The sequence below is a fragment of the Lytechinus variegatus genome, chromosome 11 (assembly GCF_018143015.1).
Source record: "Lytechinus variegatus isolate NC3 chromosome 11, Lvar_3.0, whole genome shotgun sequence".
In the NCBI taxonomy this organism is placed as follows: Eukaryota; Metazoa; Echinodermata; class Echinoidea; order Temnopleuroida; family Toxopneustidae; genus Lytechinus; species Lytechinus variegatus.
In genome coordinates this window covers 11,267,117-11,411,295 of record NC_054750.1, presented here as the reverse complement: position 1 = coordinate 11,411,295, position 144,179 = coordinate 11,267,117, and the positions used below count along the sequence as shown (strand labels likewise).

Genomic DNA, 144,179 nt, shown 5'->3' with positions numbered 1-144,179 from the left:
GTTGAATTAAAAAGAAAAATTGGAAATAAAAATAGAAAAGGAAATAAGAAAAAGAGAGATTAAAGGTCTCCAGAATCCAGCCCCAGCACTCACAGACGGACCTCGCCGATCAACAGGAAAACGAAAGAGATGTATAAGTGTACGTGACATGATAAACATGATTGATTAAAAAAATACAAGAGCTTGAGTGATGAAGAGTTAAATTCAATGGTTCTCTTGAAGAATTTTTTGAACTTATATTTGAAAGAATTAAGGCTTGGAGATTCTTTGATGTTACTATTATAGTTCCCCAGAGTCTAGGGCCTTCAAATGTAAAAATTGATTTTGCAAGGATGGTCCGGGGTAGTGGTAAATGAAATTCATCGGATTGACGTGTGGGATATTTGTGAAGGGTTTTGTTTTTGTTAAATGAAAAATTAAATATGGGTGGTAACATATTATTGTTTAACTGATACATGAATTGACCTAAATTATATTGGTACAGTGTTTTTATTTTTAGAATGTTATTGTTTAAAAACAACTCATCTGTGTGAGATCTCCAGGACAAGTTGAAAATAATATACGCAATGCCTTCTTTTGTAAAAGCAATATTCTATCTAGGTAGGTTGAGTGTGTGTTTCCCCAAACAATTGCTCCATAATTTAGATATGGTAAAATTAATGTTGAATAAAGCATTTTTAGGGAGGAAGTTGGAAGAAGAAACTTAACTTTGTTGATAACACCAATATTGCGTGAAATTGTGCGACATATAGAGTCAATATGCGATTTCCAAGATAATTTGTTGTCTATTATGAGGCCTAAAAATTTAAAACAGAGGGTCTTGGGTTCGGATCCCAGCCATGGCATAATTTTCTTCAGCAAGAAATTTATCCACATTGTGCTGCACTCGACCCAGGAGAGGTGAATGGGTACCCGGTAGGATTTTTCCTTGAACACTTTAGCGCCTATTAGTATGGCGGCTCAGCTACAGCCGGGGTAATAATGATACCAAGTATCAAAGCGCAGTTGATTATTATGCACATAGTAACTGCGCTATATAAATGGACATATTATTATTTTTTTTATTATTATATAGAATAGTCAACAATGGCAGTTTTTACTTAGGAAAATACACAAATTTGAAACTCATTCCCAATGCGATTTTGTTCAGAAAAACTTGACAACCAAAAAACAATTTTTTTCGCTCCAAAATGGAGATTTAGGTAAAATCTCTCCTTAATTAATTAGAACCCAATTCAAAAAAACATCTTGGCGGCGCGGCTCTGCACCCATGCTTCCCAGGGTGAACGGGATTTATTTAATTTCCTTCATAATGCAGTAATTCAAGTGTTACCGTTTCAAGTCAGATTATCACTCTTTTTCATCTCTCTCCTCGATCGCATCGATTGTTTATTTAAATGACCATCCATTCAAAAAGTGCTTAGAATCCGAGCTTTTGGGTCAGAATATCAATTTTTCTGCTCGCTTTGCGCTGGCATCTAAGATACCAATCGCGTTCATGGTCGCAAAAAGAGCTTCAGAATCTCAAGGTTTAGGTCAGAATATCAAATTTTCAGCTCGCGCTTCCCGCTCGCATAAAATGTTTAGGTATACATAGCTATTCTGTTCATGATTATCAAAAGTGCTTACAATTTCCAAATTTTAGGTCAGAATACCAAATAATTTAAGCTTGTGCTTCGCGCTCCCATCAATTATTTTTGATAGATAACCATCCTGTTCATGGCCCCAAAACTGCTTTAGAATCTTAAGGTTTGGGTCAGAATATCAAAAAAAATTAGCTCCTGCTTCGCGCTCGCATGAAATGTTTAGACAAATAACCATCTTGTTAATGGTCACAAAAGTGCTTGGAATGTCCAGTTTTGGCTTGTAAAAACAGTAATTTTCAGCTCGCATAAACTGTTTAATTAGATACCCATTCTTTTTAGGTCAGAATATCAATATTTTTCAGCTCGGACCTTGCGCTTGCATCAATGTTTAGATAAATACCCATTCCATTCATGTTCACAAAAAGTGCTTTAGAATCTCGGGTTTTGGGTCAGAATATCAAAAGTTTTCAGCTCGCGCTAAGCGCTCGCATAAAATGTTTACATACTCATTCTGTTCTTGATTACCAAAAAATCCCCTCAATTCCCCTTTATTTTACTATAAAAATCCTTTTTTTTCTTGCTTGTAAATTTTTTCTTCCTAACCAGCCCCACCCCAGCTAAAATAATTGTTCCCATGACCCAGGGCCCTGGCCAAGCTTGCTTACAAGAAATTTGCGCAATGCCCTTTGTATACTGAATTGTCAAGGAAACGATGCATGTATAATACACATCATAGTTATAAAAAACAATGTTAGCAAACATGCATTCTACATTTTGACGTTGCCGGCTTTCCATATTGTTGATCGGATCAATCGTAATTCTGTATAAGACGGAACCCTATAGAGCCCATTTCATAAAGAGTTACAACTTACAGTTAATAGTAAAGTTACAAACTGTAACTCTATATGAAACGGGCCCCAGTATCACATCTTCATTAGATGACGGTGCAGTGACAATCACCATTTGTTTATTTAGTGATCAGAAAATGACAGTTCAGTCTTAATCTTAACTTTTATTTTGATACCGTGTGAACACGAATCAAACGTAATGACTTACTTGCATGCAAAGGAGCGTATATTTTAACATAGGAATTTTGATAAATTCGCGTAATCACCGCAAAAGCCTGCTAAAGCTGTTATTAACGAGTTTGCCTTTTTTTCTGATGATATACCATGGACCAACGAGGAAGTTTTTTTTTAACTATAGTACTGTTTATTATGATTTGAATATGTGTGTACTTTTATATAAAACTAAATTCTGCTTGTAATACTTTCGATTTGATGAAAATAGATTTTAAAAGGTGAGGGTGCTTGGCATGCATAAAATGATAAAAAAATATAATTATAATAAAATTATTTTGACGACCCTAAAAATAGACCTTGTGCACAGAAAATGACATGTCAGCCAAAGTGACATACTAAAAAAATAATAAAGTAAACAAAAAATAAAAACAAATATATAAAGAAAACAGGGTAGGATCACTTTTCTCTTTGCAATTGAATATCTGACGATGATCATCCCATGTTTTGTATTTTATACTTCAAATCAAAATAACTTGATCAATATGTAAAAGTCTTATTCAAGCCTTATTTCCATTCAATTTATTTGATTATGTTAGGGTGTGTTTGTATAGGTCTGATAAATGCCAGCATGGCTTAACACTCGCACCAATAAAAGGAAACTAAACATCGCCAGCTACGTCTCTCTTGTTATCATTCGGTTTCTTCAAACATGTAATAGCTTAGCGCACAATGCATTCAAGGAATTGATTAGCCGTTGTAATTCAGATCTCAAAAGACTGCATTATACTGTACTCTTTATATCTAAGTATATGCTTTTATGTTTACCATTGGTTGAATCAAACAGTAATGTCGAATTAATGGAAAATTTAATTCGTGCCCAAACGAATCAACATTATCTCAAAGCCGATGTGTATTTCATTAAGATCACTAAAGAGTGCTGAATATCGGGTATCATGTAACTCTTTTGATTTTAGTTCCAGTTTCAATTCGTTTTAATCTATTTTTTTTTCCAATCTAAAAATAAATGAATATAACAAACAATCAAAACTAAATATCTTGCCCAAGTCACTGTTCTGTAAACAATGGAAAAAAAACTGAAACTGAAAATAAAATCTGTACAAGCATGGTAATTGGCATGCCTTTCCTTCACGAATGCGAAATATTTTTGCAGTTGGTCGCAAGTCAGTAATTCAAAATTTGACACCTTTGTTCTACTTATTTGAAAACAAAATGAAACGAAACTAGAGCTAATTCCTGCATGGATAATAGCATACCGCTCTATTCACGAAATAAAATGTCATTTCTTTTCAGTTGATTACGCTTTACCGATTCAAAAATAACATGTATTGTTCTCCTTCAAGTGAAACTAAAACTGAAAGAGGGTTGCAAGAAAAGAACTTATCTTATTTCTATAAAATATAAATGACACTTCCCTATCATAAACTGTCGCTTTAAATGACACAAAAAAGTTGGGAAAATATCAAAGTTTAAATGAGCACTGTTCACTCACACAAAGGGTATGAACATTAGATTGGGGAGGTATGAGATAGTATCTGGGGGAATAAGATATATGGGGTTCCGTCAGGGTGACCAGATTTCACAAAATGAAATACGGGACTGCATGAGGGTGATTCTATACGTGTCGTACGGGACATTTAGAGAACATTTGACAGTTTTTGACAAGAAAAAACAAAAAATATTCCAGTAACTATAGGTGGTCATCAACTACTACCAGAGTGTAAGAAAAACCAAGACTTAACATGACTTGAATTCACATCCTGTATAATACAGATTAAAAATAGTAATGTGTCGTACGGACGCAGAAAAAGTGGCTTTTTAGAAACCTCAAGTTTGTACTCAAAAGTCTGTGAGTTGGGCAGATAAATTTCATAGAAACTGAACTCAAATTGACACTCAATTACCCAAGAACAAAAACATTTATAAAAGAAAGCAAAATAAACATTCATGAATAAATAAAGCAAATTATAATTTTCGAGAACATTGTGGCGTACGGGACATTCAAAATGTGTCGTACGGGACATCTCTAAATTGAAGCCAAACTTTCTTACTTTATGTCACTTTGACTTCTTCAATCATATTATTTGGCTGATATGGTAATGATAATCCTATCAAACTAAGACATTCATTAGGTTAGAAACCGCTATTAGGTGAATATTTCTGTCAATATATCATAAACAAAATAATGTGTCGTACGGGACAATTGTGTGTCGTACAGGACACTTCTGTGTCGTACGGGACACTTGTGTGTCGTACGGGACACTTGTGTGTTGTACAGGCACTTGCGTGTTGTACTGGGCAGCCTACATGAACTTTTTATCAATCAGAAGGAGCATTGCCCCTAAATTCTTGCTTATTTATGAAAAATCTTTTAATAAGTAGTCATTCAGGACAATACAATTAAGTAACCTCAATATATACAATTGGGAACAATATGTTATAATTTTTTCATGATGGGAAATGTACAAGTGTTCACAGCATTTTACGAGCCGAAAAACTTCAGGTTTTGTGTGAAGTTATATTTTAGGGAATTAATTGATGATTTCCAAACACTAAACAATGAATGAATGAAACTTTGTGTAAATTATGGGGCTAAAATGTTATAATTTTTTAAATAAAATGTATATCTACATGATATATGTCACAACTGTCACTTTTTTGCTTTTTTTAGTCACAATTTTTTTCTAAAGAAATGCGGTTCTACTTTTTCAAACCCATCTGCATTTCATGAAACCATATGGTTTGTCTTATTTTCCAGATTTTTTTTTACAACTTGAAAAAAGTAAGGAGTTTCAATACTGTATTTAAAAAATAGTGATCATCAAGGGAAGTCCAAATAGATGATCATGATGATTGATATGTATTTTTTACATCTTATAATAATTCCACATTAGCATGCAAGAGGAAGTCATCTTCCAGGCTAGGTTGAAATGATTATAAAAGTTTTCTTTTCATGCTCAATGAAAAGAAATTAACCTTGCTCTGATCAGTGAAAATCACCAGTTTAGCTGAAGGGATTCACAAAAGAATAAGCCTACATGAAATCAATTAAAATGTTTAGAATCACCTATTTCATGTTCTATGGAGATAAACAAAGTATTTTTCAGTTCACTTTATGTTAAATCAATTAAATGAATTTAAATATGCCTACTATTTATGGTTTCTGAATCCAAATCCTGCAATTAAATGCATTATTATATTGTGTGTCGTACGGGACAACTTTTAATAGGACAATAATTGAAAAATGAAGGGCAGTAATTAGATCCTTATGGGATAAATCGATCACCCATGGGTCAAACAAAGAGAAACTGATTTTATGAAATTGCATCATCAAAAATAAAATTGTAGGAAAAACTTTTGCATTGTCATGTGTCGTACGGGACATTGCCAAAAATAGGTTCGGAAAAATCAGGGCTGCCCCTATTATGGATCATGAAAATGTTGTAGATATTATTTGGAACCATCATTGATATATTATTCTATTGACCTGCAATATTTTCAATCTTCTCATGCTTTGCAAATAATTGTTTCAGGCGGAATTTGTACTTGACTATTCAATGAGCAAAATTATTGAAAATTTAGAATTATATTGTTCTCCCCCCAAAAAACTATATCTGTCTTCACTTTTGGTTAAAACTCATGATTTTCATAAAATTTAGGTATCATAGTCAAATATTACACTACTTATGACTTATTGAAAGCATGTTGAAATTTATGATATTTTTGACGTTCTAGTGTGGAATCGCCCATGAGCGGATCGACTGAGCCAGGTCTTGATAAAAAAAGAGCAACAAAGAAGGCTACACAGTGTTAAACTTGTGAAAAAATATATAGAATTGGAATGGGGAAGTGAACGAAAGAATGAAGGAGAGAATGAAAAGACGAAAGAAAAGAGATGAATTGAGAAGAAAGAAATTAAATGAAGGGGAAAATTAAAGAATAATAGAATTTAAAAAAAGATGAAAGAAAGAATGCGAGAGAGAAAACGGTTTCCGTCGTTCTTTGAAATGAATAAAGAAAGAAAGATAAAGAACAGAAGGAAGGAAAGTTGGATAAATGTGAGTTAGAAAAAATAAGAGAGAGAAAGGAAAAAAAAAGAAACTAAGAAAAAGGAGGAGGAAAGAATTAGTATGAAGGAAAGAAAAATGTTTCTTTCATTCTTTGAAAGAAAAAAAAACAAACAAAGAAAGCCTGAGAAAAACTGGAAGGAAGAAAGGGAGGGAAAGAAAGAGCATAGGGAAAGAATTAGAAGGGAAAAAACTAAAATAAAGAATGAAAGAAAGAATGAAAGAGAGGGAGGAAAGAATGAAGGGAGGAGAGAAAGAAAACGATTGAATGAGAGAAAGAGAAGGAAGTCAAGAAAAGTTTAAGGAAAGAAAAAAAAAATGAAGGAAATAAGAAACGGAAATTAAGAAAGAAGGAAAGTATATAAGACAGAGGAAATAAAGAAAAATCAACAGAGAGACATAGAAAGGATCAGGAATGAAAAAAAGGAAATAAAGATAGATGGAACAAAAATATCAAACAGGAAGGATAGAAGGATGAAGAAAGAAAGCGAAAAGTACAAATCTCAAGCAAAAAAAAATCCAATCATCTAACAAAGATCATAGTGAATGGTGTTTTTTAAATATATTTTTGAAATAAAAAATGAATAAAATTTAGTATTGGAACATGGTGAAACATAAAATTTAGATGAAACATAGCGGAATCATATACCATGTACACAGGCTTATAGTCTTCCCATTTCAAGTTCTCGCCGATCACAAGATTCAACAACTGGATCTACAATGTAGTTATGAAAACTCAGTAACTTGTTATATACTCCGATTACATCACCAAATCAGTAATCTGAGAATCCATAATATAATTATAAAGATTTCTCGCCGATTTTGTGATTATTTTGGTGGAAAAACTCATGTGAGATTGTTTGCACCATTGAGAATATGCTCCGATCCTACATGCCTATAGCTAGTAGCCTGGCACAAACAGGAAGGAAGCCAGTTCATTTGCCATGTATTGGGTTAGCAAGAAAATCACCGCAGAACATTCAAAAGTTTTCATCTATCGATTTTATTTGTTGTCTCTGCTTCGTCATCTGTTGGTTATTTGATGAAAATTCTTCACTTTCAAATTTTTTTAACTACATTGTGTTCAAAATTCTGAAATAAGGGACAAATAGGCGTCCCGGGAGGATTTGTCGGGACGCCAGGACAAAGGAGCAAAAAACGGGACGATCTCGGGAAATACGGGACGTCTAGTCATCTTGGGTTCCGTGAAACCTACTGCACTATTCTTCTTCGCCATAGAACCTTCAGAAGCTACGCGAGGAATAAGCTTTCCATTTCTTTTTTTAAGAGAGAGAGGCGAGTCCTTTGGAACTTAAGCTAAAGGTGTTAGGAAAAATTGAAACGATCAATTGTGATCAGTTTCGATTTCTTGAGTTATTAAATTGACATTTGATGCATGCATAGATCAGGTGTTTTTTTTCATGGGAGGGTCCAATAGAAGTTTCATATAATATATCATGGAAATAGAGCATGTATAGAATGAGGAAAAATTGACTTTTGGAGGTACATTTCAGTGCATAGAGGGGAGAGTTGTACTTCGTTGCATCTCAAACCTCGGTCGCATTGTCAAGGGGGGGGGGTCCCATGTAGCATTAGTGATTTCACATTTTTAATGATCCTAACTTCTTGTTATTTATTCACTTTATCAAAATACTTTCATTGATTCGTTTCATAATTTTTTTCTCTTTTCATATAAGTTAATTTATTCCAAGGGTTTCATTCTCCTTTAAAAAACGTTATTATTCTTGTTCTTTTACAAGTCATGTACTCATCCCTCCCCCTCTCTCTCTCTTTCTTTCTCACATAAACACACACACACCCGATCGAGATTTAGACCTAAAAACGGGACACTTCATTAATGATTTGTAAATCATGAAAAGAATGAATAATAGGGCATCTTCCTACATGAACAATGCGAGCACAAAGTACGAGCAGATTTTTTTTTCATATTTTGTGATCTGAAACTGGATAATGATATAAATAGAGAACAAGTTGAATATCTGAATAAACGTGCGCGCGTGTTTCATATTTAGACCTAGAATCCAGCCATTCTAAATAATCTTTTATCATGAAAATCAAAGCGAGCGCGAAGCGCGAGCTCAAACTAATTGATACTCCGATCTGAAAAAAGAGTCAATTTCAGCTATATATTTCAAGCACTTCCTATTCCTTTTGCGCTAAGCGCGAGATGAAAAAAAAAACGACAATTACTGAATTAATATCTTATTCATTAATGCCTATAATGAGGGTGCAAAATTTGATGATATTATGGCCTGAAAACTGGACACTTTTTGTAATAATGAATAGGATGCATTAGTTAATATATATTTGACTATTAATGCGAGCGCAAATTGTGAGCAAATTTTTTTTATAAACTATGTAATGCAATTTAATAGAAGTTCATATAATATATCATGGAAATATAACATGGAGAGGTTTACTGTATAGAATGAGGAAAAATTGACTTTTGGAGGTACATTTCAGTGCATAGAGGGGAGAGTTGCACTTCCGTTGCATCACAAACCTCGGTCGCATTGTCAATGGGGGGGGGGGGTGTTGCACCCACAAATGTAATAATGCCCACAAATGTAATAACGCCCACAAATGTAATAACACTTTACCCACAAATGTAATAACGCCCACAAATGTAATAACACTTTACCCACAAATGTAATAAATTTTGATCGCCCACAAATGTAATAATGACTTTACCCACAAATGTAATAAATTTGAAGGGATTTTTGGCGAATCCGTTCTAAACTAAAATCCTATAGTAATGCGTTAGCACAAATGTGCAAAGTCTTTTTTTCAGACCGGGTTAATAAAACATCAAAGTACAAGTCCAGAGTCTTTCTTCCAGACCCGGTTGTTTAAAAAATTATAATAAAAGTCCAAAGTCTTTTTTTCCAGACCCGGTTGTTTAAAAAATTGTGATATAAGTCCAAAGTCTTTTTTCCAGACCCGGTTGTTTCAAAAATTATAATATAAATCCAAAGTCTTTTTTCCAGACCCGGTTGTTTCAAGAATTTTAATAAGTCCAGTCTTTTTCCTGACCCAGTTATTTCAAAATTTATAATATAAGTCCAAACTAAGATACGATGATACTCCTGTGAAAAAAATGGGAATCGAGCTTAGTCTTTTCTCCAGACCCAGTTAATTAAAACTGGTGGAATTAATGTCTTTGTTGTTGTTTCAACTTATACGGTGTATATTGTGAATATATGCACTAAGAGTAAATTGAGAATCAAGCGTAGTCTTTTCTCCAGACCCGGTTACCTGTTATTTAAACATTATGAATAACAGTTTAAAAACAGTATAAAGACCCCATAATCTTAATAATGCTGGATATAGCGTAGTCTTTCAGCCCGACCATTTTTTTCCTAAAAAAAACGCTAATAGTAAGAATAAAAAAAATCAAAGTCTAAGACCAAACAAACCTTCAACCTAAGAACCTGTTTTAAAAGAGGTTTAGAGTGTTGTCTTTATTCCAGACCTAAAACAGTTACGAAAAAAAAATCTTCTAACATAAGACCTTATGTTCTTATTCTCGTGGAATAACACGAGTTTTAAAACGTACTCTTTCTTCCAGACCTGTCTATTAAAAAAAAGTAACTGAAAAACTTCGAATCTAAGACCAAATTTCCAAAGTTTCACCCAGTAAAAATATGTCTTTTTTAAAATAATACTACTACCCCTACAAAACATTGTAATAACGCGTGGGTAAAGCAGACATCCCTTCTCCAGACTTGGTTACTATTTGAAAAATAAAATAGTTTTTACAAATATTCTAAAACGAATACCCAATAATCTAATTACTGTGGAACAACATGAAGACCGATTGTCGAAGATCGACTTTCCTCCAGACACAATTATTTCAGGAATAAAAAATCAATAAAACTCAACCCCCAACAACGAATCTAAGAACCAACAATCCTCCAAATTAAGACCATGCATGTAGAAAAGCACATGTTTAGAGCGTTGTCTTTATTCCAGACCCGGTGATTTAAAAATGATTTAAACAATCCTAAAAACAAAAGACTCATATTCTTATTCTTGTGGAATAACACGAGTATTATGCTTAGTCTTTCGTCTGGACCCGGTTATTTAAAAGATAAAGAAATATTTAAAAAAAAATGACAGCTGAGACCAATCTTCAAAATTAAACCCACTTAAAATGCTTGGGCTTAGAGTGTTGTCTTTACCCCTCACCGACGTATATTTTAACTTTTGAAACGACCGGGTCTAAAAAAGACTTTGGACTTGCATTATAATTTTTGAATTAACCGGGTCTGGAAAAAAGACTTTGGACGTATATTATAATTTTGAAACAACCGGGTCTGGTAAAAAGACTTTGGACGTATATTATAATTTTGAAAAACCGGGTCTGGAAAAAGACTTGGACTTGTACTGTAATATTCATTAACCGGGTCTGGAAAAAAGACTTTGAACTTTTGTGCTATATGAACGCATTACTATAGGATATTAGTTTAGAACGAATTCGCCAAAAATCACTTCAAATTTATTACATTTGTAGGTAAAGTCATTATTACATTTGTGGGTAAAGTGCATTATTACATTTGTGGGTAAAGTGTTATTACATTTGTGGGCGTTATTACATTTGTGGGTAAAGTGTTATTACATTTGTGGGCGATCAAAAATGATTACATTTGTGGGTAAAGTGTTATTACATTTGTGGGCGTTATTACATTTGTGGGCGATTATTATATTTGTGGGTGTAACAGGGGGGTCCCATGTAACATTCGTGATTTCACATTTTAATGATCCTAACTTCTTGTTATTTGTTCACTTTATCTAAATACTTTCATTGATTCGTTTCATAGATTTTTTTTCTCTTTTCATATAAGTTAATTTATTCCAAGGGTTTCATTCTCCTTTAAAAGGACATTATTTTTCTTGTTCTTTTACAAGTCATGTACTCGCCCCTCCCCCCTCTCTCTCTTTCTCATATGAACACACACACCCTCTCAATTCCTGGATGTATTCAAAACTCAACGTCCGAGTAACAGATGATTGATGGGTCATTTTTTTTATTGAATTAATAGTAAAAAAATGACTGATTTTGATTGATTTATGAAATAGCTGAATAGTGAGTGACTATTAGATTGATGAAATTGATTTATGAATTGGTTTACTGATCAAGGGTAGATGAAATGATTGATAGCCGAAAGTTGATGCCCTAATTTTTAAAATTTATGATTAAATTGTCCTTTCTGGACTTCATAAATGATTGATGGGTCATTTTTTTTTAATGAATACTAATATTGTCCGTTCTGGACTTCATACGTATATAAGTAATCATTCTTTCAGAAAGAAAGAATGCGGGGACCGGAGCTAAATGTTGTGTTGACGTGTGAACCCTCAACCTACTTCACCCACTTAAATCTCGCCTGCTACATATTGGCATCCTGTTCCCTGTCATCTTCTCTTTAATGAGAACATGTTTGGTGTGGACATCTTCACATTGGCAATGCGACTGAAATTTTGTGTCACAGAAGTAGAACTTTCCACTTGGCGCACCGAAAATGGCCATTGCAATGATCTGTACGCAGCAATAACTGTGGTGTTCATCGGTGTATACATAGAGGACCACACCAATTATTTTAAACCGGTGTTAAATTAGTGGTGTTAGTTTTACACCTATAGGTGTTATTACAACACCTATGATTGTTACATTTCACTCTTTTGTGTTATGTTAAATCTCTAGGGTGTTATCTTAACACCTCAGGGTGTGGTCCTCTATTAACACCAATTGGTGTCAGTTTTGACACCACAGTTTTTACAGTGTATAAACTCTTTGTTCATGATGTAGATTATGGAACATCTATTACATGTCCTCCCATGAAAAAGGCACCCAATCTGTGAATAGAATCGATAAAAGAGAGAGACTATTTTAGTAAAAATATGTAGTAATATAACTGAGGAGTTGAATTTTGTGATATCATACGTATGTTGGTCGCGTTGCCACTGACATGCGGGTCTTAGTAATCTTAACATTCAACGCTCATAACTTTCTTGTTATTCGTCTAATATTTCCAAAACTTTCATTGATTGGTTTCTTTCCCCTCTTTCCGTTTTCATGCAAGCTAAAATGCTCTAAGGGTGTCATTCGCCTTTAAACTCCACCCCAGAAAAATGTTGATTTGAATAAATAGAGGAGAAAGTTATGACCTTTTTGAAGTTTGGTTTATTTCTCACCAAACAGTGATATGCACCATTCAGGGACATGCAAAATGAGACAGGCGATGATGTCATCCACTCACTTTAACTATTGTTTCTTTTTTTAATTATACAATTAATTTTTTACATATTTGACAATAAGGACTTGACAATAAAGAACTTGACTGATCCATACAATGCCAATTACACATGTTCAGGGAGGAATTAACCGTGGTTTCACTTGACAATGAGGCGAAAATTATAATGCTTCATATAATTAAATACAAAATAAATCGTGAGTTTCTGTTTATGCTAAATCCTGGAGGAACTCGGCAGGACAGCTTTATGCTGGTAAACGCCAAGCTGGTATATAACAAATTACCTCGAAAACATTTTATGTATCGGTAGTAGGTAAATCAGTCATAGCGGCTAACCTTATACAGACGACAGGTATTACTCTCGGGCCTTTTTATCAGAGTGGTTACAATGGTAAAGTGGGGATTCGAACTCACAACCTTGAGCCCAGTGCTCTAACCACTAGACCACACGACCTCAAGTGGATGACGTCATCAATCTCATCATTTGCATACTGACCAGGATGTGCATATAATTGTTTTATGAAATTAAGCATAACTTGAAATGTCATAACTTTCTCCTTTTTTACATCCGATTTTGATGAAATTTTCATTAATATGCTTGTTGGATTTTTCTTCTTTTATTCAATCACCTATATCTAGGGGTGGACTTTTCCATTGATTAAAAGTGTGTTCAGACGGCGAACATTAGGGTAGTCCAAGCGGTTTGCTTAGACAATTGCTCCGCTGTAAATTACACACATGCACGGATGGAATGACCAACTTCAACCCTAAGGCCCGTATTCTGAAATCAGGTTTAACTTAAACTCAGGTTTAAAGTTGTGGTTGGACAGCCAATTGTTATATAAATCACTAACAGTAGAGATATCATATTTCAGCTCATTTGGCTCTCAAATCATTCATAATTGCCTAGGAAGTATAAATAGATGATTGTATTCACCATCGATGAATCAGGAAAGAGCACAGTAAGCATAAGAAACATACAACTTAATACAAATTTTGACACTTTTGGCTTCCCATAATTTTAGCACAGAGTTAAACCATGGTCTAAGTTAAACCTGACTTGAGAATACGGGCCTATACCTTCATAAAACCCCATTTCAATCTAACCCTACCCATAGGCCTGTATCTTAGATAAAATAAACCCGGAGCAATTGTCGCCCGTCACCAGTTCGGTCATGGAGTGGACTAGAGCTATAAATACCCAAAACTGCAATTTTCAGGAAACAATTTTTTGATAGGGAAGATTTTTTTAATGAATAAAAAAAAAAATAAAAAATCTAGCTTTAACTTGCGAGGCTGCAAGCTTCACCTAAAAGGAGTAACATTTCATGATTGTGAAAAACTGTATTTTCATCATGTTCATGCCATAACACCAATCACATGAACCCATTTAGTGATCGAAATTCATTTATATGTATTGACGTTCCATCCGTATCATCGAGATTGTGAACGCATTTATTTGGGAAAAATGGCAAAAACGTACAAATATTTCTCAGGAACTGGAACTATAATTGTTGGGATTTTCTTTGTAAAGGAATACCTTTGTGGATATTACCTTTCTATTCAAAATGCATACCAATATCATGAATATGGGCTTTCTCTTTCGGGTTAAACTGTAGTTATGCTTTTGAAAGGTATAAAGTAGGTTGCACTCAAGGGGCGGTTTAACAGGAGCTCCGCCTTTTTCATAGCCAATCAGAAAATGAAACAACAAGGTATCATGTTAGGCGCTTCCATTTTGAAAAATGAATTGGTCTTTTTCAATAGACAGCCCTTGGGACTATTCGCTCGACCGAATAGAAAACTATATATACCCAGATATAAGCTTCCAATTTGTCACAAATTCGTAGCCCTACGCAGATATTTGTTAGATCTGAATTCGGTATAAACTACCAGGGGAAAATGTTTAAAATTCCAATCTTAGATGAAGTAGTGAGAAGTGTTCAGTCACTCGGTGATGCTGTCACTGGAAACCCTGAACGAGCGAGAGATAGATGGAGGAACTGGGCGGATGACAGCGTTCTTGGAACTGCTGGTCAAACTGTGGGACTTACTGTTGCTTCCGGGGCCACCGCTATGGTCGGTGAAACTGAACTCGCTTCCAACTTAATTGAAAAAGCTGGTGAAAAGGGGGAAAAACTTGGAGCTACAACGATGTCTGCCGCATGCCAAGTCGGGGGTATTGGTGCCCAGATTGCTACACTTGGTATCCCTAATCCGGTTTCAGGTGCCCTCAATGAAGGTGCTGCAGGCATGAACAAAGTCATCGATAAAGGTGCGAAAGAAGGGGCAAAACATGTCGACTGGGACAAGTTGGGAAAAGAAACTGCAGTTGGACTAGCTAAAGGTGCTGTGAGTAGCGGTGGGATCATACCCTACACGGGCAAACTGGTTGAAAACGAAATAAGAAAAGATTTCGGTGAGGAATTGAGTCCGGAGCAGGAGAGAATAGATCATGGAGAGGAGTGGGGCAATGTGGGACTCAATGTTGGTATTTCGCTCTTGACCCTAGGGACTGTGAAGGGCACAGGTTCTTTAGTGAATGCAGGTGCAATCGGTGCGAAACGAGCTGCCACATTGGCCGTAGCTTCGGGAACAATTGCAGGTATTGGATCTGGATTGATCTCGAAAGAAATCAATTCTGGAGCTACAAGACGAAAGATGGAGGCTGCCGGATATAGATTTGTCGAGATCAGATGTGACAGCAAGACTCGTAAATCTTATGCAATCTATTCAAAGAAGGACGAGAAGGATGTTTTTGTCCCTCTGCCAGATTTTGGGGATATTCTTGGACAGGGGCTCCTGCAGGGGATAACCACGGGTGTAACTGCAGGGCAGAACGCCGCTAAACTTAAAGCCCAGCAACAGCGGTTGTATGAACAAACTGGACTGACTGCACAAGAAGTCAAGACACTACCGAAAGATTCAATGGAGTATCAGGCTTACAAACAAGTCGGCACAGGGGAGCTAAAAGTGCCTCCTCAACAAAGCAGCACCTTTGGCAAATGGAAGTGGGATAGTAACCGAACCGACAATCGGAATGCCCGCACCGGTAGCACAGTCAGCGTCACCGAATCAACCAAACATGCATGGGAGACACAACGCGCCGCTGTTATTGCGGATCGTCTTCAAATGGAAGGAAAGTGGGTTAAAATCACATCTAAATCAGCATTTTGTGATAGTGCGGCGGGAAAAGCTATGAAAATACTAAAGCAAAACAATGAGGTATTGCTTCTTGAACATTCGACTCCCCAGACGGGGTATGGACTGTTTAGCAACGCTGGTGGAGCAAGCAAGCTGGCCCATGTCTTGAAATCCACAAAGGGGGATATTCATTCGGTCGGACTGCTGGGATGTGAGGTAACCCAACAGTTCGCTCAAGAGCTTGCTACACAACTGAAGGTAAAGGTCCATACTTTACCTTTATTGGAAGGATCAAGGCTTCACATAGACGCAAACGGTAATTTCCATTATGGAAACGTATTTGATGTACATATGTCAGGCAATGTAAATGACTCACCAAAAGCCATGACGCAAGTTTACAACCCTTTATAAGATATATGCTGGCTTACAGAGGGGGAGGGGCTAAGCATAGAGGGCACTCAATTCACAAAGATTTCATGACCAAGAAATAAAAGGAGCAAGGAACAGAAAAGTAATTTCCTTAATGTTATCGCAAAATCTGTCATAAAATTAGATCATTTAGTTCGCTTGCTCACAACTTTCAAAGGTTCTGACCTATCAAACATGTTGTGCCCTCTTAAAATCTTTTACATGAGCTGAACAGCATATATTTAGAAATAAACACAGCTACTTACTAATCCAGGAATGAAAAAGGTATTTGATACTATGGTGAAAAGTATTTTGATTTTAGAATATTAGGAGGCAACTTATGTATATTAGGAGTAGAAATTTATTTGCATTTTATAGTTTAACAATTATGGTAGGCTCAGCGACAAAAACGTAAAATGTAAACAAAATCAAAGGTTCTTGATATTGTATCCACATCGGTCTTGTATATCAACAGTAATAAATATACAATGTAGGATCATATTCTCATTACATATATGATTCCCAGTTAATGAAAGCCATTTATGATACTTATTCCACAATGAACTTCCACCTCTCTTCGATTTTTATGACACTTAATTTGATAAAGTTCAAGTTTCTAGATAAGAAACAAGGAATTTCAATATCGAAATAAAGCTTCAAAGAACAAAATTTAAAATAGTGTAAAGAGGATTGCTCGTTAGTATTTTCTTTTGTATTGTTTGTTATGATTCTTCCAATAAATCTCTAAATATGCTGCATGAGAGTGAAAACAGATTTCCAGAACTAAAAAATCTGAGCAAATCGTTTCTGATAAGGCTCATTAGATTTACTCATAACCGTACGCAGAGAAATTTTGAGAACTTAAATTTTTGAATAATTTTTTTTTACAAAATCTACCGAAAGTGTTCATGAAATCCTTCAATTTCACTTTAGAAAATGAAAAAGTTGCCCCATGACAAACTCGGTCGCTTCTCTCCCTCTTAATTTGTTTTTGCGCCTTGCCCCCCCCCCGCAAAAAATCTTCAGACGGCCATACATACATTTAGTACAAGACTCCACATTAAAGAAGAGATTCACTTTTAATAGTAATATTACATTTTGTGATTAAAACATATTTGATAATTGTTGTTTCTATGAAAACTTATTTCGGGGGGGGGGGGCGCACTGATTGTATATTCGATTTCTTTAATCGTGTTTATTGGTCATTGAATATTGGTTGACAAAGGTTTTTACGATTGTAGTTAAGTTGAATTTCGTTGCAAATTAACTTCAATGATAATCATGTAATTACATGGCATGTATCTAGTTGATTACTTGTGTTTTGATATTTTTACTCTTAGCATTTTATGCACGTTTATCTTTGGTATGTGGTAAGGTCTTGATTATTAATAGAAAGTAATGTACTCAATATTTTTTTACGATGATCAGCATATTAAACATGTTAAACGGAATGTTACTGAATTTATCATTTATCCTCAATGGACGGTCGTTTGGTACTTTTTTATACTATATTTTATCACATATTCATTGATTAATGACATTTGGTATTTCTGAATTATCTTTATCAAAATAAAAGCTTCGGCACTTTTTCTTTCACCTATTACCGCATATTGAATACATTAATGGTTAAAGGAAAATAGTCGCATTCTCTCGAACAGTTTATCAAGTTAACGGTGATTTGTATTATATGCTTTATTTTGTATGTACATCTATATCTATATGATCTACGTTGTTTATTCGTATACTTAATGTGGTATATTAAAACATGTATCAAGGTTTACGTTTATGTTGATTCACAGTAGGTTAACTGTATCAAAGGTTCTGGGCGTATATATTATATGTGTGTATATAATAGTTAATTTCATTCTGTCATATTTCTACTTTGGGTGAAGGCTAAAACCGCACATGGAATCCAATTACATATAAGTAAATGTGGGAATTTGACAATTATTTCACACTCTTAAAAATGTTGTGCAACAAAGTGTCATCACAACAACTTGTTAAAACTTCATCCAATTCTGGGTAGATTTAAACCAATAATGTATATTTTGGGTGAAAAACTACACAATTTTGGTTGAAAACTACGCAGAGTAAGATTACTGTCTAACCAATTGTTGTGTGGACAGTATGTTGCCCAACATTTTAAGAGTGTATCAATCATTACCATTTATTTTACTGGCATCATATTGCTTGTCATAGTACTTAGTTCTTTATATTTTTTGTGAAGTATGAAGTTAACGTCTATAGTCTATATACAGTACTGTATATTCGTATATTTTGCAAGTTTTTACACGTTATATTAGAATGAAGATGGAAAAAGGGTTTCTGTTTATTTACAATAATCTAACACTATCAAAGGTTCCGTATATGTATCACATTTCATCGTATATCAAATAAAGCCAATGGTTATTGGTGTGATTATGTTAAAAGTGTGATTATGTAACTAGAATATAGAGCTAAAATTTGTATTTGCATTCACGACTCCGCTCCTCCATATTTTGTTGAGGTAAATGAAAAATTAATGGCAACAAAATATATATTTCTACAGTAGAAACGGGAACAAAAATGTGACTCCACTCATCCCTACGTCTTGTGTTGAGAGTAAAACACAGTTAATGGTCCATCATGTCACAGAATACAGAGAGGTTAATGTTTCCAAATTATGTGCGCTTGGTGAACGAACATGACTATCTTTCTTGATTTATATTAATGGTTGCGTTATTTTCAGGCATAATTATCAGTTTGAATATTCTACCAATTGCCTGGGTGTTTGTAAACTTTTGACCTCAACGGCAAAAAGAAACTACCGTACCACCACGGTATGGTGAACATGCTTAATGGTGAAGCCCACCGTATAGTTTGAAGGCTTATTGAGGGGAAAAATACAAATAATAACTAACATATATTATCAGGTGCGGATACCAGTTGAGGCAAGTGCCCAACTTTGTGACCCAGTGTTTACGGAAATAGCACCCCCGTTGTGTCCTTATTTCTGGATGTTGATTAAATAGATTCGAAAAATTTCTGGGGTGAGGCCCCCTTTATAGAAGAGCAATCTGATTTTTTTTCTTATGATAAATAAATATCAGAATAATTCAACCACTTTGGGTGCTTAATTTATCCAGTAATTTCTAATGCATGTGAATTCCTCCTATATAAAGATAAGGAAGTGTTATTGTGGGATCATTTCATCCTCTTTTAGAACAATAATAAAAGGTGATCGGGAGATTGTGTCTTCGAGTGTCTTTATTTTAACAAAATCTTTGATTAAGCATGTCTTTGACTGAAATATTTTCTATTGCTATTGTGTGTTATATATGCATAGAGGCCAAGGTATGTTATCCCTTTTTTACTGCTACTCCTTGTATTTCTTATTCTTCTTCAAATACTAAAATTAGAAGGATTTATAGTTTCACTACTACTACTACTACTACTACTACTACTACTACTACTACTACTACTACTACTACTACTACTACAACAACTACTACTACTACTTCTACTACTACTACTACTACTACTACTACTACTACTTCTTGTATGTTATCCCTTTTTTATTGCTACTCCTTGTATTTCTTAATCTTCTTCAAAATACTAAAATTAGGATCTATATTTTCACTACTACTACTACTACTACTACTTCTACTACTATTACTACAACAACAACTACTACTTCTACTTCTTCTTCTACTACTACTACTACTACTACTACTACTACTACTACTACTTGTATGTTATCCCTTTTTTACTGCTACTCCTTGTATTTCTTATTCTTCTTCAAAATACTAAAATTAGGATTTATATTTTCACTACTACTACTACTACTACTACTACTACTACTACTACTACTACTACTACTACTACTACTGCTACCACCACTACTACTAATACTACTACTACTTATACTACTACAACTACTACTACCACTACTACTACTACTACTTCTTCTGTACTACTTCTACATTTTCTATAACTACTATTTCTATTTCTGCCCCATCCTCCTCAGTCTTCTTATTTTTGCGTGTATCCAGGGGAGGCTGGGAGGGGAGGGGGGGGGGGGCTTTGGGGGCCATGCTCCCCACCTGGGTAAGTGAAGGGGCACTAGAAATGGGGAGAAAGAGAGAACATCAGAAGGGAATGCGGAAGGGTAATAAAGAGAAAAGAGAAATAAATAAAAAAAAAAGATAGAGAAATGAAGAGGAACGGATCGTAGGGAGAGGTAGAGAGAAAGAATTAAATAGAATGGGGGGAGAGAGAAAAAAAGACAAGAAGAATGAGGAAAGGGGGAAGGAAATTTAAACGAAAAAACCCAGATAGACTAGAAACGAAATATAAAGATAGAGAGAGAAGGAAGAAGGAGATACAGAGAGGGAGGAAAGGAAAAAAAATCTGATTTTTTTAAATCTTAACCTTTAAGGGTGAGCAGAATGGAAGTTTAACACGGGGGCGCAAAAATAATTAACTGACCTTGAACTTAAAGGTCAAGTCCACCTCAGAAAAATGTTGACTTGAATCAATAGAGAAAAATCAGACAAGCACAATGCTGAAAATTTCATCTAAATCGGTCGGAAAATAAGAAAGTTATATGACATTTCAAAGTTTCGCTTATTTTCAACAAAATAGTCATATGAACGAGCCAGTTACATCCAAATGAGAGATTCGATGATGTCACTCACTCACTATTTCTTTTTTTTTTAATTGTTTGAATTTTACAGTATTTCAATTTTTACAAATTTGACGATTAGGACCTCCTCGCCTGAATGTTAAAATAATGTAATTCCACGTGTTCAGGGAGGAATGAAACTTCATTTCACATGGCAATGACGAGAAAATAAAAATATTTCATATATTAATATACAAAAGAAATAGTGAGTGAGTGATGTCATCAACTCTCTCATTTGGATGTAACTGGCTCATATAACCATTTTGTTGAAAATAAGCGAAACTTTAAAATGCCATAACTTTCTTATTTTACATCCGATTTTGATGAAATTTTCAGTGTTATCCTTGTTGAATTTTTCTCTTTTATTCAAATCAAGTTTTTGTTGGGGTGGACTTGTCCTTAATGGCACCATATTGATCCACTTATGATCAATTTGGCGCCAAATTGACCTGAAAGGAAGGGGCATCAATTTCTTGTCGAAGTAAGGGGATGACATCAAATCATTAAAAAAGAGGAAAGTAAGGGCAGCAATATTTCCCACAAACTTTACAATTTTATTGGTTTATCGTGATTATAGGAGACTTTAAATCACATTCATTCCACAACAATCTGATAAATATTTCATGTATAAAATTGGCTAAAAATTTTGAATGTTGCACCATCTCTCAAATAGACATAATCTATGATATTATTTAAAATATTTCCTTTCTGCAATATTTTCAAGTCACTAAGTTTGCATCACTGTACCATTTCAACGTTTTTTCTTAAGTTTATAATGTGGCTTGTGATGGCCTGTAATATTTTATAAAGCACCCTTAATCCCGATAAGGATCCAATTTTTTTTCTTATCATTCTCATCTCACCTTTAACCAATGTGCAAATGAGTTTTCATTGAACAAACTCTGGACTGTTTAATGCTCATTAGCTCTTTGTATTTCTTCTCTTCTTTTCATTTTTTTTCTACGCGGTTTACGTTATTGATCTCAGTGCGATGTCATTTCAGCATCAGTACGGATTTCTAGTCATCTAAAATGCAAAATAAACAAGATCGTAGATGATGTCAACAGTCTGTAGCACCCACTATTGTTTATATTCACGTAATAGGCCTGTATGCACTTGGTCTATGAACATGATGAATGCTCAGATCATCAGACTAAATCACAGGCTACTAATTTTTTTATTTTTTTTATTATTTTTTTTTTTTGGGGGGGGGTTACCCGCCGGGGCAAGAGCATACCAATCTTTTCTTTAATATTGAACGTTTGATTTTCGCTTTAAAATATCAGTAACCTGTGGATTACTAGTAAATGGTAATGCCTTAAAAAAATCATGAAGTTTGCGAAGTTCTGCTAGGTTTAGATATTATCAATTGAAGTTTTGGTAGACTTTGCCTTTAATTTTTATTTATTTTTTTCATATCAATGTGATGTGACTACCATGGGAATAATATGAATTTCTATATGTTTTATACCACTATCACGTTGAAGATCAGTTCGCATTCTTTAGGAGGTCTGTGTCGTTTGAGATTTACAAAAAAAGTCTGAAACGTTGTAAACTTTGAAGATATTATTAAGAAAATAATTAGAGATCATTTTGATACTGAATGAGTGATTAGGGTGAATAAAAATCGCGCAAAAAATGAAACCAATCTTATCCAGTAGGGGAAAAAAGTATCACATCTCATTGATGATGACAAGACACATTTACATTGATATTTTTTGTTTTATTGATTTCATCATCATAAAAATACAATGACAAAGACGACTGTACATTTGAATTGCACTTCATATCAAACAGTGTTCTGCGTATTCTTATCAGATTTAAATATTAAACGTTAACTAGCCGCGCATGCGCAACCTAGAAGAGTAGAGGCACTTGAAAGTATGATGTTTGCAATAAGGCACATACTATTTGATTGTCTTTCTTTCAAAACATCATTTGACTTTGGTCTATGTGGAGTTATCCATATAGCACCACTCAAATTATTTTAAATAACATACTAAATATAAATAACAAGCGTTTATAAATTGCTTCTCTATTTTATGTTATCTTGGTTACGTAACAATTATATTAAGTATTAAGATTACAAACAGGTTCTTTCCACATGTCTCCAATGATTTTGAAAGATTACATCTTGGAATACATATAGGACATTCCTAGACCGACTTCATTTATATACATTTCTCAAAATCATTAAATTAAACAAATATTAAATGACTTTTATCTAGGCATGTTTTTTTCTACAATACTCAACAGATCTCAACAGATATTTTACAAAATATTATAGATCGTTTTCTGTTCCATTGCACATGATGTATTATTTACACTGCTTCATTGCATCTTATCTAAAATATTTGGTCGATATTGTGCATCCAACATATCAATAAACAAAATTCTAATTATTACGTCACACTGCATTGATACATAACGTTTACATAATTTACACATTATTCTCATACCAGGAGAATATCAGCTACATTTATTTTCCTCTTTCTACAAACAAAATCATATTTGTATATCGATAATATATTGTATTGCTCTATTTCGGTTCTTCTTCTTCCTCTCCCTCCTCCTCCTCCGTTTTTCTTATATTTCTTCTTTTTTTCTTCTTAGAACTTCTTCCTCTTCTTCTTCCAAAATACTGAACGATTTATAATCATTGATGCCTTTATTCATTTTCACTGTAAATATTGATCACGTTAATTGTATACTTGATTATGTAACTGTATTAATGACATAATACAGTCATTAATAAATAAGGCGTAGAGCTATGTGTTGTGAATGGAATATCAACATTCACTTTGACGTTGTTGCTGTCATAAAAAAGCGTACAGAATCATGTATCGGTACAAAATATACAGTCGGCCACTTTGATAATGTTTTAAGTTGTATTTTGAAGAAAATGAGTTTGCATTCAAGCACAGGTTTCATCTTGGCCAACGTATTTTGATATCTCACAGTGCGCTGGTAAACAAAATAATACATCGCTGTTATAAAGATGTTGAAGTTATAGCAATATCGACAATATGTACCGTATGCCCGTTACAATACACTTACGTGTTTTGAATTGAGTTTACTATCAACGTTAATTCTGATGTCGTCGTAACAAATTTCGTGTAGAAAACCAAAATAATGTTACCTAACACTGAAGATTAAGTTGAACACATCCGTGTGGAGTATACAGTAATGTAAACAAGTGCTTTGAAAAAGAAGAACTGGCTTTCAACCAAACGTTTCGTCTCCGTCACAGGTGTTTTTCTTACTATTTTACTTCGGCACAAAGCCACTTTGTCCCCATTCTATTAAGCTGGTTTCACTCCAAAACTCTGGAAATTACAGACGGCCAATAAAAGAATAAGCTACGTTCATTTTAAAAATCAGCTACGATCCTCGATGTCTGTTGAAAATTGATGATTGCGATGCCTCCAAACTTGATCACACCAGAGACTGTCTCCTTGGATGCATACACACCCTGGGTAGCATATAATGTTCTATCGACTAATAACCGGTCCCATGATTATCGTCGTTTATCATCGATATAAAGTTCTATCCACTGAATGGTCCTAAGTTTAATGCAGCTTATTTTCTTCCTCGCATTCAATTACGTTGCTCTAACTAAAACCATCACAAATTCAGAAGAGGATGCATCAGCCTTGATGCTTGTATACCTTTGGAAAGGTTTAAAACAAACTCCTCGAAGATTCGAATATGATATCTTCAGTGGCACTTCTCATCGGTTCTACTTGTCCACTTATGTGTCATTATAGTCCTGGCGATCCGATCTTCATCACTTCTTTTCAGAAAAAATAGGGCTCTCTGTCAATTCTCTTGATTTATACCAAGTCTTTTGTGTCTTTGCAACATCTCCGATAATACAGAGTTTTTATTGGAATTCCTGGTGGATCTACCTGAAGTTTTCATAGATTTCGCATGATGCAAGATACTCCCGGACAACGTCGTGAATGTACAAATATTGCTCCTGGAAATAGAAGAATAAAAGAATCATTGCAAGCTTTATTTGGAACTGCCACGCCTCCACTACGCATGTAGAAAACAGTCACATACACCATTTGGTGAAAATCGAAACTTTCTTGCCAATATTCTCGTAGAAAATAACATGTAGCATGTATTCACAAAGTTTTCCGTTTCCTATTTAACAGATAAAATCTTTTTATTGTTTTGTAGCATGACTACTTCAAATTTACAAAAAGTTTGTATATGAATTAATAAATTAATTCTTCATTTTATAAACATGTCTTTATATTTTTTATTGCTACTCGGGACAAGTTAACATTATGAGTATTGTCTGCATTCACTTAAATATTTTCATCTAAATCATTTATAAATGGCGACAAGAGAGTGGATTCCTCAACGTGCAAACAACAAATATAGTTTCCAGGTTTGGATGCTATCTTTAGAAAGAAATTATTTTTTTTTGTACGGGGGGGGGGTACTAAAGAAAGAGGAAGATTGGTGAAATGATAATTACCTCTGTTGGAACCATCCTTCCACTGCACTTCCTAAGCTTCTTGACAGCATGGAAGACATCAATGTTACCTTCTGTTTTCAGCTTACTGATCGTTGACATGATAGCACAGAAAAGACCACTCCGTGTTGCACCATCCCTGTAAAACAACAGGAATTACTGATTTATTTGTATTAATATTTATTCTACGTAGCTGCTAAAAGACTAAGCTTCGGAGCAACTGGCAGAAAAATAGCAACAAAAAGAGTACAAACAAGTAACAGTGATACCATAAACAGATGAACATTAATCCCACCGCTGCCACCAAAATAGGCCTACTCGTGGAGCAACACTGCATATCACGGTTCTTTTTCATAAAGCTTGTCAGCACTTACTAGACTGTTAGCTCCTACAGTAACCATTGTAACAGTCAGAGAGCAGTTCTTCTCAGCCAATCCGGGCCAATGATTGAAATTAAATAGTAGGAGCTGCACATTTTCATGAAACACATCCATGATTGCTAAGAGAGCGTGAACATTTGGAAGTATGCAACCAGAGGACCAACTGCTTAATGCCCTTTCTGAGGGACTTGGAAAATGATAATTCCTTCAAAATGGCACTGGGGCATCAAGTTTTATGCAATCCAGGTCGATAACTGAATAGGCCTATACGATATAGTCGATCTACGAACTGAGCTATTGGGACTCATTTATGCTATGGTCATCCTTATGGAAACCGACCAAAGCGATTACATTGTTTCCAATGACATATCATCAATCGGTTTGGAGTTGATTCTGCCTGCAAGACTGTGACATAAAGATGGTGAATACTTACATGCAGTGTACAGTAATAGGTCCATTGCCCACATCCCTCTGACCAGCCTCGACTAGCTCCAGGAGACATAGAAGAGATGATAGACTCTTAGGATACTTCTGCCTCTCTTTCCAGCCTACGAAGCTGTATTGACGGATCACTCTCGAACTCTCAGTGGCCTAAAACAATTTTTAAAAATAATGATTAGATGTTGTGTATATAATCATTGCCACATCCACAGAAGAAATTATTCAACTTTACACAATGATTGTCTTTGTGTCTCTCTCACCATGCACATTCAACTATGAACATTCCTACATGTGGGAATTGTTTCATAAAATGACAAGTCTTATGATCCATCGGACACAGTCACTTTTAACCAACCATAGTAATAGTCTAATAACTGGATATGAAAGAAACAACGATATTGTGAAACTTACTACCGTGTTCGTATTGGACAGGAGGAATGTCCTAATGATGACGTCACCTTCCCTCTCCTCTGCTGAAACATCAATGACGAATGGACCAATCAGAGACTCGTCCCCAGCAGGCCAGTACTGAGCACACGTCTAAAGGAATAACATACGACCAAGAGAATAACAGTTAGCTTTATGAAAGTTCTTTTCATTTAGTTGATGTTCATATTACCTGCCATATTCTTTCCACTTCGAGATTTGGGACGTCCCCTCGGAACATTCCTATTCTACATCCTGATGATCGAATTCATATCACTGATAAGTTGCAAAAATCGATTATCACAGTAAACGCCACAGTCACAGCAAGGACAGAAACTAAGCACAGACCAAATATATTGTTATTTCTTTTTCGATAGTTAATTTGAGATTAATGATATTTATTTTCCACTATGATCACTTTACAACTCGCGTAATTATCATAAACGTGGCATAACAAAATAATGTCAATGCAAATGAATCCATAACATATATTCATGTATTACTAATAGTACGATTAAAATAAGAATCAAGTTAGTCATATCTTCATTACAGAAATTGTATCACAAGGCAAATATCACAACAAATAGGATCCGAAAATAATACCAATGTTTATCACCATATTTGCCACATCCTTGTCACAATGAAGAAACCTATAACACTGTTTAAAGTTATGAGCAATGTTAAGTTTTGTAATGTTCATTGAAACGACAATTGATGAGCAGAATAACGTTTATTAATCTTATAATATGATAAAAAACTATCATAATTATGAATGATTTTATAAATACGGTAACCCCTTGAATACGAGAAACTGATGCCTTGTCATAAAGATTAACAATGTGGCAACCTTTCCATTATGGCCATTACCATGGAAACCATGACTGGCAGCTATTAAGCACTAGCTGTTACAATGGAAGTTACCACAATGACAAAATCACTATAATTGCAAATCTTTTACGAAACGGGGCCATTACATTTCCTGTATGAAACTCAGTTATCAAAGTAATAATATGGTGAATGATGTTTAATTAGCTATTTACCTGATCGTTCTTGTTGATATCATTAAGCATGACAATGACATTAGAGTTGTAATCATAAATCATCCTCCAGAAATCTTCGATGGTATGAGGGAGGGGCATCTGAGTTGCCATGTACATATCACGTCTGCTGAACCCCTATGAAATTAATATAAATATAGGAAATCCAACAATTTAAGACTTCACTTTATGAGGTACAGCAATATATTTCTTTAATTTGACAAATACAATATGTTTATCTCTTGTTATTAAGCTAGGGTGGAAATCGTTCCTTAAATTGAACATGGATAATCATATCGAAAACAACTGATCTAAAAAAAACAACGTCAACACATTTTGCATGAAAGTAAGGTAAATTATTTTAAAATGTGTAGGTAATAGACTATTTTTTTATAGAATTTGATTTGAAATGAGTGAAAAGATGTGTGGTCTGAAATTTGGTTTAAAAATTAAATCTAACCATGATAGAAATTAGAGAATGGAATTATGTGCTTGCTTTGAATATTTTCCAAATTGACTTTGTCTCAGTTTGTAATAGTTCGATCTTAAAGTATCAAACGTAAAAAAATATCTTACATCTAAAAACGTTGCGTTGACGTAGTTTGTTTGTCCTTCTCCACAGCCTGTCATTAAGTATGGTCGATACTTGTCAACTAGACAAAGAAAAAATACATGACATTAACGATTTTTACTCAATTGTTTAAACGTAAGCTCATATAATGGCATGATTATAAATGGCACTAACGTTATTTTGTGACACTTGTGGAGTCTATTTATTTATAACTAATTTCTTAAAGATAATATTTGTGACAGGTAAAATTACTATAATAAAATTTGTAAGGCGAAAGGAATTCTTAAGACTTTCTACCGGTAACCCAGCAAAGTGATCAGTTAGCTAGCTAGTTAAATCTGATCAGCAAAATTCGTTTAAAAAAAGAACAATTAAAGATGAATAAACACTCTATTCTGATCAGATTTGAATTTAAATTGATTTTCCGCGTCAAAGAATTCAATATATAATTCAACGTAATAAAATAGAGTATACCTGTTTAAAATTCTTAAATAAATATAGCATACTTAAATATCAAACTAAGATATAAAGAATAATTTCAGTTGTTCATCGACGTAGGGAATGAATACGGACTAAACGAAAAAAAAAATTATTAATCTAACAGAAAATCTGATGTCCGTCCTCAACAATCTGACAGAGAGCAATTCTTGTACAAGAGGCAAGATTTTGAGAAGGGCAAACGAGATGGGTGTCTACATTAATAAAATGACTGAGGCAAGGAATAAACATTAAATGTTAAGCTTTTTACTTACGAGGTATGATATCTGGATATCTATTCTTGTGATGATTCTCAGCACTCTTGCCAGCTTGCATACTCATATCACTGTAGAATATTGACATTGCATCTAGAGCCTGGACAGTTAACATGTAATTTAGAAGTGAAAGAGAACGATAAAGTTACCAAGTATGCATGCTCACAACATTCACGTGAAAGTTCTTTGTCTGTTTAAGACTACTAGAGCAATGCAGAGAAGAAATTTCATCCTTGTTACTGTCTTCTATAACAAATTTCAGGGTGAAATACTGGGTGTGTGTTTTTCCTCTCAAGACTGACAATCGGCTGTAACTGTGTTTTTAGAGATGTGGATATATCCCTTGATATTTTCAAGGGGTATCAAGCGAATAAACATACATAAATGAGAACTTGGGATACATCGTAGATACTATTCAATTGAATGTTTAATGTTCTCTATCACTATGTTTAACCAGGGAAACTTTGGGGCATGTGGAAAGGGTCTCATGTCGTGCATAAAGTCGAGCGTAACTTACCGCTCAGCTTTATAAGACAGCATCAAGAATGGCAACATTGTTCAATTTTGTTTTTCTACTCACACGAAGGTGTTCCTCGAGGAAGGTTCTCTTTGTATGTAGGTTGGTTTGTTCGAGTTTGGTGAAGTAAGGTACAATACTCTTGGTAGGTACAGATGTGTAGCCACAAAGCAGACACTCAAGGAGTGCCTCGTAGATGAACACGTATTGCTCCTAGAAAAGAGTAAATCGAAAGAGGGCATAAAGTCGACTGGAAAGAAAGTAAATGGGATATTGAATTAAATTCGAAAGTCATATGTTTCGTGTCGAAATTTAAAGTCTACTTTAGGTGAGTTTGTTGACTAGCACTAAAATGTTCGAGCACAAAACATCGGCGGCGGACAATTATAGCTTAACCCTCCCCTCATTAATCATTGATGAGTATTTCTCCTTCCTAACATGTCTAACATCATCTAAGAGCGGACTTCCGCAAGGGTCAATCTTGGGCCAATTATGTTTCTCTCTTATATGTAAACGACATTAACAAAACATAATTTAATTCCATGGGTGACCTTTTTACTTGAAATCGAAGTGAATTGAAATTGCATCCATGGCCATTGTTATTTTGAAAATTAATGTTTTAAGATGTGACTTACTGGTGTTTGGACCATTTTGACCCTCTTGGTCCTCATTCTATAGATGAAATCAAGCACATTGACTTGTTGTTCTCTGGCTGCCATATCCATCATAGAATCAATCGTGATGTACGTACCAGTACGGCCAACACCAGCACTGAAAACAAGAAAAGTAAGAAATAAGGGTACAAATGATTGGATGGTATCAAAGGTGTTTTTTTTTTCGAGCACGGTTTGAGTTCTTGTAACCATGAATTAGTTTTAAATCATATTTAAGACGATGATGATCGTTTTTGTTCTTTTAAACTTCTTTTATTTCCATAGGGATAATTAGAGAAGGCACACAACGTTCTTGTCTTTTGTTATAGGAAGAGTGATAACGAAACTCCTCTACATTGTTCCAATTATCATTCACCGCAACTTAGTTGATTGCGGAACTCTTTAAACCAATACCTATTAAAGTTATTATGGGTTACAAATTTTAAGAAAATACCTCCTATCAAGTATGAAAGGATATCGATTCTTTTCAATATTTGAACATTTCGACGAATGTTAATATTCTTCATATGCGCTTAAAACACTTTTCAAAACAACTTCCAATCGTCATGATCATAGTGAACATTAACAGCTTAACAGCATAAATACCTGCAATGGACAATGGTTGGTCCGCTAGGCTTGGCTTCAAACTCCTTGACCTGGGTGATGAACTCCAGGAGGGGCGTGGCACTGAGGGGAAGTCCCATGTCAGGCCAAGAAGTGTAGTGAAAGTGTTGTACACGTCTCTCCTCTGGATCCCATGCCTGTCGTAAAAAAATAATACATTAATCCTTTACACCCAACCAGATCTTGAGGGGTAACACTTTTGCAAAATTAATAGTGCTGTAAGCGTTTGGCTCAATAACATTTGCAATTTCGGTTACAAGATACATACTCCTGTGATATTTGCTCGGGTCTTAATATCTCAGAGGGTATACATGGTATAGGGTTAGAGTTACGATTGTAATTTTGGTTTTGGTTCAGAATAATGTAAAGATAAGTATTAGGAGATTTTCCATCGGAGCAATTGTCGCTAGAGCAATGTCATTGAACCGCAATGCCAGATCCGTGACAAAAGAGTGCACCAGATCCAATAGAAATATATATTCAAATTCGATGCTTCTAATAATGAAAAATGCATTAACAGACCTGACATTTTTTCAGGTTTAAGAAATGTAGGCATTTATTGCAACCCTCTAACAGAATAAACGTCCACCTTCCAAAATTATATAATGTAACCCAAAAAAAATGTTTTTTTTTATATATATACAAATTCGAGATAACAAATAAAATGTGAATAAGTTCATATCAAAAGTAGATAATTCATTGAAAAATAAACATTTTGGCTCGATTACAAATCAATGTAAAAAAAGATTATCGGTACAATGTCAATACACCTTCTAATTAGTACATATTTTACATTTTCTGTCCACTGCCAAAAGCAGTCACAGAAGTCACAGAAGTTATGTGGGTTTTCAATGTTTTCAAAGCCATTATATTTTTCTCATATTATCTTTGCTACAATTCTTCATATGGATATTTCTTATACTACTCTGTCCGACATCCGCCATCTTTAGCATGTTTAGTTTGACCGTTTGTCAGCTTAGATTTCATGATTTTATTTCTTAATCAAGGGATGATGTTATATAAACTCGTAATTACCTTTCTAATCGTCAGAGTTCTTTCAGTGTAGTTGTGATAATTCCTCTCAGCTACTACTGCTATCGTGAAATCACCATAAGTCTCAATGTCTTCAGGCCAATATGGGTCGCACTTTCTCTATGTTAAGGAAAATAAAATAAAAAATAAAGGTGAAAAGTTGTTTACTTACAAAATTGCGCCATTACTGAAGACACTTACGAGCACGGTCAAAAGACTGCTTACAGAAACATTTCATTCGACGTTAAAGTGTGGGGGTTTGTATTAGAGTATTAGTATGTTTATGTATATTTTTCCTCTAAATGTCTAATGATACCATGGCCTACCTACTAACCAAGCAGACTCATATCTTACAAATGTTGTAAATTAGGCACAGTACTTGCTTGTCCTGCTGGAACTTTTGGCCAATATAAGGATACAGATATTCAACAGTATGCATAATTCTCTCACAGTACTCTTACCTTTTTATTTTCTACTAGTTTTGTGAGCATGACAATAACTGGAACTCTCTCTTGCCAGACCATTCTCCAGAAATCAAACACAGACGTCGACAGAGGACCTAAGGAAAAATTAGATGAATGTTATTGTTTATAAAGAATAAATCACATTTAAGAGTCCAGGCAGTGGCGACAACCTATGCTTGCCTTGCTTGCTTTTCACCTCCAACAAAACTCAAATCATGACAATCGTATCAAATACGAATATTATCAGAAATAACCAATTTCAGCATATAATACATGATGTCATTATCTGATTACGACACATGAATGTGAGAGATAGGAAAAATGTCATACGCAGCTAAATTGTTTTAAATGAATAATGAATTTTTAATTGACGCTAACGGGTTGATGGCGTTCAATCGTAAATGTCTGATTTGTTTTTTCCTTCCAATAATATGAATCATTATAATGTATTAAATAGTTGATACTTTTGTTAAAAGCAATGTGAATGCACAACTTCCATTTCTCATATTTATAGACTGGTTGGCCATAATTGTCAGCATAATTGCACATTTATTAGAAAGTCTAGTAAATCGAACAAAATTGCAAAAATTCTCACCTTGTGTCGCAATATAGGCCTTTGGTCTCAGATAACCCTGGAAAAAAAAAGAATCTTAAATTTGTCTTATTCGAGTTAGAAAACATCATTTCTAAATCTTGAATGATTCTAAAATTGATATCTCGCTTAAACATCATAAGTTTTAAACACTAAACGTCGACTATACCCCAAACATTTTAATATGAATCAATATAGAAAAGTCGAACAAGCATAACCCTGAAAATGTCATCAAAATCAGGTGTAAAAGAGAAAGATATGACATTTTAAAATTTAGCTTATTTTCCACAAAACAGTTAGATTCTTGTTTAAGCCACACCCACTTTTGCACAACTGCATCAGACAAATCTTGGAAGCTGTTGTGCATTGTATTAGGAAAATTATCAATCAACTTGTAAATTTTGAATATACACATTAACATCTAGTGCAATTTTGATGTATTCTCACTTTTTTTTCATTTTCATAGAATCTAAGTTTAATTTGTCCACGATAAAAATTTGATACTATTGTTATGGTATTCTTTCAAGTAGAGTGCATGTTCTGTAACATTCGTTCTCAGTGGCGATTTACAAACTACTGATATAAAACATTTTAAAATATTTTTATTGGCAAAGCGTGTTTATTCAGGTTTATTACAGAATTCATCAAGGTTCTTCTTTAACATAACTTTTATCTCAGATGTGGCCCAGGGGCAGAAACTTACACTGACGAATGAAGCATTGATATAATCTTCGTGTGGAGCATCTAGATCTGTATCCAGTATAACTCGGGAATGGTCATCTGAGTAAAAAGAATATACGGATAACAGTTATTAATGCATTAATTTTTGATGAAAACTTATTGAGGAAGAGACGGATCACTAATAGGGGATGATGTATAAATCACAGAGACTATTTTTTTAATGGTTTTTAAACTTTTCCTTGGCAAATGAAATAAAATCGATAGAAATCTGAAGACTCAGATTCAGAAAGTATAGTTTAAAAAAAGGAAAATATCAACACTCTTCCTTTATGCCTACACCAAACAAGAATGGATTTTAAATTCTGTTGACTTTAAACGTTTGATACAACAATCGGCTCCCTTCAATGAAATTATTGTCAGAAAACAGACACAATGTTTGGAGTCAATGTTAACGCCCTCTATGTTCGTCAGTAAATATGTGATATAAAATAATACTACCCAATTCGAAAGATGTTTACATCTAGAAGTGATTAGATTCCAATCGATCACTTTATTTCATGAATAGATCCAAGGTTGAAAACTTGGCTATAACTGAACTGTAGAAACTACACTGGCGTAATTCCAACCGAGTGGGCAAACATGAATCATCATTGATCTACATGAAGCTAGGTAGGAATCATTAGTCATGGAACAAAATGGACAGTACTAACCACGAGCCTTATATCTGCAGACAGAAAGAGGTCCAATTGTTTCCCTAGCTAATCAGTATAATCACTCAAATTGGCAACCATATCACCCAAACAAACACGAACGGAAGCCGTTCCAAACATGTTGTGGTTATGCACGTCAATTTCAATTAATAGGACTTCAAATTCAACGAATGTAATCTTTAGATATTGAAAGGGGCATACTTTTGCACACATGTTTGTAGTTTTCTAGCAGGTGTTTTTAAAAATAATTTAAGCGGATATTGTATCATCGTGTAATAAAGTGACTTAAGAGCTTTGCTATGCAATTATGTATACCAAACATTATTTTTACCCCTCAATTTATTAATACAAAACTTGCCACTTTGATGTTATAATGATGGGATTGTTAAAATAGATCGGATTATCAAAACATCAAGTAACGGAAGTAGCACAGAAATAGCTGACATTTTTCATGTGATGAAAATATTGGATATTAAGCAATAGCAATGTTTGTCATAATATTCATACGCTTACTTTATCTTGGTTCAATGTAGGGTATTATTAAAACATGGTTGAGCGCTTCATTAAGCCATATGGTTATGATAATCTTGGACGGACTAAATAATAATAACAATGATATGGACCATTTATACAGCGCAAGAACTATATCAATATACTCTACTGCACAAACAGTTTGTATCATAATACCCGGCTGCAGCCAAGCCTCCATATAGGCTCTAAGTATTCGAAGAATATCTTTCTACCGGGTAGCCATTCACCTCACCTGGGTCGAGTGCAGAACAATGTGGCTAAATTTCTCGCTGAAGGAAAACACGCCATGGTTGTGATTGGAACACATGTCCCTCTGATTGAAAGAAGGGAGTCTTCACCACGGGACCACGACGTCCCCACATAAAGGTTTATAATCATGATTACGTCGACTTTAGAGTTCATTTAGAATTCAGCTAAAGTGGCTTTTTAACCAATTTTGATATCAACATGATCAATGGAACCCTGTAAAACCATTGACCATTGAGCACTGTTATCATCATTATGATGGGAGTAAGCATCCGGGAAGGGAATTAGTTAGAGTCTTTACTAAAGCTTTTGACTGTGGAAGGGGTTGTAAAATAAATTTTGTCTTGGATTATCTTCCAGAGGAATTTCTGCTTCAAGATGATGAAGATAAACTTCCTGCATGGTTGTATGTGTATGTGTGGAACTTTTCACATACTATTACATATAAAAAGCTCTTGTTCTTGTAATGCTGGTGCGTATATACATGTGTAAGTAGGCCTTTAAGTTAGGCCTTTATTCTGCACATACTTACATGGAATGATGTTGATATATCTGTTCTTGGAGACATTTTCTTGTCTTGTTGCTACTTCCCACGTGTACATCTGACCATCAGGAAGCCGCTAAGATAATAAATGAAATAGAATATGCTATTCGTCATTCTTGGAAACAAAAGTTTTTGTATCATCTAAGGTTACATTTCGCCTACTTGTGTAACATTACATTACAACTTTACAGTCAATTCCTGACCTCTTTTTATTCACCCTCAACTCTAAAGCAACTAGGCGAACACTAATACAATAAAGTTTTGTTGGTTAAGTCATAGTCAGCATGCCAATGAAATTCTTTTTTTTTTTGGGGGGGGTGTCAAAATTAAAAATAAGATCTTATATAATTCAAGAGAATAATGGTCTTCATATTCGCTTCCAATCTAGACCATTTCATTCTTGACGAGCTACAAAATAATATGTATGGATGAAAAATGCACGATTTGAAATCAATAAAGGTAAAAGGATATCTGTAAAGTAAACTTGATGGTAAACAATATTTGCTTTATTTTCTGGAAGTAAACCCACCTCATAATCAAGTTTGAAACACATCTCGCCATTGGCAGTCTTCTCCTTGACATAGCTTGATAACTCCACTATCTTGACTGCTGGTGGCGCCTGCCATCTTGCCCTGGTTGAGCTAGGATTTGATGGTTTTGGAGCGGTCTTTGGGCGTTGCCTCATGGCGCCATTACCCCGCTTGATACCGTGTCCATTCTGACCATTTTGGATGGCATTTACTGATAGTCCTCTTGCTAAAAAGAGACGTATTTGGTTATTTGCATCTACTCATATAAGTGACCTGTATTTTAATTTTGTTCTTGTGGTTTTGAGATAGCTTTTAGTAGGGAGTTAAAACTCAATCCTTTTTTGGAGCATGATCACGGTGATACGGTTAATATTCACCCTCAATCGGATATGACGTATCACGCTCCCGGATCACGCTTGGCGATTTACCAGCTAGATGGTCCCTGGAGATGGTCAACCAAGAATCAGAAGAATGTCATAATAAAAGGGAATGGCAGACTACAGCTCATAGCTATTTCGATGAAAATTTTCCAAACCCATCTCATCTCAAGAAGTACTATTAAAAGATTTCTAAACATAATGACAATTGAGGTATAATCAAGTGTTGTACAATATGAATTGAAAATGTTTATAAAACTCTACACTTTTGTGAGGGTGAATTTTACTTGTAGTAAAAGGTATTACGAATTGGAATGTTCTCACCAATTTAACTTTTTAAAGTGCATGAAATAGTATAATTAACTTAAAAAAATACAAAGAAGGAGAGTGGTGTATACAGTTGGAAAGGGAAAGGAGAGAGGAGTGGCAAACGTTTTTCATATCAGCAAAAGATGTCGCCGGTCCTTTGAAAGGGCGATGTACCCCCTTACTACCCATTCCACGTTGTAGTTTGAATAGAAGGAAAAATATGGGCTTACATACCCTTGGTAGCTTTCAGATTAATCACTTACGTTTTGCCTTGTATACACCTGTTGACCGTGAGAGGGCGGGCAACGTTGTGCTGGCTCCGTTAGACATGGATCCACCGTTCTCCCCACCGCTTTCTGCCGTTCCAAACAAAAATAATAATAATAATTTTTCAGATTTTAATAAAACATTATCATGAAAATGTGCCATTCAGTAAATTCTACTTGACATCAATAATAATAACAGTTTGTAAAAGAGAAAGGTTTGGAGAATTCATTGATTTCAAGATTGACCTGAAGATAATTATTCGTCAATCGATTGAGATGTTATTCTAAATTTCTATGAAATATTGGTACAATTGATTACAATCCTTTCCTATCAGAATGCTTCGTAATGTTTTCAAGTTACAGGAAGGCAAGCGCACGAGACCTATTGAAGCTATATCTATCATGTTCATGTCATCAGATGGATGTTTCATAAAGATGTTTGTAAGTTACGAATGACAGTACTGGGGCCCGTTGCAGAAAGAGTTGCGTTTAAACGCAAGTCAAAAAATCAATTGCAAGTCAGAAATGCGCGCTGTTGATTGGTTGAAAATAAAGTTGCGCATGATTTTTAGAGTTGCGTTTGATTGCAACTCTTTCTGCAACGGGCCCCTGGTGACCCTTTCTTGTACTAGATGATATATCCCATGTAGCGAACATAGCACCGAAGAACGTGTTCCAGTCGTTCGCAAAGTTCTGCGTAACTTTGTGGACAGCTTTATGAAACACCCACTATAAAACTGAGTATAAAACTATATACTCGGATTATCCGATAGCCTATCCTAGAACAAATCATGATCTTTGTAACAAAGACGTTCATCGAAGCTCCTTATCCGAATGCAAATTGAATGTTACGTACCTAAAGCAGACAGACCGATGCCTTCTTTGGGACGAGTTGTATGAAGTCGTTTCCTGAGAACAATTGAGATCAATTACGGTAAACAATGATATCAAATTGCAACATATATGATCGGGTTAATGTGCGTTATACAAATACCCTATGTTGCTACTACCATCATCATCATCATCTATCATCATCACCATCATCATCCTCCTCATCATTATCATCATCATCCTCATCATTATCATCATAACCACCACCACCATAAACCATGACCATCATTATCATCATCATCCATATTTTAGACCAGTATAACAATTGATGAAAAATAATTTAAACAAATGAACATAATATACATGAGCAAAGGAGGAAAGTGCCTATAAGCAAACAAGATTTTAACGATGTGTATAATGTTACTATACCATAGGACCTGAAAGCCTCTAAGATAGGCCTACGTTTTCAATTAAGAGTGCACACTAAGTAATTTTTTTCAAAGAAAATGAAGCGTATACGAAATGCAATAATACAAATATATTCTATCTAATTACAATAATATTTTTCTATTCAAATAAATTTTGTTATCTAAGACATTTGATAGTGTTTCTTAAAGGAAGACAAAGTAATATGCAATGACGTCAAATCGAAGAAAATGTGTGGATGCTGTTCCATATATTCTGGCTTAATGTATATTTCTTCCTATTTTAACGAAAGAAAAAATATAAATTGTTATCTTATATCAAAATGTTATTTATTCTGATGATGGCAACACGAAAAACAATTCAGAAAACAGCAGTTAAGGACAAAGAAGGCAGATAAATAAAAGAAAGAGGTTGCGGCATAATTCATTTTACTGCCTTTGAATTAATATCTTTCAAAACAGAGTGTCGCGTAAACACATTCATTAGATTTCTGAAAATGTTTTCCTGTATTTCAGTAGCAGTTCTTTTTATCCCGAATTTCCTGTTTTTCATTTTGTCTGTGAAGTCGACGAAAGATAATTTTTTTGTAAGTTCTTGGTGAAATACCATGTTTCCTGGTGACCTAATCCATGTTGAATCAGAGTGTATATCACGTATCTCGTGAGAGTGCAAGATATGGTGGGTAACCAGTCTTCAAGATGAGTTCAAGATTGGCCTCCATTCTTGAACTCTTTATCTATATCTAATGTTGAAGTATCAAGATTAAGGTTTCCGTCACCACTACGTCTAAGCTTTTGCTCAAAGTCAAGCTTTGAAATCGACTTACACTCGTTTGCCCATATCATTGACAAGTAATGTGCATCTTTTATTTTTGTATGAATATTAATTTGGATGGAAAGTAATCTATCACTGCATCGAATTATCATCATGATTATCATTAGTATAAGATAATAGGTTTTAAATCAAATGTTTTGCCTTCCGTGGCGAGGTGGCCGTTGCAGAAAGAGTTACGTTTAAACGCAAGTAAAAAAAATCAATCGCAAGTCGCAAATGCGCCCTGTTGATTGGTTGAAATTCAAGTTGCACATGATTTTGAGAGTTGCGATTAATTGCAACTCTTTCTGCAACGGGCCTCAGATCTGCTTGCATCACATAATTTCCTATCGTCTCACTCATTAATATGCCTATGAAATCCCATATCCTTCCTTGACTTATAAAATTGTGAAATGTATGAAACCATTTTTAATGATTTCCAAACTTAAGTACGATGTTTCAAGTAGCGTTTTCATTTTGAAAATTATTAACATCTAGCATCTGTATTCCCCCCACCCACATCTAAATAATCATCTAAAATGCACTATGCCCTTGCTGCCTACAAAAATTCGCGCTTATTTTAAGAATATTTTTTCCGCTTAAACATCTATTTTAAGGTCCCTTGAAATGATGAATTTGATCCAACATGATGGGCAGCTAGAAAATTATAAAATGCCTTTCCCCTGATTGATTTTTATGATACAAGATATAAAGCTAACATCACAACAATATTGCTTTCGCAAATGCGAATGCTATATATAATGGTATGTGAATCTTTATAGAATTTTAAGATCAATAGTTGAGAAGCAATATCCCCTATTCATATTATGTTAGTGCTGAAATGATAAAATCATGTAGGTATACGAGTGGTCGAGAGGGGGAGGGGTGTAGGGATATCGTAAAATGAGCGAAAGAGGTAAACCTGTAAAAGATCATAAACATGATATGATAAGATGAAAACTATACACAGAGGAGAGAAAAGGTAGACAGGGAAAGAAAAAGGTAAAGAGAAATATAAAAGTGCATCAAATGAAAATAGTCCTCGGGTCGTTTCATAGAGCTGTTCATAGGTTCAGAGTGACTTTAAGAACGACTGGTGATCCTATCTTGTGGTAAATGGTATTCACCATTTGATAGTCATTGGTGATTATTTAGCGCGTAGGAAAGGTTTACCAGTCGTTCTTGAAGTCGCTCTTAACTTACAAACAGCTTTATGAAACACCCACCGGGTACGAAAACAAATCAAAGTTTAGCATGATTTCATTATCTATGATGTAAGTCCATACCTTCTTCTGATCACGGCTACGATGAGGACAGCGACCATGACCACAAGTAAGATGACGCCGAGGGCAGCCTTTAATTCATTGGGAAAGACAGTCGCATTCGACAACGATGTCGGGTTCGGATTGGCTATGATCAAGACATGAGGATAATAAGAAAATATATGTATTAGTATGTACACTCTAAATGTAAAATAGTTTATCTGGTCCCTAATCACACTACTCTCAGAGTGAGACATGGGACCAGTCGTTTTGGAGTGGATTTGCATTTTTTAGAGTGGATTATAGCTCCTTCTGGAGTGAATTATTGTCTAAAAATATGCATAGTTCACTCCAGGAGCTACAATACACTCTCAAAAGATGCAAATCTCACTCCAAAACGACTGGTCTCATGTGAACTCTAAATAAAGAATGATAATTAAACAAAGAAAAATCTATGAAAGATCCAGCATTTCCAGATTACGCTGTTAACCAATCTATTCGATTGTTGACATCTCCGGAAGGTTGACATTGTGAAATTTAAAAGAAAAGAGTCTCCTCAATTGTTAAGATTTATAATCCACGTAAGAATATGGCAATTCCTGGTATTCAATATACAATGATAGAATAGCATTCATAAACAGCAAATAAAATAACATGTGTTATACTATTAAGTAAAAGACATTAAAAGGCTCACCATTTAGGCGCGTAGGTTTTGTCCACAAAGAAAAGTATAACTAACATCAAACAAAGATAATACACACAACCGCTCTGGTGGCAATCTCTCGGACAAAAAGCCTCTCCTATCTTTGATTATTTCAAATCTATGATATCCAAACATCATATTTTTCCTCATAGTCATCGCTTGGATTTGATAGAGTATCAAATTGACGCCAAGGATGAAAAGGAAAACAAGCCAATGATAATCTGAATTGTTTCAACCACTCTTCTAATGCTACATCACGTAGTCATGGTATTTTGCATTCCAGTGTTTTGTGTCAGGATCAGACGGCATCTTTATCCCGGATTTAGTTTGATCTCAATGTTTGTGAGGGTTTTTTTATGGTCTCAAGCTTCGCTTAGGATATTGCAATTGCGTTGATCAGAAACCTGATATTTGTTACCAATAAAACTTTAAATTGGGTTATCCCCATCGTAAGATAAGTTAAATGTTCATACCACTATTTGAATTTCAGAGGCAAATAAACATGATGTAATGATTAGTCAGATACTCCGTAAAACAATGAATAAAAAGTCACTCGTTTTTCATTTTCCTTTGCGGTGATGATCACTCAATTCGGAGTCAATTTAGAGTGAACGAATACTTCCCTCAAATTTCACTACCAAAAAGTGCAGTTCAATCAACAAAGAATTAATATTATGAAACTTTAGTAAGTCCCTCAGAGTAGACACTATTGGAAAGAACACAGTGTCCCTCAGTGTGTGCTACAGTGGGTCATGGTGTGGAACACGGTGTGTTCATGTCAAAATTTGAGCATTTCAACAGTGTGAATGACATATTCACATAGTGGACCATGTGAACACGCTGTGAACAGTCACACTATCGAGGTGTCCACAGTGTGGAAATACCTTCACATTGAATTTGAGCATTTCAACAGTGTGAATCACATATCCACATAATCGACATGTGAACACGCTGTGAACAGTCACACTATCGAGGTGTCCACAGTGTGGAAATACCTTCACATTGAATTTGAGCATTTCAACAGTGTGAATCACATATCCACATAATCGACCATGTGAACACGCTGTGAACAGTCACACGGTCCAGGTGTCCACAGTGTGAACAAATCTTCACACTGTTGAATTTGAACATGTTAACAGTGAATAAGATTTTCACATAATGTGAACACACTGTGATCACACTGAGGGAGTGAATTACTCACTCGAATTACTCAATTATTGGTTCATTTTTTCCTAAGCGCGGGACGTCCATGCTTGACCACGATGGTTCTGAAGTCTACGAATATCAGTTTGGTTGCCAAATAGTTTTATGACAGTAAAAGTTCATGTGGATCATTTAATTGACCTTTAATGAACCTGTATGAGTTCTCGTATCCAGTTGGTAGCATATGAGGCATAGTCCAGAGAAGCGGCGGTGTTGCGTATGTTCACCGTAATATGGGCACCCCCCCCCCCTCTCCTGAAAATAAATTCAGGTAGATATGCTTAAAAGGAAGAAACTTAATCAAAATCAATACATTTTTCAGCAAAAAGCTTTTTTTCCTTTTCTTGACCAAAATCACTATTTAATTTTGAAATATTACCCAGCACCTTCTAATAAAAGAATTATTCCCATGGTCTTGTGAAATGTATTCTTTAAAAGCCGAAAATATTTGCAACTCAATATCTTGTATTCACTTTTGTCATCTGTTCGTTTATTAGATAAAATGTCAATGTATCAATTTATTGATCTAAGCATGCCTACCATTTGAGTAATTTGTCGATTTATTTATATATCTATCAGTCTTCACATTCATCCTCTTGTACTTCTAATCCAGCTATAAAACTTGTATTCAATGATTATTGTTTTATTTCTATGTTGAAACCATGACCCTTGGCTAACTACTAGTATTCATCAATTTATGAACTTATCTTATATAGCTCCCCGAGCCAATTAATGCTGGCTAATTCATTAACGTCAACAATGTGCTAATTCTAAAAAAGAAGTCCAGTGCACATTAAACGAATCCTCTCCAGGAATCAATTGCGATTCTTCATTTAATCTTCGTTCATGCTAAAAATCCATATCAATTAAGTGAATGCAAAGATACATGTATACACGATGAGGACGACTGCATATGACTTTGAGCAAATTCCTAGTATCCGTCCAATTTCAAAACAGAACATATAGGGACAAACAAACCTATATCATGAGAGCTGCTCGGTGTAACTTTTCAATCGGCAGGAAATGTAAATCAAATGTCATTTCTGGGGCAAAGTAGCCACCTCCCTTTTCGCTCTGATAAATCAATGTGGTTGACTTTTCATTCAGTATCTAGGCTATCTTGGCTAAGGGCATGATACTTTGTATTCGATCCAAGCGTTCGTTATAATGCGAGTGAGTGGTCAAACTTATTAGAATTATATGGAAACACGAATCAAACATCTTGCTGTATATTTAGGAAACCGCATTAAAAATGGATGCGCCTGCATTATTATCCCATATACGCTACCCTTCCTATCTTCTCTTTTTCTGTACCCCCCCCCCCCTCTATCTGTCAACCCCCTCTCTCTCCCTCTCTTCTCTCTATCCCACATCCATCTCTTTGAGAGAGCCTCAAAAGTTTCAGCATAGCTCTATGGTTTCAGCATGATTCCTTCGCTCGATGAGGCAGTCATATAGGTCATTCGTGGGTTTGAGATAAAGTACAATATGTCTTAAACCAAATAATCAGAGTGTATCTTATAATTATCATGCTCATTAAAAAACAGGATTTATAACATAGAAATAATAAAGAATGAATAACATACTAAATAATGAATAACATGCACTAAAGAATAAATAAGACTAAAGAATAACTGAATAACTAACCTTTCACTTCGATAGGTTGACTGCAACTTGATGCCATGTCCTATATGAAAAAAATGCAACAAGAATACTAACTGTGAATATTGTAATAACAAAGATTATACATTTGACATATATTGTGCATTCAATCAAACAGCTTTTCTCTCTAAAGAAAACTATTTTCTGCTTGATGGTTTTTGTTCAATAAGTGTTTCCTGTAAATAGAGGTATAAACTCGACAGGGCATCCGTACTATTTTACCGGCTCATATTCCTAATCTGACATTATTGCTGATCGTACAATATTTCAGCACTTGTCTTAATTGTGATTTTTATTCATTGTATTATGTCACAGGACTGCAATGAAAAACAGCTCGTTTTTATTCTGTTGAAATATATTTCAATAAATAAAATGAACAAATAAATAAAACGTTTTAGCCTGCATTTCATGGTAAACTTTACGAGAAATTTCATGGTAAAAGATAAAGGATCTGATTTTAAAAGCGCGGAAGGGGGTGAATTTCTTAAATTTTGCTTAATTCATTGTGAAATAGGCAATATTATATAACCGTCTCAGAGATTAAAGAAACTAATAAAGTGACATTTCTAAATGCACTTTCCCGTTTATATAGAATAACGAAATACCCTTTCTACACAATTTGTATAACTTATAACAATCATCTATTTATATATATAAAATATATTAAAATAAAGTGACCTTCTGTACTCTCCCATTGATATACAATAACAATTTGAAAAAAAAATATAACAATGAAACAATGGAATCAGAAACTAATTAAATCTAACAATGAAAAGTGAGACTCACTCTTGTGGTCCTGCTGACGCTGCACATGCTAATTCCATAAGAGCTTCCGGGAGCCAAGGGGGCATTGTGGTACCCCCCGTAGGTCCTATTATCACCCACTGTGAAAACATTAGGGAGTTCCCCTTGTCCAAACTCTGCAGCTATCCAATGATAAGGTGAGTCCGTGTAATGGCCGGGGTAGACCGGGCGCATGGCCCAATCACCGTAGTCCGCTGAACGTTTAGCCACCTCGTTCATACGTTTGACGGTTACCCGATAGGCACTGTTAGGATAAATATAAGACAAGGGATCTTTTAATAATTGTGATAGTAATTTATTATCAATTTATTTATTATAGAAAGAAAATACATGGCAGCTTTAATCTTGTTGCATTTTCTGTCTAAAGAGAAAAAAAAAGAAATCTGCAAGTTGTGGAAGGAGATAAAAGGCAGGATTATACATGTAGAGACTAGAAAGAGACGCACTCTCATTTCTGAGGAGTCAAATTTGATTTGGATGGCATCGGCTCGCGATCAATTCTGTTCCGAGTCAAATTGACCAATTTATAATTTCCTATTTACTTTGAACCAAAACGGTGATTTTCAAACAGATTCTCAATTTAAGTGAATTCAACTCGGAAATGAGTTGACTCCCAAATGACGCCATTCCAAGTCAAATTGGACTCCGTGTGTACGAAATATCCCTAACTATAGGTAGGACAGACGAGCAGTGACACAGTGAATAAGAATTAAAAGTGAGATCGTTAGAAAAGGGGAAAGAGAGAAAGAAGAAAGATGGTGAGGAAGAAGGAGGGATGAAGAAAGTTCACTGCTATCTTCATTAGATGTAGACTTCGCATATTTACAAGAAATAAATTCGCAGAATAAAATCGATTGTTTTTATAAAAGTCATTACAAAAACATGACTTCCATCATGAAATCACATCCCAGAACTTACAGGGACAAATATATACAACCGTCGCTTTCATTGCTGTCAGTGAATTGGTAAACAGGTGATAACCTAGCGTTCAGTTTTAAAAGATAGGCCTACATTATTAATTCTTTAGTAAGTAGTATTGTTTATTCCGATCTCTTTCCTCAATATTGTGATACGATCAAGGCATGCTTACGAATATTGATTGACAAAACTATGAGTCCTGAAGATATCAAGACATAGTCGATGTACCAGAAGAGTATCTCCCTTGGAACCCCAATGCAATTATTGTTATCATCGAATCGTAACGAAACTCATCAACCTCGATATATAGCTCATCATGGAGCCGCCTCCCTCATCAGAAGATAAATGTATTCCCATTCCATTCATCATATCAGTTTTGATACAACGGACTGATGTAATCACTTTTAAATGGACGTTATACGCGCGCAGACGATTGCCATGTGCATATGTGATATATCGAGCATGAGGTATCGTTGGATATCGTCTGCCAATTATGGGTGGTGCGGTGTGTATCTTATTTATTGTTTTATTTAATTATACATACTTTTATTACACACACACTTTTGTTTAGTTTCCATTCACTGAATTGATGTTATCCTTTTCTTCATGTTCTGGATATAGGTAATTTGATCTGTGCATGGCGGTTCATATAAGTGATGTAATATACGTTTTTTCTTCATATGTTTATGGTCATGATAGATATTATGTCATGATGTCATGTTGTTTGAATGGAAAATAAAAACAACAAAATAAAAGGTATCTGTTTTGGACTATGAAAGGTTGTATAGGCCTAATGTACGAGAGTGCAACCACCTTTCAACCACTAAACACTTTTGTTGTTCGTAAAGTTTATGTTTGTAAAGAAAAATATATTTATGTAATCCCTTTAAGGAACAAATACTTTTACAAAAAAAGACTATCCTCTTCTGTGAGAGTATTTTCGTGTTATTGGTAAGTGAATAGGGCTATGCCTCTTAGATTTGCACTCAATGTATGTATCTGCAAGAAAAGAACACGTGTTTCGAAAGCATAGTGGTCAAACTAAGCATGATTATTATAGTTGACCATGCTTCTATGGGAAGTCTGGAAAGAAGTAATCTAATCAGCTTCCTTCATCCGCTTACTGAGGGCCTCTCCAATCAACAATACACTGTAAAGTAATTATTTCCTTCAGTTTTAACACGGGGCCATTCCAGAGGGGGTACTTATACATTCATCAAGATATCATCATTCTACTTCATGTCATTTTCAGCCAATTTTTGTCTGGAAGTAATTAAAGCGATGAGCAATAGAGAATGTACGAATTTACCGGCACTTTGCCAGAAGTTGATTTGTAACTAAATCCGCAATGACTACAGACTACACTTTATTTTTGGATCGGACAGCCCATGTTATAAGGTCAATTGATTTAATCTTTTTTGGAAAATGTATAATTATATGTCAATTATTTTCACGCCTGTTCACTTTTTAAATAATAACTAAACATCACCGTCCACTCAGGCACAAATAAAAAAAATGTTTGGATAGCATTAATGCTTTTCCCAAAATAATTCTAATTGCTATATTAAACGATACAATAAACTAAGCAATATTGTCTAATTTATCATGCAAGCGTATATAAATATTAATGTAGTACAATAAGAAGAAAGTAAATGACAACATAACGTATGTTACGTGTTTATTTATAATGTCTATTTTGTTCGCTATTTTGTATATACATTTCTTTTTTTTTTTTCATTTTCATCTTTTTAGAAAAGCAGCTCTCAGATTAAATCAATGTCATTTTTAACTAAAAATTACAAAATTATCGGATAAACACTTTTATTTCACATCGTTCACACTACCGCGCTTTAGGGCCTTCATAATGAATTTTAGGATCGATGTGTACTTTTAAGGGAGAGGCATATAAAACATGCTTCAACAAAAGAACATGTTTATATATCAAAGTATACCATAACGGGACCCTATAGTAACCCTGTGTCGATACGGAAAACTGGAATAGAATTCAGATATAGCTAAGGAAGGAAATGATGTATTAATTAAAAGAGGGAGGGGTCAGTCAACCTGTCAGCGCCAAAAACTTTTAGACCAGCCGTCAAAGAGTTCAGGTAGACCTGACTGGTCAAGATGACCGGTAAGAGTGACGTGGATGAGTGATCAAGTTGGTCTAATGAACCTAATTAATAATAGGTCCATGTTGGTAACATGTGCGTAGTGCTGAGACGCGAGCAGCGAACTGTGTCAGTCATGGTTACAGTCAACGAACATTGACATAATGCACGCCCATATGCAGGGGCGGATCCGGGATTTTTAGGGGAAGGGGCATTTCGTACAGGAAAAAAATGACAAGCAACAAAAGCTCTTCACAAAAAACCGAGATAATTTAGATCCAGTAAAAATACTCCACTGCCCGTATGGTAGTGGTTTAGTCAAAGTTTGAAAGTATGTGGTCAAATTTTGTTTGCAAAACCATCCAACAAGAATTTATTGTGGCAGGTTAAACCTTCATAACGCCATTATATTGACATGATAGGGTAGAATTGCCATTAACAAAATAGTGTTTTTATCGTAATAATTTCTGATATTGCTAACGAAATCAGGTTCATACCAATTAATAGTATGTAACAAAGACAGACGGAAGCAAGATTCTCATTTATAAGGGATCGTACTGAATCATGTACATTGTCCCGCAATCATTGTACTAACATATGCTGAGCATTTTTTTTAGTCCTTTTTTTTGGGGGGGGGAGTCAAGATTTCTCTATAGCGAGCAAACGAAACCCACGGCTTCCGGAACAAACTTCCTTGGAACGACACATACAGAACATAATGTCAACACATGACGTTAAACGTTTCTTAACTAACTTACTTCCCAGAAAGTGTAACCATACAGAATGAAGTATCAACACTTGATGTCCTGTAAAAATGCGTTTTCTTCCACTACGAAAAATGATGACATTCACCGATAGCCATTATACAATGTTATACTGAGGTGTTAACAATTAATAACTTCACATATCCCGTTTTCAATAACAATCTTTGTTTACTGTCGTGAACTGTGGGTGTTGAGGACCGAGAAACGTGTTTGTGGGTGGAATGATTTTCATCATCAGAGCGAGTGTTCTTGATAAAAACATCTATTTGCAGACCGACATTCATTACACTTCCCTTCCAATATCATTACTCATAATCAGAAATGCTAATAAATAACGTCTGCAAATGGGCAAAGACTGTATGCATCAATGTGAATGTTACATTTCGAACTCTGTACGGTGACGTACATGATAAAATTCCGAAGAAAAAAAAAGACATGTGCCTAAAACCACTGGAAATGATTCTGTTAATAAAATTGAAAAACTGTAAATTCAGGCCTGAAATTTGGTATAGTCTGTCTTTATGTGAATTGTGTTTGAAAATCTTTAGGGAGCATTTTCGTGAGAGGACTTGTCGGACGATTTATCCCACAAGTCATGCACTATCCGACAGTAACCATACTAACGGTGCTTCTCAGCATATCAGAATCAAGGAAAGTTATTACATCTGACAACTTACTTGTCGTACGAAAACAGTTGATAAAACACTTCTCTGATGTCCGAAATACTAGCACTTAAACAAATCTTCAAAACTTTCTAAAGAAATACATAAGAACGTTTCGTTGATAAAGGATAACAGCACCGTTTTTTTTTTTTTGGGGGGGGTGACGTTATGATTATAATTCTTTCCCCTCTCATCCCCATGAAAATTCCAATCATGAAGCATCCTACAAACCCTGTTTGAACAAATTTTAAATTATAGGTCTAATATTTCCATCAATTGTAATCTTGCAACATAATTCAACTATACTGATGACTCAGTTGCATTCGATATACAGGACAGCCATACTTAAGCGATGTTGCATGACTTATATCTCAGTAATAAAAACAAAAAATAAGCCAATCAATTCGAAAAATTATTGGATTGAAATGAGGGTGGCTCAGCTCTTCGGTACGAGAATATCTTTTAAAGTTATTGGCACTCGAGAAAAATTGATATTCTAAATACCATGCAGTTCAATAAATGCTGCATACTCCTCATCAATTTTGAAAATATTACTGCCTTCCGTCATTAATCAGCTATCTTCCTTTGATTAATGGTTTGACAATTTTAATAATTTCAAGGAACGTGGACTATTGCATACATCTCGATATTTTCCATCTAAATTGCGGAAGACTTCGTCGCGATGAGGAATTACCTGGCTTGGGCCATAACCGACTGCATTTGAGTTAAAGATCTATTCTTAATATACCGTTATCCGCAGATTTAGGGATAAAAATTGTTAATTAAAACTATATTTTTAAAACTGACCGCTTAAAATTAATAAAAAGTACATCACCCCATTATCATCGCTCGGTAGAGGGGTGGTGAACATGAAGTTTAATCCACTGAATTATTACCTCGTATTTACAATGATTAATTACTCATAAACCTTGTCAATCTATCATGCATTATTGATCATTGGGAAACTAAAATAGAGATTATTTTGACAATTATTATATTGCATTGAGTTGAATCAATCAATATTGATAAACTGATTGTAAATAAACCAGTAAATAATGAAATAATGTCTAAATGAAGAAAATAACTAATTTAGTACATAATCAGTCTCAACAACCCCTATTAGCTTGTTATGTAAGAAGTAATACAACATTGTTTCGCTTGTCAAATATTTTGTTACATACTAAATTCATTGATTCTGTTTTGACATGTAATTTATTCATTAAAAAGTTGCAGAAATCAATAAATGGTAAGAAAATTAAATGAATAAAACATGGTCGTTATCGCTAGATAGAAACAAAGCCTATGACGTCATATTGGCAACGATAAACCGTTGAGAACTGTTGTTTTTCAGTTAATTACATACGGCGCAATGCCGTGACTTTCGAATGTTTATGGGGGATGGCACTGATGTTGTGACAATAACATCGAAATTACCACATCCTTCGTAATCAATTAAAAATCACGACAGGATCGTGAGGTGCTGTCAAAAAGTGCAGGACAGAGCTGAAAAAACATCTCCAACTCAAAATCCAAAACAGTGTCAAGTCAAGATTGACAGCAATGGGTGTCAATCAAGAAAAGAATGGTTGACAATCCGATGCAACGGACAAAGCATTCATATCTATAAAAAGATCAGTTAGAAAATGTGCCTCATGAAGTTTTTAATTGATGTTTTCGTCCAAATAAGGAAGTTCTCTTAATTGCTGCTTTTGGAAGATAATAGAACCAAGACGCAATATAAATAAAAACAGGTGACAAAAACTTATTGTTTAATAAACTTATGTTGATGTACGTGAAACCTGCTAATTTATGTTTTTTTTATCGGGTACAGGATTAAATATTACCCCCCCCAAAAAAAAAAAATTAAATAATTGAGATTCGACAAATTCTGTTCAGTAGCCACATATGTCAAGTATATTTTCAAATTGAGTATATAATGGTTTTGATTCGTAAAATTACAAAACCCAAGAAATGCAAAACAACATGTATCACCAATTACCATTATCATAATTTTGGAACCCTGCAACAGTTTAAATTACGACGGGCAATCGGAAAAATATTTTATTGATGTAAAACAGACAACCACATCGTTATGATATGGATCATGGAGTTGTGTTTAATAGCTCCATGATGATTAAGAAGCTGTTTCTACATTCTATAATCCTCTTCATGCACATTTTAATAGACTTGATGAAAGGTTTATTGACCTTAGTAAAACATAGGCCTTGGATCTAAACCCGAGAACTCTGTAAGATATCTATCTTTTGAGGATAAAACCAATTATATCGAGGCTGAACTGATCTTACGGCAATATTAAGCTAAGATTACTTTCATTCCGACTAATTCCTTTAAGGAAGCAATAAAGAGTTGCCTCTGGAAGTTTCTGTAGTGCATTTGAAATGTCAGAGAAAAACAGGTGAGAACGATAAAAAATAAACCTGCGAGGACAAAGCGAGATTAATTTGGCCGATATATCCCATGTTTCGATAATTAATTTTGTTTAAAAGATAAAAAATAATCTTTTTTAGAGTGACCACATTTTGATCTTAATTAAATATGATACATGATAGCTGACCGAACAAAAGAAAAATGATAACTCAAACAAGAGATCATTGCGAATTCAAACAATTCCTTAATTCCTTCAGAAATAGATGAAGGGCCGCCGAAAGTGATATTCAATAAATAATTTCACTACATAATTTCTTTGAAATTGGGCCATAACACTATGAAAATTACAAGACAAGGCTAAAGACAGTAGCCATGTTGAGATTTTGGCATGTTCAGTTTGGGAGGAGAAATGGGCTGCTGCATTATACGTCACTCCATATAGATGATTGAACTTTTATTTTAACTTCTTATGTTTTAAATGTTTGAAAGGATTTAATCCTTTCAAAACCTTTATTTTTCACGAAAACACCTAATCCATCAAATATAAGTAAGAAGTATTCAATAATTATATTTTGTATATAATTACAAAAATCAATTATAATCATGAATGAAGTGAAATGAGTGGGGTACGGAATAAGAGACAGATAGAGAGAGCGAGAAAGCCAAGATCAAACACGAGTGACATATAGATAGGCAGATAAAATAGCTCAGGTCGAAATAATGAAAATGAAAAGTTTAGTTATACAGGAAGAGCGTATTTAAAAGCAATTTCTTGCAAGGTATAGTTGAAGACTGTGGAAGTGAGAGATATCATGAGTCAGACGTCGTGATACTGATAGAAATAACATAGTCCAGCATTAAGATCTCTAAAGAACCTCAACGGCAGACACAACACTGCTTCTTCAGGATAACCAAAAGGCGAACAAGGGATTAGGTAAGATAATACGAAAAGTTCAGGGCGCGTTGACACTTTGCGTTAGGGTACTTCTACTAGGGCACTGCTCTAGTCGCCTCCGATTCAACAGAGGCTTTTGTACTATCTGGCGTATTTGAGGCGTTTTAATCTCACCGTCAGCCATGTTTTCCGCCAGCCTAATCTTTGTTTTCCGCCACTATAATCTTCAGAATAGAAGGTACATGATATTAATACCCTACATGCACAGCGCATCTTGGTGAAAATATTGCGTTAAACCTATGCAAACGTTTATGCATATATTGCACTCTTTAAAGGTTGAGCAAAAAACGCCAAATGTTTAACCATCAGTGGGCAACATACTGCCCACCCAACTATCGGTTAAAATCTGTCCAAATTAGGTAATAAAAACTAACAAATGAGTAATGAATTTGCTCAATAGGATAATAAATGCCCAGAACATCATTTTTTACCAATACACATTACCCAACACAGTGGTCAGTATGTTGCCCAACAAAAGTATGTATATACTGTATGCTTATCGTACACTTCAGGTGCTTCTGATATTGTAACCATTGATGAAGCCCCTTAAAAAAAAACTTTGAAATTATCAAAGACCAGAAATGATAATCAGTGTTTACCATTGCAAATGGCACTCAACTATTTAACCAAAGAGCTATCATGGTCACACTATTCAATATCAACTGTCATTCTTCCACGAGTGGTTCTTAATATTATGTTCACCATTTTTATTTGACCAAATTGAAATTCTATTACGATAATGATGGTGTTAATAAAAGAGAGTAAAAAGAGTCCCAAATGTATATTCGGAAAAATACAACAACCAGGCAAAAGACTTCGTGAGCTTTCTGCCTATTATTCATTTTTTTATTGGATCCTTGTCCATTAAAGCTGTCTATGACCCCTGTCTGCCTGTATGCTTAAAAAATAATCAAACAAAACTGAAAATTATTTTACATGAGTATATGCAATACTTACTTGACCAGGCTATCTGTGATTGGCTGTAGCTGTATAGTAACCATGTTGTCTTCTGTGACTGTCGACGATACAGAAGGTGCTTTAGGACTGATAGGTGCTAAAGGAAAATAAGGGTGAAACTTGTTTTAAAAAGGTTTTTTTCTTTGGTGGGTAAAAAGTTGCAAATGCGATGAAAATTCGTTATGAATATTTTTTGCAGAGAAAATTTTATTCAAAATCAAACATGAAAAAACAATTCATTCATTTTCATAGAATTATAATGAAGCAAGCATGCCTACATCAGTTATACATGACTTGTTTACTATTATCTTTATAATCCAGCTGAATTCAATTCAACTTTATTCTATTCAATTCAACTGCTTTAATTTTTCGCTTTCAATTTTTTATATTTTCAATTATCATACAGTTGACATAGTAGCATATAAGTACATTTGAAGTGTATACGAAGATGAACATAATATTACAATAGACAATTTATTATTTACACGAAATAGAAAAAATTAAAGGGAGGGGATTGTTTATTTATAGATAAATAAACATTTGTTCGTTATATGAAATGTGCCTGAATTCTCATTAACGCGGTGTAAAATACTAATATTACTATAATGAAGGATATAAATCAATCAATAGTTATCTTTTTTTTAATCTTTTGACATACAAGTTCTTTCTCTCCCCTGAATCAAAGGTTGCACTGAAAATGTAATAAAATATAACGCTTTGTTATAATTACGAAGACAGTGTAGAGTGAATGATAGAAAATGAATTCAAAATGGAGGACATGACATATGGCCCAATACTTACTTTACTTTCATGAAATCCATCGAAAATCGAAAAATGATATAATACGACATTTATAACAGATATGGCTTCTGAAAGTACCACTAAAGAGATTTGTCTATAATTAAGATCCACAACATGGCGAAAGTATGTTGAGGAGTATTCATATCATAAGAGCATGATGTTCAGAGTTTTATCGTCATTCTTTCACTTTCTGTATTCCGTAAGGTTTGTCAAATCTCTTCAAGAATATGTGACTAGAGTCAATCCATGTAGTGCCAATGGGAAAGGAAATCTTGGCAATCGATCAAGGCATGCTAAGGGAATCAACCTGGACAATATGTAAGGTCGATGGTTAAAGTGACCGTTCTGGCTGTCGGTGAAATGAATGCAAAGCTGGATTGTGAGGACAAGCGAAAATACACATACTTTGGACATTTTCCATATATCCCCTAATTGAAATGAGCAAGGATATATCTATTAATAACTTGCAAGGAGAGATGAAAATGGCACATGTTACTTGTTATCGTTACCATGGTCACATCCACACCAAAGGGCAGCGGGGTGTTTTACAAAATAATGAAGTGTGATTTTGGGTCATTCTTAAAGTCGGACGCGCATATGAATAATGTGTAATCTGATAAATGGATACAGGGTAGCGCGCGTCCTTTGCGCATGAGAAGACCAATTCAGTAATGCGTTATTACCCCTGCAATCTCTGTAAAACACCCAAGGTCTTTTTTAAAGTCAGATGGTCACTTACCTGGAACTTTGGTAAACTCTGTGATGACGAGGGCAGTCCCGTCACCGACCCGGTTGTTGGCTGAAATTCGGAAGATATACTCGGTTGCGGGATCGAGCTCGGATATGAGAATGTGAGCCAAGTTGGAGCTATCTATGTCCATCACAGGCCGGTGGGACGAAAAGTTGCCATCTTTGGGGTCGCTTTTGGCAACAGGCTCGTAAGAAATCTGAGGAGTGGCAACAAGTAAAAGAGCATAGCACGTTTAATAAACAGTCTTTGCCAACAGGTCACGATAGACATGTTGAAGAAGCGATGGCGTAATCTACAAACTCATTGTTTTGAACATTTCAGACAATTTTCGTTAGTGCCTTTGAATCATCAAGAGTTTTCTCCCAAAACACTTTCAGGGACATATACGAAACATGAATTCGAATAGACGTCGATGTCGTCCAACTAAGCTAGAATACTGTTGTCTTTTAAACGACTCAACATGTCCAATAACTCGGTATTCGTGACGTCATATTCGCCAGACAACCTGACAAGCAGTTTGGTGAAACTTCAAATACTGGGTTACTTTTTCAAATTGAAATATGCTAACTGCAAGCTATAAGGATTGTCAAAACTTAATGATCAACACTGATCATTTGACCACATTATGACATGAATGTTTTATTGGCTCTAATGCTACGGTCAGACAAACGAATTCGATTCCAGGCTGAAGAAGGCCTTTACGTTGTTTCCAAAGGCACATCCTCTGTCGGTTCGATGTCGGTTCCGTTAGTGTGGCTAAAGTGTTAATTAGTGCAAAGGAACTTGAAGACATTCAGCTGTTCCTAGACGTCTGGGCGCGCCAAATTAATTGTTTTTAATGTTATTGGCAACTCCTAAAACCATGCATGTTGACGTGTAATGGTGAATGTATGGGACTGTCCCGTTTTCGTGACTCACCATTACAGTGCATTGCATTGCTCGAAAACAAGTACATTTAACGACTTTAAGGAGTGATGTAAATTTTAACACAATGATTCTTAGGAGGATTAAAAATCGGCTCTATTTAAAACATGACATAATTACGATATCTACAATTTTAACAAGAATTCAGTTAACTGGTGTGTCAAAGAATATTCACTACATAATTTGTTTAACATTGTGGGGACAATCAATTTGTGCATTTTTTCATGAAAATGTTCAGTACAAGAAGTACGAATCAAGTAAAATCAGAAGCATAGTATTCTTTTAATAGGGAACACTTTTTAAAGATATTTATCAAATATGAATTGAAATCCTCAAGAAAATCGAATGTAATGATACATCTCATTGGCAGTTGACGTGAAAATTCCTAAATACATGAGGATATTCGATTCTAAATACTCATAGGCGTAAATATCATAGCAAACTCTTACTTCACAATAATGGCGCATATTCTTTATGGTAATAACCGAATAAGGCCATGGAAGTGAAAATTCCAAACGTATGCTTGCAAGTTTTATTCGACGCCTAAGTCGGATACCAGGCCACTATGTGCACTATATGTTTACAAACAGTTCAAGATGAATCAGGTTACTGCGATAAAATCTCAACACCCGGATAGGGTAGGTTTACCAGCCTAACATATTCGATGTTTGGAGCATGTAACCACCTGTTCTGTAACGCCTAAATATGTACCGCCGTGCGATATTGAGAAACCACAATAACAGTGAGGAAATTTAATGTAATAAAGCGTATCGATGATTTGTTTTTATGGTTCCTTCATTCGCCCGGGTCCTTGTACGCTTGACTAAGGAACCTGAAGATTTGTTTTGGTTTGGTAATCTACCGAAGATCTTAGCAGACTGTGCCAATCTCCGCTCTCACTATGACGTCGACAAGCTCAGGTCCTAATATCTTCTTCACATGCTTTCCCCTAGCCGGATCTCATGTCGCTTGTTTTTCCGCAGAATCTATGTTTAGACCCAGCAGATCCATCTCATGATTTTTTTTTTAATCACGGAGGATGGAGCCAAGGTATAGGGCTATCGGAGGATGTGATCGCTAGATTGGGATCATCTACGATCAAAGACCGCCATATTTGGCCACCCTGATTCAACGACGAACCATGTGACCAAAATGAGCCATGTGACCAAAGTAACACACGCTTTATTTGAGATATCAAAACCAAAAAAGGTCGACGGTGCCATCCGACGATGCCCTTGATATCGAAGTTTCGCGACTCACCTCGAAATGCGCCCTTTTCCTTCGTTGCCATGGATACAGTCCTCATTTCGCAGAACTCTCGTGAACAGAACCGAAAGCGTGTTTTTTGGCCAACAAATCCAATACCGTTTTGAGGTGAATCAACAAAAGTATGATCAAAATGAATATATTTCTTTATCTTATATGGCATCGATATTTGGCTCATTTTTCGGGACATGGCCAATTATTTTCTTGAGTTCTGTATAAGATCATAGGGCCAACAAACTTAAAGCCAAAAACTAAGGGATTCTGTTCGTGATGATCAAGTTTATTTAAAGAACGGCTTTCTATTCGAAACTTTAATTGATTGATTGACTCCGTTTATTTCATTCCGATAAAAATATATTTACAAAGTATAATACATATGATAATCACATTATATGCCAATACAAATACATAAAAATAAGAAATGTAATACGAGAACTTGAAGAAAGGTCTTTGGGACTTTGTGGGTACAAGTTAGTATTTAGTATCCTTGGTTTCGTTGCTAATTGTGAGACGTTTCTTCGATCCTATTATAAATTCCCCATGAAATCTCCAGTTACAACCATTGAACTGAAATGCGGATTTATACTGCAGTAGAAGAAAGTCGATCCCCCGAACCTGAATATGTTTCAAAATAATGATTAAATCTCTTAATCGCTTGACCTCAATCGAGTCTAATTAAGTTTAGGCGTGGTTTAATTTGGCCTTAATCAGTGATAACTGCGCATAGCTGTGAATACTGTTTGCATGATTCTATTAAAATATATATTTATATGAATAGTGTTTGCCCATGAGCTATTATAATATCATCAGGTATGAATATTCCTGATGTTTAACTTTGGTCAATTTTAAAGTACTCCCATCAGTATAGCCCATCACCTCCCATCTTCTTTTTCAATTCTCCGTCTTTATTTATCTCTCACCCTCTCATAGGCTCACTCTCTATATTCCTCTCCTTTTCCCGCTCACTCCTCCCATGTGTGTGTGAGGGTGGGTGAGGGAGTGCGTGTGAGGAGGGTGTGTGTGCGTGTGTGTGTGTCTCAGGTTTTATCCATATAACGGGTAGATGTGTGAGTGGATGTGAGGGTGGGTGAGGAAGTGTGTGTGAGGGTGTGTGTGTGTGATGGTGAAGGTGTGTGTGAGGGTGTGTGTGTCTGTATGTGTGTGTCTCAGGTTTTATCCAAATGAATATTACATCTCATCTGACGGGTATCAACAATCGGAACATGATATATGATGATAATCTGCATTTAACATGAATCATTGTCGCTCGTTGGAATTTAAGGTGAAAAACATTATTCTCTTACAGCAGGCTACCTGATTTAGGAAAGAAATTTCATTTATAGACCTATTTCTTTCCAAATTGTGCCCATTCTCGTAAAAAGATCGATCAATTCATAAATTATTGTGCTTTTCCGTGTTTTTTTTTATTAAAAGAATATCAAATTCTCATCATTCTCAAAGTTAAAAAGGGGAAACCAATTTACATGGGATTCTATACACACTTCATCTTACAATATTAACGTTTACATTTTTGCTTCTTAAAGTATTATTGATATGCTTCAGAATTCGATAAACTTTTAAATATTCATATCAATTACTGGTTTTATGCGTTCATAATTTGCAGGTTCATTTGATTTTGGCAAAAGCGTGATTCTTTAAGTGTCGCTACCAATCTCTATTATACGAGTACTGAGTATGGTTAAATATCACCTTTTTTGCAACATGATTGATAAAAAGGACAATATAATGTGATTCGTCGATAAGAACAGTTACATGACTATAAAAATCGAAAACATTAAACGAATGTTCTCAAATGTTAAACTAGTTCACATTCTTATAAAAAAATGAAAAAATAATCAAGCCAATCTGGCAAAATGTAAAGTATCACCCGAAGCTTAGATTTCACCTCGGACTCAATTTGCACCTAAATCACAGCTAAACAAAAGAAATTGGTACATTCCCAACCCAGTGTTCCCCGCGGGGGTAAGGGGGGGGGGCTTCTGAATGTGCTAAGGTGAGTAAGAATGGATCACGAGAACAATGGGAACAGGAACAAGGGTGCAAAACTATGATGGAAAATGGGGTTAATACCCCTCACTTCGAGCCCCGTGGCCTGCTATTTATGTGACTATCGTGAAACTGATAGGGCCCGTGGAAAGTGGTGTAACATGAAACGAACTCGCAAGGGGCACGTGTGGATCGTCTGGAATACGTGAGGGGTTAAAAGGAGGTGAACATGAGACAACGCCCGCTCGCAGCAGTGGATAGCGGATAATGGATGGTGGATAGTCTTTTCTTATAACCGGGCGAAAGTATGGTATATCTGTCGTCGTGGTGGTGCTGGATTTTAGAACAATGGCGATCAATGACGTCAAATTTAATGGTTTGGTATCGCATGTGTGCTGTGATTCATAAGAAAAATGTGGCTTGTCAGAATCATGGGCAGCTGCCTTTGGGGTAAATGACACACATTGCGATCCTTTTCACGGCTAAACTACCCTATAGCCCATTAGCTAACCATTAATCCAGTTTCGTCATCTTTTTTTCCACATCCGATCCTGGACTGGTGTCAAAATATGAACGAAGGTTTGGATATGCTGCAAAACAGGGCACTTCGATGAATCTGGGTTTCTTAAATGAAGGTGGAATTAAACTCATTTACATATTTCGTTTTTGGTCAAATCATAAAATCAAGTAATGAATGCAATTATTACACCAGGTTTGGCGGTATTGTTCTTGTTATCATTATACTATTTCTATTACTTATATTGCTATTTGTAAAGATAATTAAATGTTTTATTCCTTGAAACGCAGAGCGCGTAACAGCTGCTCTAAAAAATCCAGTGAAATTGTGTTACATTACTGTAGAGCACTCAGAGACTTCAACTAAAATAAGTGTTAAGGGCTATGACAAGCCTAATTATAATTAATCATTATCACTTTCTTAATCTTCATTAAGATTATTGTTATCATCATTATCATGATTATTCATATTATTATCATCACTGATTAACTGTACGTTTACCATCATTATTTCTACTATTGAAATTGTTATCTTCATCATTGCTGTTATCGTTATTTCATTCTAAGTGTTATCATTAATATCACTATCATTTACTTTCTGCACTCTTCAAAAGGGATACACGACGCTTTCTTTATTCTTAAAACGAAAATTAAGTACATTTCAGCTTTCCTGAATTGGTACAAGGTAGCCCCCTCGGCCCGTAATCTTACCCCTATACGACACCCCTCTACCAGGTCCATGGCAGAGAGAGGGTCTATGATGATACCCCTTTATGCATCTCATGAATCATCAAGAGGGTATTAACCTATAATGTGTCATGTGCTGAAGGCAATCTCCATCGTGCTCCAAGACATATGCTGTCAGACTCGATGAGGAAATATCTTCTCTGATGGGGGGCATGAGTGTACCCCCATAACTTTATTTCGACCCCTTCCAAATAAAGACACATTATATCCCAATCATTGAACTCAATCAACTTGAAACCATCCACGACTTTAACGTGCCAATGACATGTTCTCTCTTCATTTTAAGGCAAATAAATTATCTTTATAAGTACAATGGTATATATTTAGAGCTCGTTCCAATTGAAAGTACTTTAATCATGCTAATGTCAATTAAACCTATTTGCAATGTAACAAAGATTTTATGTGAGCCAAGTAAGGCCTATATGTTGTCATTGATTGGTGATTTGATATGGAAATTAAAACTGCATCACGACATGACTGACAATGATAAAGAAATAACAACAGTAGATAATAAACTTAATTAGTTGTTTTGGATACGGACACACTATAACACCTTTTACTTGGCAGTGCCGTTAATTTAATTGAGGCTGATGCTTTATATTAGGAACCGAACAGGATTAAGAGATTAATTCCACGGTATATTGTCTGTTGTTCCCAATTCTTCTGTTGTTTGATGAGTTCACTTCTCAGAGTATTTCGGAAGAAACAGGAAGGCAGCAGTAATCATTTTCAAGCTTTGTGACGTCATACACGTCACATTCTGGAGGTTATGTTTTCGTGTTCCCGTATACTGTCTAAATTTGGAATATGAACCACGGTCACTTAGCATTGAACTATAATCATATCACAGTATCAAGATAATTTTACTCTTTGAAACATAATAATTTAGCACGATATTTCCATTTATATGAATATGAATATATTCTGATCAAGGACGCGTTGACACAATATTATTTACACGAGAAAGAATTATTTAAACGAAAGATTCACACAGTTTGGTATACATACAGTCGTTACTTAATAAAATTTCATAGTGCATTTCAGCAAGACACATTTTCTAACATTGATAATTATCGACATATATAATCCAACTGATACTTACTGTATATCCGAGTAATTCACCGTTGATTTGTTTGGGAGCCTCCCAACGTAATTCGATAGAATCCAATGTTCTGTTTAGGACCTGTAACTCAGTAACCGGTCCAGGAACTGGAAAATGAAATACAATAAAAACAACTTGTTAATTTTGAAATTAGCAGAAACCGGATTAATATTTATTATCATGTATTGCGAGGTAGACGCCTATGTCCACAGATTAGGCAAACTACCGTGTTATAAGCGCCCTTGTTTTATCCATTTCATAATTTTATCTATTACTTTAAATCTATAATTATAACCTATTTTGTTTGAGAATATGATTTTCAATACTCTTTTGAAATGCAATTCGATTAGTCCAGTATACAATGGTACTACCATTCTCTTCTAAAACGGGAACCTTTATCTACAGACAAGACAATAAATGGTAACACTGTTTAACAATTTATGTTAAAATAAAACCAAAAATATTATCAATCCCTTGGGTAAACTCTCCATCCTTTAATAAGTCTGTAATGGAAAGTAATCAGCGCATTAACATGCATACATGAACGCTTCAAAACAGTATATGTAGCCGTTACAAATTAGAACAAGCGAGGAAATTAAAGTGTTACGTGTCCTATTAGTGCGATTAATCAAAGTACATTTAGCAAAAGGGTTCAATTGATGAAGTCTAGTTAGAAGAATCAATTTCATTGACAGACGGCAAGTGGTCTGTTGTTGTTTTGCATGAAAAGATGATAATTAGACTGGCCACGTGATGACGGGATGTGCTGTCTGGTCTGGCCTGCAATCAAGAAGTCATACATATAATCAGCCATGGGGAAAGTTCGAGTGGTAGTTCGTTGATTGGGCAGAAATAAATGTTAAACGAATTAATCCATGTTGGTTAAAGTTTGACCAATACTATTTTAGATTGCAAGTATGTTCATGTATTTGGCATAATGTGTGCGAAAGTCAATCATAGTTTCTGATTTTTCGTTGTAATCAAGACGGCATTTGGGAGAAGAAAAATCAATAGAAGTAGTAGTAATAGTAGTAGAATTAGTAGTAGTAGTAGTAGTATAGCAACAGCAGCAGTAGTAGTAGTATTAGAGGTAGTATGTAGTAGTAGTAGTAGCAGCAGCAGCAGCAGCAGCAGTAGTAGTAGTAGTAGTAGTAGTAGTAGAAGTAGTAGTAGTAGTCGTTGTTGTTTGTTGTAGTAGTAGTTGTTGTTGTTGTTGTTGTTGTAGTGGCAGTTGTTGTTGCTGTTGTCGTAGTGGTAAATATAAAAAATCAAATATGAAATAATCATAAACATAAGGTCATCAACAAATGCCATTCATATATCATCCCTAACTCAACTTACCCTTCCTTCATCAGCAATATAATATCCTGAATATTTCAAAAATAAGTATAAACACTATCCCGAAAGATGTAAAAAAGTGAAACTCCAAATTTATAAAATTCCAATCCACCCTGAGCGAATAAGATGCACAAACAATGATACTTTCGCGATAAAAAGTTGGTGTCAATAGAATACTACGAAAGTCTGCGTTTGATCGTTACTTTGCGAGGTATGCTGTTTGTGGCAGACAGAATTATATATTTATACCACGTATCGGCAATGACTAGAAACTCACGCAGATGTGCGCAGTCGCGGCGCACTAACACAATTACAATTTGACTTATCCCATATCCGGGACTATTATAGCAACGGTAGGAGAGTAGTAGCAGGAGTGTGTTTGTGTATTAGGGGTGAGCTATGTGATGAATTTGAGGACGTTAAGGTTGCCCCACCTGTCAGCTGATGTTACACTGTGAAACATGTGTTTTCTGAAAATGTGAAAACGAACATGAAAATAAATATACCTCGAGTTTTTCTTTCAGTTTTATGAATACGCCTCATTGAAGGCGGGGAGAAAAACAAGACTTGTGTGTTATGTACATTGGGTATGTCTGAATCTGAGGACATTAAAGTTGTCCCAGATTTCTGCTTGGGTTACACTATAGATGCTTCGCTAACTGGAGAGATTAGAATGACAATGAATAAATCTGAAAATATTTGATTTTAACTTTTGTCTTCAGTTTTATGAATAATAGAAGCGCAATTTAAAAATGGGGATTTACAAAATGTAGCTGATAAAAATGTGTATTAAATCCTAAACCACATGATGATAAACATAGTCCCAAAATATCACAAATACTTAGGAATTGCATATTTATTTTTTGTATTCCAATACAAAGAATTAAAATGTTACTAGTTAGACAAAACTGAAATTATTGATGATATCAAATTTATAGGATTGTGTAAAATTTTAAGACTCTAAATACGTTTTAGAAAATTTCAGAAAATTCATTCAGCATTTTTCGTCCATTCTTACGATTGCACAAAATATACAATGTAAATTAAAGTGTTGAGCGTATCCATGAAAGAGTCTACACCACGGGAAAGTTATACATTTGTTTCCAAATATACATATTAAATTTCCCTCAAAATCATTCTGTGCTATCAATATCGCCATGTTGTGGTATTTATATACATCGGAATCAGCCGGCAAAGTGAAGTGAAATGAACATAAAATGACTGGTTTGAGAAATACAAGTTTATGCCTGTGTGAGTTGAAAATATAATTTTCTGGATACATGTATAGTCTTGAATGTAGGCATATATAGCCAGGTTGGTCAGACTATCTTTGATCTCAAGTAGAAAGAATAAATCAATTTGATCATATGAAGTATATTTGAAAAAAAAACAAGCTCCACTAATAATCATAATATCATAAATAATTCACACGAAAAATAATTGTAAGCGATGTATATGATGCATAATTTGTGCTAAGTTCTACACTTTGAAAGTTGAGCAAACTTGAATAAACTAATACGTCATATTTTACCTTGGAATTTGAATAAAAGTGCGAGTACATCACCTTATATTGTATAAAAGGATCCCACAATGACATTATGTTGCGGTCTGAATATCACATAAAAATGGACATTTCCTATGCTGACTTTCGATCATCGTTTTATCGAACGGTGCACAGGCATGAAAGAAATTAATAATAGCAAAAATAGTTTTGTTGATATCCTTTCGGAAACTCCTGATCTAGCGATCATATTGATTGTTTTTAAATTGGTAATAGCTTTTGCCTTCACATTACAGACACTAAAACCATGATGACAACGCAAATACGAAAAACATTTTTCAGGGAATGTTGAACATGATTCAGGACTTTATATCTATTTTTTATTTACATATAAATAGCAGATCTATGGCATCTCTCGGTCAAGGCGTTGTGGCGTAATCCAAGCTACATTGGCACGATTGGGGAAGTTACCAATTGTTGCAGAGGTTCGATCCCTTGTCATGTCCTTCGGATGGTGACGTTAAATGTCGGTCCTAGCCGTAAACAATCATATATGATTAATAAACCTCTGTTAAAACTAAAAAAACAAGCACACAACCTCCATGTGTCTTTCTTTACTTCTTTATATATCTTTTGACCCCTCTCTCCATCTCCCTCTTCCTCTCCGTCCACCAGCAGTGATTTATATTATCTTCACCCAGTCCGATTCGCGTCAATAATTCATATTGATCCGTGATTTGTCATCGCTTATCTCAGAAATGACACCGATCCATATAGGTCCCATGATCACTGTGCTATCTGCGGATAAGCTTATAATATACCCTGTATATCATATCATGCAAATACTTGTAAACCAATGTCCAGTTTGAAATCAAATCTCTAGATTCAAACTACGTTGCAATGGACAGATGGAAGGAATGAGGGAATGAAGGTAGACCGTATCTAGATATAGATGATAAGCTAGATGTTCATAAAAAAAGAGTAAATGGAAGGATGAAGAGATAGATAGATATATAGATAGGTAGGTAGATCGAAAGATAGAAAGCTAGATAGATAGAATGATAGATAGATAGATAGATAGATGTAGAGATATCATAAACAGATAAATACTTATTAGATAGATATACATTAGATAGATAGATAGATAGATAGATCGAAGAGCGAGGAAGATTATTTTCTGTGTGGGGGTGTGTGCGTTTCTACTTTGAGAGATAGGCAGAGGGAGAGGGGGAGACACAGACAGACAGACCGACAAACAGATAGGAGGAAGAGTAAAGGACAGAGGTGGAGATTTCTGTTGATTGTTACTGGATAAGAGTGTTGGTCATGGATAGTATAGGGCGCGGGAGTGTGCGAGACGCAGTGGGTGAGTGTGTGTGTTTGCAAAAGAGTAAAGGTGAAAGAAATTTAAGATTTGTAAGTGTGTACTTACGGGAGTTGGATAATGATGAAGAGGATGGTTAACTTGTGGTATGTGTAGTTCTAGGGGGGTGGGGGAACAAAGTGGGGAGGGTGTGGGAGTGTGTGTGGGAGTTCGGACGTGTGTCTGGTGCACTTACCCGTGGTGTCTGCGCGTGTACTTTAGTAGGTGTGGGTTCGTGTGCGTGTAAGACAATAATTGGGACCTTTCGCAATCATCACGGACGCTAGTATTAGGGTCCCCTAACACAAAAGTTAACGCTTAATCATACACTTGATTTTTAAGATTGATTGTGCATTACAGTCAATGGAATCAAACGTGGAAAACTGCTCTACGATCAATGCTAAGCTTTGTGTAACAGGGGGGTTACAGGCCCTACAAATCTGCTTTTCGTGTGCAAAATCCCTTTCCGCGACACCCGTGCATGTATATTACGACTGATGGCTGGAGATATTCAAAATGCAGGACCTAAAATAGATTTATGACATGGAGAAGAAAGTGGTTTTTCAAACAAATCGAGAACATATTGAGTGAGGAAAAACTTACTGACTGAAGGCTTAAATATAGATCATTACAGTCCATCGAATCGATATTACATTTAATGTGGATTATTGGTGGATCACTGGCAATTGATTTCATGGATAAGATCAACCTCTCCAGCCGAACATTTCGCATGCGTTGATATGTACACATCATATGCGATACCTTTGAACTCGTTTCCTTTTGTTTCTTTTGTTTCTTTGTTTCTTTTGTTTACTCCTTATACACAAACGATATGCCTCTCGCACACGATGTGAGGGGCATTATGTTTTACATTCCCCAGAAATGGGGATTAGATTCAAATTCCGGGGGACCACTTCCATTGATGAGTGGATACCAGGCACGACCATGGGGTTTCGAAAAGTACCCTAAACATGCTAAACAAGGGAAGCAATTCTTTTCCAGATTATGAAAATGCATCTCTTAACAAGTATTTGGCTTGTGAAACCCTACAAGTATTGAATATATATCCCTTATTTCAGCATTTCAAACATCGTTTTGACACCCTTATAACGTTACATAGGCCTATATACGTAACGTACCTGCCCACTCTGTCCCCTTTTACGGGTGGTCGCTACTGGTATCCACTAATCAATGGAAGTTGGCCCCCCGGGCGGCCTCTCGAGCTCTAGGAGGAGTCAAATGTGGCTTTGGAAAGTCGTCCTCGATCGGATAAATCGCTGTTACCATATTAGCAACCAGAATTTTGCACACGAAACGCATATTGAATGTTTCCGTCGCAGATGCGAAACGAAAAAAAAATCTCATGTCACACAATTTGCATTGCAGGACTGAGTTTTACGACCATGATGACGGGCCCAAAAAGTCCCTTCCAAAGTCAACGACCGTTGTAAATAAGCGTCCGCGTCCTCAAACGAAAGGTCGGGAATGATGAGTTAAAGAAAGTGGTGTGGGTGTTGGGTGTGCGTAAGAGGGTTAAGTGGGTGATAGTTAGAGTGGGGTGGGAGAGGAGTATGTGAGAGAGTGGCAGTAGGGGAGAGAGAGGGAGTGGTTTCGTGGGTTGTGTGTTGGGGTTTGAGGTGTAAGAGCATGACTTGTGGCTTGTGTGAGAAAATGATAAAAATGTTATAATTATTGAAGGGTGATTGTTGAGAAGGTTAGGTGGATGGGGGTGTGGGTAAGTGATATACATGAATTTTAAAAGATAAGAGACGAGCTTGCAAAGACGTGAGCAGAGGCAATTATTCATTACAGATAAGGGAGAATTCTATTAGCATTCTCCTCACTGTCATAAGAGTGAAGTTTTAACATTAGAGGAGAAAGGAAGGATCATACATGGATTGAACACTGTAAAAATGAATAATACATTGAACATAGAATCATTCCAGACTAACATCGACATTCATCTGACAGAGTATTAATCGTGATTAACTAAAAGCAACAGTTTGTTGGTTTATCCCATCATGACGATGAATTGGCCTCGACCACCACCAACCACCATGACCATTATCATCCAAACAAACATGATGTCATCGTCTATTTTTCCTCTTCTCCTCACCTTGCCCCATGAAATTGGTAAAGCGATAAATTTTCATTATTCACGATTTCGGCGAACGAACCGATTTGGACCGATCGCTTGGTGGGTGAGTGAAACTGCCTGATCTTCAGTGTATTGTGTTGTGGATGCGTCGATGTCTCCTGAGTAATGATCAGTTTTAATTAGACCATCGGATATAGGTGTGACTCAGCGCCGGGGCTCGAGCCGAGGAATTGCGAGTGGAGTCCCGATAATGAAGTAAAGTTTGAAATGAATAACAAAATGATGCGAAATGAAATATTTTTCAACTATAAGATCTGCTTGCGAAACTGATATTATGAATTTGATGGCCTGGAAATTCAAATTGATATCCAATGACTGTACTGAGTGTTCTAACGTGACCGAATTAATGTTGGTTTCAGTGTATAATATTAATAAAGTTGATATTGCTATTGTAAAATAACAAAAACAATTCATGACAAATATTGATCCAGGATAATGACTGCCTTTGAGTTATAATCCAATTGACAATAATGACATCGGTAGATATAGGTTTGCATTTCTTATCAAGTATAATTTGTCATTTAAAGTTTTTACGGCGGTAGCAACATGTAGATTGCTGTCACGATTTGGCATCTACTTTACACCAATAATCGGTGCTAGAAATAACATATTGTGGGTCCCAACCATCATACTATAATTACCAAGAATTATTACCAAGCAGGCATCAGTTTACTCACCAAATACAAAAATCGAGCTGATAATGCACTTCAAGTCTTTCATTACATCAGATAAAGTAACAGGATTTTACAGACATCACAATGTGTTTTTACAAAATGATAATTACATACCATAAAGTGATCATATAGCCTTGACTACCATTTCATTTTTGGACAGATATAGCTTTGTAACAAACTACAGGGTTTCTTAATTACGATTCTTGATATTCTACCATGTATCTGACTTTATAAACACTCCGTTTAGCTCATTCTTCTTGTTAGACAAATCTTTCAAAATTTAAAACCGCAGACTGCCTTGGAATCCAATTATAATAATTATCCAATTAATTTTCAACAAGATTTCTTTTCGACCGCAGCCCTGAATATAAATAGGTATCTGAAGTTTGTTTCGGTGAAAAGGAAGTTTTCTAGCCTTTTTGAGGAAATTAGATAAGTATTATGTAATCTTGCCCTTTTGAGGATATCATCACGCCCTATCGCATTAATTCATATATATTTCCTATAAATTCACCATCCCACGCAAAAAGGCTTATATTTCTATTTGTACTATTATTCCTGAACAATGCCGTCAAGCATTTGATCTGCTTTAAATACGAAAGTAAAATGTTTCAGGTGTTTTAAGTCTCCCCGCCTTTTCTCTCATTCCGGATTATTTGGTTGCTTTATTTTAAACCATTGTCTTTGCATAGTTAACATTCCTTGAACTGAACATTTCGAACACAGTTTTTTCCCATGAACATCGCCAACCTGAGTATTACTTTACATGAATTTCTTTTTAAATCCTAGAAATGTATTAAATGCAGGTACTACTCAACGACCTATATACTTATATAAGATCACACGAAGAAACCATACTGGTTGGCATAAAATAATCCCAGGTAGGCATGGTAAATTAGCGATGAGAATCTAGAAAATTCTGGCAGAATGCTGCAAACTCCCATCCCACAACTCAATAGTCTCCTTGTCAGAGTGGCCTAGACATGAAGTACGTAAATGAAACTTGGCTTTCCAACTCGTGTTTTTAATCGCGGGCATTAAACTCTGCGTCAGATTCTCCTATTTTACTTCTCTTCAGATTCGTGCGAATTACGTAAATGATTCCCTGATCCGAAACAGAATCCACCTCGAATTTCAACTTCGATACAAGTTCACAATTTCCTCGCATTGTTGGAATCCTTATCATGTCCGACCGTCTTCATTCTACCAATCCATTGATTTTGTTTCTTATTTGGTTTTCCAACAAAAGTCATAATTCATACCATCGCTGACTGGTGGCATTGTCTTACAGTAATTGGAGAATGACTTTAACTTTCAATGCCAACATGGCCAAGTGGTAAGGTTGTCGTGCCAAGTAATCGTGAGGTAATTGTGCAATTTATATCTGATGTAATTTTTACCGTGATTAAATAAATACAATACAATTTATATCTTATATAATCGTATCGAAAAGGAGATATGAAATTCATGATGATAATCATTAAATATTTAACAATTAAAAACGAATAAATTAATTTTATATTTCAAATCAATTTACAAATTAGCTGAACCTTGGTCGTTAGTGTAGGCTCTTTCAGTTTTTATAAAGAAATAGTTTATCTTGATATGCAGCTTATCTTTACCGCTTGAACATGACTGGACTTAATTCTGTCAACCTACATTAATAAGCGAAGAGGAAAAGATCAGAACTGAAGTTGAATTACACAATGTTTTAATAGAAATAAAATGGAAAGGGGATATGAAAAATCGAAGATCATTTATCCATATTGGAACGAATATCCGATGTACTTTCATTATCGAGGTCAATAATCATTTAGTATCCTGTCATAGACAATATTCAGTTCAGCCGTTTATCTTCAATTTTCCAAAGCTGTAACGAACGAAATGCAGTTCATCATGTACCTTCCAGGCATGCACCTCTAATGGTTTTAAACGATCCCATCTGGGAACAGACTATTGTCAAAGATAAGATGCGATGACGCTCAAGCGAGAAGAAACTCATCGCGGAATAGAATAGATAGACAGTTTCGTTTCATCGGCGTGAATGCAGTTCATGTGGTATTTAACCCGTTGCCAACGGGAGCCGGATATATACGGTTCCCTAAAACTTATTCATGTACGGGAGCCGTATATAGTCGGTTCCCCAAAGGCTATTACTCGCATCCATTTGCAGGCTTTAAAAATACAATTTCATACTATGTTTCTGCCTTTTCTGTGTTATAATTACAATGTCCATTAATTAAACTACACATTCCAGAAAGTCATACCTTTTTACCTTTTGTTTCTATAGTTTATAAAGCATTATAAAACGAGTTATGCTTCGAAGAGAGTCCAATATTGGCGTACAGTGGGCATTGCCGCGATGGAAGCTTGATTTCAACGATTTTCAGTTTCGCAGAACCACGTATATACCGTAATCAATAAAAGTGAGGGAAAACAATGGGAGCAGCGAAATGCAACCCAAAACGCACGCAGAGCTGCGTGCGTGCGCTGATATGATCAACGATAGATCGAAAACGATCGATACTTTATAAGATTGCTTGTGAGGTTTCAAAAAGTCCGGGGTTCGATCCCGGCCGCGGCACCTATGCCCGTGAGCAAGGCATTTAATCTACAATGCTCTTTTATCCTGCTTTCAAATAAATGAAAATGCTATATGCATTACTGCTAACTAGGTGTGCACTTCTTTTTAAAAAAATGGCGCCGTTGATAAAATATAGGAAGAAGAAAAATCATGGTTTCAGTTTATAACACATCGATTTTTGTTTTCTTCTTTCATTTAGGTGCATTATTTTGCCTCTTGAAAATGGCTGTCATAATATTCAACTTCATGAACTGATCAAGCTAGATCAAACTAGAAGAGAGTACACGACTTTAAGTTGATATCGATTTCTATAATCCTAAACAAAAAGTGTATACAGCTGGCTATTGAGAATACCTCGGATCGTACGTACACTCTATTTTGTTCTAACGATACGGATGTGGTAATTGATGGAGGCATGGCCCCCTTTCCTTTGAAAATCACAAAAGGGCATCCAGCGAAGGTCAATAAAGCTGCCACTTACTAACAATGTAAAAGAGTGACTTGAAAGGGAAGGATGTACGGATGAATTCACACTTTGTCAGTTTGGTTTAACACCAAAGAGTGATAAACGCCGTGACATAGGCATAATAGACTCATAATCATGCTAATGGAGACTAATATGTGTTATTTACGATGTACAAAGTATATGAAGCATGTTTTATCCATATCAGTAATCTCATGAATTTTCGAAAAAAAAATCTAAGGTTTCCCCAATTGATTTTATTCTGATTGAGTATGTTATCGTGGTTTGGTTTGACCTGCATATAAAAAAAATGTGATGCGATAGGAATCCAGAGCATGGAGTAAATATGCATTCCATGGATATATAATTCGAGAAAATAGAGGGAATGAAAAGCAGAATATATTAAAATAAAATATTTATGTTTATGTCTGCAAACAGGCCTATAATGCTTTTCACGGAACAAATGATGTAAGCCGGGTAATGAATGAATAAGTAGAGCGCCTTGATCACAATGTTTAGTGGATATTATATGAATTATTAATCATTATCATCATGCGGCTCGTTTAATTTTTTTTAATTGCTTGTTAGAAGGGTGCGAGAAAAACGGCATAAAGCATATTGTTATTCCATATACGTCCATTCAGTTATTTGTTTCATTTTTGGCCGTACTCCATAGAATATAACAGACGTTCAACTTTGATAAAGATAAATATGAGATAAAGCAATCAGTACATGAATCGATTAATAAAGACAATTAATTAATTAATTAGAGATAATATATATCACTTAATATGAGCTGGAATATGATATTTAGGCAGGCGAGAATGGCCTTTCTATGTATCTCTTTTGAAGCACGCTCTTCCTCTTACAGTTCTCTAATTAACTCGTTATATTTGTATTTTCATCGGAGCTCTTATGGATTGTTGGCTACAAGGAAAAAGGAAGCGGATAAATAAAACATAAGAATTATTTTAATACATCGAAATTCTGTAAAGGTGAATGTACCGGGTGAGAAATTATATACACTTACGACATTTTAGAATTATACTTTGGCAATGCAGGTTATTATTTTCAGAGTCCTTTTTCATCTTGACGAAATTGGATATTAAAACAAACTGAACGCAGGAAATAATAATTTCCGAACGGAAAGTTCCTAAAATGTTAATCAAATCATATATTGTCCGAAAATTTGACAGTGAGTGTGGCGAAACAAATGGGGGGGGGGGTTAAATGATGGAATATAATTTATATGCACTAGAATAAGAAAAAGGTATAAAATATAGTAATGGTGTAACTTGGGTTGCGATTTCATTGCTGACCTCTATTTCCCCCCCCCCCCTTTGCTTGTCAGAAAAAAGTAAAGAAAAAGTAGCGCATTTATAGTCCCCTCCACCAAGAATTCCTTGGTTCACCGCCGATCTCTGACAACTAGATTACCAGCAAAACCGAAAATGTCTTTCTGGTCACACTCGTTTTTTGCCATTTTAAATTGTCCAACATATACTTAAGTTATTTTTTCTTGCATTTTCCATGAATTACTAATCATTTGTTGATCATTAAATCCTTTGCACATAAATGTCAAGAAAATAACCACACACGTTCTAAACTAGTGAAATAAACTGAGAATTGAGTAAGTTCACAATAAATAAAACGGTTTGCAGGGACTTATTGTATATTCTTGGATAATGAAAGAAAGGCGGAATGTCTTGTTTTTAATACAATTTTAATTACTAGAATCATTTGATACATAATATTCATTTTTTACACAAATACATGGCAACGTCTCCGTTGGATTTTGAATTAAGGAAATAATTTGGAGGTTTTTGTTGAACATTTCTCGACGACGTATAAAATCTAGAAATCATTTGGAATTGATTATGGGCCGAATATGCCGGGCACCTATCCTAATGTAGGTTCTATTTTTTAGTATGGGTTGGGCTTGGAGGGCCGGGTTTGGACATATTTCTGTGATGACGAGAATATACTCAGAAGGGAAAAAATAGAGAGAGGGCCGGGGGGCAGGGAACGGGAGATGAAGAAGAGAGAGAGAGCATAACCCACTTGTCTGTGCAGTGTTGTAGTACATTTTTTTTCGATTAAAGCGCCTCGTATGAAACTGAACCCTCTCCCCCCCCCCCTGCGTAAGCTACTGATTGAATAGAAGGGAAAAAGGTAAAGGGAAAATAGAGGAGAGAGAGAATATAAGTAGAGGTTGACTAGAGGTAAGGGGATTAGAGAGAGTAGAGGGGATGGCATTCATGACAATAACAATAATATTTTTCAATCGAATTAAGCTAATTTCTTTTATTCTTTACATGTAAAATATTCAAATGTTTACATAATATCAAAGATAACAAATATAAACATTACTATCAACACTAACAATGATAATAACAAATAATAAAAGAAAATATAACAATCGGTTAATAAAAAAAAATAATAATATTGATAATAATAACAACAATGGTTAAGATTATGAATATAATAATGATAAGACAAAGAAAAAGATAAAATAAAAAAGCAGACGAAACAGAAAAAAAGATGAAGGGAGAAGATAATGGTGATCATGAGGGATGGGGTGGGCTAACTTAAGTAATTGGATGATAAATGATAAATAATCTTCATAATAATTGTATACCACCTTGCAAATTTTAATCGAGAAGATTATGACTTCTTGTTCAGAAATTATTACTTGTATGCATATAACAATATTTTGAAGATTCATGTTTTGGGGGGCATACTTTTAAAAGGAAATATCATATTCTTCATTTTTTTTCATTTTGCATGAAGAGAAAAACAGAGAGAACAAAATTAAGCAAAATAGGACGACGGGAGTAAAAGAATGAGAATAGGTATAAAGAGAAGATAAGACGACGAAGAAAAAAGGCGAAAAAAAAAGCACAAGCAAATTCATAACAAGAATAAATAGAAGGGAAATAGAAAGAGAAAACTTAGGAGATGGAGGAGGTGTAGGATTACACAATTATCAGTGAAGAAGAAGGAGGAGAAAATGAAAAGGGAGCATTATAAAAAAGGAAGAAAAAAAACAAGGAGGATTTCATTTGCAAGAGGAAACAAAGCAAGACTATATCAAGGGAGAAGGGGGGGGGTCTATAAATAGGAAGTATAAGAACAAAAAGATGAGACAGAGATCGAACAAAAGAAGAAAGGAAATGAGGATGATAAGATAAGAAGAATATCGAAAAAGAAGAATACGAGAAGAAAAGAAATGAGAATAATAATTTTGATAATAATAAGGTCGACAAAGAAGAAAAGGAAGAAGAAAGGAAGGGAGAATATTATGATAATAGTAACATTATGAGAATAATTATGATAATAGTAATATCGAAAAAGAAGAAGTCCAAGAAGAACTTCAAAACCCACATCACCAACAATACATTCTCAAAGAAGTCACTCTGTACGGACATAATTATAGCACTGGAGCGACAGGTGAGCTCTGAACTCCGTGCAGCCAAAACAGGAAATGAACTACGCATGCGCGAAAACTATCGATCGATCAATTCACTCATCGTGGATCGCACACACGCTTTTGTAATCAACGATCCAGCTCGCACGCACGGAACAATGGAGCTGTTCGAACTTGACATGGCCGGCTGATTAATCTCGTTTGGGGTGTTAGAACCTATTCTACTATGCCGTCGCGAACGGGTTAATTGCAATCAGGTGTCGAGATTTATAATTCCAAAATCACGAAACAGCACTTATGCAAGATTTGCATTCATTGCTTGTTAAAATATCGAACTCATCAATATCTGTTGATATTGCCATACGAAGCCCCATCAATAAGCATAACATCCATATTAATATCGGCGGTAAAGATTGGTAACAAATCGAAAAAAAAACTGATACTTAATGATTACGCTGAACAACTTAGAATGTGGATTTTGGTTGATTCCGTAGATTTCAGCATTTTCATTTATACAGAGTACAGAATAATCATAGTTTGCTCAAGGTAGCTAAATGGATAGCGAAAAAGATTATTCACAAAATGCTTTTATATAATCTCTATCGTATTTGTTTTCTTGAATAGGTTTTGAATCTATCGTATAGTTTCCTTTCATTGGACTGAATGCCCTTCATGTGGTACCTACTTGTAGTCTGATGTCGAGATTTTCAAATTTTAAAATAGAGAAAGACAATAATCATATTACAGTCACAGCAAGAAACCGGTTCCAAATCGACCATGTATGTAATTGGAAATGGCATAAAACTTTGTATCGGTTTGGAGTCGGTTTCGTTGGAGTGACTGTAGCCCAAGACTACATCAATTGCGTGTTAGAATTATTAAAGTCATCATTGTCCATCCATATTGACTTAGGTAGTGGCCACAATGAGCATGATATCCATTTTTAAACTACACTCTTGTTGGGCAACATATACTGTCCACACAACAATTGATTAAGATTTCATCCAATTCTGGGTAGTTTTAAACCAATAATGTGTTCTTTGGGTGAAAACTACCCAGAGTTGGATAATTTTTTTAAACTAATTGTTGTGTGGACAGTATGTTGCCCAACATTTTAAGAGTGAATAATTTTCTTCTTCGATGGATATTGATATCACATTTACAATGTTTGATGTGTTAATGCTAACTAGTAAACATACTTTGATATTACAAATTCTGTAGATTTTCAATATTGCAATGATACAACATACAATAAACACGATTTGGTAATGGTAGCTAAGAATTTCAAAATTACTCGTGCGATGGTTTGCTATCACTTGAACACAATATAATGTTTCAAATAATCGAATCGTTTGTAAGTAGTCGCACCACAAACTGTGAAATGGGCTTTACGGATGACGAAAAACAAAGATTTATATTTCCCATTTGTGTATCTATTTTACGTAATTTGTAGCGGGGGAGCTAAAAACTACCTAAGAATTTTTAAATATAAGTAGTTTTTTTTTAGTTCAAGTGTTTAAGCAATTATTATTTACAGTTAAGTCGTGCCGACAATAGTCATGTAAAAGCAGGTCACTTTAGGGACGAGACAGGCATAATTATCAAAAGTGACCACATGCCATATATGGGCATGGTTCATTGTGTCCAGACAAAAAAAGTCACTCTACGTCACAGGATATTGGCAATAGCTAAAAACTGTAGTTTTAAGAAATCTTAACGGTCACAAGGTCACAATCTATCTTGTTTCGTGTTAACAATATCATTCATCAAGAATCTAACTTGTAAGACGTAAACATATAGAAATCTTAAATGCTTTGAAAAAGACAAGTAGAGAGAACATGCTCTTTATATTATAATTATAACGTTCGGTGTAGAATTTAACATGAGAGCTAACATCAGGAAATGACGAATCTATTTTTCCGCGCTTCGCGCTCTAAGTTTTAGTGCTTTGCATTGTACGCTTTGCGCTCTTCGCACTGTTACTATGATGGATGATTTTCAGCTAATGTTTAGTTAATAAATAAATCGTTTTCTGATGAAACCCGAGGGTCAGAAATTTGATTTTTTTTAATATTATCTTCTTATCATACAAATAAAAAAGATTATTTACTTACATAAACAAATTTAGTAAGAATTTTATATTTGGCCACAATTTAATGAAATCATATTGATATTTCGTCTCAGTCTTATGCTAAAACCTCAGTGAAGTGGGCATGACACTGTCTTCACATTTTAGGAAATGTTCATAAAATCATCGGTTACTTCCTGAGATACCTCACGAAACACCCGGGGATGGCTTCCCCTTTAATTCTTATCACGGGGCGACCCCCTTCCCACCTACCCAAGGAGCGAAGGGGCGGAGACATAACAAGGCACATGCATGTCAATCATGACAACCGGAAGTGGAGGTAGGTTAACGGAAGGTCGTGACATGAATAAGAGCTTCCGGTACGTTAATAGGGCGGGGTTTCATGTTTCAGGCGCCTAAGTTGTCTTAATAAAATCACATGGATATCTTTAAAGGATTACCAGCAGTGATACCGATAGAAAATGCATTTTTAAAGAAGAATGTGATGATAAAATTATTCAGATTTTCTAATCTGTTTAACTTCTAAATAAGAAACAAATATTTTAGATCTTGGTTTATTTAAACAAAATATTGTTTGTCTGTTTTTTATAATCTCCGTTCTTTTTTCAATAACTTTTAATAGCTTTAAGACTAATTCAAGTTCGATTAGATTAAAATGATTTTTTTTTTGGAAACGGGGACCGTCATCGTATAATATTCATTCGTATTATGTTGCAATGGATAGGATAATAAATTTCAACCATTGACGTAATTGAGACATCCTCACTTTATAAACACATATCTAAAAAAAATTGAAATATTAGTAAAATCATGTTATGCTCAAGAATAAGAGCGAATGTGTTTTATAATGTCATAAATGTAGAATAGATAATTCAAATGTCAATGTAAATGTCAGTATATGTATATAATTATTATGTTCCATTTAAAATTACATGTTCTTTTATTTAAAAAATTGTTACATCGTATCTAAACTTGTGTTATTTTGTTTTTTCCTCAAATGATTCTCAAATTGTATATACTTTTTCTATGTTCGGTATTATTTTATATTTTTGTTTTTACACAATATTGGCAGATGCCAATGATGTGCCAATAGATTCAATTCAATTCAAAATCCAAAGTCACGACTGGTCATAAACAGCGAAAGTTCGGAAGCTGTGTGTACTGAAACAATGATGAAATAAATTGTAATGGACACCGCAAGATCTGACCAGGACTATACCAAGATATCTTGTATGAGAATGCAATTTCGTGAAACAATTACATTTGATTGTGAATGAAAATTACAAAGATGGTATAAATAAAAAAGGGAAGGAAATTGTGTTTCTAAGGTCTTTAATATTCTACTGGAGTTGACGTTTTGCCGAGATAACCCAGATATACTGCGGGTCACCTCTGCAGCTACTGGATATTCACGTTTAAGGCAAGCGAATTACAAGAGAGGAAACATAACGAATCCTTTAATTTGCCTTTCATACAGGCATACAATTCGGAGTTATGGTATTAACAGACTTCCATAGTTGATTTAAGATCATCCAAGGGGTACGGAAATCGACTTAAAGGGGGTTAGCTTTGCCCCGGGAGGCGCCCCCTTCTATAGGGGTGATGATAACGTGGTTGATGAGATGTGCGGGGCTTTTTAAGAACTCAGATATTGCTTAAGATTCCTTTAATTCTGGGGTTAGTCTTTGATGATAAGTTCAATCCTATTTATTCCATTTAAAAAGTTTAAAAAGTAAAAAAAAAATAGAATAATGTAAAAAGTGGATTTACCTCAGATTTTTTAAATAAAAAAACATGCTCAACCAGTAAATAAGCGTAGCAAATTGGCAAAACCAGGAGTAATTGTATATATATATTGAGAGAAATAATATAAATACAAACAACCTGTGGCAAGAGTTGTAAATAATAAACAGTGAAAAAATGAAATGAGAGAATAATAGATGCGTAGTTTCACTCAAGTTCCCTCGGAGCTGTCATCCAAGAATGACAACTCTGAGGGACATTGAATGAAGCTTCAATGTGTTAAATGTCAATTTGTATTTCAATAAATAAGTAAAGAATAATTACTCTTTCCCCTAGGAATACCATCTTAAGCATCTACGTAACCTCATTCCTGACAATTTACAAACTCAATAACACAGTAAAACACATAATTATGTATTCACAAAGGACATGCACATAATCATTATTGTACCAAAAAGCACGAAACATAGATTTTCGTATAGAAAATATTCATATCTTATATTAATTGAACTATTCATTGTCATTATTATGCTCATTCTCTTTCATGATGGGGTGCTTTATCGTTCGATTTATGTCTTATACGGTATACCATAAAGGACCTGTAATATATCCCTATTACATGTCTACCTGTAATGTATCAGTAAACACTGACGTCATTAGGACGTTGCAGTATATTGTGGTTGAAATCATCTGCAGATCAGTGGCTTAATAGAAAATATATTTATATTTTACACATAATCATCAACCTTCCTACATCACTGTCCTTTCATTTCAAGTTTGAAAGTATTTCATCATAGCGTCACATTTCAACCACAAATTTGTCAAAATTGATATCAATATTTAAAAATATTTTAAAACATTCAGTGTCCTTGGATTTTCATGAAATCACGAGGGTATTAGAATTTCATTGAATGTGTTTATCGTCAACGTTGGCCTAATTGTCTCGATGATACAGCTAATCGTTTATGTTTAAGGTCAATCCAAATTTATACACAACAGAATCTTCGGAACAAGCGGTTAAATTTCTCTTTGATAAGTTTTAAATACCGACAATTAACTCAAGCAATAAAATATTTTTTAGAAAACGCCAGTGTGGCAAAAGTGGGAAATAAGGACTTCCTCGGTCAACACGGACAATTTTATTTTCATCAGTTCTTTACCTTCCCATGACCCCTAATTCTTGATCTGTCTTTTACCTGTTTCTTTCGCTCGAATTTTCTCTGATTGAAGGCAGAAAAAGCAAAATTGGCATAATTATTATGAACTTTGAAAAACACTAGTGGTCCTTGACTGTGAATTATGCCATAAAATGCACTCCATTATCATGCAGTCTCCTTCCATTGACTTTATGAAGATGTTTTGTCATACGAGCAATGGCGCCTTTATCTTCTACTGATTGGCGCCCGTCATTCTTCCATTAAGCGACTAACCAATCACAGCCCGCAATCTATGAACCACGTGAGAACTGAGTAGTGCGTGGCGTCCGCTGACCAAAAGTGTGTAGGCGCCGTATCAGAGGCGGGCGACGGCGTAAAGCGCGCTGGGTTTGTGCGTTTATTTGCTTTTCCTTGGTGTTTGCAATCAATATTACTCAAGCGTGAGATTCCGTAATTTAAAGCTCTTTTGCTTCCAAACTGCTATTTGGTGATTATTTGGGGAACCCCGTGACTCAACTATTGTCATTAATTTGTGGTGTCGAGACAAAATTTGTATGGAAAGATGGATCCGTGTCCATTTTGTGAGTCATGCTTGGTCTGAGATGAAAATAATGAAATAAGATGACACAATGTCATGACCCATTCGAATGGATAAAAATTTTAGTCCTTTTATTAGCTTTCCATCTATCAAACATCAAGTCATCCATCAATTACTCCACAAAGTATTGGTTTATTGACAGATAAATCGCAATTTCTGTGTAGTTAAATACAAGAACACCAAATTACCACGGTAAATACGACTTTGATTTAAGATTTAAAGATTATTCAAGTGTTTCATCACAAATACACTTGTTTCGTTAGAAATCTTGTAATAAGCCATGCAGTGATTTTAACTATAACTTTTACTCACGTCCTTCGCTGGTCCCGACATTGATCTCATCGCTCCAATCTCCCGGACCTGCACTTGTAACCCCTCGGATCTAGCGATATCAAACATATAATATCAAATTAACGAATGTTATACTGAATTATCATTCTTCCTTCAAATATGACATTATAAGGCTGACAAAATTTCCATTCCATAATTGTCATGGTGCCTACTTAATTATTATATTATGCAAAGTTTGGCTACCCGGTAAATCACAAAAATAGTGTGTTTTCGTTTGAGCAAGAAATCACACTCTAAATTGCCGGAATTCAAAGTCTCAAGCATTCAATTCAAATCCTTTGGGTTTATAAAACAATTTTTAGGATTCAAACTAAATCCAGAATTCGATTGGTCCCTTACTACTGCCCTTCTCGATATATTTTAAATCCCTGCAATTTACAGTGCATGTTTCACTCATGCACGAGGTTTGCTTTGTAAGCCAAAGACATTTAAAAAATAAAGGCATTTGCTAACATTACATAGGTCTTATTAAAGGTCTTATATATATAAGATACCACCCATTGTATATACTCCTGAAGAAGACGGAGGTCCGTCGAAAATTCGAGTAAAGAATAAAAACTATATTGGCATTGAAAGCATTATCTTCAGCATATTTTGTTATATATATATATATATATATATATATATATATATATATATATATAGGTAAGCAAGTAAGTAGTGATGTACTGCAAGAAATTGTGTTCTTCATACTAATCAGTCGCTGATGAGCCTTAGGGTGAAACTATATATATATGATATATATGATTTGCGTCGTTTTTATATTGTTTAAATAACACCCAGGAAAGAAATCTATGCGGACGCTTTAAGATACCGGTGACTGAAAAAAAAAATCTCCTGTAGATATTATTGAAACACATGTTAATGAAGGGGGGAAATTAAGATGATGATTTTAGGTCCATTACATTTCACTTTTCTGATGATTTACAGGCGCAATATTTTTCTGGGCTCCATTTTATAACATAATTATCACATATACAGCCACACGGGTGACAAGTTGGCCTTGTAGCACATACTTTTCAAAAGTCAAACCAATTTTATTGCCCTTATAATGCAGACGGCAAATTAAAAATGGGGAACTAAGATGACACGATTTTTCTACCTTTATTCACGTAGTAGCTCCAGATTGAGCGATTTCATGATAACATGCAGAAAAGAAGCGATTTAACACAAGTTGACCTATAATTCATGACATGTTTGTATGTTGATGGCTTAATATAAGTTTATAACATTGTTTAGGCGTAGTTCTCTGCTCAAATAAATGAGTTGAATGAAATAACAGTATACTTTTTGCACAAAACTGTGTTGTTATTGACAAGCGGTTTCAGATGATTTGCCGGTAAAATTCTGATCAGTGTGACGTCATATCGTCATATCGCACTGGTGCATGGTATATGTACATTTAGTCTATTTTTATACATATTTTCATTTGTAATATATGTAATTATTTATAAACTGATATCAGGGAAACATTAGGCTCGATCCAGATAGGAAATGTAGGTAAAGGGAGGGGTGACCTAATTCTAAAAACAAGTACATTATCGGATACCATAATGTCGAACATTTGTGAACCTCGGGCAAGTTTATGATTTCATACTGAGCTATGCATTTCTTGTCCACCAATAATATTTTGACGAAATGCCAACGCGATAACGATCTCACAGGTTGCAATCGATAGTACGGAACATGTTTCTATAATTACAGGATTGTCGTCTGCTAAATCCCTTCCATATTCCATTTACTTGGAACCAGTCACTTTTTGCGCGAGTTCGTGTTCTCGAAGCGGACATAAATTTTTACGTCATCAAGGCACCTACACCAACCCTGCCGATAGAGGTCTCAGATAAGGACGAGTTCGTTGGCTTTGTCGTATTTCCACGGGAAACTCTGATTTCTGGACTCTCCTCCCACGATTTATTTTTTTTTCCTTTTTAACTCTGAAGAAAAAAAATTATCATTCAAAGTATCACCCTCGAAACCATTTCTTTATTTGGAAAGTAATGTAAACATGGGCAGACGAATTGTGTATGCTTCAGATTTTGGACCAATGTATCACATAGATCCGAATGCATGTCCGAGTGTCAATATTCCCACAAAAAGACCTAAAAATAGAAACCGCGAGAACTGATAAGATATGTCGGAAGATGCCTCGATTCTTGGAAAACGATATTCATCATAATATCTTGAAATAGTTTGGAACTATGATATCAATATATTTGACTCTCCTTTTTACAAAAACATTGTTGAATAGAAAGAAAAACATGTCAAAAAATAGCAAATTACTCAAATCTCCATCAAAATCATATGTAAAATAAAAGGTCACAGCTTTAAAAAGAGTATAAACACTGGGTCATGAAAATGGAGAGGGCGACTGATCATGCAAAAAGTTACCGATCAATAGTCCATTTTTACGTTTTCGTATATACTGTTCAGGAAAAAAGTGAGGGACTAAAGCCTCCCCCCCCCCCATTCCGCTTTCGCGAGACCTGAGCAATAAAGTATAATTATGCGCAAATAGGATGATTGATGATTTCATACAATCATCTTGCATGATATCAATCGAATTATTTTATTCTTTGTAGAATTGACAATACAAGCTCTTCATTTAGTGATAATACAACACACTAACGCGGAAATTAAACATGTTCAGAAGGAATCAAACCATGTTTTATATTGCAACAAGGACATATTATATAATTCACAATGATGTGGTCTACAATAGACGAAACTTTAAAGTACCCAAATATTCTTATTTCACGTTGGATGATGTTTTAAGTCACAGATTTATTCTTGTAAGGGCTCTGCTTAATGTAGCAAAGCTGAGTACTATAATTGTGCAAATTATATAACTCGCTTAGTTTTAAACAGTTCAAACAAAATTATTATGTAAGTGCCAAAACCGAGGTCATATGCAGCGCTTAGAAACATTAAGAATGTCCCACTTAAATAAATTATGTCTTTATTATTATTGTTATTATCAAACAGGTAAAATCTGTAATCCTGATTCATGGCGTATATGTCAAATAGTTCTCTTATCCTGTTAGCATCATATGTGTGGAAAACGGGGTCTATATCCGTCATTTTTTTATCCGGCCAGTCATCTCTATCAAATGCAAATGTCAAATATTATTAGTTTGATAATCAACTATCTGCTTTCCTCTGTTCCAGTTTTTATCAATAATATCGGTCATTGAATCAATTGCAAATAAACTTCTTGATATGTGGACAAGAAAATGTCAAGTCATTTCCAAAAATGCAACATAAAAAATAATACAGCAACATGAGAAAATGCATAAGATTGCTAATGATTGAAGTACTCGAATACATTGACATGTTAAACATTAAACATTATCCTCATCACAATCATTTGGGCCCGTATTCTGAACTCGGGTGTAACTTAAACTCAGGTTTAAAGTTGTGGTTTAAGTATGAATAGCCACAAGTATCGAAATATGTTTATTAAGTTGTATGTTTCTTATGTTTACTGTGCTATTTCCTGATTCATCGACGGTGAAGACAATCATCTATTTATACTTCCTACACAATTATGAATGATTTGAGAGCCGAATGAGCTGAAAGTATGATATCTCCACTGTTAGTGATTATGTAACAATTGGCTGTCCATAACTAAACCACAACTTTAAACCTGCTATCAGAATACGGGCCTTGTTGTTATTCTGGGGCCGATTGCACGAAAGGGTCTTTACAAGGACCGTCTTTCGTGTCGCCCATCTTTTATGATGCGCCATGTGAACGCATTTCAAATAAATCATCTGCAAACATATTGCATTCGTCCGTTAAAATAAACAAAATATTTGTTTGCAAAATGATGTGATATATCATGAAATTGTATAAAAATTTGATTTAAAAGCAAGCTAACGAATCTTATTCTTTATCATATATTTCAGAAACACTCCGCTTATAGCGTATCATAAAAGATGGGCGACACGAAAGATGGTCCTTGGAAAGACCCTTTCGTGCAATCGGCCCCTGTTCCCGACTAAGCATTCCTGTCACAAAGGCATGGACAGCGTCAAGGATAATAGGGGAGGGGACAAGAGGACCAAATTCATTATCATTTCAAATTACAGGTGTAATGCAGAGTTTCGGCGTCTGTACTTCTTTTTTCTATACACCTTGTTCTTCCTCTTGTCACCCCTCCCCCCCCCCCATAGCGCTGCCCCTTCAAAAATACTATCTGGATTAGAGAATTCAGACGTTAGCGGGTCGTAAAGGGAATACGAGAGCATAGATGAAGGAATAAGACAATTGAAAACGAAAACATCTGATTAGAAATTGTAAAAAAAATTACTTCATTTTGATCAAACAAATGGGACAAGCTGTAACCACATTAACATGTCTCGTGAACCACTCTTATATTTGCATTCGACAGTAATAATTCACACGCTAAATCTAATAATTGCATACATACTATTCCGCTATTTTAAAGAAATCTTGATGATTATGGACAATATTATTCCATCACAAATACCGATAAATACCCCTATAAAGTTTGTGATTTTAATTTCGAGACTCCAATTCGCTGAATTTGGATGAAAACATCTCACTTCAGATACTACCCACAACAAAACTGAGAAATAAGTTACAGATTTTGTTTGAAATGTAACGTTGTTCCTACCTTTATGACGTAAGCAGTATACGGACTTAGACCGAAGAGGGTGCCATTCACAATCGCATCTTCAGATCTAATGGTGACCTCAATACTGTAGTTTGATTGCTGCTCGTTCTGTCTCCAGTACTGAAGCTGTAAATATAAAACACAAAGAAATATCTCAGGCACAAACTGTTCCCGACATTTTCATATCCATATTGAAATAGCCATGTTAGCTTGCTCATCCTTTATTCAACACACTACTCGTTTGGCTACTCACCAATGTGGTGGATATCACGTCCAACATATGAAAGAGGGTAAGAAAAAAATTAAATATTTTCACAACGCAACAAAATCTTATGAAATTATATAGAAGATGATATATTTTTTTTATTTTTTCAGCTTCATTTGATCTATTGATTTGGCTTTTCATAACTGTCAATGTTAAATTTTGGGGATAGAATGTACTTGTGTAGAGTATTCCGGTTCGAAATACACAGATATTCATGTGTTTCTCATATGACGCCAATGACTGAAGTAAACTTAGATTATTTATTACAACAACTACATTCGGAGGAAGGATAAAAAATGATGATGATGACGATGACACTAACAATGATCGTTATCATGATTATGATTACAATGAAGGGAATAATTATGATTAAGACGACGATGATAATGACGACGACGATAATGAGGTTAAATTTAGACGAACGATACTGACATGACTGAAGGTGCTTTGATGGCAACACATTCTGAAGGTTTTCATTACCGATTCAATTAACATCACCACGGACCATATAAAGAGACGGAAATACTATCAAAGAGGATATTTCTAAAGATATCTCACCTTGTACTCCGTAATGATACCATGTGGTGGATCAGGTCGCATCCACTGAAGGGTAACACTGGTATCCCCTATCCCAAGAACTACCAAACCAGTCGGTTTTGGTGGTGCTGTAATTCGAACACAAAATCGAAAGTTAAAAACCCATTTGCAGTGAGTAGAGCTTGAATATTTCGGGAGGAGACAATTTCTCTTCCATTCCTCTTCTCCTTTTAAAAGCTCATTCTACTGTCAATAAGCGAGGCAGGGTATTTTCGACCCATGGATCTGAAACACATGACTCAGGCACAGCCCAGCCGATACCCAGAATGTAGCATTCACATTCCAGGGAAATATCCTTGCTCTTGGATCAGATTGCCCATCGAAACAAAGAACCAACTTGTATTCTGGTACGAACAATGCCAGAAAAACGACAATGTGGAATGCATTATGCCGTTCTCCCATGCGCATGATGAGTAGGGTTATTTGATATGGGTTTATCATATTCATTTTTCAATCAACCGCTGCACTGAATGTAAAAAGGTGGGCTCTTAAAATACTTATTAGCATTCATTTAGAAATAATTGTGTTTTTTTTCCTCAAGACAACATTTAAAATGATTATACTGACGTAACCCGATGCCGTTTATTAAAAGAATCCCATTTTTTTTACTTTGCAGGTAGTTAAATATTAATACAAACTAGTAAAGCACACACGGCACAGCAACGTTCATCATCGTCAGCATCAATACCTACGTGCAACAAGAGTTGATGCCAAAATCTGCTCTGAGAATGGACCGTAGCCTTTCAACGAGGAAGCTCTCACAGAGAACTGATACTCAGTGTAAGGCGTAAGAAAACCGATCTGTACAACAGTCTCGGTAGTCGTCGCCGTCAAGGTGTGATTGGTGTTCGTATCGAGGAGTTGATACTCGTAGTGGACGATGTCACCGTGTCTAGTACCGCATGGGGGCTCCCGCCAGGAGAACTCGATTTCCCGTGACGTTACAAGGTCGACGGAGATTGCGTCTGGTGCTTCAGTCGGTACTATTTTGAAAAGATTAAAAAAAACATATCGTTTCAAACCTAAATAATTCACAGGAAAATTAAGGGACACCTAATCTAAACAGACAAAAAACACTCAATCAAAATAGAATAACAAAGAACATAAAAATGCAGTCTGGGCAACTTTTGAATAGAATCAATAATGAAACAATGAAAAGGTCTGCGTTGAATTTTGAACATGTAATCAAGATTATGATATTATGATTTCAGTAATTTCAGTACCACCGTGCAAAATCTTGCACTTTCTCATTTGTTCATAAAGCTATTCGTTTTGTACGTTACGCCGGACTTTAATACTTTACGCACGTCTGGACAGGTGATTCTTTCTTGGGATGTGTCTGTCCAAAATTTTCATTGATGTTGGATACATGCCAAGCAGATACATGGGTAGGCCTACTAAAATGATGCATTAAAACTAATGAAGGGAAAATTCATTTTATCCTTACTCGTTTCTCCCGTCTGCACAACAACCACAGACATGGATCCGTTGCCTGCTTCCGTTACAGCGAACACCTTCAGCTCATAGGTTGAAAATGGTATCAGCGAATTGATCTCAACATCTCTATGGTCAGCTCGTACGGCTAGCTCATGCATCGGCCAATCATCGTCGAGGAGACATCGGTCTTGGCGCACAAGACGGTAGGCCACAACGTAGTGGTTAATTGGACATTTCTGGTTTGGTGGCGCGTTCCAAGATAGACGGATTGAAGTGGGATTATCGCTGCTTGTTTCGGCGAGGGCAATGTTAACCTCATCTGATACTGAAAAATTTGAACATTCAGAAAACAAACCTTTATAAAACTTTCAACATGTTTAAAATAATCTATAAATACGTTGTACAAAGGTACAATGCTTAAAGATGTTCAATGTTTTAGAGGGTTAGTATTGTTGATCCTCATACATGCGATCATTCATGCTAGGAACACGTGTGTTGACTATGGATCAAGAATATGACGCGATAGGACTTTTTGTCCTTAGCTTTCTGCACGTTCAGATCTACAGAGAACTTGTGTTCTTTCACGACGAGACATAAAGTTTGTTTTAATTCATATTCATAGGAAATACATTTTTATCTTATTTTTGTGACATCATGACAATAACATAATGTCCTTGGACACCTGAAATTGCATATCGTATTATATTGACAAAAGCATACCAACTGCATTTGTTGTGAGTTTCTTCCAACTGCTGAACGGTCCCCATCCTTTTCGGGTACGAGCTCTGACCCGGAACTGATAAACTTCGCAAGGCTCGAGGTCATCCAGTGTCACGTAACGATATGTCGCGGGAATCTTGCTTGTCTTTGAATTGAGAGTAGAGTCATCAAGAGATTCCAGCTCGTAGGCGTAGAAGGTGATTTCACCGCTACGATGTCCGCAAGGCACTTCTTCCCACGAGACATTGAGTTTGGAAGGTTTGTGTGGAAATGATGATGGTTCATTGACAGTGGGTGAGGCAGTCGGTGCTGGGGGAGGAAAGAACAGATACTGTGTTTTCAATAACTGGTGCGTTTTTCGGCAGGCACGCTCGGATTCTGTTTATTGAAAATGTGTATTTGAACGGGTTAGTGAACGCTCGAACATGTAATACATGAGTAAAGAGAACTTTATAGTGCAACATAACTGCATTTAACGTACTGATCTACTTTCACTGAACCATGAGGAAAAACGTCGCCTAAATCAGTGATTGTTTTAAATCTTCAGACTGCCACTGAATGCGTACTTAAATCAATTAAAGGACATTTTTCGTTATCATACAATAATTTTGGAAGAAAGAAATCTTTCGCTCACGAGCTTGTTGGGTGACTACAGTCGACATCACTTCCTGCCCGGCATTCGGTGCCCCCGTCCTCGCCCATACCATCACTCTATACGTAGTGAACGGCAACAACCCTGAAACTACGGCAGAAGTGCTCTGGGTCTCGACGTCTAAAGCCCTTGTCGCGGCCAATCGTCTCACGTTTGCACTACACTGGTCGGTGTTGGTCGGGATGTACCGGAGACCGTAGCTGAAAATCGGACACGGCTGAGCTGCCGGAGCGCTCCATGTGATGTTTATCTCTCCAGAGCTGATTGACTGGAGGTGGAGTGACGTCACCGGACCAGGAGCTTGTGATCAGAGGTAGATATGAACATAGTGCATTCCGTTATTTGGAAATAATTCAAGAACGTCTGAACGCTCAAGACTATGGTATGGTTGATAAGATATCAAGCAAAGAGACGAGGGGATATTTGTGGATGTAAATTTTTAAAAATCACATTTCCTAAAGGCCATTACATTCGCATTCTGGTAATATCAATCATATATTAATATCTGACTTCATTAATTAATAATATTCAAGATCTGTTTGGGTGTCTTATAGAATGTAAGTTTTATATTGGAAATCAATGGAAACTGCAATCTATTTTAAAAGGGTTGATTTAAAGAGTTTCGTTTGTAGGGCTTTGGAAGTAAAATTCATCGTCATGCAAACGCTACTGAAAATCAGACATCCTGTAATACTTACGGGATGCAGTAGTGTCAGCGAAAAGTGCGTTACTAGGATCGCCGAATCCTGCAGACGTCTCCGCTTGGACCCAGAACGAGTAAGTCAAACAAGGAAGAAGTCCGTACACTGAGGCTAGGGATACAGGATCATGAACCTGACCGGACCAGTATAACCCGGAAGGGGACTCCAGTCGGTAGTGGTATATGACTTCCGGTCCATGGCGGTATCCACATTCTAGTGTGTTCCAGCGGAATTTGAGACTACTTTGGGTTCGTTCTGTCACGTCGATGAATTGCACCTGTCCCGGGGCTGTGTAAGATGGCAAGGAGGAATAACATGAAATCAAACTTTTATATGATCTCCGTTTCTTAATAATTCTATAAAGTGACACTACACAACGGTCGTCTTTACACAAGTTTCTTACACATGTGGTTATGATAAATATTAGTGTCTTAGCCAGAGTGTGAAGTTTTAGGTAAAAGGTCTATTCGCTAATGTTATTGACAGTACATACTTGTTCATGAAAGAAGCACTAGTGTACGAGAAGGGGGGGGGGGAATGAAACAGAGTACCCCCCCCCGACATATTTCTGCTGACCATTTTATAGTTAATCAGAAGAATTTTGACAGGAAACTGTTTTCCGAAATGGTGATGTCATTCGCGTTCCTTTTTAGATATGTTTATTGATATATTTCGTTAGTTTTCACTTGTCAGATAAACTTTGACACTCCCATACCTCAATGATGAGGACTCCCAGATACGCCACTGAGCATAAGTGCTACAGCTGACCATAGCATGTCGCGTCTGGTAATAAACTGAGGGAACAGCCTGTTAAATGACAATGAAAATCATTTTACGAAATTTCAAACGATACCTGCAGGTTGTGTTTGGAAACTTCTCACTGCAACTGGGGCCATACCGGCATCGCTGACTGCTTGGACATAAACTTCGTATCTCGAGTACGGCTCCAGGTTCGACAATCGTATGAACCAATGCGAAGTGTTCCCAGCAAACTGAAGCACCTGCATATTGCTGCTGATCGCCTCGCACAGACCGAGGTTTGTGAGAACGTACGTGACCCGGTAGTGAATGATGGGACATCCGTTGACCTCAGGTGGTGACCACGTGACGTCGGCTTCAAATGGCCTGGATGCGTAGGTATGCACGAACATGGTCTCTATCATACCCGGTTCTGGGAAAATAATAGATAAATAACAGGATCACAAATGAAGAATTTATAATGACATTTTCACACCACACACGAATCATTTCAAAGACGTGTCCTATCCCACTGCTGCCACTCCCCTATAACTGGGCAGCATTCCTCGAAGCTCTCTGTCAAAAATGTCCAACATTACTAGTACATACTTCTGAAAACATTGTAGCTGACTGGTTCAGAACAAATATGGTAGTGATAAGCACTGAGAAGCTGATAAATGTAACACTTTCCTCCAGATTATTGAAACAACTTCAATGATGTCTCGCGATACAGATAACAGATTCCATACAAATATGAACAGTTGAAAGTTTTTACCGTGAAGAAATGATTATATTCTTTATCAAAGAAGATAATAAACGCATTTAGAAGAGGCTCCTTATGAATTTGACGAAATAGCAAATATACTAATAGGCCTATAGACTCGAATAACTGACCAATAGCCCAAAATATGTAAAATGTTCAAAATCGTTGCTTAAGATAATTTGTCCGACCGCACTAACAGAATATTAATCGTGTTATCGAACTTATCACATCTTCATTTATGATAGAACCTCTATTAATGTTTACCTCCTCCTTGTGTTCGTACATGGTAGAGTTTTGCATAATGACCGTACCCGGCCGACGTCTTAGCCCTGATTCTAAACTCATATGGAGTACATGAAGCCAGATTGTTGATCGTCAATGACGTCACATTGCTAGGGGAATCCCCCTCCGTAAGCGCAGCTACAGGCACGTTCTCATTGGACAGTTCGTAATGGAATAGAAGTACACCCCCATGGGTGTGACCACAGGGTAAGTCCCATGCCAATGAGATGCTGTTTTCAGTTGTTTCCACGACAGCAAGGTCGGTCACATTCTCAGGTACTGGATTAACGAATAAATGACAAGCAAAATTATTGAATAAAACCTCGGGAATACATCCTTTTCAAGCTTAAAAATGGCGTATTCCTAGAATCAGAAGGGAATATGAATCCAAATCGAATTCCTGATGAATAAATCACAACCATGACAACTGTTTTCCTAAAGGGTTGCTTACATTGATAAACCACGATAAACGATCTTTTACACATTCCCCTTGGCTCAACAAAAAGAAGTCTACTGTCCTCTTCCCTTTCTACTATGAACATAATTAAAAGGCTAGCCGTAAAGACGTATTTCTTCTCGATTTTACATACTCATAATCTTTTTTTGACAACCTGAAATCTCACCCGATTCGGCAGTTTGGATGTTCCTTTTTTCCGGTACTCCAAATCCGATACTGTTCCTCGCCAGAACTTCGACGCTGTACGTCGAATAGGATACCAGTCCAGCAATGGTAAACTCTGTAGTCGTGTTGGTGTTCCCTGCCACGATGGGTTCTTCTACCAGCTGGACTATGCACTGGTCCAGGACCTGAGGTGTGTAGCGGATTATGTATTCTAGCTGACAGGCAGACTGCAAGGGTGGTTCCCAGGAGAGGTGGATCTCGGTAGGGGTAACGGTGAAGCGAAGGTTCCGAACCGATCCAGGTGCTGCCATCAGAATGAAGAACGATTAAACTGAGAGGCAGGTCATTGGGAAGATGAATACTTTATGCAACTGCAGCAAAAGTCAGCATTTTTCAAATATTGAAACACTGGCTCTAACGTTCTTTAGTGATTGCATCTTGAAGTTTAAACGCAAAAGCGCCATTCATTATTGATTGTGATTTCAAAAATAATAATTTACATGTATTTTACAAAGAGCATAAAATGCATCAGTCAATGTCATTGAAAAATTCCACATGAGAAAGTCATGATACATGGATGATGATTTTTTTTTTCTCAAGTCCAACAGTAAAGTTATTCTAATTGATAATATTAATTAAACTCTAATTCATCAACTCCAAACAGGCATGCCATCCACGGGTATCTCTTTTGGGATCAAGGACCAGAAATTCAATATTATTTTTTTTTCATGTAAAAGCAAGAGAAAGATATGATGATTCATCTTCAGCGAGAGTTGTTTACACTAGTAAATAAAAAAATTATTGTTTTTAGATGACGTCCCAACTTACCAACTGTAGCCGGTATAACGATTGGTAGAGGTGGACTCTCGGGACCAACCCCGGCCATGTTGTGAGCCGCTACTGTGAAGTTATACATAACACACTCCGATAGATCGGGGAACCTTGAAACAAAGAAGTTTGTTGATATCGATTTGAAAAAAGGTCATTATCTAGTCATGTAAATGTCATAAGTAAAGGACTTATTATATGAATAAAAGCTCGAGCAATCAAAAAACGGAGCTTGTGTCCATGCTGAAAACAAAACGACGAACTAAATATCATCTCATGTATAAGAAAACTAGATTGGCATTTTCAATTGATCGTCCTCTTTTTCCTTACCAAACAAGAATAAACAATTCCGTCATACATGCGATGATGGCATTAATATATTGTTTAAAGGCGGGGTAGAATTTGTGGCGTGATGTCACTATCAAATTAGAAAATCTCATCAGAATGGACAACATTGATAACATAAACCATGGGACGATCCTTCTAAAATAAGAGGTTTATAGTTTCAACTTTCAACTGACAATAGGGCAAAAGGGTAATCTATGAGGTACCAATTCCTATCTGTCTCTACCACCAGTCCACTACTATTTAATCAAGCTCAACTTCAACTCGTTCGCGGAAGGGAGTTTTCACTCCGCGTCGTACGGAGGGTTCTAGAACACGGTAAATGTATTGATAATGCCCGTCAAATGATAAAGAACAGCTGGGATCTCTTTGTCGAAAATCGGTGTTCCGGCACAGCAGTCTTGTCCTAATTTTTGGAGTTGACGAAACATTTTAAATTTGTCGTTTGTCCAGAGTCCTGGATGAAACTGCTGTTTTGATTCACCGAGTTTCGACAGACTTCTTGGTTGTTCTCTGTCATGAAAAGCATTTGACCATAAATCTTAATAATAATAATAATAGGCATTTATATAGCGCCATCTATCTAGAAATATTCTATTCCGAGGCGCGTTGTTATTATTATTACCCCGGCTTTAGCTCGAGCTGCCTCTCAGCGCTCATGCATTCAAGGAATTAATCCTGCCGGGTACCCATTCACCTCACCTGGGTCGAGTGCAGCACAATGTGGATAAATTTCTTGCTGAAGGAAATTACGCCATGGGATTCGAAGCCTCGACCTTCTGTTTCAAAGTCAGAAGACTTATCCACTGGGCCACCACGCTCCACGCTTCTCTCTTCTTGAACCATCCGTACGTAGCGTGAAATAATGAGCGTGATAGTTCACGATTTACAACTGACGAGCATTACAACACATCATATCCATGCTTTACCCCGTTTTCATGATTTCAATTTCAAGAAGCCAAAGTCTTAGTCTTACGTGTAAGAATGTTGAGATGCAGAAACGATCTGCGTTCCTTGATGCGCTCCTCGAAGCATCAACAGATAGTTACTAACCAATCCCTTTCGATGACCGCATGGTACTTGACCCCAGTTCAAGGTCACACTGTTAGTTGAAAGGTCGATGACTTCTACTGCAGCAGGAGCTGATGTGGGCCCTAGGATGAATTAAGAATATGATACTCTAATAAAGTCATCTGCCAATCCTCTTCGCTAATATAATTATTTGAATGTATTTTATTTCAACACGGTAGCATGCTTCATCCCATAGGGTTTTGCAGCAGGTTCGTGGTCCACAGATCCAGACGGGTGTTCCTTAAAGTTGTTCGTAAGTTACGAGCGACTTCACATACGACTGGTGATCCTTTCTTCGGATCTAAATCCACACCAATGAAAATTCAGTGCACATCATTCTTTAAGTCTTTCGTAAAGTCGCTCTTAACTTTACGAGCAGCTTTATGAAACACTAATCAACAACTAGTAAACCGTAATGTTTACAGTATCTGGATAGCTAAGCTCTGTGTAAGTTGTTATTGACTTGGGAATATTTTGTTATTAGGAAAAGAATCGTAAATAAAATGTCATAAGGATTTATAGTGCCTGTATTTAGCAAAATGATTAAAGGAATAACCTATTGTAGATGTAGTTGCTTTTTGTGCATGCACCTATTTTCTCTTACTATCTTCAAGAGTAGTAGAAATCCGGGTTATATTCTCTCCGACGCTGTCTTCTGACCCCGGCGCCACAGATACGATGTATGTTGAATATTCATCGAGCCCACTTAACGTCAGACTTCTTTCGGTCGTATTGAAGGTGCCTGATTGGCTGGCTTCACTCCCCGATGTTGCTCTTCTCTCTGCACATTGGTCGAAACTTGTGACGTCATAATGGACGATGTAGTATGACGCATCGCATCGTCGATTCGGATCCAGTTCCCATGACACAAGAAGCGAAGTCGGATTATTTGGTACCGGCGAGACTGACAACGTTGGGATTGGATCTGGTGCTGTGTTAACGAAAAAGAGTATATAAAGACGTTGATATTTTTTACGTGATAATGTCGGTAATTAAATATTTTTATTTTCTTGACTATCAAGAGTCTTGGACAGATAGAAAGAATTGTTTTTGTGACAGGCCATGTTGTAAATGGTGTCAGGATTGGTGTAGAATAATTCCCCGAACACACGTGAAAATGCCATTGTAAAGGCTATATGGCTTTTGTTTCATAATATGATTACTGGCAATAACAGTGTCAACACAGTGTAAACGGCAATGTCAAGTAATGATTTATGAAAAAAAAACAGGACAACACAATGACTGGCTTGTGCATTACTAAAATATTTTTGAAATATATAATCTCAATTTCAAAAAAAATTGCTCGTATCCTTATCTTCATGATCTTCAAAAAGTGTCTAAATTATGAATATAAGCAGTTTACAATGATTAACTTCTATGTAATTTATGTTTACATCAAGTCTTTCTCTAATCACAACGTTCTTCTTATATCCTAATGTGTGTTTGGCTGAATATACTTACATGCACACGGAGTCGTTGTTGATACTATAGGTGTTGGTTCACCTTCCCCATTCACACCGGGACGAACCGCAACCACTTGAAAATCATAGGTTGACAGACTTGAAAGTGGCGTCACTGTATACGTGAACGGTTCTTCTGTGACGTTGCCAGCGGTTTCCCAACCGGGAATGCCATGTTCTCTGTACTGCACGATGTACGCCGTGACCGGACCGCTCCCGGCATCAACCGCAGCATTCCAAGCATCCCAGGTAAGTTCTACCGAATAACTGGTAACGACTCCTATCGTAGGCGGTCGACTTAGTGAAGGTTGTTCTAGAAAAAGATAAAAGGGGTAAATTGTAATGATTGTTTTTATATTCGAATTTCAAATATTACACACTCCGTGATTAGGTGTAATAACAGTTTTGAGAAATGAAAATAAGATGATTTTTAGAAAACATTAATCGCATGGCGGTAAGATACTAATTTAATCATCTGTGGTATGGGGTGCAAATTCATCCATTCCTAAACACTTCTTAGCCGTGGATCCGTGTGTTTCACCTTCGCATATTAAATCCTAAAGCACTTCAATTTTCGACTTGTTTTCATTTTCCTCATAATTCGATGCCATCTTAATCGATGATACATAGAACGAAAAGCCAAATTAAATATCTATTCCTTCTTACCTATTATTTTTTTAATGAGAATCTATTATGGGTTTGAAAAGAATCCGAGTGTTTTATCTTCATTTGATTTGCCTGGAACTAACAAAAAGCTGACGGATGGTCAGAAAGTCCATTTTCTTGTTAACGAAAATGTTTCTGTAGCCGTCGGGGAAAAGCCCATTTTCGTGATAATTTGACGTCACAATTTCCGATACGATTCTCACTGTTCATGCTGTTGCGGATGCATGTATATTACTCCCTTAGCAATATTCACGGTTGTATGGACAGACCAGACAGTATATCAACAATCAGGATATAAATAGAACAGGAACATGTCTGGTCCACCGTGAACTTGTCCTTGGAGGTTTGAACTGACATTTATTTCTTTACAGCTCAATGCCTTTGGGTTAGCGGAAGACATCAAGGATAGCAACTTTCCTATTCTTACCCATGACCTATGGAACCCTGTTCCATGATACTTATTTTGACAATAACAAGTGACTGCATTCTATGGCAAAATTTACTTTCCTCCAATCAGCTGCCTTGTTTCGGTAGCTGATAACAGAGGCTTGCAACTTGCTATTGGTGAATAAGTTTTGTGAGCACAGGCTCAAGTACTGGTACGTTAACAACGAAATGTGGGTCTTCTTAAGAGATGACTATTTTCTTATCATCATAAGGCACATGTGTAGCAAAATTCCATATTTGTGATTGCTTTCTAAGATTTCAAAGAAACAGAAAAATACAGTTCAATTTCCCCTTGACATATAGACATAATTATGACATATGGAATATAACTGCTAATTTAGCACTCTTAGAAATACTAACCATGTCCTTTGACATTTACGATGGCCTGATCTTTCACATTGTCGCCCGCAGACAGACGACATTCAAAATCTTGAGCTGCCCGCGTGATCACTGTCTCCACAACCGTCGTCTGGGTCTGCTTTGTGACGTCACGCAAGGCGACTTCAGAGGGTATCTGTTTTCCACCGGGGTTACCGGTGTACACCTGAAGGGTGAGCGATGTGTCTGTGAAGTTGAAGGTGGCTGTACAGGTGAAGGAGATGGTGGTGCCGAAGTTGGAACCGTTGGATTGGGATGCGGTGAATGACGTTATTCTTGGTGTGGGTTCTGTATTCAAAGTGAAAGGCGAGTACTATTAGCATCTAATATCGCACTCTGCGCACCGTGAGTGTTAAAGGAATTCGAGCCATAAGTTTGAGATATATAGCAACCTTGGGCCCGTTGCATAAAGATTTTTACCAGAGTTTTTGCCCTGTGTTCAATGGTAGAAATCAGACTAACCTTAGTTTTCAGTTTTTACCAGAGTTTTCTCAGGTAAAAAGTTTTATGCAACGGGCCCCTTGTGAGTAATGTTGGACCCCGCAGGTGTTGGACTCTTTGCGAATGTAATTTTGATCAATAAAGGAAAAACAAATAATCGAGCTCACACGTCTTACTACTTAACCAAAGTTGAAATACAACAAATACAAAAAAATATGGATTTCGATATTAATGGGTTTAGTACATAAAACGTTTTATGGTCAGGATAGTAGTCATTAATGCAGTAGTTGTTATTATATCATAAAGCGGAGGAGACGGTTCTTCATACAACCTATGGTGTTCTTGATGTTGTAAAAATAGCATAGGCTGTATATAAAAAATATACTATCAAATTTGACAGGGCTCATGACACCATCAAGAACCCCACAGGTTGTTTAAAGATTCTTCAAGGGTTCTTGTAGAATCAAACATCAAAGGACTGTTTAGAACCCTTTTCTGTTTCTTTGAAGAAGCTTATAAGGTTCAAAGTATGGAACAAAAAAAGGATCTAATTTTCTAATAATGTAATACTTAAAATGGTTGTTGATGATTTCAGCGGACCAATAAATAATATAATTTGAAGACACAAACCTTGACAGTTGACTCCAGCCCAACCATCTTCACAACCACCAGCAAGGTCACAACGTCCCGTATCTCCAGCGCAGAGGGCGTTGTTTAGACAGTGACAGGTCTGGTCACAATCGGCTCCAAAATATCCGTCCTCGCATTCTGAATCGAAAGAAGAAAAATGGGGGAAGAAATGTGGAAACTATGAAACTACGGCTGACCAGTTCACATTTCTGTATATGAAAATATCACCATCGGAGTTTTCCAAATTGCATTTTTTGTGTGAAATTCCGCAGAATTTGCAAATGACTCGACGTGAAACTAAAAAGCCAAACTGGATTCTTAAATATTTTCCTGACTTTTTGACAAATTGTTAATGTATTGGAATTGTTCCAGAAATAAAGGCTTAATTATAGATGATTTTTATCGAAAAAAATATATATTTGTAATGTACAACTGCATGTTTCTTGTGTTGTTTCGTGTCTATTCAATAGGTATTCATTGTAACATCATACATAACTTTTCGAATGATTTCTAATAGTCCCTTTATTAAAAAAGTTACGATATACAGCCGTTTGATATTTCTAGACCCCTCGTCGTAGTGAACCAAAACATGTCTGCATTATCTGTATGGATCAAGGTTGTGTGATATTTTCTAAATATGCATTAAACTAGTCTTCTAAGTACTCCAAAGAATGAAATCTACAAAAAGAGATATAAACGAAAATATCATTTTTTTTAACTTCAGAGATAAACGACACGATAATGTAGCATTTTAACACCAGGGATTATGTCACACTTATTGGCCTCGTTTACCGACAAAAATATCGCTTCTTCATATTTATTGGCTTTTTGAAAATACACTCCATGCAGTATCGTAGAGACTACATGTATATTCATTTCATCTTAAAGACTATATTCATTTTGACCCAATTATCTATTTTCATCATTCAGGTTTATATTTAAATAGCCTTGTCAACATTTTTGTTTATTTGAGAATCCATTTAAGACGGGTAGGATACTTTTAATTTTCTTGATTTATCAAATATTTCCCATAAGATTGCAAAAATTAGAGATAACGAAGAGGTTGACCTCAGTGTCCCGTTGACTTTCACCTTGGTCAAAGTCATGGTCAGTTAATGACGTCACAGCTATGCGGGAGCTTGCAACCTGTCTATAATTTCATTTTATATCTTTCATAGAAAGGTGTTTACGAATTATTTTTATCGTTTTTGTGAATCTACATGCAATAATTTGGAGGGTTTTTTTCACCAATTTATAACCAACAGGTGTCATTCGTTCTGATTTCCTTTATAAGTGATTAAACGAACTCGTTTATTTTTATCTGTAAGTAGAAATTTGTAGTATTGACACAGAATTTGTGCCATTCGATCAAAAGTTATATACAGTTTTAAACTACAACTGAGACAGAGCATTCCATTTTACTCAAACTATATGAATCATACGAATTCCTTCTTCCATGTATTATTAGTTGATTAATTTATCTATCCATTCATTGTATATCTACACTCATTAAAAAATAATCTTCTTTCCAACCTTTCACTTTCTCCGTCTCTCCCGTTCACATCTATCTCTATCCATTTTTTAGTCCTTCATTTACTCACCGCGTGGTGTACCGTACACCATTCCAGCTACTTTGTGTAACCAAGTGTAGTGAGGTTCATATATCAATGAACCACATATTATTAATTAATACATTTGTTAGAGTGTAATATTGATAGTATCAATGAATAGACCCTTCATTATTTATCATTTTGATGTCGGTTAAACAATGTACCCGAACAGTTATAGCCAGTGGTGTACCTAGGTTTTTCCACGGGGGGGGGGGGGCAAATTCGTCCGCCCAAAAAAATTTGACAAGCAATAAAAAAGTCTCAGGGGGAAACTGCCCCCCCCCCCGTAGGTACGCTAGTGGTTATAGCGTATGATAATTGGTAGAGACAATTTTGACCAGCCTTCTGGAAAATAAAGTTGATAGCGGATCTGCTACATATCTTAATATATCAATTCTTTATATTATAAGTATAAAGGATATGTGATATTTAAAATTTGATAATAACTATACCTTGCATACAGAGGGCGCCCTTATAGCCAGCAGCACACGAGCATCCATACGGAGGCCCGTTGCATACAAGAACTCCTAGGCAATCTGTGACGTTACCTATATCTTCACTACACCGAAATTGGCCCAGCTGACCAAAGGTATCTCTTCCAAGACCTGCAGAAATCGAAAGAAAATTGATTATTCTAAGATATAATAAGACATAATAATCCAAGTGACTTTCATGTGCATGTGTATACAAAAATAAGTTTAATCAGGAGGGTCATGAGGGCAGGTGCCCCTCTCCATTTAAAATATTACCCTCAATCACACCCTCCCCATCTTGACGCCACCACTGAATATGCTTACATAATATGGGCCACCCTCTTTCATGAATTCAGTTTCTTCGTTTCATCCTTTTCTCTCTCACTTTAGATACAATACAAGTGTATTTTCTACAGAAGGCAAAACTCTACTGAACATCATATGAATTGGAACACATCGTCTGGCACTCGAAAATACATATCCCTCTAATCCTTGCACGGTTTAAGCTCGTCAATTATTTGTGGGGATTCTGGGGAAATCGTTTTGAAATTGGAATGATTTATATATTTTTCTTTGACTGAAAAGTCCACTCACGAAATCTATTTCTCTATTTATAGCCTAATCCATTGGGTTAATGAGAGAGCCTGATTACTCTTTGATGGTTGAAGATGAAGGGAGAGAAGTTATGAAGAGATAAGAGCCGTGACTCAAATGGAGCGAGGATACGTCGTTTGATCGGACCCCAGACACGTATTTCCGATTAAATTGAACTTCATTTTCTGAGGCCAGATGAGGTTTGTTTGGGTTTTACCTGTCTATGTATTATCCCCTTTACCATGTTTACGAAAGATATAGTCTAGTTTACTTTGTAGACGACGTGTCATGTAGTAATACATGTTTAATAGTGTTATTCTATATACTGTTCACATAGTACCACGCAAGTGTGACGGTCGAGGCCTAGAGGATTGCCGTCAGAATTGGAATGTTCGTGGTTCAAGTCTCGTCACCATTTATCCTTAAGCAGATATCTATCATTGTATTAAAATTAATTTAAAGATTAGCAGGGTAGGGGGTAATAATAGGGAAGTTATGAATTTCTATATTGTTATATCCAGGGGTCCGGGGGCTTGGGGCTTCAGCCCCCATCCCCTCCCACTTTTAATTCTCATATAAGTAATTTATTTATGTATTTAATGAAATTTGAAAGTGTTTGATGTGCCCCTTCAGGACCTTGAGACTTATGAGTTACCATTGAACATACACTGCTCAGACCTTTAATAGTGTTTTCCTTCTGTGGCATTTCAAAACGCAATGGGACACCCTCGACAACAAGGGCAAAGTCATAACTATCCCGATTACTAATGTTCTCTATGATAATTAAAACCATGGCACTTTTCCAAATATGAACGGTAAACAGCTAGTAGCGATTTCCTTTTTTGACCAAAGAGAAGAGGACTTTCGAAACATGTGAGATTAAAATAGATCAAGTTACTTTGATTAGGACCGTTCGCGTTTGGATTAAGGAAATCGCTACGTATCACGCTGATAGACGAATGTAGTCCTTTTAATGTTTTCTATTTTATATTCTTAACTTTATTTCCATGGTAACTAATGAGAGAACTATTAACCTAATTAGCTCTGGCTCTTTGCCCGTTGCTAACTCTTGTTGATGTTGAAAATGGGGGCATGAATTATTTCGAGTCACACATTTTGTCACATAGAGGGACATCTAAAATACATTACCGGGGAGCATCAGGTTATAACATTACGACGGTTCAAGCATTGCATAAACTTTATTGTCGGTGACAGTGACAGAAGTATGAAACAGCACAGAATAATTGATATACAATGTTAACAAGTGGAATGCCTCTGGCCGTCTCACCTGCATCACGCGGTTCAATATAGCAGCAGTGCTGACTTTGAAAACTACTCTAACTCGCACAAGATGTTCAGTGATACATGGTTACTCTTATGTCCACTTTTTATGAACTAGACCAATAAACTTACAAAGATATGATGGTTATTCAACAAAAAACCCCAACATGGCCAAAGTTCATTGACCTTACATGACATTTGACCTTGATCATGTGACCTGAAACTCGCGCAGGATGTTCAGTGATACTTGATTATTCTTATGTCCAAGTTTCATGAATCAGATCCATAAACTTTCAAAGTTATGATGGTAATTCAACAGATACCCCCAAATCGGCCAAAGTTCATTGACCCTAAATGACCTTTGATTTTAATCATGAGACCTGAAACTTGCACAAAATGTTCAGTGATGCTTGATTACTATTATGTCCAAGTTTCATGAATCAAATCCATAAACTTTCAAAGTTATGATGGGAATTCAACAGATACCCCCAATTCGGCCAAAGTTCATTGACCCTAAATGACCTTTGACCTTGGTCATGTGACATAAAACTCATGCAGGATGATCAGTGATACTTGATTAAACTTATGTCCAAGTTTCATGAACTAGGTCCATATATTTTCTAAGTTATGATGTCATTTCAAAAACTTAACCTTAGGTTAAGATTTGATGTTGACGCCGCCGCCGCCGTCGGAAAAGCGGCGCCAATAGTCTCACTCTGCTATGCAGGTGAGACAAAAACTGCTTTAAAGCAAAATGGTGATTTCACCGTGGAATAATGACACGTACACTTTTGATGTCTGACATTCTCATCTAATGCACATGGCTTTTTAAAAGCCATGGACATGATGATTTAATTAGCTAACACTTCTCAAACATCTTCATCGTGCGGGTCAATGTTAGAAGATTTCAGTATCACTCCCTACTAGTATGACTAGGATTCTTTAATCATATAACTTGGCGAACGACTTAAATATTTTTATTGTGGGGGGATCATTCCGTTTTAAAAAATATTTGACAATGATGAATGATAAACACAAAAAATTGTGTGTAACCAATTGTTCTACCCTGCACTGCATAGGCCTCCGGATGACAGATTTTCAATTTCTATGGTGTAGCAAATAAATGACACAAGGTATGATTTATAGACTGATCAATTTTTAACGTGCTGTTGTGAATTATTCATTAAACACTAATGTTTATAGGAAGTTGGTGTGTAGTGTGTGCAGCACAAACTTGACAGCCCCATTAAACCAGGGTAGTTTCGAGCGTCTTTGTTTTGAATGTTTCTTTTTTCTACAATCACTGGTATAATTATATAATTCCCGTCATTCAACTGACAAAACTGAAACAAATCATATTAGTACACGCGACAATAAAGCTTAAACGTCTACTTTCAAGTCATTAATATAAAGATTATAAATTAATTCGGACAGAAGTCAACATAAAAATCTAAATGTATCATGCACATATTGAAATATTATCATGACCATGTTATATGACATTGAATACTGTTTTTCTTTTCTCACCGTTTGAACAAAGTTGCCCTGTAAACCCAGGAGGGCAGACACACACCCCAGTGACGTCATCACAGATACCACCGTTCAAGCAGTTTGGGCAATCTTGATCGCAACCTCGTCCCCAGAAACCAGCTGGGCAATCTGTTGAGAGACCAAAAATATTTAAACTCATCAGTGTCAATAGTGTTTGGGAGCTCAAAATGCTAGGTAGCTTGAAACCATGGTAACCATATTCAGTGAATAATCGTAATTGAGTCTGTTTGCCACTCTATTACATTAGAACTTCGATTAGAATTTAAAATTTCGAGGTAACTTTTCGTTATTTTTTTTGTGTGTTTTATGAACCAAAGTTCAACAAAATCGTTACATTATAGAACTTGATCCGTTTTTTTTAAATCAAACTTGAAAAGGATTATACGAGATATCTTTTATGCATTTAAAACAAAAATATGTGCCAATATTAACCACCACATGAAACAATAAACTGCTACCCATTTCATAAACGGTCAACTCGGGGTTTTGTCAGTATGTGAGGTGTATGAAATAAAATATATTCATTCTAAAGTTGCTCAGTATAAAGCTTGTACACATCTCAATCCTAGTAGATAAAACCAAGGGCATATTTGAGGCAATGCATTTGAGGGGGTTGAGCTTTGGATGTGGTGCACTGCTTTGGAATAATTACAAGAGGATGAAGCGAGACAGTTGGACAATTGACAGTGTTTACATTAATGAATGATTTTTTTTATTTTTATTATCTACAGTGTCCCAAAACACAAAGCTTAGCAATGACCGTAGAACCTTTTTTCCATGATTGATTGCATTGACTTCAATGTACAATCAATCTTAAAAATCAATCGTACAAGATTAATCGCTAACTTCTGTGTTACGGGAACCCCCCCCCCACACACACACACACCCACACCCTCATCCACCACACAAACACGCACCGGCGACGCAACGAATAAAAACAAAACTGTGTTGGGGAAATACTTTGGTTTCGAACACTTTGAAGTTTGAACTGTCCTTGATGGGTATACGTCAGGACCTCGTGGTCCGATCAATTGTAACTATGGACGGCCAGCAACGTCAACATCCATTATGCATGTTTGTTCAAAATATTTTCGAGCTATGATGTATGTTCATGCATTCATTGTTTTCTTACAAGTTCACTGCGCTTTTCTTTGCATACAAAGGACATTGTGCAACTTCTTCGTAGAAAAAATTATGACACTGATGGATTTCCATAGAGTTCCGATTGATCGGATAAGTCGTAACTCTTTGTAAGACGGGGCCCTCAACTTTTTCCCTTTTGAACTGGACTGAATCTAGATACGAAAGATCCTGACGGGTTGTTTTGATTTCTTGCAGCCCCTTCAGGGGCTTGTTTCATAAAGAGTTACAACTGTTGTAACTTTGCCATTATGGCAACTACCGTGGTAACCTTAATTTTGATTGGCTGCTGGGCCCTGTTGCCATGGTAGTTGCCATAATGGTAAAGTTGCAACAGTTGTAACTCTTTATGAAACGGGCCCCTGAACCCCAGATCGCCTCTCCGTTTTTTTCTCCATCCCCTCTCTGCTCTTTTCTCTACTGCATCGGAAAATATGGATTATACCTCTTACAACCATATTCATCAGACAACAGATCATATCCGTCTAAACTTCGTTTCCTAGATTTCATTTTGTCGTGACAAATCAAGAGAATGAGGTGAGTCAACGAGAAGTGCAATGCTGATGATATCATCCAGCCAATGCCTTTACTCTCATACGAGTCACTGGGGGGATTTAGGGTGGCTAACGATTCAAGGGTACATCAACCTTTCACGAAATGTATTATCCTCTTTTTGATGCACTTTTCTTGTTATGTTAACTCCTGTAGGAACTCGGCAAGGCACCATTTTGCTGGTAAGTGCCAAGCTGGTACATAAAGTAAACATTTATCAGACATAATGACTTACCTTATATATAAGGTCAGTCATTATAATGACAGAAAGTAATTATTTGTTGTATATATACGACAAAAAATTACTTTCGGGTCTTCTTATCTTGCAGATAATGGCTGAGCGGGGATTCGAACTCATAACCTCACAATCATGAGGCTCATGCTCTAACCACTAGACCACACGACCCTTTTCACAGTAGGTTCACGATTAAAATTAGTGGTATTCTCATTAATCAACCTCGAGTTTATAAGTCATTTTTATGATAAATGGAAAATTAAAAAGGTGTCTAAATATCACTCAGTCAGTCAAGGGGTGTGGTTGGAGTAGGGGCCTTTATTATGTAATCACATATTTAAAGAAAAAGTGGTCCTCATTTGGGATCCCCCTGCCCGAAGAAATCCTCGATCCGCCATTGAAAGTTAACTTCATTCGTAAATTATCCAGCATGCAGTTCATTTATTAAAAAAGTCACCTGATAAAATCAATGCCCCCTTAAAAAGGACGGTACACGTGACCAAAGATACTGGGCATGTTGTGACTTTAAATAAATTACCATCCTCACAGATTTCAAGCTGCCCCCCCCCCCCCTGACTCAAACTCAGACCGACGGACAGGCCACCTGTACTCGTTCAATATCCACTTCAGATCAGTGCACGGAACGATGCAAACAGTCTTGTACCCCGACCTGTTTTTAGCCGGCATGGCTGGGTTAGATTGAGGGCATGGTGCTATAGTGGTATAACACTATATATTTGTTGACACTTCTTTGTCAAATGGTGTTAATGTTTACCTTTTATATGAAGTAAACCACTTGTATGGAAAATTTTCGAATATAAGAAAAAGCGAAAATACTCTTATATGTACCAAAGCAACGAAAAACCAGATAAAAGATAATATTCTTTGCTTCATGATAAATATATACATAATATGTTTACTTTCGGATATATGTTCCTGTCTTACACTTCACCGATCGCGATATGATTTCAAGTATTAAATGTACTATCTAATCAGTGACGTACAACAAATATCTGAAGGAGTTGGACTTTTGAAAACTATTTTGGACATTTATTAACGATTAACTAAATAATTTCATTGGTATTTATATTTCAAGTATTCCTCTCATAACAAAAGAACTCTAATCTAAAGAAACTAGGCTCTATTCAGATCCGCCAGATGTTCAATAAAAAAATCCTCTAATAACTTACCTCTGACAATAACTTCCAATACACTATGAATTTCCCGGTTTTGTTCATCAAACAAAATTTCGTAGAGTCCCGAATCGATCGCCTGCGATCGTTCGATATCTACGGTAGATGTGTGGGTCCTCCAGTCGTTTTCTGAAGCACCAAGTCTTCTCCACCTCACGTTACCATGAGTGTTGCTACGTGTTTCTCCCAAAAGCCTGATTGGTTCTCCTAAACCTACGCGTATCGTCTTTTTGAATGGTGTTACACGCACTGTAAAAGCGATAATGTCAAGAAATAAAAATAATGTAAAGGATTAGAATGACTATCAAGATAAGAACATGTTTATCCGTGGAAATAAAAATTATTTCGTTTGTCTTTTAGTTTTGATGCTTTGGTCATTTTGTTCCCTCTTTGTCATATGTCATATCTCTCTCGTCTCTCTTTCTCCGTCCCCCCCCCCCCTCCTCTCTCTATCTCACACACAAAAACACCGGCACGCGCTTTATATTTTACTTTTATTGATGTGAAAAATCATCAACAATAATTCATTTCAATTCAGTTGTGGCGGCAGATTGATTCACTTTGCCATGAAATATAATTCGAATCGTGTCTTTTTGCCACGGTCGGTTAAGGGCAAATTGATAATGATGAATAAACAAAACGGAGCGTTACTTACAATTTGAAGCTTGTATCGATGTAATTCTCGTTGTTTCATCCCCACTTTGTAACATGCATGAATACGCCTCTGCTGACGTCACATTAACGCGTAATCTTACTCCGGTCACTTGTCCTGTAATCTCGTCTCGTACGAGACTACTCTCTCCAGATGTAACTAAACTTTCAAACGTGATATTTGAATTGATATATTCCCCGCTTCGTAGTGCTAAAAGTTCTCTTGTTGAATTTGTATTTTGTTGATTAACTGGCTGATTATTGAGTGCTGGTATGATGATGCAGACAAAGTTAGCAAGCGGTGATAGGTTGCCTGGAAAATACAATAGAAATTTTTAAATAAGTAAGTTATTTAGTGTCTTATACTACACTCTAAATTAAAGGGATTTAACATAAGTCCAGATGGACTGTAGTTAGGGAGCAATCGATTTCTGGATTTAGTTTTAATCTTAAAGACTTAAATTCAAATCTCAAATGATTTAAATTTAAATCTTTCGAGATTTTAAAATGACTCTTAAGGATTCAAACTAAATCCAGAATTTGATTGGTTCTAAGTACAGTCCATATGGACTTATTTGAAATCTCTGTAATTTAGAGTGTAGATTTAAAGGGCATACGCAAATGGTGGTATCAATTCAAAGTCCGTGCGCTTTAATATTTCAAGTCTGATGATTAACTATATTTGTCTGTAAAGCGATTCGCAACCGTATATGGCGCTATTATCCGCAGAGACTACACAGAGCATACAGGAGATTGTTTGATCAACAGTTGACCTATCTCACAACTTTCCTAGATTTTGATTGGCTGAAAAAATAATAAATCTTAACAGTTGAATAAAACAAATTTTGTCGGGTAAAACGTCCTGCAGATCCTTTCATAAAACGCTTCCCTGGTATAGTTTACGTGTCATAAATCACATGACTATTGCGGGCGCTCACAATGCCCGTTATCTGACTGGAACACTTCCCTCATGGAGTGGGGAATGTCAAATGTTTAGGCCTATCGTATTCAGCCAAGATTGATAGAGCCCTCCGACAGTATCTATATAGCTGTTTGACTTTTTAGTTTCAAGGGTTACAAGAAAATTGTCATTATTACAAATATATAGTTTTAATTAGAAAATATCATTATCATTTAAAAAAGATAAATAAGCAAATAAATGAATACACACACACACTCACACACACCCACCCTCACACACACACACACATATATATATATATATATATATATATATATATATATATATATATACATACTTATATATATGAGTGAATCGATAAATAAATAAATCAATTAATTAATAATAATTTTCTCATTATTCTCATTATAAGGACCAGAATCAAATTTGTAAGTTGTGATAAGTTAAAGATCACCGTAAAGATTACCCTCATGATATCTTGTTTCATGACTTGTAAAGAAAAAAAATCACAATTCCAGTGCGAATTTCCATATATATTTATACATATACAATTCTGAATCTAACTTTTCACATAGCAACATCAAGAACAAAGCACTCCAAAGCATTGCCTAACATGAATCGTATAACCTTGACACATAGATAGAGATGACAAGTGCAGCTATTCCCGTAGTTTTGAAACATCCCCACCAAATCATTTTGTCTACATCCTCTTGTATTACGTCAATCGCGCCATGTACAGACTGTATATAAGAAAATTGATAACAACTAAACCGTGTACGCGGGACTCTTTAGTTACGCGTTGCCATGGAAACTGAAACTTGAAAGTCCACTTCTAGCTATTCCCCGCCCACACGAAGGAAATTCTAAACTTCCTAAAATTGTGAGCTGTACAGGGCGATCTATCAGAGATGATTGAGCAACAGATAGAATGTCAGGAAATAATTCTTGTTTTCGTCAGCTTTTCTTACGTTAAAGTGATTAATTGTTATTAGGTTGATTTCAGAGTAGTTTTAAGGAGATCAATAGAGAACAAAACAATGAATTTCCTAACATCTAAACCATCATCTTTTACCAATATTACACAGCATTTTCAAACTTGTTTTCACCCACCCACCTCCGTGCACACGCACCCCCACACATAAGTGCACACCAAGTTACCAATAATGCATATAGCATTTCCATTTATTCGAAAGCAGGATAAAAGAGCATTGTAGATTAAATGCCTTGCTCACGGGCATAGGTGCCGCGGCCGGGGATCGAACCTCGAACTTTCCATGTACAGCCAGGCGCCTTAGACCACTCGTCCACGGCACACACACACAATACTCTCTTCTCCCCTTCTGTCAATGTTGTTCTGACTATCCCTGCTGGAAAGAACACAGTGTCACACAATATGATCACAGTATGTTCACATAGTGGATTGTGTCAAAATATTATTCACACTGGTGAATAGCTCAAAATTCAACAGTATGAAGATTTGTTCACACTGTGGACACCTGGACAGTGTGACTGTTCACAGTGTGTTAATATGGTCGATCATGTGAATGTGTGATTCACACTGTTAACATGCTCAAATTCAACAGTATATGAATACATTTTCACACTGTGGACACCTCGACAGTGTGACTGTCCACAGCGTGTTTACATGGTCGACTTTGTGAATATTTGACACTTTGTGAAATTTTCACACTGTTGAAATGTTCAAATTCAACAGTGTGAAGATGATTTCACATTGTGCTCCACATTGTGGACACACTGTGACACACACTGTTGAACACTGTGTTCTTTCCAATAGGGATCAGCTGCATATTAGCTTAATGCCTATTTGACGTATACCATTAGTTATCTTATCCCACACGTATACCATTCCATAATTATCCAATTCCATCAGAGAATCAATTATCCCATTTTAAATCGTCCACTTTTTCCTCATAGACGTCTCCTAAAATTGTCTTTAGATAAGAGAAGTGCCCTTGAAGTTAATTTCCTTCTCAATCTTTCTCTCGGTCATATTTAGTTACTTTCTTCAGCCTTGACAAATTATATATCTCCTTAATTCAGCTGATGTTTCTAAAATGCACATCCTTTCCATCTTCTCTATCAATTGTTGTAAGTTTCATGAGTATTAATGCAAATAGAAATTTTAATTTCATGCGTTAGCATAGTACTAAACATTATCACATCTTAACTTTTGTAACTCATAAAGTACTCTAACCGGTTTAGGGTATCCATGAATAAGTGATGATTTGTAAGAAAAAATATAGTATGTCGCGAATAAGCCAGTGTTGTAGATCTCTGTGTATATTTGCATAGGCTAATTAATTTCCCTATCTGCAAAATGGTGTATTTTGCTGTATCCTGATTTTTCTTTAAAGTGAAATCATAACAAGTCATCTTGATATTTGTTAATGTTTTTTAGTTAATCAATTACTGTGATAACACAAACTTAAATGTAATTTTTTATTCATAGACGTACATATCAAATTAAATGTTCATAAATTTGTCATAAAATACGTGAATAAACTGAGTGACAATCTAGATAACTCATATGTTACAAAATGTGCAAGCAATGTAGAGGCAATGAAAGGATATTAAGGGGGAATTTGAGATCTTTGACATCGACCGCTCATACACATTGTAACAAAGGGTGAGAGATACCCCCGCCACCATGGAGAGTCCCGATGAGATTACAGAAAGTATTATTTTAAAGGCATAGGCTAATATTACAAGGGTCTATTTTTTAAATATTGATTTGTAATTCAAATGGTAGTTGATATTATTCATATGAATTAACAAAAAATACCCAGCGTTAAGGAAATGTCGAATTCGTAAAGACTTTCAAGATATCTGTCACTGAAAAAATTATCGTATTATCATATATTTCCTTGAGAGATTGATATAACACATGATATTGCATTGGATGAAAATGAGATGGTGTTTTCGGTCACTTCATCTTTCACTTTATTGAAACACTCAATGCTCATTTTCAGGGGCGATCTTATCTGGGCTTCATTTTTATTACATATCACAGACACAGGTGACGAGTGAGACATTGAAGCTCAGATTTAAATTGTTAATCTAAGCCTTTAAAGTCTGATTCGAAGCGCGAAAAGTGTCATCTATTCACTTACTTGGCTGAACTAAGTTTAATCCGCTTGTAGCGTTGGAAGCGATCTTGTTGTAAATGGCCACTTATTTCGTATATTTTCAGAAAAGTGTTTAAGAACAGATTGGTTGATATGCGCCGCGTGCATCATAAGTACAGTCGAGACTGGAATGATTAACTCGAGAAAATCTATTTCCGAGTTTTCCGTCTTTTTTATGATGCTTCCTGACAATGTACGTGGGTGTCTCTGGGATGTACAGAGGTTCACCACTGATAAGCCCTGATTTATCAAGTCTGCATTGAATTATGATGATTCTTCATCTCCTTTACTCTAACATGTTTAAACCCTAATAGGTACTGAGTCGCCGACCCGGGGACGTGAGGGGCACAGGGACATGCCCCCACCCCTCCATCACCTCGCAATCAATACTAAGAATTGGAATCGGTAACTTTTTGGAGTGATTATATGAGATTACAAGCCTTTCTTTTAATTTTCATTATCCCTTTAGTAGTGTGTATTTTTTTGGCCAGATATTTATTACTCAATCGACTCTAATACATGTAAAAAAATCTTCAGCTTGATTTTAATTACCTTAAACTAATTATATTTACATAGATCTATGCCCAGCTCTGGATCAGACCCTGATTGCAATTCTAATTTAATTTAATTATATTCAATTTATTTATTTACCACTTGTGGGATGGAACACCCAGTCAGCACATCAGCTGTTTTTCGTAGGGGTCCATACACACAACAATAAAAATATACAATATACAATCAAACATGGTAATGACAAAGCACAAAATCATATGACATAAATCATAAGAAAATAATGGCGAAAGAAACAAAATACAATAAAAGCCAAATATATATAAAAGCTATACGGGGACTAAAATAAAGAAAACAAAATGTAAAACAACAGAAAAAATAACTTTAAAAAGTCTAAGATTTGCAGTTTGTCTTTCGTTGGGTCATTGACACTTCTATGTTGGCCTCTTCTTTTTTGGCAAGATCTTAGTGAGTATTCCTCTGATGACTATAATCAAGTCAATCATGACGTCATGTAGATCCAGACCAAGGTGCCACTTAAATCGTTAACGTCGAAATCTGGTCCAATCTCTGGCCAGAATCGCGATTTATGGTCGCGGCATGCAAGGCAGACAACGAGGTTGATTCGATACGAGCTTTAATGATGAAGGAAGTGTTTGTTTTAAGACCATGCAGAAAATTGAAGTGTCACTAATTTTCTATATCGCGATAGGATCAGTGTTCATGCTGTGACGTCATCCAGATTCAAGCCAGAGCATTTTTTTCTTTTTTTTTACTTTTCACTTTATTATATAACTAAGCCAAGAAAATTATCAATGACGATCTTGTAAATAAATAAACATATTGATCTGAATCTTTTTGTGGAAGAATTTTGTATGTAATTTTTTATGTAAGTGATAATGATTACACGTGAATGTATTTTACCATAATAAGATTTGGTAATATACTTAATCCAATTCAATTCAATAGAACGGGTCAATTCATGACGTCATCAAACTCCTTTTCAATTGGCAAAATTGAAAATTTGCCTCAACTAGCTACTGAATTCATATCAGAGTGACGTCTCAATTGGTAACATCTAAAGAAGATGTAGATATACGATTTGTTAATGTCTTGAAAGATGATATTCGATGACGGCATCGAATGATATGATTTCAGTCGATTTCTAATTCTAGCCTAAACCGGATCTCAAATTACCATTGTGACATTAACCGTGACCCACCAAGGTGATAGTCCATTTAAAATTGTGAAAATGGGTATTTAAATTATTTTTTGCTTATTTGAAATAAGTAGAAAAAATGCTGCAATATCAAATTATTTGTATCCGAATATGATCATATTCCTATTAAAGAAATAAGAAGGGCGAAGTCCATCCCTCCCCCTTTCCCGAACCCTTGATGTAGAACGGTAAACCCAACGTGTCGCATCATAAGTGCACTCGTGATTTTTATGATCAATACAAGTGATTCAAAATTGACGTCACTTCAAAAAAACGAAACCGAGGAATCGGTCAAGATACCCAGTTACTAATCATTGTGGTTAATTCTAATGACGCGACTGCAAGAGAAAGATTTTTTTCAGGAAGACAGAAGGAGCAGAGCTAACATAAGTTGAAAGGTTCAGGTTATATTTAGAGGAATTAAAATGGTAGGAACTCGAATATATTCTGCTGGTGATTTACGAGGCACAGTCGGCACTTTTTTTCTCTCTCTTTTAACCTTTTCACAGGTATTTCAAAAAAAGCAATACCAAAATACCTGCTAAAGGATTCAGGCAGGTATCATGAATATTAACTGAATCTCTCCCCATCTCGGTAATGATTAGATCCAATTCCTGAAGCATTTTGCTGAGGACAGGCTATCCGCTGAGGTTATACACCTGAAAGGTGTCCACTCGGCTGAGGCATGCGAGTCACTGGTAGATAGTTTGACGTAGTTTGACCAAGCGTAACTTGCCTATTACAAAATACGGTGCCTTTTTTAGAATATGAATTCTGATTGGTATCTGTTTAATACCTTGGGCATGAAGAAAGACGAATTCTGAAAGAATTTTCAATGAAAATATTCTCTTTTTATTATTCAATGAGTATAATATCCAAAATGAGAATATGATTACAGAGTACAGAATTTCAAAGATTTATCACTTTACAAGTACAGGATATAGAAACTAATGAAACTAGTGGGGAGTAGTGATGTTTTGTTTAAATGTAAGTTCATATAGGGCCCAAATCAATCAGTCTTGCAATTACTAAGAATTTCGCACCTGATTGCCACTTTAAGACCTGCAGCAAAGAGTATGAATCCGTATGATATGTAAAATTAATTTATCAGTTATAAATTTGCGACATAAAGTTGCATTTATTGCAAATATTCATTTGTAACACCCTTTAGAGAAAGGGAAAGCCATCGCTAAAGGACATCTTGAGCGCTTTCAACTTTGTTCTTTATCCGAAAACCTAGAATTAACCTGAAATATTAAAAGATATGTTTTGCATTGATACCAGTCTGTCTAGACTATCCAACTCTCAACAGCCTTTACTAGAGGGTGCTTGGAGGATAGAATCGCCACTCTTTTAGCCATCATAATCATCTGCCCGGTTGATACTTGGTGGGGATGAAATGACAGAACACCAGGAAAATGGGCGAGTCTTGGAGTCTGAAGAAGGGAAGACAATCCTTGCTATTGATAACTCTAAATGTGACATCAACTTTGGTCCTCATTTGAGGTTCCAATCCATCACAGGTGGCTGAAAGAAATAATATTTTTGATCGATGGAATTGTCTCGTTTTCTTGGCTCAGATCCGAAAAGGGACACTTGTTCTTGTTGCTTGATTAATTAATCTCGATAATCTTGATCACTTCCTTGGAAGAAGATTAGTGGGTACTTCATACAGTAGAACAAAATTTAGGTTTACACGTTCGGCTTTAGGTGAACATTATTATATACACCATGTAGACTATTTGTCATCATACATTATCCACAATTGTAACGGTATGAAACGAGGGATCGAAGTGCAATTAATATATAATATCCCAATTGATAAATAGACATGATAGATTCCAATATAAAAATATATATGTTTTCTTCTTTTATTTATCGAATATCCAGTCCAAGCTGTTGGACATGATTGTGCAATCCTATAAAATGAGGCATATTATACATAAAGCCTGAATGTTTGGGGGCCATTTCTTTTTATACCCTAACATCAATTTGACTTAAGCAAATAGATAAAATCGAATAAGCATTTTGTATCAATTCTAAATTATTTCATTTTAAAGATTTTACATTGAATAATGATATATTACAATGATATTGGTTTGTCAAACTAGTTGTGGGTATATACTGCTTAAAAAAGAAGATTTTACAGAAATAAAATTAAAGAATATTTTTTTTCGTAATTTTCTGCTTTTTAATAGAGCGGGTCTATTTAAAAAACAAGAAAAAAAAGTTTTATTACAGGAAATCTGTAAAGTTTTATACCCCATATACCAATTTTGTGTAATGTAATGCAATGTAAAAGATAACAAGTGTTCTTGATACTCTCTGCAGGAACTTGCCCAAGTTTTTTTGTTGGGGGGGAGAAATTTTCTAACAGTGACACTTTAGACATGAAGTACATTACAACAAACACATAACTTTTTGCGGGCTTTTACACATTTGCCAAAAATAGTCCCAAATAGGTCTTCCCATAACAAATTATGGATCATTTAATCCGGTCACGAGTGGCCATTGATGAGGTCTAATTGATCGTTTCCAAACTTACTTCAAGGAATTCTACCCTTTCGGCTTTTTCCGTTATACGATATTCTATTGAAGGAGGACTTTCAACCCTCCATATTGAATTTCAACCGGGTCAGTGCTAGATCGCTACGATTCGGCCATTTTGTTTTCCGATTTGAATTCAATCGCAAAAAAATTAATAAATTTAAGATTTACGGGCTTGTTAACAAAATGATATGAGCGAACAGTGTATAAGAAATTATGGAGATATCGCTTTCATATACAAAGAATAAAAAATATAACTGAGTCAGTAGGATGAAACTGCTTTTCACGACTGTCCTTATTGTATATGTTTCTTCTTTTTCTCAAACACAGTGGTCTTATTTCGTTAATTCCAGTTGTTCTTTCTGACGTTTACGATATGATCTATTGACAAGGTGACATCAAAGAGATACAGAGAAGACCCCCCCCCCCCCACCACCACCAAATTTTCCAAGTTATGAAAAAAAAGGGGGAAATACAGTGGAAGAAAGAGAGTAAAAAGAACAGTTCAAAAATGAAGATCTTTTTCACGTTATGAAGAAAAAAGGAGAGAAAAGGTGGAGGGAAGAAAGAAAGTAGGAAGAAGAGCAAAGAAGGAAGAGATCTAATTCATTGAACTCTATAGCCCTTTTTTGGAAAAAAAAAATGCATCACCTTCGTGTCGTAAAAAACATAAGCGCGCTCGCAAAGCGCCGCGAGTTCACAACTCTTCCTTTTTCTATAATCTCCGTTTTTTGGTCAAACTTGCCAATTAGCACTCGGGGAAGAAAACAGTTTCGGTTTCAGAAAAAGTGGGTTGCTATCTAATCATGGATCTCTTAAATTGAGTACCAATAAAGAAGTTATATTCAAAATACTAAAAATCAATCTTTTTTTTCTAAGAATATCTTCGCTGTTAATTTCGAAACTGAATGCCGGAAAGAGAGAAAAGTGCGTACGAGTAGTTTTAATGATATAAATGAAAATGTGGTTAGTAACTTTCTTAATTTTGTCTGCTGCTAATTCAAGTGTAAGGGGGTAGTTTTATGATACAAGTCATGTTTTTATATCCACTTATCTTACATACTTGGAGAATATGAAAATAAATTAAAGCGTTCCACCTGAGAATATAACTATTTAATTTGTGTAATTTATTCATAGCGATATTCAAATATCATGAAAAAGAGATGGTAAAAATCTTCTGCAAGCGTAAAAAAGTTAAACCAAAGTGCTGAACGTTTTTCAGAGAAAAAGGAGTCACTTTGATCTAAGCAGGTAGTTGCCCCCTCCCCCTTGCGGATTTATGCATGAATACATGTATGCCGATTACAATATTTGACACTGATTACATATCTCTGGTGAGCTCATACATCCATCGATAGATTTCATCATTTTCTTTGTGCAGATTATCATTATCAGGCTTATGAACACAGAGCAGCCCCATAAGCAGTTAAAGGATAATTCTGGGAAGAAGTCAGCTTGTATATAAAAAAGAAGAAGAATACAAGAAACAAATGAATGAAAGTTTGAAAAAGGAACAAATAATAAGGAATATTTGAATGTTCAGATAACATATGAGGCAGACATCCTCACGTTGACAATGCAACCAAAATGTTGGAGTGAAAACCTTTTTTATTTTTTTTTCTCCAAACCAGCCCACTGTCCATAGATCAACTGTGTGGTTGATGAATTTTTATGAAAGGACATGTAACAAAAGCTTCATGAAATAAATAATGAACACAATAAATGTACTATCATTAGAATGCAAAAAATAGATGTTTGGGGTGTACTTTCAGTGTACAATGAAGAGAGTTGTAGCCCTGACATGACATACCTTGGTCGCATCGCCAACCATGCCAACTGGTGATCTCGAGAATATTAGTGATCTATACATTGAAATGCTCATAACTTTCTAATCGTTTATCCAATTGTTCTTCAACTTTCATTAATCGTACTCTCTGATTTTCCTTTTTTCATACTTCAGCTATTTTCCCCCAAGGGTTTCATTCTCTTTCAAGGATATATCAGTTTGTCAGTAAAGGAGACCATGTATTAAGATTGATCGCAGACTTAAAGGATGTCCCGCGTGTTAAGCATTATCAGGTGCCAAGTTAGGTCAGGAGGGGGAAATGATTTTCCCCATCAACTAAATTTAGGCCTTTCAAAATGCGTAATAGACTATTAAAAGTTTAGTCACTATATCATCAAATGTAATCGCCCATCAAGAAGGTTGCAAAGTAGCAGATAAAAGCAAAATAATATCACTTATAAGAAATAGACTGAACAGTATTAATATATGGAATTTACGAAACTACATTACACGGGGGAGTCGCTCGCACATTACGCCAAAAATTTAAGACTTTACAGATGTTCAAAGAAGGTTTAGAAATACACATATACTGTTTATAATACTAACATAATCATACGAAAATGTGTACCAGCAGAATATCCAGTATTTCATAAATAGTGGTCGGTAAATTCATTGTTCCGACTTCACCCCCCCCCCCATAAAAAAAGGAAAATTAATAAATAAATAACACTCAAAGAGGATTGAGGTAACTCTTTGAAATATTTGGGGTGGAATATGATCAATCCCATAGCAAAATGAAGTATGCAATTAATTAAATAATTAATTAATTAAACTGTGCCTCATTAATCATCCAACATCAAAACGGTCAAGTCCTTTTTTTAAAGCTTTTAATCATAACCTGAACTAGATTTCAAACAAGAACTCTTTGACTCGTACACGGCCCCACTCGTTATTGTCAATAACACACAAAGCTTCATGTGTTATAGTAGTACATACATGATGCAGAAGACGGTAGACCTAGGGATTGGAATGGGGCGAGGGTCTCTGTCTCTTCCGCTCATATGTCAAGTAACTTCCTGTTCAAGTTTTTGAGTCCTGTATAGTCGAGGAGTGATCTTGACTTTCTGGAAAGCACTATCCAACAATGTATCATATCCTCATTCACCAGCTTAACTCTCTCTTGTTCATTTACAATTTTTTTTTCGTTTTTTTTTACTTCTTTTTAATCTAATTTTAAAGAGTGTTGCCTCAACAAAAGTGATGTTATTTTTCCAGCATCTTGTTTCTTAATGAATTTTAATTTGTCAAAAAAACACTCTGTTTCTGTTTATCAAAATCGGCTATTAATTTTAGGTCATGTGTCAAAAGAAATGCATCTATCCAGCAAAGATTTCTAATAGCAATTGCCTCGGATAGAATGATTATTTTGAGCGGTGACTTATCCAATATGGGTCTATGGAACTTCCGGCTGCCTTTAAGAAATTACTACAATTTAAAGAGACCTTAATATTTTTTTACAAGAAAGAGACAAAGTGACGATCAACATCAGGGGCGGTCCAGGATTTTCCAAAATGGGGCATTTTTAAAAGAAAAGATAACAATACCCCAAAAAGATCTTCACTTCCAGTTATTTACATCAACAAAGATATTTTTAAAGAAGTAAAAGAAAAAGAAAAAAGGGTCCTCACCAGCTCATAATTATGCACGACATATTACCCTACCAAAATTTTTACACGCAAAAATGCACAAGCATGACATTTTCAAATATTAGTTATGCCTCTCAAGGGGGAGGGGGCACTATCCGGATGTGCCCCTACCAGGATCTGCCACGAATTAAAATAAAGACTACTGAATATGGTTCAACTGAAATATTTGAGAAAAGGTACATCATCTGTCTATTTGTTTTATTTCAAATCCTATTAGATAAAGAAATGTATAGATAAGACCAATCTTGCGTGGATCTCTTTTTTAAATCCTCACTCGTGGAGGTTCGTGTTGAAATAACAACTCTGTGAAAAACCATTTTATGATTTAAATGTACACTGTAGGCCTATATCAAAATTGTGACGTGCAAGATAGAGTTTTATTTATTAAAAACAGAAAAAAAAACTTTCGTTTCTGATATTATCTAGCAAATACATTTTACCTATATCATGTTTAGTCTTCTGATAATCATGATAAATAAAAAAAATGAGAACAAGAATAATATCAGCTCATTGGATTCAGTTTTATTATTGCATATTTAATTATCATGTATGGCACCGCACCACACTCTAAAAAATGAAGAGCTACCGACGAAGAGCTGATTTAGCTCTTAAAGAGCGTGTATAGTGATTGCACTCGAAGTGCAGTCACTATACACGCTCTTTAAGAGTGACATTAGCTCTTCGTTGTATTTAAAATTAATCTAAAAATATCTTTTAAAAATTGGAATCTTGCTTGTTTCTGTTTTCACTCCTTATTTTGCAGGATACCAAATTGATCTCGATTGTGTAAACGAAATTTGTTTCGTTACTATATATTATTTCATGGATACCGCATTGTATGTTTATCGTCATTGATGTCATTCATCATTGATTTGTATGTTGAAAGTCGAAATATGAATTAAAGAAGTCAAAAGGCATGAAGGTAGATGCTTCATTATGGCGCCATGTATGGCGTAAAGATCCAATAATTTTGAGGGGGATAAGGCATATCGGGCAAACCTCACCCCCCCAAAAAAAAAAAAAAGTTGCGAGTGAGCGAAATTTCGACATTTTTATTACAAAAATTGATTTTAACATAATATTCGGATAATGATATATTTCACTCTTCTCTCTTTTTTCTTCTGTCTTTTTCTCCTTTTTATTTTCTTGGTGGTGACATAATGGGGAGCATCCCCAAGTCCCTATCCAGCTGTACTCTACTGGGTGCCAAGTTGGATGCAGTACCACCAATGGTAAAATGTCATCGTTAGTTTGAAGAAGGGATGACCGTCCCCCTTAAAAGTTAAACAACAGGACAAGACAATTAATGTCTCTATCTTACTCACAAAACTAAAACATGATGGATATCTGGACCTTTGTCAAGGCAAGGAAATGCGCTACACATCCTAAATTGTCTCCATAGCGCCGGAAAAACACCAAAGGGATTTGGAGTAAAATAGAATACATCCGCACTCACAGACAAACGGAAGCGTGAATCCTTAAATTGGCAAATAACGTCTTAAATTATTTCCGGGTCATGGATTTGTATATCATCACATCATTTTAGATGACTGGGACTATTGATGTTTCGTAAGTTATTTTGTTAAATTAAATTGTGAGGAAGGCAATGACAGCTGATTTGGGGCGAAAAACAAGCAATAATTAATTGTGAAATCATCCCCACATCTCTTGTAATATTATGGGCAGCCGTGACTTGATCGATACATAATACTGAAAACTTGTTTCACCTTTGGATCGACACCTCCCTCCCCCAACACACAATGAAGATATATACAAAGATCCTTAAAACAGAATAATTTCATACAGAACCCTTGGGTCGGATGCAGTAAATAAGTCTAAGCAGTTTCGAAACGGGATGGGGTGATATATGATCGTCCTCTAAATATTATGCAAAAATCAATCACAATACTGATGATTATTGAAAAGGTAAATATTTTGCTCGCTCGCCTCGCTCGCACCTGTTAGAAACTTTGCCACATACGCCATGTTTGGTCCCTCACAACTTTTGGCTCATGATGTCAATGATTTCGTATCATGTTTATAATGTCACTTTTAATCTTCAAAACATCATTCCCTGTTCTTTCAAAGTATAGTCATTTGAATTCTTTAGAAGGTGAGTGGAAAAGTTTTAAGGGTACCCTATATAAATATATATACTGTATAGTAACTATTCTAAGCGATGAAATTCTACTTTAATATTCCAAATACGCTCTTTTACCATCCTGACCCCAATACTGCGCATGTGCGATAGGACACCTGTCGCAATAGCGAGACAGGGTTTGCTAAAATTGCATTAAAATAAATCAATTTTAAAAAGGGTATATGCCTCGTGTGATTAGGAATAAAACAGTGATAAACAGAAGAGAAGGGGCCTTTATCGCTCAGATTTGATCAAACATGGTACAAAACAGGAAGAACAAAATTAGATTCGTGTCATGTAGTATGCCTGTCAGAAGAACTCGTTTTCGCATCGATAAAACCACCAAACTGTGAGGCTTTAAGTATGTCGGTTGACGGGCATGATGTTGGCAATGAAAGTTGACAAATTGCGAGAGGAATATAAAGTAGTTCTTGATTTTCATACAAAATGCATGCGTTTACTACGTAGGATCACGTGTTTCATCACTTTATTACCATTTGTTTCTTTTTTTGTCTTCAGTATTCGACCTATCCTGAAGATTTAAAGAGCCCAGTTTTATATCAAGTATCTTAATATGTACTCAGATTACTATTAATTATTGTTGAAAGTGGTATTCCAGGTGTTTATTGTGCTGAAAAAAATTGGCAAATGTAACCCAAATGACCTTCATTTTGTAGTGAAACCTATTTTTTTCTTTTCAACTTTGTAGGGACCAAAATGAACTCCATTTTGTAGTGAAAACTATTTTTTGTATTAATTTACCCTAGTACAAAAATCATTGCAGGGCCCTGCATACGTAGTCTAAGAAAATGTATTCACTATAACATATTTTATATTTATTACATGTGTATGACAAATCCATTGTGGCCTAGCCAGACAGGTGTTTATGTCTTTACAAAGATGGAAGATATTGAGAGTTGTAAGGTGTTGATTGGCACCAGTGTTTGGTGTAGAGTTGTGTTTGGTGGAAAATCAATGATTCAATGATGCTTAACATGTCGTTCCAACCAGATTCATCCAATAAACCTGTATACTGGGGCAATATAAATACTTCCTGTAAATAAATACATGTAATAAAAGTCACTAATAAAAAATAAACGTCATTTATACCATGGAGCTAACAGAGATAGCTCTGTTAATAGCTCTGTTTACACCATGTATACTGTAGTTCATTTGTGTAACGCTACGTAATCCAGTAGTAGCTCAACCATCAGTCAATAATCTGTTAACACTTCATGACATGGTGATTGCAAATTCATCTTTTATCCTGCATTCTTATATATTTCACCATATTTTAACCTTGACATTCTAAACGATGATTGTATCTCTGATTAAGATAAGGAAATAAGGCTCAAACGGGTCGGACTGCGTGGCTGAAAGATCGAATCAGTGTCTGGGCGAATTTGTACTTGGGGAAAATGAGGAATCCTACATGCAAAACCCAAGTTTAGATTCAGGTTTATCTGTGGTCAAATTCACTTTTATTGCACACAAATGAGGTGATAAAATTATGGAAGTGTAATAATAGACTATTATTTATTAACCAAAGGCATCGTTATTATGAGCGAAATGTTCATATCTTGGCTGTGACGGTTCTACAAACACAAAATTTTATACAACACTCTTACTACAGAAACTTTACAGCGCATGTTTAACAGTTTAAAAAAGAGAATATATTACTTTGTTGCTTAAGATTTTGAAAACTTGTTTAAACTGTTTAAACAACTACTGTGAGGTTCATATAGTATACAGCGTTGTATACAATTTTAAACAGCGTTCATAAAGCATAATTTATAGGCCTACTGGTCTCGGTCTTCATGGATATTAATTTCGCATGGTGGTGTTAGTTTGGTATTATATTTCAATATGGGAAAGTAAATAATCCCACCTTCATGTGTATAATTTTGTGGCGTATTACATTTTTACTCTATAAGCAATGCTCACCCTTTTCCCGAAAGGAGGTGACGGTCGATCAGTTTGATGTAGTAGTCATACTGTATTCTTGATGCGTCGCCATGGCAACCCAGTGAGGTTGTTTAAGAAATCTTTGAGGTTTTTGAAGGAAGTTGGTAAGATTGGAAAAGTTCCGCCCTTGAATGCAGTGTATGGGTTTTATGCACTCTCTCGAAATAGCATTGATATACCACAGGGAGTCTAAATTACTCCGTGACGTCACTGTAGAGAAAGTCTTTCACCGGGCTAACCTCCAACAGTTTGATTCCATGTTCCGAAAATAAAGAAAGTCATGTTTGATCCTAATTACCTTCAACACGTAAATAAATAAACGAAGGTTAACCGGTAATGTTACAGCACTTTGCACACGTATACAGTTTTTTTTATAATATGGGCTTATGTGTTCATAAATTATGTATATATTTCTAAAAGACACAGGCTTTACCATTGGAAGTTTACCCCATTATGCATTAGTTTCTATTCATGATTTGTGAAGTATTCATGCATTTTGGGGACTTGTTGATTATTTTCATCCATATTTTTTTTGTGTATTTTGTAGCTATTATTCGTACAATAATGTTACTATTTTGGTCTTGGGTCTATGTTTTTTTCGATCCTTTGTCTTTGCTTTCACAGATGAATGTCTGTCAAGTAGAATGATTTTAAGAGAAGGGTGACTTCCTTGAAAACTAAGTAATCGTGTTTTTTTTTGTAAAATGTTTAGAGACGGGTCACACTTTCGATTTTAATTTGAAAGGCGTGATCTTACAGACTGACCTTAAAACAACCCAATGATCTGCATCTTTAGCATACATCTATCCAAACCCAATAAAACATTGACCAAAGAATCTTTTATGATTACAGGTACTTAGTGCGCTTCCCGTCTTACAAATCCGGTCAATTTCATGGCTTGTTGAGAGGGAGTTTCCATGGCAACAGCAGACAAATCAAAATGGCTACTAAATTTATTTGTTATGTATTTTTCGGTCTCCATAAAAAGGCGAAAAAATTCGAAGGCCTTCACTGACAATATATGCATACAAAAAAAAATCTGCGCACACATAAATTATCATGTGATTATTTATATTTTATGATTATGAAAGCCGGTGATACAATTACTGATTAGCCATACAGCAGTGCCATTTTAGCTCCCGCCTGATATGCGAAAAGTTTCGGTTCTTTTACAACCAAGTATCCATCTGATTTGAATCATATATGAAAACTTTCATACATTTTAATTACTACTTTTCACTTCATTTTTTTTTTGGGGGGGGGGCAAATTTGACTCCTGTGACAACTTTTCTCCCGAACGAGCGAAGCGAATTAGCAACAAAAAGTGATCACTTCAAAATGAAAATCTACTGTTGTGGCAGATTTTGACACAATGTTTAAAAGATACCATCACATCTTATATTTCCCTTTTTTCTTTCTTGTCTCCCCTTGGTTGTGGAACGTTGGAGGCATGCATGGCCGCCACCCCCCCCCAAAAAAAAAAAAAAACCCTCTGTATTTGTATAAATAAATGTAAAACTTTACATCGGATCCACAGCCTCCCCCTCTTGAGAAGCACAATTAAAATTTGTATTTAAAATGCCGTTGAAGACCGTTTTTATCTTGTAATTTTTTTCCTCTGGAAAATGTTTTTTGAAAATCCTGCATCCGCTCCTGATCGGATCAATATTAAGAGCCTCATAGAGGCCCGTTGCATATAGAACTGCGTTTAAACACAAGTCAAAAAATATCTAGCACAAGTCTCGAATGCGCCATTTTGGTTGGCTGAAAATCAAGTTACGTTGATTTTTAGAGTTGCATTTGATTGCAATTGTTCCCCTGAAGTGAAAACCGCCAGGATGCATGATCTGCATGGCTTGTCGAAATCTTCTCGAATATGACACACACCCAGAATATTAATCGTTCAATAATCCTACATCGTTATCGATATACAGTAGGCTAGTCGGTAGCTTGGTGGATTTAAGACCAAATCATCTCGAATCAGAAGGACATTAACATTGATTAAAAAGTGGTAGATATATATAACTCTAGACCATAGAGTGACTGTATCGTTTGCCCCTATCGAATCTTGATAATCCCTAAGATTAATGAGGAGTGAGACGAAAGATTAATGCTTCAGATCACTATAAAAGCGTTTGTAAGACGGTCAAATTTATGTTTCTGTATAGTGTAACTCCCGTGTATGGGAACTCCTCAGACAGTTTTGTGCTGGTATAACGCCAAGCTGGTATAACCAATTACATAGGAAACAGTTTTACGTCTAAGTTTTCAGGCCTAGTGGCTGACCTTGTAGATGACAGAAATTACTTTCAGGTTTCCTCATCAAAGTGGAAATAATGGCAGAGCAGGGATTCGAACTCACAGCTTCACCATGTTCACAGTCATGAGTCAAATGAACGGCTTCCGATCACCAAAAAAAAGCGTGGCAGTAGGTCCATGCATTCAGTATATGAGAGTGACGACCTCAATGAACAAATATGGACTCCACATATTGAAGTGGTTCCATGACTTATGCTAAAGCCAGACATAAAACATAACCTCCAAAACTATATAAAACTATATTAATTTACATTTTCACTATTCTGGACCAAAATCCTAACTCTAACCATATAGAGATAGCTCTATATGCTTTAACCATATACCCTCTGAGATAATAAGACCCGAGCAAATAATGTCAAAGGGGTATGTGTCTTGCCACCAAGTTGACCAGTTGAGTTTTGTTTCCAGTTTTTATGACACTGTATAATGCAAAAAGCGATTCATAATCAACATTTTCTAAGGGTCAAAAGACATTCCTTTTGAGGAATTTCGTTATTGTTGCTATGTCACCTGATTTGAAAGTATCCAGTGAATTAGAGAAGCACCATGTTAAGTAGTAGAGTACAAATCGACCTGCTGAAGGGATCTAAACCATAGAGTTACACTTCCTTTAATCTACACCATACCATTCCAAACCAAACATCCTATTAGATCCAGACGACATCCTACTTGGTCCGCTTAACCCTTTACATCCCAACACTCAATGTATCATCCATGGCTACTTGAGGATTTTGGCGGGAAAACAGTCATCCATGGATGCAAGAAGCGCACCTCGACTCCCCAATGCTCAGTATGGCTCCAATTACGGCATCCTTCCTGATAAAGCCGTATCTAATCAGGTTATCCAGGTCGGTCAAGTCCTATCCCCAATCTTTTACATCGACTTTGTCAATACATAGATCTTTTTCCCTTTTTCTTCAGAAGTTGGATTTAGGAATTTGTTCAAGCATCTCTTTATAGTTAAGTATCGTTTAAGTCAGATATTAGGTATTGTTAAAGATTGATTGATTGATTGATTGATTGAATGGTTTATTTATTTCAATATTCACTGAAAATAGCAGCCAAAGGCTGAATTACATTCAGTTGACATATGGTTTATATACAGACATTTTAAAAATATACAAATTGGAACAAAATAGCCAAATATCAAGATTGTTCTACAAAATAATTATACATATATGAAATAAATTGAAATACTCAGCATATGAGAAGAAAGCCTCAGAGAAAGAATAAAGTACATGTGAAAACATGTTGGAGCGAAAGACGGAATGAAAAAGAGGAAGACAGGGAGACAGGAACAAAGTTAAAAAGTTTGGGTATAGTAATAGTAATTATAATGCAATAAATGGAAAACTGAGGAAGAAAGAAATTATATTGGAATACGTGTTTTTAAGCCAGTGCAACTAACGTAATTCGGAACATTTCAACGATAACGAAAAATAACATCTTGAAGTATGAAATTATCCAGGTAGGTATGATTTGTCATAATGAAATGATTTTTTTTCCATAAAGGGCTATTTGGATTTTAAAAAAGAGGTGCCTGAGTAGTTTAATTAATAAAGCATATAGAGAACAGAGTTCTTGAGTTCTAAAATAAGTGTTTGTATTTACTTATGTATAAATCAAAATAAACAAAATATTTGTACGTTACAATAGACAAAATCGGGAACATCCAGTGGACATAGTGCAAACATTAAGTTGGGTGTGGAAAATGATTAAAGATTATTCAATAGATTAACAAGATATGGGATTGCACTGTCTCTTAATCTGTTTGTCCTGAATTTGGGTAGTGTGTATGGTCTAGAATGCCTTCTTGATCGAATATTCGAGTCTCTGGTTGGCAAGAGATGGCAGAAATGGGATGTTGGCTTCACCAGGTCCTTCGCGAATGAGAGAGACAATGCCTTACGTCGATCAGCAAGCGAAGGCAGTTTGAGAACAAAAAGTGCCTGCTCGTAAGATATATAGCTTTCACCAATACAACTCGCAGGGCTCGCTTTATGTTACTTTTCTTGCATACCAGTCCTTTGTTCATTTAGTCGAGGGACTGTGACAAGCAAAAATTCTACGCTCTGCCCTCGGAGATCGGCTAATCATGGTCTATGGGCTTATGCATTTTCATTTGTAACACTTAACATGCTAAACTAAAATGTATCATCGATTCTTCTGCTGGAAATAAATTCGGCATTTGAATTAAAGGTTTGCGAAAATACCATAGCGCGTACAAAATAATGAAAATGTACTAAAACATGTTGCAGAAAATATGAATGAAACGCAATTTTAAGGAGGGAAAACAATTATTATACGAATGGAAAGATAAGTTAATACTACTTATATGTAGTACTACAATAATAGGCCCACTGTATTCCCCTAATATCTCCCAGTCTAACCCTTTTGATGCGAGCACTGGGAAACGTTTCTCAGCTTCAAGAAATCTGATAAGGTTTAAGTTTAAATAAATCCCTCCACCTAACTTATATGATAATCACAAGCGTTATACAGTAATATTTCATGACAATGCCAGTGGCTGTATGATTAACAAATGAGTTAATAAGTAGAGACAAGTCACTATTTTCGTCATATATTTTTATTGCAAACAGCATCTATTTGAACTTTAAAAAACAGCCGTAACAGTAAAATCGCTGTTATGATTTTTCATACAACACTATTTACAGTTGCTGTTTAAACGGTTTAAACACGACAAATCTTACACATCAAAGTATTCTTAATATATCAAGCATGGTTGTTTAAACTATTAATCAACTATTGTAAGGTTCATATACTAAACAGCGTTCTATAGATATTAAACAGTTGATAAAAATCCATGTAACTGGAAACTATAATCAGTTTCCCCTTAAACTAAATGTAAAACAAACTAAATCCACATTGGCACGAAGGGAAGAAATCTTGTGCGATCAGCCCCTGCATGTTGCGACCCATGTTGCTAACATTTTTCCGTGGAATATTTTGTCTTCAAATCACATTTTATGGATTATACATACATGGATTCTACTGATATCACAGGCTCAGGGTGTCGTCATCTTATAGGAAATGGATGACTAGGAATGTAATACGGCTATCTACATGGTTTGAGATTAGATCCATCATCAGCTTGCTCTAATGTCTGCTACAGGCAATGTGACTCGACAAACTTTTCATTTTAAGCATACTTACTGCATACGTAAATTATTCTCAAGGTCTTGAATTTGAGCTATATGAGTAGTGGAAAAAATTGAAAAGAAAATAGAAAAGATTGAATGGTAAATGCTGGGGCCGTTTCATAAAGCTTTTCGTAAGTTAAGAGCGACTTTAAGAACGACTGGTGATCCTTTCTTACGCGCTAAACCATCGCCAATGGTGTATACCATTTACCAAAAGAAAGGATCACCAGTCGTTCTTAAAGTCGCTCTTAACTTACGAACAGCTTTATGAAACACCCACCAGGATACCATAACACGAAGGTTAGCGATTATCACTAAATGAAATGGTTTATCAGATCCTTGTCACATGCGCATTTTGCTCAGGAGAATGACGAGGAACCAATCACAAATTAGCGATTAATCGCTAATATTTGTGTTAAGGGCCCAGGTGTGGTTAAACTGCTGCAGTTTATTGACCCTTTTGGAAAAATTATGGACTTCATTTTCCCCCGTACTATTCCCAGAGGTTTTATTAAATGTATATTTAGTTGAGGGAAACTGATTTATCAGTCAAGTTTAGTTCGATAGATGGCAAAACTCTTGACTTAGATCAACTATACTGGTCAAAATAATGTTGGCCATCTGTTGGCGTTTCGGTCAGGAATTGGTTGAAATTTATTTTCACGATTTGCCTTACAATTGCTGATCAAAATGTTGTCTGTTTTATAAATAACGTTCAATTAATTAAAATTTGTATGTTGGTCAAAATATATTTCATAATTTGACAGGCTGTTTTTCAGTGCACACAAACACAACCCCCCCCCCTTCTTCATTTTCCATCTATGTAGCGTATCATGCAAGGACTTATCGGATGCTTTATCCGACAAGTCCTGTTTTAGATGAAGTTACCATAGTTACGATGCTTCTCAACCAATCGGAATCAAGCAAAGTTGTCAGATCTGAAAACTTGTTGGACTAGTTTGATGAAAGGGAATTTCTACCTGCACAGCTGAACAAAAACATCCAACCTGCCAATATTGCGAAGAGTGACGGTCGCGGCTTTTCCCGGCAGCAGTGGATGAAATTCATTAAATTTCCGATGTGGTTTTTAAAGTCATGGCTTCTCTCTGATCTATCCGCATCATTTAAATCACGTGATTGATTTTTAGGATCAGCTTGTGACGGTGACGCATCTTTAGGAGAACAAACTTTCACCTATTATGAGGTAAAGCCCTCCTCGGGAAATGAGGGATTTGGGGTTGAGCATCGACTCACCCCCTTATACACCGGCTTCCTGAAATGCTTGACCGGGAGAAGTGGACACTGTCCACTTGCTTTGTCCAAGATGTGATGCTGTTAATGGGATATTTGACTTGACCGCTGTCACCGATGACTATGTATAAGGATATATAGATCACTGGTGAGAATACCTGACACGTTCAGGAGTAATTAATCATTAGCATCGACAAAGAAGGGCAGGGGCAATATTATAGCACCGATTCTTACTTTCTATAGTGTTGTTTTGTCCATGAGAGTTTTGTCAATTTTTATCGATACACATAATTATACTTAGAAAGAGGTAGATGCCATCACCCGATAAATTATGAGACTGGACCTGTCTTAAATCCTTTCACTGGCATTTACAATACATTTTCTATGTTCTTTAATTTTTCCCGTTGCAGTTGTGAAAACTCTGCATTAATTTTGCAACTGCAACAGGGACGGATTCAAGAACGCATGTGTATTGATAATGCTAACCTCCCTGGCCCCTATTCTGAAGTCGGGTTTAACTTAAACTCACTAAAGTTGTGGTTTAAGTATGGACAGCCAATTTTTACATAATCACTTACAGTAGAGATATCATACTTTCAGCTCATTCGGCTCTCAAATCATTCATAATTGTGTAGGAAGTATAAACAGATGATTGTCTTCACCATCGATGAATCAGGAAAGAGCACTGTAAACATAAGAAAATACAACTTAATATTTTCTTATATACTTTTGGCTTCCCATACTTAAACCACAACAGACCTGAGATTAAGTTAAACCCGATTTCAGAATATGGGCCCCTGTATTTTACGTATATGTACGTCAATCCGTTTGGTATGCGATAAGCTTTTGGCCAATCGTAAAACAATATTTTCAGGATATCCATGGGAGACATTATTTTGTAATATCGATCGTATCAAGTAGTGAGAATGAATAGGGCCTACAAGAGTATAGTAGGGAGTGCAGGGGCCGCGCAATTAACGGTTTTGAAAGCGTGGGCTCTGATGCTCTGACCATGTTACGAATCAGAATCAGACGGTCATTTGAATGTTTTTGTTCACGTTCATTGAGAAAAAGTGGGGACTGAATCAAAATGGTCCCTTTAATGTTCTTCTTTACGCAACCTAAGGGGCTCGTTAAAGGTGTTAAAAATAATTAAAAACCCTACAAAAGATTGTTAGGGTTCTTTCATGTCTTCACGCCATCAAGAGCACAACTGTTTGAATATAAAGATTATAAAGGACTTTAAATAACTCTTTCCTGCTTCTTTCAATTACCTTAAAAAGTTCTTATGGCGCAACAAAAGTTTCTAAATACTCATGACATCTCTCGTCTACTTGATTTGAAGGGAGATTCGTATTCTATTTATATTTTTGTTGTTGTTGGTGTGTTTATTTTGTAAATTTAGAATAAGATAATATTAGGGGGAAATGTTATTGCCTTGGAATATTTTACCGTGATCGGTTGAGGACAGGAAACCTTCGAGAGTTTCCGTCGCGGTGACTCAGAGCGAGCGGGAAATGGGTCAACTTTTAACATGTGTTTCTTTTCATTTTACTTTACTGAATGTGACAATTACAGGAGAATAACATTTAAAGCAAAATTCCTTAATATTTCGTTGCATTCAAAATCTGATGTTTGTGTGAATAACATCGAATAGCACTTCATCTGGGCCAGGTTTCACAAAGACGTACGAATGTTTTTGGTTCAGAATAATGTAAAGACAAAGATTATGATATATTGTATTCTTTGGAGGTCGCCGGAGCAAATTTCATGAATCCTTCTTGAGATTAATTGATTGCTGAGCAAAGGATGGCAAAGTCCCTTGTGAAACCGAATCGCTTGTCTCAAAACGGAGTTTGTGTAGCTGAATTATATAATAAGTCTTCATGTCAGACGTCGCGGGGGGGGGGCTGGGGGATTCAGCCCCCAACTTTTTTTTTCCAAAACCGTGTACAAAAAACCGTAACACTTACCATGTGATTGTAATTCTTCTCGCATGGCCCTCAAAACCTTCCCGGGGCCCCTGCATGTTGCATCACAATGTGACGGTATTTTTAAGGTATTTGTTCACGTTTATTAAAAAAATGAAGGCTGAAGCCCCCGCTCGATAAGTCTTAAATTGTTTGCATCTGTCTTACCTGCATAATACATTATTTTTCCTTATGTAGCCTACTGTGGTATAAAAAAACTATGAATTAACTTTAAATTCCCATCTCTTTCAAACAACAAAAAGTGTCACGTATCATGGTCACTGACTTCTGAGTCAGCTCTGAGATTACCACAAGGTGCGCAGGTCATCGCCCGTCATCCTATATTAATCACAAAGCGAGGGAAGGGGTAGAATAAAAGAAAATGATTACAGGTTTCAGTCGAACAAAATTTCGATAATGACGAGTCAACACAAATAACCGCAAAATACATTTAATCAACAACAACAGTGGTAGAGCGTCCGCCTCATGAACGGGAGGTCGTGGGTTCGATCCTCGGCTGAGTCATACTAAAGAATTATACCAAAAATGGGACCTCTGCTTTCTGCTTAGAAACCCACAACTTTTCAATAGATAACGAAAAAGTAAGATGAAAATAATGTACTTTGCATAATAGTATTTACGAGATATTTCTTCCCATTTAACTAGATTATAAACCTGTATAGAACTGGTTAGAGCTGTTACGTACTTCTTGAAACTGGGGAGGGCTTTCCTCTCTAATCAAACATTGCACTAAAAAAAGCGCCTTAAAAATTTAAAATATGTTTCATTTTTCGTCATTGGTTTGTTTTTATGCCTGGATGAGGAACTAATTATTTGCATTTTCCTCACATCTTCCAATTTGCAGTAAGAAGTGATCGTTTCTATGACGCGCGACGGATTCAAGGACGTAGAAGTGTATTGACAGGTGCCCTTCATGCAATGAACAGCCAAGGGGTCTTTGTCGAAAATCGGAGAATCAAAAGAGAAGTTTCATCCACTGGACTCTGGACAAACGACATAGTTGCAATTAAAGACGAAAAGAGCTGTTCCGGTTCACCCATCTTCGACATAGCCCTCCCAGCTGTTATTTGTCATTTGATGGGCATTGTTAATTCATTTACTGTGTTCTTGAGTCCGTCTCCGTTGCAGTTGCGAAAATTCCTTATTGCCATTCCTTATAGTTATACGTTGTCTCTCCGGACCTCGGGTGACGACTCCCCCCCCCTACCCCAAACCCTTTCCCCTGACCCTCACCTCACCCCCCCCCTCATCCCCAATCCCTATCTTGGAATAAACTACGTCACCAAGAACATAATAGCCTCGTATTCTGAAGTGAGGTCTAACTCTGTACTAATATGATGACCAAAAACAAAAAAATTCAGCTTATATTGTATATTTCTCATATTTACTAATTTGTTTCCCTTTGCTTTCATAATGAAGAAAATATTTCAGTTATCGTTCTGAGAGAGATATAAAATTTATGATTTGAGTATCTTGTGAGTTAATTGAACATGTACTAATAGAGATTTTTTTATCCCAACTACAACTTTAAACCAAGTTTAATTCAAACCTGAGTTCAGAATACGGACCTTAGTATTCAGTACAATCAAGGCAGGGAATCGAAACAGTTCACCGATCAAGGTAAGTGATTTTAGTCTGTCAAAACGATGACGAAATCGCTCTAGATCAGGAATTGTATTCTCTGCATCCATCAACGTAACGTGTTCTCAAGCAGCAGACACGTTGTTCAGGATGGTAACCATGGCAACAAGGTAGGTAACTACTTCCCCGACATTAGGGCATCATTATGTTAAAGAAGCCATTGTGGAGCGTTGTCTGGGTTGACACCTGTTCAAGGTTGATTATTACTTCAATATATTTCATTAGATTGATTCGAAATTCTGCAATTATATAGGTGTCTGATTGTGCAATTATATAGGTGTCTGATTGTGTGTTGCCGAACGTTCCTCCATTCATCAGGCAGAATGACGGTACAGATACGTAACGAAATGTGACAAACCGTATAGGAATAGGAGAGGAAAGACTTAAAGAAAAAAAGTTGATCAACTCGGTTGTTATTATTCTTAAAAAGTCGATTTGTTTTTAATTGATATCTGCCAACCCGTTTAAAAGTATTGTAACGGCAAAAAGGTTAGGGGTACTTTTTGTTATACCATACCTAGTCGAATAAAACAGCTAAATAATACATGTAAAATGATCTAAATGTAATTCGAAGATAATATGCATAGGCCATTGTGTTGTTGCTGTTGTTGTTGTTGTTGGTCGTTCTTTTACAAACTTGTGTCATCTGCACTATAATTGCTGCGAATTCCTTGTCTTATATATTTTGGATTTAAATCCTTTACGAAAGTAAAAAGAAAACCGTCAATATGTATAACTGGTTCTTGAAATTAATTCAATAAAATGCTTCTGCCACTCTTACACAGCTCATTATGGTCTCAATTAGAAAATAAGATCGTCATGATGACGTCATTGTTGTGTCTCTGACACGGCTTATGACATCCGACTAGACTATACTACATGTATGGCGACCCTGATCTATATACAGTGCATTGGCGTACAGACTGAGGATGTGGGGCCATGGACCCCAACATTTTACATCATTTTTTTTTAAATACATCATTTTATGAATATTGTGTCAAATATATCAAACAATTATATATTGCCTTTTTGCCTTATCCTCCATGTCAGTGACCCTCTCAAAATTTTGGCTCATTAATAAGGCCACTGATAAAATGATAAAATTGCCTACTTTTTTACGACCAATCTAGAATAAAGTTATCCACAATCTACAATCATGTGCTTTTAGTGGATCCCTCCATTATTTTCCAAAGATATTTTCCAAAGTATATGATAACTTTACCATATGTGTTGTATTGTATACTCAATGCAAAAGGTATTTATCTCGATTAATATTGTTTTCTTTTTTCTGATTATATCTTGCACAAAGTGTTAGTAATACTGCTATTCTGTTAGAAATGAAATACGAATTTGAAATAGGAGTATAATGTTACATAATGATACCCGTATACAGACTCAGGATATATAGACTGATTTTCTTTCTTTTAAGTACCGTCACTGAAATAAAAATCATTCTGAAGTTTATACTTTGTGGCATGGCCCTGGGACGCGGGGTCCTGGGGGTAGTGAAGCACCCCCAATATTTGCCTGGGGTGTTGCGTGTGTTATACACCATAGGCAGCACCCTTGGAAATCAAGTAGGTATGCTGAGTGGTAGAAATTTTACCAAAACAAATACCTTTAGTTGGTAGCGAAAACCTTTTTTCTTCTTCTTCTTTAAGATACATCTCCCGAAGTATTCGTATAAAACTGTAGTTTTATACGAATAGTTATACACTGTCTGATTAGTGGTATACATTTATTTATTTTCTTTTGTGGTGGTTCCTTTTTATGCACACAATCACCCTTAACTGTCAAAGAAATATAAAAATTATATATATATATATATATATATATGTATATATATATATATATATATATATATATATATATATATATATATATATATATATATATATATTTATATATATATATATATATATATATATACATTCTTTTGATGTAATTAGTTTTCTTTAAGATAAGAAATGATTGTCATTACACTATTGGTTGATATTGGGTGCGTTTCCGATTTAAAAATAAGTCATATTGGTATAAAATGATCTTATCTGTTCCTGACTATAATTTTTATGACCCTCACTTCCCAATATAGCTACAATATACATGTATTTATGCTTCATTTCCACGAATGATATATGACAATAAACTTGTAATATGTTCTTAAATCGAGGAAAAACTATACAGAAATACAAGACGATATCATGTGTTTGTCATTATATCGAATTTCCTCTCATTCGTGTAAGATCCTCTCGCATTACTGACCGTATCTTTATATGCAGTGACCATAGATAACAGTCCCATATACAGGAAGTCGTGTGAGGAAATCGTTAACTGATCAAAGACGACAGATAATGAGATAAAAGGACGATTTTCATTTATTAATTTAAAGTAATTTTAGATCAGACACGCATGCACAGTCTGTAAACTTTCAAAGCTAATTAAAAACATAAAAATATATATCTTTATATAATTTGGATTCATGTTACATGTTTTAATACTGATTAGATCTCATATCACACCGACTAATATGGTTGAAGGACTGCTGTTTTCTTTTTATGGAATATAATGTTTCAAGATGAATGTACGCATAACCTATGCAATATATAGCTAAAGTGTTTATGCTGCATTTGAATTAAAAAATTGAATATTTGGTTTGTTGGGCTCTCTTTATGATTAAGATCGCCATCGGTTATTATTCAAATCATCATTACTAGGCCTACCATCAATGCTGAATGATGTAGGTTAAAGTAACTCTAGGGATACAATAACTTCACATTAACTAACTTCAGGAGTTTTTATTTTTATAAGATGGGAAGTCTGTCGACATGGTCGAAGAGGTGGTTGAACAAAAATTGAAATCAGACCTGTAAGATTGAGAGTAAACTAGAGACAGCTAGCAAAATATTAGAAAGTATGATTATGGGAGATATTTCCTGAATTTTCCTGTAAAGTCAAATATGAATCATTGGATCACGTGACAAATCCTTCCAAGAGCCAAATCTTACCGTCTCGATGGTCTCCTCACACCAATTTTAGCCGAATGGCCTTGATATTCCCAAACCACAACCGAATAACATTTAAAGCTGAATTTAGGTGTTGAAAAGTATAGAACGGTATCTTTTAGGCCCTACAATATAATAAATTATTGAATACAAGTACCTGAATGAATATTATGTATGATCCTCATTTCCATTGAAATTTGAAAGAAAACAATTGAAAATTGAAATCGTTCTACGGAAAAAGAACCGAATTTTGAATCGGCCCTTACCCTAGCTTGCCCTAAAATTATCTTAATTCGTGTTGCATGGATAGGCCCTGTATGTTTGCTTGTTTTTGTTGCATTTTTCCCATACAAAATAAAAAATAAATATATACATGATCAATTTTAACGAATCGTCATATAAAACATGGAGGATTGCGCATGCATTTCAGCGGTATTAACAGAAAACTACATGGGTTCCTTTACAACATAAATACGTGCATAAAAAAACAAATTATATATGAATTTATAAAAAAATATGTATATACGCAATACTTAATTGAACACATTACAAGAAAGAAAATGCAAAAGCCCTATACATGTTTCCGGTCAAAGCACAAATAGAACAACGACGACGACGACAAGGACAGCAATGATTTAAAAAAAAAACACGCATCCTTCGCATCCATGAAGTGGAGTGCGAAGTAAAGTGTTTACTTCATGAATCTTACACTGGTCCTAACCCATGTGCACCGGTTCCGCGGCCTCCGATTAACATTAGATTTAATGCTGCATCGAGTGCACTAGTATTGTACGATTTGTATCCACATGTAGCCTACATGCAAACAAAGCAAATGTATATTTGTTAGAAAGTAAAATAAGTAAGAGTCCACCCCCCCCCCGATTCCCAACCCCATTTTCCATCCCCACCAGTGGCGCACAGATGGGGCTTGGGCGCATCCCCCGCCCCCCCCCAAAAAAAAATAATAATTAATTGATAAAAAACAATTCAGGACCAAGAAAAAAAGAGAAAAGGGGAGAAAGAAGGGTGAATATGATATCATTTTCAGAATATTATGTAAAAATCTATGACAAAAATTGGATTCCGGTGATAAAAATGTAGAATTTTCTGCTCGCTCGCTCGTATTTTTTTATGAATTTTGCGCGATACGCCATATCGTTCCCCCTATTTTTTTTTTTGGGGGGGGCTCATTACGCCACTGCCCCCACGTCCATCCCATACCCCCTCCCCCACATAAGCCTGAGGGCAACCAAAGCTTCTGCTGTCAACTGCGCCCTTCCTATCGCTTTCAACACGTCAAGAATCATTACACAACCTTTTCAGACAAAATTTTGGAAGCTGTTGGGGAAAACATGTGTGACACCCTAGAACCTGAAATATAATCCCTGGTTTTGTGGTTGAATGCAAATGGATGAAAAAATCCACAAGGTGAACATTATCATTCATATTGATTTATACAATTAGCGGGTTTATATAGTAATTGGCAAATTAACCGATCCAGATATTTTTTCACTGCATAGGCTCTACTGCTTTTGAATTCTGAAAGTGTTCCTTTCATGGTAAAAAGCGATTATGCCGACCTTTTTTGTATTAATGTGAAGCTATCTACATATTTTTTTCCCTTGTATTTTTTTTAAGTTTAATTGTTTTTTTTTATGCACTCTATATCGACACGAAGTCTAGCTTTCTAGAAAACGTTCGTAATATAAATATCATCCAATGATGTTTGACGAGAAAGTTTATTTTAGAATCAGTGCCAAGGTTTTTTCGTACAACATGCTTATTCATAACTAAATATTTGCTGTTGTTTTGTGACACTATCTAACTACGCAAATTTCATAATTCTTGAACAGTAGGGTCATCATTATTTATATCTGTATATAAACTCACCCCATCGTTGACCAATTACGTCACAGTTGAATATCAGAATCAAAAGTAAGAACTGACGAAACATCCAGTCCAGAATAGCCATCTGAGAATATTATTCCTTCATAAAACCTCCGAAAGTCAAGATTTTAGTAACATTTGGGCATTGACGTCATACAAAACCTACAAATCAATGTTAAAGGAATTTAATTCATCTTCGTATACAGAGGAACTGATCGCAGGCCTATTGATGATACACTCAAGCAGATGAACTCCTTAATCAAAAAAGCGAAACTAAGTTTAGACATCGAAGTAAAATGTAAAAAAAAGCTGCAATTATAGTTCAAATAGTACCGAGTTGACACGTATTCCTCCTCACAGAGATGGATATCAGATTTTTCCAGTCAATAATAAACAAATATGATCCATAATATGATTGATATTCAAGTTCAAGTGTAAGTTAGGGAACCTCGGACATTAGGCACAGTAAGTTGCTAAGAAGTCAAAAAGGAAGCGCAACTTTTGACGCACAGAATCCCCAGTGTGGAAATTTTGTGCGCTTGCGTTTTGGCGGGTTCCCTTGTCGTCTGCACTAAGGTTGTGTGTGTAAGTGCTCAAGTCAATTCAAGGGACGATTTTTTCGTACCCTCTTTTGACTCATACTCTGATTTCACAAGGTGTTTCCTGTCATACACTCTCTCACTGGTCTACATACAAACAGGGGAACCATTAAAGGGTACCACTAAGAATCTAAAGCGAAGAAAAACCTATAGAGATTATAGTCAAGGGTTAGTGGTCAATGACAACAGTTAATGAAAATATAATGGAACATAATTAGCCGTGGACCCCTCTTCCCGATTTTTTTCTGTTTTGTTCCACTGGCTCTTCAAAAAAGAAACTATGGAAACACTGATACGAATCTTTTGTCAATGTGCTAGATGTCGGATACAGACGTTGGCAGTGAATCCTATATCAAAGACCGAGTTAAACAATACTACAGATTGAGTTGTAATGGAGTAAAGTTGTATAAGTTGAATGAGTAAAAAAAGATCAAATATGATGCAGTATTGCTGTGGACTCAGTTAAGCAAAAAATAGTAAGCCAGTGATTCTGTGAGAAGACCTTTTTTATTAATATCTTATTTGAATTACTATTTATTTGGTTAGTTATTTAGTTATTTAATTAGTTAGTAAGTTAGTTAATTAGTTAGTAAGTTAAGTAGTTAGTACTTTTTCTTTAATGAAATTCCAAACTAAATCTATTTGTTCCCCAAGTTCCTTCGATAGTTCTTTTCATGCTTGGGAAATTGTTCAATTTGAAATATCCCTGATTAAATGCGAGAATGACCCAGAGCTTATTAATCCTACAGGGACAATGATAAATGAGAAAGCTACGCCAATCGGATTTTTAAAGTGATTTTAGCTAACCGAAGAAAGAAATTTAAATTCAAAGAAGGAGATGTAATTTCAAAAATTCGCAAAAATTATTTAATGTGCCCCATCCTCCCCCCTTCCCAAAAAAAACAAAGACACTTAGACGAACTTTTTAAAGAAAAAGTAAGTTGACGCTCCCAATGGGAAATAACTTGATGCCCTTCTGTATCTATACCACCCTACGACCCCCATAATATTTTGTACCTTCCCCGAGAATGAAATTATGCTTTGCAGGTAAACGGTACAGACCGGAAACAAAGGTATGACAAATCGCTTACCACATTACCTTTCTATCATTATACATTCACATCCTGTCAATACCTGGTTAGAGAAAGCAGGACTATACTCAGGCCGAGCAATATCCTTGTCTAGAAACGTCAAAATTTGAGGAGAAAGTAATCCCCATTCAAAATGTAATATTTCATAATCAACCCTATTCCCCTTCCTCCTCCTTCTTCTCATTCTTCTTCTTTTCATTCTTCTTCTTTTCCTTCTTCTTCATCATCACCATCTTCTTCTTCTTCATCATCATCATCTTCTTTTTTTTCTCATTCTCTCTGTCTCCCTCGATCTCTTTCCCCTTCACTTTCTTCTCCTTCTTCTTCTCCTCACTTTCCTTCCTCGTTTTTCCCTTCCCTTAGCTCTCATCTGCCTCACCCCCTCTTCCCATCATATCAGTTCAAAGACAAAGAATATAAAGAAAATATACAAATTTCAACGATAATGCAGTGGCTTTACTAGATACCATATACGGAAGTAAAATACTTTACGATCAATTATTTTCATCACAATGTGCAAAACAATGCTGAATCAATTATCCATTAAAGATATGAAATCTAGTGCCCCCCCCCCTCCCCAAAATGCTTCCTTGAAAATGATTAAAGGTAAAGAAAACCCTTGAAATATGTACCGAAAAATATATAGAACGATAATTAAAAAAGAATCAAACAACATTTATGAAAGTTCTCAAAAGGAGCAATGCACCCCCATTAAAAAAATGCATATAAAATCGGAAATAAAATATTCTTTTCTTCATCTCTCCTTTTTATACTCTTCATTCCTCTTTTCTTCTGCAGTTTTCTCTTTTTAAATCCTTCTTGAAAAAAAGTGGGATGCTTTAAGAAGAAAATGGACAATTTTCGTTCTGAAAATGCATTTTAGCAAAAATGTACTCACGTCCTTAATTGTTACTCACGATTTAAGTTAATTTGCTTCTCCGATAGATGGCACTATACACATTTAGATTTTGTATGGCACAAATTCACAACACTGATAGGTGGTGGTTTCTTGAAGAAACAATGCCCGTTGCCTTTGGACAGATACAAAACACGTGGCTCCACAAGGAAAATCTCCCTGATTTTTTTTTTCTTCAAGAAGGGTTGAAAGAGGGGGAACTGCAGGAGAAAAGAAGAATGAAGAGTATAAAAAGGAGAGTCTGTGACTATAATGCTATACCACCCTAATGTGGAAGGAATACTATATTTTAAGGTCGCCACTCCACACCGAACTATGCTGGCATCGCCCACAGGCAGACATAATAATTCCCCCCTCTCTCTTTCTCTTCCTCTCTCTCTCTTTAGCAGAGTTACAATATATTGTTAACCAATAAGTTATAATGATTCTCATTTGATTATGAAAGGAAAATTCTAATTGGGAGAGACAGTAAGGCCTATTACAAAAGTGAAAATACAAAACCCTAAAACTATATTTATATGTATTTTTAATCATTCTTCTTTTTATGTATTCTTCACACAGAGAAGCTAGAATTATTTACTTCAAGGGTCTTCAACAAATTTTGATTTTCTTGTAATCTGGCCTTACCCGATTGTGTGTGTGTTTATGTGTATATGAGTTTTGCATCAATGAGATAATCATATACGTCTGGGACCGACTTTGAACGCCACAAAGGTGTGCGATGAATTACAAATATGAAAGAACTGCACTGATTGGTCCCTGGTCAGTATTTTAAACCTAATGCGCGTGTAACATTGACATTAATCGGACAGTTTATTTAGCGATTGATCGCTAATCTTTGTGTTACGGAGCCCAGGGCTCGAACCTCTGCATCAATTACTACCCCCCCCCCTTCACCCACACACACATAGATTGAATTACAGGCGTACGCCACAACTCCCACATTTTAAAGCAATATGCGACATAAATTATAGAAGCCCGTTATCAAGTGGGGGAGCGCTTGGGGACACATTTTTTTGTAATTAAATGTACACAAATTTTGTTGCTCAGTTCGTTCGCTCGCAATTTTTTGTGGGGGATAAATTTTGCCCGATACACATTATGTGCCCCCCTAATTTTTTTTGGCTCATTGCCTAATGGCTAAAAAAATACAACCTACATTTTGGGTTAATTTCTGTCAGTTCATGTCACTTGAGAAAGAGTTTAGAAGACAAATCTTGCGACGATGACAAAGCGCTGTAGCGTCCTCTTCCGTTAGCATGGTTAAGCTCGTGAAGTTTCATCAAAACAGGGTGGTGTGTTTACTGGTAGGGCTCTTATAAATGTTTTTTTTTCCTTTTTTAATTTCATTTGTAGGTTTTATTGATTTGAGGATTACAAACAAACCAGATAACATAATTACTGTTCCCAAAAGCTTTTTGAAAACTTGTCCTGGATGTCTGATTGCGAAATTTATAGTACCTCAAACATTTCCTTATGAATATTAGCAAATTATTGGCTACACTTTTCCCTTTGCTAGACCATGATGGCTTTCGTCACCGCATATCTGCATTGTACATTGGCCTTGTAATGATTTTGAAAGTGCTTGGGGTCGAGTCAGTATGTGTGGGGGGTTGAAGCACTTAATTGTCTTACGTAATCAGGCTAGTGCATTGAACATGCATAAATCACATATTCACAATTTGAAGGTTTTTGTACACATTTACATAAAAAAGTAAAAAGTGGGGATAAAGCCCCCCCCCCACGGTTCCTCGGCCTAGGTTGCTGAAAATAACTTCACCACTTCTGATACTTAATTTTTAGCCAGTTGTTGATTACTCAATGTCTTAAAGGATTTCGCCAATCATAATTATACAGTCATTTTGTCGTGTCATTTCAGGTGCCGGCCAAGGGAGGGGGGCTTCACCCCCCGTCACCCCTTTTTCTCCAAAATTGTCATCTGATTGTTTTTTTGTTGTTGCATAGTCACCCTCCTCCACTTTCAAAACCGTTCGATGTCCCCTGCATTTCTAAATGTTCTTTTTCTTTTCAATTTTTTAAATATAAG

The 144,179-nt window shown here is 35.7% G+C and overlaps 1 protein-coding gene across 1 annotated transcript; it reads right to left on the bottom strand.

Moving 5' to 3' along the window:
- Nucleotides 1-22,891: 22,891 nt before the first annotated feature.
- LOC121424205 (tyrosine-protein phosphatase Lar-like) lies at nt 22,892-109,305 on the bottom strand. The gene is made up of 46 exons (XM_041619813.1): nt 109,272-109,305; nt 108,338-108,646; nt 107,680-107,931; nt 104,539-104,670; nt 101,116-101,268; nt 99,054-99,191; nt 97,965-98,270; nt 96,493-96,804; nt 95,636-95,962; nt 94,937-95,114; nt 93,616-93,728; nt 92,789-93,091; nt 92,148-92,444; nt 91,236-91,553; nt 90,380-90,670; nt 89,664-89,981; nt 89,030-89,338; nt 88,320-88,634; nt 87,565-87,855; nt 86,834-86,940; nt 86,011-86,136; nt 81,333-81,402; nt 61,926-62,032; nt 55,352-55,559; nt 53,812-53,908; nt 45,039-45,300; nt 44,238-44,277; nt 40,709-40,832; nt 38,209-38,261; nt 37,350-37,442; nt 36,400-36,626; nt 35,859-35,946; nt 33,862-33,938; nt 33,162-33,198; nt 32,564-32,661; nt 32,106-32,222; nt 31,053-31,207; nt 30,429-30,564; nt 29,857-30,006; nt 29,277-29,376; nt 28,530-28,606; nt 27,957-28,091; nt 26,902-27,030; nt 26,483-26,640; nt 25,673-25,808; nt 22,892-25,162 (listed from the first exon to the last, which is right to left on the bottom strand). The coding sequence occupies exons 1-46, from the start codon at nt 109,303-109,305 to the stop codon at nt 25,088-25,090; spliced, it is 7,878 nt and encodes a 2,625-aa protein (XP_041475747.1). The 3' UTR covers nt 22,892-25,087.
- Between the last annotated feature and the right edge of the window lie 34,874 nt (nt 109,306-144,179).

What these genes read in the sequence shown, in the direction of transcription:
- LOC121424205 (XM_041619813.1), bottom strand. Translation starts at nt 109,305, where the DNA reads ATGAGGGAAGTGTTCCAGTCAGATAACGGGCATT. An exon ending in TGTCGGGACCAGCGAAGGAC is followed by an intron (nt 62,033 to 81,332) that starts GTGAGTAAAAGT and finishes TTCATTTTCCAG; the next exon opens with TTCCTGGACCGGTTACTGAG. An exon ending in ATCACAGATAGCCTGGTCAA is followed by an intron (nt 45,301 to 53,811) that starts GTAAGTATTGCA and finishes TTATCCTAACAG; the next exon opens with TGCCTATCGGGTAACCGTCA.